This window comes from Schistocerca gregaria, chromosome X, assembly GCF_023897955.1.
Source record: "Schistocerca gregaria isolate iqSchGreg1 chromosome X, iqSchGreg1.2, whole genome shotgun sequence".
Taxonomy (NCBI): domain Eukaryota; kingdom Metazoa; phylum Arthropoda; class Insecta; order Orthoptera; family Acrididae; genus Schistocerca; species Schistocerca gregaria.
Genome location: NC_064931.1, coordinates 189,573,122 through 189,717,300, shown reverse-complemented (window position 1 = coordinate 189,717,300; position 144,179 = coordinate 189,573,122). Strand labels below are relative to the sequence as shown.

Here is a 144,179-nt window from a genome sequence, read left to right as displayed (position 1 = left end):
GAAGATAAACCAATAAAAAGAATATTCCATTTTCTACAAATATATTTGTAAAACCTTAATATAGAAAAACAATTAAAGATTACCTAGTTGAAAAAGCATTAGCAAACAGGTTACTAACTACGAATTTAGAAAATTTTATAGATGTACTTGATCATAATCATTTCTTAAATGCAGTAAAAGGAATATTCTTTAAGATTGTTAAAGAGTATTTGAAACTACATCATGTTGTAAAGATAAATTTTAATTTATGTTGTGAATATAAACTACTAACAAATGAAATAAATGAAAAAGTTCAAGAAGTTGGACCCCAAACACCAAACTAGATTATTTTAAAAGAAAAAAGTCTTAAAAAGAAATTCAAATATGGTAAAAGAAAAAAATCTAATTTTCAAGCACAAGGATCAGGATGGTCATTATTGGTTTACAATTAGCAATTAACAAATATGTTCCTTTAAGAAGGTCATCTAATATTGATTTACCAGATGATCATTCTGATACAAGTACAAAATATAAAAACATTAGTCATTATCATGATAAAATAAACTTGAACATAATGAATTTCTTAGATTAGTTGACCATATTCGAGAAAGAGAAAAAATAATTAATGTATCTATTAGTGTTTATTCATTTGGTGATGAAGATTAAAATTATCAAGTGTGTCCATTAAAAATAAGAGAATATAAAAAGGAAAAACATTTATCTAGGCTTGAGTTAAGTCAAAGTTACCAAACATGAAACAGTAAAATTTATTTGTGATTTATGCTTACTACACTTTTATAGTAAAGAAAAATTAGATGAACGCACAAAAAATTTTATCTAATAAACCATTAAAGATTAAATGCCAGGTAAAGGAGAATTTGTTTATTTTAAACATTAGCAATTTACATAAAAAGTTCAATTTGTTATTTATGCTGATATTGAAAGTTTCCTTTTAAAAATGTATCATTGTGAACCAAATCCTGAAACACCATATACAATGAAATATCACAACATGATCCAAGTGGATTTTGTTATTATATGAAATATATCTGTGGAAATTATTAACACCCTGTATTTTATAGAGGACCAAATTGTCATAAATATTTACTGAATGTATAAAAAGAAGTTGAAGAAATTGGAAGAATATATAGTGTAATTGAAGAAATGAAACAGCTTACACTTGTTGAATACAAATTGTATCATAAATTTAAAGTTGGTACACTATGTAAATGTCCTTATATAAAAAAGAATAAAAAAGTACATCATCATGATCATTCAACTGGAAAATATATTTCTCCATTATGTAATATGTGTAATTTAAATCTACAACAACCTTATTTTGTACCTATTTATTTACATAACTTATCTGGATATGAATTACAAATTTTTGTAAAAGAACTTTATTATGATAATAAAGAAATACAATTGAAACTGAACAGTGAAAATAAATATATTACTTTCAGTAAAAATTCAAAAATTTTAAAACTGAAATTTTTGATACATTTAGCTTTATTGATTCTTCACTTGATAAATTATCATCAAATTTAAAGAAAAATCAATTAAAAATATTAAAAAGGATGTTTCTCCAGAATTATTTAACTCAGTAATTAGAAAAGCTGTTTTCTCCATATGATTACATGGATTCTTGGAAAAAATTTAAAGAAACACAATTACAAACAAAAGGTTAATGTTGCAGTGAATTATATAATTGTGACATAAGTGATGAAGACTATGAATATGCAAAATTAGTTTTGGAGAAATTCAATATCGAAAACCTTGGTGAATGTCATGATTTCTATCTTAAAACTGATGTATTATTGTTAAGCGATGTTTTTGAAAATTTTAGAAAAACATCTTCACAAATGTACAGTCTAGATCCTTCTTGGTATTTTACAGTACCAGGTTTATCTTGGGATGCAATGTTAAAAATTACTAATCAAAATCTTCAATTATTACATGATTATTATATGCATCTATTGGTTGAAAACGGAGTGAAAGGCCGAATTTCACTATGTTGTAAAAAATATGTAAAGGCAAATAATAAATATTTAAAACATAATAATAATAAAGAAGAATCAAATTATTTAATGTATCTAGATGCAAACAGTTTATATGGTTATGCTACGAACCAATATTTACCATATGGTGGATTTAAATTGGTTGAATCAAATAATGTTAATTTACAAGAGTAAGTGAACGTCAAACAATAGCCAAAATGGTTATATATTTGAAGTAGATCTAGAGTATCCAAAAGAATTACATGATTTACATAAATATTTACCACTAGCTCCTGAATCAAAACTTGTTCCAGGTACTAATGAAAGTAAATAAATACCAACATTAGAAAAAAGAACAAATTATGTAGTACGCAATAGAAATCTTAAACAATATTTATCTTTAGGAATGAAACTTACAAAAATACATAAAGTTTTAAAATTTAAACAATCTGATTGGTCAAAGAAGTATATAGATCTAAACACACAGTTAAGAACTAAAGCTACAAAAGATTTCTATAAATAAATGAATAATTCTGTTTTAGGTAAAACAATGGAGAACATAAGAAATAAACAAGATATAAAATTAGTTTCAAATTGTAAAGTATGTCACGATCTTTTAGCTAAACCAAACTATAAACATAGAACTATACTTACTGAAAATCTAGCTGCTATCCATATTAACAAAACTAAAATAATATTTAATAAACTTATTGATGTTGGATTAAGTATATCTAAAGAACTGATGTACCATTTTCACTATGTTATGAAACCTATGTATGGAGAAAATATTAAATTATGTTATCAAGATACAGATAGTTATATTTACAATATTGAAACAGAAGATTTCTATGAAGATATGAAGTCAATTATTGATTATTTTGATACAAGTGATTACCCAACAAATAATATATATAATATTCCACAAGTAAACAAAAAAGTTGTTGGTAAAATGAAAGATGAATGTAATGGAAAAATAATGAAAGAATGTGTGGTTTAAGAACAAAAATATATGCTTATTAAGTTGGTGACAAAATAGAAAAGAAATCAAAATGAATAAAATATGTATTGTTAAAAACAAAATTAGTTTAGAACATTATAAAGGTTGTTTAATTAACAACAAAAAAATAATATAGAAAATTTAATTAAATTAAAAAAGTGAAAAACATGAAATATACAGAATTAAAGTGAACAGAAAAGAACTAAGTCGTCATGATAATAAAAGATATGTATTGGAAAACAAAATACATACATTACCATATGGTCATTATTAGTTATCAAATTAATAAAATTATTTCTAAATAAAGTTAATTAAATTTTTAATATTTAAATTTTTCTATATAAATGAAAATTTTCCTCAAAGATCTAATAAAACATAAAAAAAAATTTATAAAAAGAAATGAATAAATTAAACACAGAAATAATTCAGTTAAAAGAGCATACAATTAAAATGAAAGATGAAAGTATAAAAGAAAAAGATGAAATTATTAAAGTACAAAATGATCAAATTCAAAAATTGATGGAAATAGTTAAATTTCATCAAAAAAGTAATTGACTATTAAACAAATTGATTAGTAAACTAAAATAGTAAACTATTTCTTTTCGACAGCAAAAAGCGTCTTCAGACAACATCTTTATAAAATTACTTTATCTTTATCAAATTACTTTATTTTTATTTACCCAACTATTGTGTGAATGATCGAAAACCTACCTACTTAACATAAATAATATCTCCTTTCTTTCTTAAGACTTTTTCAACTAAGTATACTTCTGGATATTTCGTATTCTGTAGTTCTTGTTTCTTAAAAGTTTATCACGTTTTTTAAATATAGCTTGTTCCTTAGATCTAATATTACTAATTTTTTTAATTTTTTAATTAACTGATATTGATTTTATTCTTATTGTAGAATGTTTTGTATTATTGTATTCATCAACTAGATCCATAACTAAGCTTATCCATTCATAATTTTCTTGTAAAGGATATTACTTCCACATTTTTTCCTTAGATGTTCAGTTAAATTGTCAACAACAGATTCTTTTAATGCAGAAAAAGTTGAATAATGATTAATTATATATATATTCTATAAATATTCGAATTCTTTGTTATAGAAGCCTTTACCATTATCTGTTTGTAAATTATTTGGTTTTCTATCTATAAACTTTTTTTTGAAAATCATCTGCTTTATTTTTATATGTCTTATCTTTAATAGGAACAGCAAATTCATATTTTGAAAAAACGTCAATTACAGTTAATAAATATTTATAACCTTTGTTTATTTTAGAAATTCCTCTTAAATTACCAGAATCCATTTCAAATAAATCAGCTTGCCATAAATCATTTATACTAAAGGAAACAACATTTCTCCTTTTAAAATTGTTTCTCATTGGTTTATGTACTTCATGAATTATATTTTTGCGAACAATTATTATCATTTAAACCTTCATCACCACATACAATATTTTTTTTACTATTTACTCTTTTAATTTTATATATTGTACAAAGAGCTTCATTTCCTTTGTGTATCATTTTTATTTGTTACTCTTTACGGATTATGTGTACCAGTAAAACTTTTACACTTTAAGGGCTATAAATGATCGTCATGTGAAGTATGATTATGCATTTACATAAACAAAAAATTTATTTAATTTGGAAAATTTGTTAAGTTGAAATTGTAATTAATCAAACAATGTTAAATCTTGTATTTCTTCTAAATATTCACCCTCTTTCTTATGAAAGCCTTTATTAATACGCTATTCTAATGTTTTTAATTTACTTAGTTGGGCGTTAACTATATTTAATATTTCAATGAGGTTTTTTTGCATTTAAATTATTTTATTATTATATTGTACCAAAACACCGTCAATAATACCATTTCTTTGCTTTAAATGTGAAAGAAAAGCCTTTATTTCTGCTTGAATCTTGTTATTATCTTCTTTATTAACATAGTTATAAAATTTTGTTCACAATTTTGTATATTCTGTTTTTGTAAGAGATTTTAATAGAATATTAAAAAAATAATATTTGTTAACTACATGTTTTGCATCAATTGGGTCATTTACAATAACAAGTCTCCTATTTTTAAAACTTATATAACCTTTACTAAATTTAAAAATAGTATTAAATTCTTTCTGAAATTGTTTAATTACATTAGTTATCTTTGGATCTTATGATGATTGCGGTTTTTTCATACTATTTTCAATGTTTTGTAGTTATATTAACTACTTGTTCACTTTGTTTCAATAAATGTAAATTATTTCCAAAAACGTCCATTTATTAAACCCAAAATATAATTATAATTACAATTTTCACACACCAATTTTAAAAGGAATAAATGTAAATGTCCACATATTACTTCATCAAAATTTTGTATTATTTCTGTATTGTAATATAATTCATCTTTTCCTAAATAATTAAATACTTGTTTTGGTATATTGCCACCAATTGAATCAAAGGCAGCTTTTTAAAAATTATTTCTATAGTAACAAATCCAGTGTGTACCAGGATTATCAGATGTATCTAAATTAACTATTCCACAATCAATTTTTAATGTCTTAGTTACAAATTCATCATTCAAATATACACCATGAAAATTTTTAATTTTTAATTGTTTAGTAAGTTCTTCTATATCAAAATTACTTAATGTCTTAGGATATTAATTAATATATTTTTGGAAATTTTTTTGTTTCTTTATTCCATTAACAGCTTTTTTTCCATTACTAATTTATGTCTTTTTTGTTCTTCTAATAATTATCATTTTTCTTTTTATTTCTAACTGCATTTGCAATTGCTGCAGATCTTCCAGCTAAAGAACCATTTGCTGCTAAATAAGGTAATGTAGCTAATAATAATGGTAAAAACCCTCCTTCAAGTTGTGATAGTCCTTTACCATCTTTCTTTTTCGTTCTAAATCAATAATTTTTTTAACAACAAAATAGCTAATGTTACAAGTTAATATCCACCAACTTTCTATTATTTCTTTCTTTTTTGAACATTTATTAAAATTGTTGAATTTCATTTACTTGCTCATTATTTAACTTTAATTTAATTGTTTTCGGTTTTGTTTTCCTACTAGATAGCAAAATATAATCAATTTTAAACTTATTCATTTATATAGTTAAAAATTTAATGAAATATTTTTATATAGTTAAAAATTTAATAAACATTTTATATAGTTTAAACGTGTATAAAGGTTTTTATAAAGTTTAAAAATTTTAATCCTCAACCATTTTCATCCACATCAACATTAATACCAATACCTAATTTTCGTTCTCCATACATTATTCCTCCAACTGCTGTTGCTGCTACTTTTTCACCAAATGAAGCATCATTTGCATACATTCTTTCTATTGCAGCTAATAGAAGTTCTTTGAGGTCTAGGGCGTCTTGTCACAGACTGCGCGGCTCCCCCCATTGGAGGTTCGAGTCTTGCTCGCACTTGGGTGTGTGAGTTGTCCTTAGTGTAAGTTAGTTTAATTGTAAGTTAGATTAATTAGTGTATAAGCTCAGGAACCAACGACGTTAGCTGTTTGGTCCCATAAGACGTTAATGCAAATTTCCAATTTCCAAGAAAGAGCCAACAGATGTTCTACTAAAGCCTGACCTCCCCCATCAAGGAAGGGGATGAAAAGTGCTATAAAAGTAAATAAAAAATGAAGAAACATTCAAGGACCAGTATCATGGAGCAACAGAAGAGGACAGTGAGTCACACCATCGAAGTATTGTGCAAAAACAACTGGCAGAAGATCCGATTATTCGACATGTCGAAATGTCGTTGGGAAAGCCTGAAGAATTACAAGAGCTTCATATTTTTGGGATGGGTATATACACATAAGAAGATTCCAGCAGCAACTGTAACATCGCACCTTACATGTGATACATTCGGCTTTCTGTTTCAAGAAATAAGATAAAAACTTAATGGCATTGAAATCAACTGCACCAGAAACATTGGCATCACATCGACTCTCAAAACATTACCTCTCTGTCAGCATGAGATCTGAATGCCCTAAGGAACACTGGATGGTTCATAGATGGAGCGATAGATGGCTCCTATAATGTGTGATCAGAAGGTTAGTGGACAAAATACGTTTTATTATGAATCCTAAACTAGAGCTGATTCTACTTACACGTGCTACCAACAAATGCAATTCGTACATTCTAGCAGAATGAGAAGAAGAACGTAAAATTGATCTGGATAAATGGAAAGTACTGCATAAATCATTATCAGACAAAGAGAGTCTGAAACTTTTAGATGTAATGAAATCTGCAGTTCAGCTGCCATTAACTTGCCATTCATGAGAGCTGTTTTAATATTTAGTCTCTCCATAATCATCCTACAAAATATGGAAGATTAAGACTTCTCTTCAGCTAGAAACTTCTGTCTTCATTATTCTAGCACTGAAAACATAGGAAAGGGGAATCTGAAAAAGGATTTGAGTGTACTTCATATCAGTTAACTAACCAATGTTTGTGCTTACCTAACTCTGAGTTTTTTTCCATCTAATAACTTAAGGCTTGACTGAGGCAAAAACTTATATGGACTATTGTATGAGATGTATACCGGATATTACACATCTTACTATAAGACTGATGATGGTTTTACATTCTCGCTCTGCCCACAGAAGCTTCAGTGGTGACAGATCATTCAAAGCAGCATAGTGAAGAGACCACTGAAACTGAGGACAAGTGTATTCAATTTTAATCATCACAGAACTTTCCAGCAGGCACTGCAGTGTATGCGTTATTGCTATAGGACCATCTCATAAGCTACTTGCCAATAACACCAATTGTAAAATGTGTAGTATAAATATAGACTTGTTACACAACATGCAACGTATAATACAGTGCTTCCAGAAAGTGCAAACGTCATCTGAGACACACTATGATTTTACAATGAGTATGGACAATTTGTGTTTGAAGATGTTGCATTCATTGTATTCCCAACTCCATACCAGTATTAACAAGGTATTCCACAATCATCGCTTCACTTTTTATCTCAGTGCAGTGTGCTAAACGCGAAAAACAGCGGTGTGGTTGACACAATTTTACCACACAAACCATTTGGATGATGAAAAAGAGGTTTATCAAGACATGGTATTGTCACTCCAAACTTATGACCATAGAGACAGCATAGCTTACGGTAAAAGTCGTGAAAACACGTCCTGGTTTCAAGAAATTTCTAAAAGAGTACCTATTCAGATTTTTGAAACATGGTGATGTCCTGTCCTTCGCCAGCTGACGAATAATAGAAAGAAGAAGAAGAGGAAGAGAGATGGAAACTGTGAATTAATGAATGCATCAGAAAATCTACGATTATTATTGAACTGGTTTACCAATGATAAATTTTTTTTAACTTTGGAGACTTATCTATTCTGAATGGCCGAAGAAACTGCTACGCCTGCTTAATATCGTGTAGTGCCCCCGTGAGCACACAGAAGTGCCACAACACAACGTGGCATTGACTTGACTAATGTCTGAAGTAGTGATGGAGGGAACTGACACCATGATACCTGCAGAGCTGTCCATAAATCCGTAAGAATACGACTGAGTGGAGCCATGAATGAATGATCTGCACAAGCTGATGGTGTTGGAGCCAGTAACCTCTACCTCTTCAAGGATAATGGAAATGGCCATCATCCCCTCTCGATGATGCATTGCATGCAGAGTTAATACAAAATGAGGATATTCCATTTAAGTAGCTGTTATTTTAAATGCATATCTAAAATTTTTGGGTATTTGTTGACTGATACGTTGAGCCAGGGACAATAGGTTCAAGGATAACTTTCAGGACTGCAGCAGCACATCCAAGTACACTGTTAAATACACTGTTTTCTTTATGAGTTGACATGACTTCTCATAAGAAGCACCTTATTGTGAATTTTCCCTGAAAGCTTTATTTTAAACATCTGAATTTCGTGTGTGTTTGCGTATTTATCAGGTACATTTCCATGTTTTAATAACTGCCTAGAGTATATTGCTGCTGTCTTTAAGTAGGTGATAACTGCTGGCTCCACCCCACTTTTATAATAATCATTTAAAATTTATAATTGCGTGATAAAATGTGGGTCATTACTAAATATCACCTACAACTATAAGAAAATTTAACTGTATACCATAGAAACAAGTGACTGAAAAACCAATTACATTATAAATTTCAGGTGAATATGAAATCATGGAAAATTTGAAGAAAAATAATTTTAAACTGGATATGAACATAATCGATGAAGAAAAAATTATAAATTTTTAACTGAATAAAAAATCTTGGGCATGACAAACTTTAAGATTTAGTGAATAAAATACCACACAAAAATAAAGGGATATAATATCAAATTTTATTTTATATTTTAGGTTTAAATTCCTTCTTCTTAATAATTAACATATTAATTTTCCATATCTTTTTGGTAAAACTTGATCATCTTATTTCTACATAGTGAATTCTATACTGTATTCCATGAAATAGCCAAAGACTTCATTGTAGTGTATCAACTATATTCAGTAAATAATTATGCCAGAGCTAAAGTGAGTTGGAATAGAGCCAGCCGCAGGCAGGCAAGAGTGTTATGCATTGCAAAGCAAAACATGACTGACAGACTTTATGAAGCAGAGCCATTTGGGCACGGTATAGGAACAGGTATGTGCCGAGTAAAACTGCGAGGAATGGGAGAAACCCACCGTGGTTCAACAACAAAGTTGGGAAACTACTTCGAAAGCAAAGAGAGATTCACTGCAAGTTTAAATGCACCCAAAACCTCTCAGACAACAGAAGCTAAACAATGTCAAAGTTAGTGTAAGGAGGGCTATGCGTGAAGCGTTCAGTGGATTCGAAAGTAAAATTCTATGTACCGACGTCACAGAAAATCGTAGGAAGTTCTAGTCTTACGTTCAATCAGTAAGTGGATCGAAACAGCATAGCCAGACACTCTGGGATGATGATGGTGATGGCATTGAAACAGAGAATGACACAATTAAAGCTGGAATACTAAACACCTTTTTCCAAAGCTGTTTCACAGAGGAAGACCGCACTGCAGTTCCTCCTCTAAATCCTCGCACAAACGAAAAAATGGCTGACATCGAAATAAGTGGCCAAGGAATAGAAAAGCAACTGAAATCATCAACACAGGAAAGTCCACTGGACCTGACGGGATGCGAATTCTGTTCTACACAGAGTATGCGAAAGAACTAACCCCCCTTCTAACGGCCGTGTACCGCAAGTCTCTAGTGGAACGGAAGGTTCCAAATGATTGGAAAAGTGCACAGATAGTCCCAGTTTTCAAGAAGGTTCGTCGAGCAGATGCGCAAAACTATAGGCCTATATCTCTGACATCTATCTGTTGTAGAAATTTGCTCGTGTATCATGTCATTTCTGGAAACCCAGAATTTACTCTGTAGGAATCCACATGGATTCTCGCTTTATTTGTTCATGAGACCCAGAAAATATGAGATTCAGGCTCCCAGGTAGATGCCGTTTCTCTTGACTTCCGAAAGGTGTTCGATACAGTTCCTCACTGTCGCCTGATAAACAAAGCAAGAGCCTATGGAATATCAGACCAGCTGTGTGGCTGGGTTGAATAGTTAAAGTAACGTTAAAGTAACTTCTGGCATGACACAGGGGAGTGTTATGGGACCATTGCTTTTCACTATATATATAAATGACCTAGTAGATAGTGTCGGAAATTCCATACAGCTTTTCCCGGATGATGCTATAGTATGCAGAGAAGTTGCAGCATTGGAAAATTGTAGCGAAATGCAGGAAGATTTGCAGTGGATAGGCACTTGGTGCTGGGAGTGGCAACTGACCCTTAACATAGACAAATGTAATGTATTGCGAATAAATAGAATGAAGGATCCTTTATTGTATGATATGATAATAGAATAAACACTAGTAGAAGTTACTTCTGTAAAATAGTTGGGAGTATGCGTACCGAACGATTTGAAGTGAAATGATCATATAATATTAATTGTTGGCAAGTCGGGTAGCAGGTTGAGATTAATTGGCAGAGTCATTAGAAAATGTACTCTATCAAGAAAGGAGGTGGCTTACAAAACACTCGTTCGACCTATACTTGAGTATTGCTCATCAGTGTGGGGTCCATACCAGGTCGGGTTGACATAGGAGATAGACAAGATCCAAAGAAAAGCGGCGCATTTCGTCACAGGGTTATTTGGTAAGCGTGATAGCGTTCCAGAGATGTTTAGCAAACTCAAGTGGTAGACTCTGCAAAAGAGGTCCTCTCCATTGCAGTGTAGCTTGTTGTCCAGGTTTTGAGAGGGTGCGTTTCTGAATGAGGTATCGAATATATTGCTTCCCCCTACTTATACCTCCAGAGGAGATCATGAATGTAAAGCTAGAGAGATTCGAATGCGCACGGAGGCTTTCCGGCAGTCGTTCTTCCTGTGAACAATACAAAACTGGAACAGGAAAGGGAGAGAGGTAATGACAGTGCCACATAAAGTGCTCTCCGCCACACACCGTTGGGTGGCTTGCGGAATATAAATGTAGATATAGATGTAGATTCTGATACTGAAAATAGTGATGAAATTTTTAAATGTGATGAAGCTACTGATTTATATCTGGGGAAACAAAAAATTAAAAAAACAGTGAATCATTATATAGTTAATAAATCACTCAAATATAGATTCCAAACTATAATTTTCGAAAATAATATAACTTCAATTGGGCTTAATCATTTCTTGAAGGCATCAAAACCAAGAGTTATGAAAATAGTTAAAGAAAATTTGCAACTATGTAATGTGTATTTTATACTTTATTATGCATACAATGCCAACCAATAATAAAGTAATTGAATATGGGTATAAAAATCAAAATTATAGGATTACTACAGAAAAATGCTAAAAGATTTTAGAAGGGAAAAAAAGGATTTTAATACAAATGTCTAAGTTTCAAACGTGTGTATATGGATGAATATTAAACAAAATTATTGGAATATAGTTAGCAATTAATAAATATAATCCAAGAAGAGGATTATCATATACTGATTTCCTAAAAAAAGAAAAATGAAACTTGTATTAATGTTACAAATAAAGGCAAAAAAAGTTTTTCGTGGTCTATAGCTTCAGAAGTAAAAAGCAGTAGACAGACAGAACTATGCAAATCCATATACAAGTAATAAAAAAAGTTGTTATGGTGCCTGAATTAAAAAGTACCTAATATTTCGTTTCTTGGCTCATATGTAGGTTTCAAAATTATAAGTATACTCAAAAATTCCTTCTTCTACCTATGGAGATGTTAAAAGTTTTGTTATTAAAATTAATTAAAAAATATCCTGAATTAACAGCACTTAATGTTATTAATAGTTTCTATAGACAAAAATTAAAAGTTATGTATAAACTTAACAATGGACAAAAAAATCAAATAGAATTAAATTTAAATAATCAACTGGAAACCATAAAATATCAATAACAAGAAACTTCCCAGCTTCTTAAAACTGTGTGCCAAACCAAGACTAGAACTCGAGACCTTTGCCTTTCGTGAGCAAGTGCTCTGCCACCTCAGCTACCCAACCATGACTCACACCCCATCTTCACAGTTTCACATCTGCCAGTACCTTGTCTCCTGCCTTCCAAACCTCACAGCTCTCCTGCAAACCTTGCAGAGCTGAACCATGTGGGTTTTATTATTTTATTAAGTATATAAATGGACACACTACAGGAAAGCTATAGTGTAAAGGAGATTTAACTTTCATAAAAAGTTATAGAATGTATGAAAAAAGATCTTGAAGAACAAGGAAGAATTTATTCTAAAGAAGAAGTATTGAGACTTTAAACTTATGAGGAAGAATCAAGACATAATTAATTTAAAATTTGTTCTTTGTCTACAAAACAAAAGACAACAACGATAAAAAGCTCATCATCATCATCATTTATCAGGAAAATATATAAATCCATTGTCTAGTAATTGTAATTGACAATTAAAACAAGCAACTCTTGTAGCTGTTTGTTTATATAATTTGTATGAATATGATTCTCATTGGTTTGTAAAATAATTTGATTATCATGAAAAAGATATAGATTGAATACCTAATAATGAAAATAGATATATTATTTCTAGTTAAAAAAGTAAGTTTGAAATAAGATTTGTTGATAAATTTAAGCTTATGGCTTCAAGCCTTGTTAAACTTCCTTCAGATTTAAAAAAGAAACAGGAGAAAAATATTGAAAATATATTCCCAGATGATCTAATAAATATATTTACTAAAAAGGAAGTCATCATTTTGATGGCATAAAAAGTTGGGAAAATTTTAAGAAAAGAACTTCCACCGAAACAAAAAGTTTATAACAAATTAAATGAGTATGATATAAGTGGAGAAGGTTATAAACTTGCTAAATTAGTTTGAGAAAAACTTGATATCAAAAATCCATCAGAATATTGTGATTTGTATTTAAATCTGATGTTTTACTGTCAGCTGATGATTTTGAAAATTTTAGAGAGACTTGTATAATATCTTATGTTTTAAACTTTTTTGATTTTTTGCACTTTTGGATAGACACTTCTTACTGTACAGTTCTTTGGTGATATCACATATCTTTCTATTTGGGCAATATTGAAATTTTGGAGCCTCCTTAACTTTTGTTAATACTTTTCATTTTTTGCAGAATTTCTTAAGCCAGTTCTGCTGACAATTTCTTTCACAAGATTTATTTGTGTTGTAGGATAACCCATATTTTCAGTAAGTATAGTTAAATCATTCATCCTCCAACGCAAGACAGATGATTTCGATCTTCTTTCTTCCCCATACTAGCCTTATCGGTGAAATGTTGAGTTCATTAACATTTTCATTCCGAATTCTCACTGTTTTTTCTAACACACTATAAAAAGAATTGGGGATACGTATAACCTTGTCATATATCTGCTTTTATTTTGAAAGGTCGCAAAATATCTCCCATAAATTTTCTCTACAGTCTGAACCTGTAAGTGTTTCACGGATTACGTTTGCCAGTTTAAACAAATCAAAAGCCTTTTCGTAATCCCCAAAAATAACTGCAATGTCCTCTGTATTAAGTAATCTGTGTCGAATAACTGATTTGAGATTGAATATTTGTTCCAAACATCCTAAACAAGTAAATTTGAAACTAAGATTTGTTCATCCTAAAACCACCATGATATTCACCTAATGACTTTCTAGTGTAGTTTCTATTCTGCTTAATAAAATCTTGGAAAATGCTCTATATGTTACTGGCAGTAAAGAGATTCCTCTGTCGTTATTTACATCCCACTTATTATCTGGTTTGTGGAGTGTATGTATCAAGGCAACTTCCCATTCTTCTAGGGCTTTTACTGTTTCCCGATTTCATCAATTTTGCTTATTTGCTATATTTGAGAAAGACCACTTTAAAAATTCAGCTGCAATAGATTCTTCTCCACAAGCTTATTTGTTTTTGCGAATGTTTTCTGTGCAGCATTAATAATTGTAGTTGCCTTCTTTAGTCTCTTTAAAGTCATCTTGATAGTTTTTAATTGATTCTTTTGTTATAGTAAGTCTGTATTATATTTCTCTCTTGAGTTACCACCAGGGGTAGTGCATTCATTTTGCAGGTTTTCCATACTGCAATTGAAATGGTATTACATACAAAGAAAGGAATTAGATTCCAAGATAAAATCAGATTATTTGTCTGAATTTTTTTATTTGTTTGTGGTTCACTCCACTAGGCTCTTTCATTCTCTCCACCATTGGAAATTATATCCGACTGCCTCTTGTGCCTTCAAGACAATGGCCAGGTTACACCTGTAACCCTGGGCAGCAGGGGCAATTGCAGCTGCTCTACCAACTAATGAAACAGTAAAAGGTTAGATGTTAATATGACCAATTATAAATGAAGAAATTCTCCTACATGTTTCCTTTTTGTCTAGTGTTCAATAATTTTTCACAGTAAATATACCTATAGATATAAGTAAATTTCTGACAATTTTTTTATCTGTCTTCCATTTTTGAGCATCTGTTAAAAATTTGGAGTTCTGTTTAACTGTTCATTATTTACTTTAATTTTAATTACGTTAGGCTTAGTTTTGCCACTTGATAGCAAAGAATATTCAGTAGTAAAATTATTCATTTATATAGATTTAAATGTTATAAAAATCAATAAAACTAATCTTAGCTAAAAAATTTAATACTATCAAAAAATTATAAAATTATCTTATATAATTCATAATCCTCATCATTTTCATTGAGTCCCTTACCTAATGTTCTTTTACTAAGCAATATTCCCCTTGCTGCTATTACTATTAATTTTTCTGCCCATGTGTTGAATCTTCAGAGTACATTCTTTCTCATTATATTTTTTGAATTTCATTAACTACTTGATGTCTTATTTCTAATCCTTCATTACTTCTATAAAAATATCATGGCTTTTATAAAAAAATTCTATTTTATTTATTTCTTTGTCACTGTAGCTAATATATCTTCTAATTTTGTTCCTGGACCACAATAATTATAACCAGGAAGATGTATTGCCAATGCTAATTTATTAATTAAAGTATTTACTAAACATATACAAAATTTTTCTGATTTTCTAAAAATATGAGCTATATTGTTGATAATCGTAGTTACATGAGGTACAATTTTTGAATATTAATAATAAAATTATTGAATATATTTGTTAACATTTGCTTATTTGTTAACATGTTTGTTGTATCAACTTCTTCATTATTTCCAGCTACTTTTTCTCGATGAATTAAGCTAATCTATCGATGAAATCTCTAATGTCATTCATTATATAGCCTTCAGTTGGTTTTTCTGTATATTTTTTTTAAACCTCGTACCACAACTAGCATCATCTCTCCCTATTCCACTCCCAAACAGAACAATGGAAAAACTACTGCCTATATTCCTCTGTACGACCCCTAATCTCTCTTATCTTATCTCTGTGGTCTTTCTGAGAAATATAAGTTGGCGACAGTAAAATTGTACTGCAGTTAGCCTCAAATGCTGGTTCTCTAAATTTCCTCAGTACCGATTCACGAAAAGAACGCCTCCTTTACTCTAGAGACTCCCACCCGAGGTCCTGATGCATTTCCGTAACACTCATGTGATGATCAAACCCTACCAGTAACAAATCTAGCAGCCCGCCTCTGAATTCCTTCTATGTCCTCCCTCAATCCGACCTGGATTGGAAGTGGTCTCCTTTACAGATGAACCACATTTTCCCAAAATCCTACCAATGAACCGAAGACGACTATCCTCCTTCCCCACAACTGCCGTTACATGCTTGTCCCACAGCATATCACTCTGCAGTGTTACGTCCAAATGTTAAACGATGTGACTGTGTCAAGTGCTACACTACTAATGGAGTATTCACACATTATGGGATTCTTTTTCCTATTCATCTGCTTTAATTTACAATTATCTATATTTAGAGTAAGCTGTCATTCTTGACACCAATCACTAATCCTGTCCAAGTGATCTTGTATCCTCCTACAGTCACTTATCGACGACACCTTCCCGTACACCACAGCATCATCAGCAAACAGCCACACATTGTTATCGGCCCTATCCAAAAGATCATTTATGTAAACAGAAAATAACAGTGGACCTACCACACTTCCCTGGGGCACTCCAATTCATTATATGACAATTCAGGATTTATAAATAAATGTCACTGATGAAAATAATAATTTGATAAATTTTACTGGAGCTGATGTAGCAGGTAATTCAGAAATCACTTTAAAAAATAATAATCTTTAAAAATAGATTTTAAAAATTTAATACTATAAATTTTATTCATTTCCATTGAATGAGAAAAGTGAAAACAATTTTTACAGTCCCAATAAAAGTACTGAAATTAATACAAATACTGGAGATGCTTAGGTTCACCATCATGATGCTCAATTTTGTGCGGGGTTTAAAATTATTCAGTGTAAGGGTTCAAGTTACATTACATACAGTAGGTAATCTAATAAAAATTAATTGAAAAGTATGTTGTAGAAATATTTGATTCTGTAATTATGAAATAATGGAATAATATTTATTCAAGGCAAGGACATCCTTTTATTTCCTCATCAGTTTCAATAAATGTAGCTCCATCGCATTTAAATAAAAGTTATATGGAAGGACGTATACTTAATAATGGTGAAATTAAAAAGAAAAAAGTGAAGTTCTTGACCTGTGAGAATTATTAGAAAGTTCTTTAAGAATTCTGAAGAAATAATGTGGCAAGGAGTTTTGTCTATATTTTTTACAATGTTTTCAAGAGCTCAAGATTTTGCTCTGACATGGGCTGACTATAATCAAACTGGTATTGAGATAAAAGTTATTCTTCCAAAAGAAGACATAAGCTCTGATGTAACCATGGAAATTTGAGGATTTATTGTTAAATTTGAACCTTGCCCGATCTTGAGGAAGATCAGTTTGGATTTTGTAGAAATGTAGGAACACATAAGGCAACACTGGCTCTACAACTTATCTTAGAAGCTAGGTGAAGGAGAGGCAAACCTACATTTATAGCATTTGTAGTTTTATAGAAATCTTTTGACAGTGTTGTCCTGAATACTCTCTCACAAGTTCTGAGTGTGACAGGGGTAAAATACAGGGAGCGAAAGGCTATTTACAATTTGTACAGAAGCCAGAAGGCAGTTACAACAATTAAAGGGCATGAAAGAAAATCAGTGGTTGCGAAGGGAGTGAGACAGGGTTGTAGCCTGTCCCTGATGTTATTCAAATGGCTCTGAGCACTATGGGACTTCTGAGGTCATCAGTCTCCTAGAACTTAGAGCCACCCAAACCTAACTAACCCAAGGACATCACACACATCCATGCCCAAGGCAGGATACGAACCTGAGACGGTAGCGGCCGCGCGGTTCCAGACTGAAGTGACTAGAACCACTCGGCAACATCGGTCAGCTGATATTCAATCTGTACATTGAACAAGCAGTAAAGGAAATAATAGAAAAATTTGTTGTAGGATTTAAAATCCAGAGAGCAGAAATAAAAAAAGGCTCTGAGCACTATTGGACTTAACATCTAGACTTAGAACTACTTAAACCTAACTAACCTAAGGACATCACACCTATCCATACCCAAGGCAGGATTCGAACCTGCGACTGTAGCAGCAGGGTGGTATCGGGTTGAAACGCCTAGAACCGCTCGGCCACAGCGGCAGGCTAGAAATAAAAACCTTGAGGTTTGCCAGTGTCATTGCAGTTCTGACAGAGACAGCAAAGGACTAGGAAGAACAGTTGAACAGGATGGACAGTGTCTTGTAAGGGGGATACAAGATGAACATCAACAAAAGCCAAACGAGGATAATGAAATGTAGTCGAGTTAAATCAGGTGATGATGAGGGAATTAGATTGGGAAATGAGACACTTACAGTAACAGATGAGTTTTGCTGTTTGGGCAGCAATAAAACAGGCTGGTCAAAAGAGAGGACATGAAATGTAAACTGACGATGGCAAGGAAAGCGCTTCTGAAGAAGAGAAATGTATTAATATTGAGTATGGATTTAAGTGTCAGGTAGTTTTTTCTGAAAGTATTTTTATGGAGCGTGGCTATGTATGGAAGTGAAACATAGATGATTAACAGTGTAGACAACAGGAGACTAGAAGCTTTTGAAATGTGGTACTACAGAAGAATGCTGAAGGTTAGATGGGTAGATCATGTAAATAATGAGGAGATACTGAATAGAACTGGGGAGATGAGGAATTCGTGGCACAACTTGACTGGAAGAAGGGATTGCCTGCTATGACAATACCGTCCAAATAGTTTGAACAGTTTGGTACTTCAGCAGTCAGCTGCTCCATATACCAGTGGAAAATGGCGAGTGCAGAAGCACTGCCAAATATTTAAACAAGCCCAAATGGGTGTTCACAACACAGACACAGTTTGAGATTCATCATCCAATGGTATCTGAAGATACACATCACGGTGATCAGTTTTTTAAAGCAGCGACCAGCGTCTAATTTGTCTATAAGATCCTCTGGGCGTGGCAACGGATAAATATCACAGTTTGTGGGTTGACTATAGACTTAAAGTCAACACAGAGACGAATGTGTGGGTTGACTATAGACTTAAAGTCAACACAGAGACGAATGTGTGGGTTGAAAATCAACACAGAGGTGAATGCGACTTGAAGATTTGGGGAGAAAAACCAGTCGACTTGCCCGCTGACTAGCTTGTATGAACGCAATAGCTTCGCTATCCTGCATTCTTTAAATTGAGCAGCCACTTTGTCCCGTAATGCAATGGGAACTGTTCTTGCTCGGCAAAATTTCGGCTAATTGTTGTTGGGTTGTTTTTGGGGAAGGAGACCAGACAGCGAGGTCATCGGTCTAATCGGATTAGGGAAGGACGGGGCAGGAAGTCGGCCGTGCCCTTTCAAAGGAACCATCCCGGCATCTGCCTGGAGCGACTTAGGGAAATCACGGAACACATAAATCTGGGTGGCCGGTCGCGGAATTGAACCGTCGTCCTCCCGATTTCGGAAAAGCATTGCCTTTCGTAGTAATATGTGCAACAAAATTGTTAGCCTTGCTTAAATTTTCAGAAAAAAGCTCTGGCAATTCTTTCAGCAAGCCAGCCACACTGTCTTTGGCATTGAATGCAGTCACTGACAACATATTGTCCTGAATTTTAAAACTAAACAAAGCAAACGAATCAAGGCCAAATACGATCTCACAATCGCGTGACTGTAGCGCAGTGAAAGTCGCAGTTTGCGTATGCAAGCGATACATGGTGGGCAAAGCACATTTTCCGAGAACAGGAATGTCTTGTCCATTATAAGCCATCAGGTGAGTGCTAGTTTTAGACGGGGGTGGGGAGCCTAACAGTCCAACACCGTTCAAATGGCTCTGAACACTATGGGACTTAACATCTGAGGTCATCAGTCCCCTAGAACTTAGAACTATTTAAACCTAACTAACCTAAGGACATCACACGCACCCATGCCCGATGCAGGATTCGAACCTGCGACCGCGGTGGTCGTGCTGTTACAGACTGAAGCCCCTAGAACCGCTCGCCCACACCAGCTGGCAACAGTTCATGTGCCTTACATCTACATCTACGTTTATGCTCGGCAAGCCAACCAACGGTGTGTGGCGGAGGGCACTTTACGTGCCACTATCATTACCTCCCTTTCCTGTTTCAGTCGCGTATGGTTCGCGGGAAGAACGACTGCCGGAAACCCTCCGCACCCGCCCGAATCTCTCTAATTTTACATTTGTGATCTCCTCGGGAGGTATAAGTAAGCGGAAGCAATATATTCGATACCTCATCTAGAAACGCACCCTCTCGAAACCTGGACAGCAAGCTACACCGCGATGCAGAGCGCCTTTCTTCCAGAGTCTGCCACTTGAGTTTGCTAAACATCTTTGTAACGCTATCACGCTTACCAAATAACCGTGTGACGAAACGCGCCGCTCTTCTTTGGATCTTCTCTATCTCCTCTGTCAACCCCATCTGGTACAGATCCCACACTGATGAGCAATACTCAAGTATACGATTCAGCAATGTAACAGAGGCACCCCTGTCCAGCTGAAATTTCACACATCTCCCATTAATATGCAAATGAACTAACAGTTTGTTGGACTGGCTTAGAACTGAAGAAATCATTCGCTTGCTTGTTTTGCTAATGCCTGTTGCAGGCTTTGAATACACTGCATTGATCACATGGACCTTGTGACTAGATGTTTGTGCGTAATTCTTGTGCACACATACGGATTGTATGTGACCTTTTTTGCCACTAGCTTAACACTGTGCCTGTCTGGAGGGCCAGTTTTGGCACTTGTGTTATGAATAGCACTAAGGGCATGACTTAATTCTGTTCACCTGCTGAGAGAGCTGTATACGTGGCATGGTGCGTGCATGCTGTCGCTGCCTACCAGGCTGGTCGTTATCAAGGGACGACTCAACCCGACAAATTGGTGGCTGCTCAAATTTATCGGCCGACAAGGCACCTGAATTGTACTGATCTAGGTTTTGCACTGTGTGCTGGAATGATGGATTGGACTCTTTCAAAATCTGTTCTCTAAGTGTGACATCAGTTACATTGTACACGATTGCATCATGCAACATAAAATATGAAGATAAAGCACCATGAGCACATTTGAATTTGCAGTTCCTCGTCATACCCAGCAAATCTGTTACCTACTCACAATAACATTGTTGTGACCTTTTACTGCAATTAAAGAATTGGTACCTAGCTGCCACCACATTCACTTGTTGGTCATAACAGTACCATGTTTATCTGTGTGGATATTTGCTGGGTCTGAAACTGAAACATCTGTTAGCTGGATTGCATCTATCCCTTACAACTGTGACGCCTGAGCAGGAGGTGGCATAGGTGGGTTGCTCATTGTGGGAGAGACAAATGCAAGAAACAGAAAAGGCAAACAATAAAAGCTAGCGCACAAGCAAAGAAAATTTTTGCAACGCCATCTGAAAGCACTGATCAGCAAAAACACTGTAAGAGACACTATTAAAGCAAGTAAACACACTCTGGCAAAGAAAAGACAATGTAGAATTAAAGCGCCACCAAAACATAAAAGAAAATCCGTGGCCGCCAGGCACTTGGTTCTTCTTATAACTCAACGCCAAAGGTTGAATCCTGCCCAGTTGTTGAATATTAGGTGTCTAGGAAACCTGCTTTCTCGGATCGCTAGATAAACAATTCAAGTAAATGGTATTAATGAGTTTTATTATCAAAGGAAAAAATACAACACTTAACTTTGTATTAAACAGATGTGTCGCAAGCAAAGAGCGACATACAATATAAGAAATCTCCTCAGTATAACAATTCCATGTTTGAGCTGCATACAATGTACAAGGAAAGTAATGAACTTTGACGCTTCTATCTAGTTGCTAGTCTTCAAGCTGCTGTAGAACTGGACCGAGAACAGTCGGGTGTGGCACTTAAGTTCTCTTCGCATAGACGTCACTACTGTCGCGTTGTCGTTCTGGAGAGAGGTCGGTCAGCTTGCAATTGGCTGATGTCTTCTTCACAGCCCTCTCTGCTCTCTTGTTCCCGACTGGCGTGCCAGTGCTTGACGTTAGGCCATAACAACTGCAGCCTAATGCTCTTACTGTAACTGAAACTGTTTGTCGAGTTGAAGTTGTAGGTTACGTGGCCCTACTGACAGTCCCAGAGTTCAGCCCATTGTACAAGCTAGGATTCCAAATTCGAAACACATTTTTGGACATATGGAAATGTACATACAAGGAAGGATTTGTGATTATTAGGTCACATCATTCGGTTCTTTTCTAAAGACGTTTTCCCTTAGTTCTTACAGCTACCCTCGTCGCAATGACCACACTTATTCCAAATACTGACATCATTTAAAACTACAAAAATGGGGAAGTTTTGCACAGGTTCTCTGGTGTCACTTAAATACTCCTGAACTTTCAAGGAGGCTTATTCAACTTTGATGCCATCCATAACTCTTTGCTCATTGAACTTCACATTTGTTCACTTTAACAGATTTTTTGCATGACTTACAAGTTTTCTATTTTTTATGTGGACTGGCAGAAATGAACTTGAACAAAATGTATTTTCAAAGCCACTTGGCTTCAGGATAGATAGATAAAATGTAGATCAGATCCAAATGAACTTTTAAAAGCCCAGGATTTCACAAAATTAGCCTTTGCCTCTCCCCCTTGTCGCATCATTGAGCAGCATGCTAGCTGGAATGCAAAATTCGTAGCCCTGTGACTGCATGTGGCGCTAGTATTGGGACAACACCAAGACTGAGCCATTCTGCATTGTTGTCAGATGTATCCAAGATCGCTGCGATGACGTAATACAAGATGGCGGCGTGTAGACTTGCCAACAGCGCACGACGTCATCCAAGATGGGGACTGTGATGACATTCAAGATAACTAAAAAGGACGTTTACCCTCTTCCACGAATTGAAGATACACTAGATTGTCTGAAGTGGCCTAAGTTTTTCTCAACCATGGCCATGTACTCGGGATACTGGCAAATCGAAGTAGATGAGGATGATCATGAGAAAACTGCATGCATCACCTCTGAGGGCCTGTATGAGTTTAAGGTAATGCCGTTTGATTTGTGTAATGCAACAGCCACTTTTGAACGAATGATGGATAATCTTCTAAGGCACCTGAAGTGGACGACGTGTCTTTGTTATTTAGATGACATTACAGTGTTCTCAGAGACATCTGGTAAACACACAAAAACTCTGGGGCCGATCTTAAGTGTCACCAAATAGCTGGGATGAAACTTAATCCAAGAAGGTGTCTATTTGGAGGAAAAGAAATCAAAATACATGGGCAGTTTGTGTTAAACGAAGGTGTGCACCAGACCCAGAAAAGGTGAGAGCTATAATGGAATTTACTATTCGTAAAAGAATTAGAGATATGAGAAGTTTCCTCGGATTGTGTTCTTATTACCATCGCTTTATCAAAGACTTTTGTATCGAAGCCAGGCCACTCCAAAAGTTGTTAAAAGCCAATGCTAAATTTATCTGGGGTGGTGCTCAACAAGATAGTTTCAATGTGCTGCGAAAATCTCTGACGACTGACCCTGTACTTGATCTGTATCATGAGAGAGCACCTACAGAACTACACACAGATGCCAATGGGTATGGGATCGGTGCTTTTTCGGTGCAGATTTCACATAGAAAAGACAAGGTTATAGCCTATGCTTCTAGGACACTTACATAAGCCGAGATAAACTATTCAACTACAGAAAGAGAATGTCTTGCTGTGATCTGGGTCATGTGCAAATTTCGACAGTATGTCTATGGAAGGCCTTTCATAGTTGTTACAGACCATCATCATTCACTTGGTTGGTTGACAGGTCTTAAGGATCCAACAGGACGACTCGCCAGGTGGGCACTACATCTTCAAGAGTATGACATTACCACAGTGTACAAAAGTGGAAAAAACACCAAGATACCGACTGTCTCTCAAGAAACCCTTTGTAAGACCATCAATACTTTGATGAAGTTGTGACTGTCTCGCTGCACTCCATGATCTCTCTGCTAAGCAGAAGAAGGACGTCTAGATATCTCAAATTATGCTTGCCTTAATTCTGTTAGATGATGTGAAAGGACAATTTAAGGTAGTTAATGGATTACTTTGCAAGAAAAACTTTGATCCGTTTGGAAAGAGGTGACGACCAGCGATTCCTAAACACATGCGCTTATATGTTCTACAGAAATTCGATGACACGCCTGAGGCCCGACATTTAGGATTTATTAAGACATACGATAGGATCCACAGATTTTTCTGGGCAGGTTTATTTAAGAGTGTCCATCACTATGTGTCACACTGTCCAGAGTGCCAGAGGAGAAAGGCAGTTCCTCAGAAACCACCTAGCCGACTCATACCAATTCCACCAGCTGGAACGCCTTTCCATCGTGTTGGGATTGACCTCCTCGGGCGATTCCAATGTCTGCTAGTGTCAGTAGATGGATTATTGTTTGCACTCATTATCTGACACGCTATGCCATTACAAAAGCCGTGAAAATAGCTGAAGCATTCGAGGTAGACAAAAACATCTTAGAAAACATTGTATTACAACATGGTGCCCCAAGGTCGTTAACTACAGATCGAGTGAAAGGTTTTCAACCGAAACTTGTGACAGAGATAAACCGTCTGTGCAACATTATTCGTCACATGACGTCTGCACACCATCCGCAAACTAACGGGATTACTGAACACCTTAATATGACCTTGGCCGACATGCTATCAATTTTCGTCAGTGTTGAGCAGAGAAACTGGGATGAGGTGCTACCTTTCGTGACGTTTGCCTACAATCCCGCCAAACAAGACACCACAGGATTTACGCCATTTCTCCTGGTGCATGGGCGTCAGACTACGACGACGATGGATACTGTGTTTCCGTTACATCCTGATGACGTGGACGACGACTACATGGCCAGATGTTAACCAGAGCTGAGGAAGCTCGGCAGTTATCTCGACTCCGCACGCTGCAGGCTCAAGAAAACGATCGCCGAAGGTATGACGCGAGCCACTGCCTTGTTGTCTACCAGCTTTGTGGCCACATCTGGATCCTCACCCCTGTTTGGAAGGTTGGTCTCTATGAGCAGCTCCTCAGGCACTACTTTGGACCTTATGAGGTTGTAAGACAGTTGTCTGGTGTTACTTATGAAGTTGAAGATTTCGACTCCGACACAAGACGACGGAATATCCGAGATACGGTCCAAGTCCTTCGGATGAAGCCCTATAAGACCCAACGAGTAGATTAACTAAGTGGGCTTTGCGTCTCAGTGAGTACGATATTGAAGTGATTCATTGACTGTGTAAATCGCACGGAAATGCGGATAGTCTGAGTCGGAAAGTATGAGCCATAGAATGCACAGGAATAAATGAGAACAAATGGGAGGAGGCACAAACCGCCGACACAGATTGTCAACGGTTTGCCTCGCAGCGACAGTTTGTCGTGGTAGACGGGATATTGTACCATAAAACTACTAACGATCCACGCATAGTCGTACCAGAAAAACTGCAAAGCGAAATGTTTAGGCAAGCACTTGATTCAATGTTTTCTGGTAATTTGGGTCATTTGGGTAGCACAGAGTTATTGGTGGTCAACGCAAAGGGAAGATGTCGATCAGTATGTAAAGAATTGCATTCCATGTGCTCAACGAGCGGTATTGAGTCATCAGAAAATTGTGTTGCAACGACTATCGGAAGTGGACAGACCTTTTCAATTACTTGGTGTAGACGTCTTGGGATCGTTTGTGCAGACACCAGCAGGTAATCGCTATGTTTTAACATTAATAGATCATTTTTCGCGCTATGTGCCTATGACAGCTATTCCGGACCAGCGAGCCGAAACAGAGGCACACGCAATGATATATCAATGGATATTGAAATTCGAACACCTGAAACTATAATTATAAAATAGTTCAAATGGCTCTGAGCACTATGGGACCTAACATCTGAGATCATCAGTCCCCTAGAACTTAGAACTACTTAAACCTAACTAACCTAAGGACATCACACAGATACATGCCTGAGGCAGGATTCGAACCTGCGACTGTAGCAGTCGCGCGATTCCGGACTGTAGTGCCTAAAACCGCTCGGCCACCGCGGCCAACTTATAATTACAGATCAGGGGACAAACTTTATGTCCGATTTGATGAAACAGTTATGCAAGTTGTTGCATGTAAAGAAATTGAGAATGAGTGCGTTACACCCGCAGGCTAATGGTCGGACCGAGAGGGTTCATCGTACAATAGGTAAGATGTTATGTTATTATGTAAAGTTGCAACACAACAATTGGGATACCCTATTGGCGTTTGTAACCGCGGCGTAATGTCTCCGTATGAAGTACTGTTCAGTCGGAAGATGCCATCTCCGTTTGAATTGCTCAAGACCCCACCAGGTACCGATATTTCGGCTGTTAAGGATTTATCCACAAAGTTGAAAACAATCTGGCGGCAGGTGAAAAAAACGAACACTAAAGCATTAGAGAGACAGGAAAAAGTGCACAATAGAAGGCGGTTTTACCCAAATATCATGTAGGACAATTGGTGATGATGACTAATCCGTATGTGTCAAAAGGCAAAACGAAAAATTTTGTATCCCGTTAACAACGTCCTTTCCAGGTGATCGAGATGACATCGCCGGTGAACGTAAAATTACAGCTTCCAACTAGCCCTACTATTGTGCACGTGAGCCGAATTAGACATTTCAAGGGGAATTTTGAGGAACTTGCTTCATTGTCTGCAGTAACTTCTAGTGGAGAGAAAGAAGAATCTAAGAAAAAGAATAAGAAAGGAGTGGATAAACAAGAGAGCCAAGTTAATTGTGGAAACGATCAGACAGAGGGCGCTACCGTGATGTCAGGTGATGATGCAAGTACCGCAATCCAAGATGGCGGCAAACAGTGTGTTCACCAAGAGATCCAGACTCCAACCGACTTAGTACACACTACAGGCACCAGAGGGCGCTGTCATCTGTAACGTCATCTGATGACGCGACAACCGTTATTCAAGATGGCGGCATACATTGTGTTCACCACAAGGCCTAGCACATATTGACACGGCTAGAGAGTCCTACCGTGGACTAGGAATGAATTTTCGCGAATTCCACTCCCATCTGGACTTGGAAGGAAAAAGTTAAACTCTCCACCACGATCCTCAACCGACTGCCTCGTCCCCTTAACGACCAATGTTGTCTGACTAACGTACACTAACGTCCACTAACGTGCACTAAAGTGTACTAACGTGCACAGTGCCTGACACCATCCTAGATGGTGGGGCGAAATGGTGGGAAAACGACACTGCCTATAATGGACATAAGTCTTTATTATTTTGCAAGCAATGTCTCCACCAAGAGATCTAGACTCCACTGACCTAGTACACATTACTGTCACCAGAGGGTACTGTCATCCCTCCAGTTACCTAATCGCAGATGGTGGCATGTAGGCCCGCCACCAGTTGCAGGTGAAAGTTGCCTGTCTCTATTTCCGAGTTTGCAGTCACGGTTATACAGACGTCACAGAACTCCAAGGCGCGTTCACGTCTGTCTCATACTCGAAACACCTCAAGGCAGCACTTGTCTTTACCCCGCTTATGACAGAATAGCACAGACTTCGTTTGTAACGGACCATGCGTGACGTGTTCAGCCATGTTACCCACCCCAGCGTGGCTCACACCTCGCCTCGCCCTGAACCGTCCGCGTGGCAATTCGCCATCTCAAATATTCTCAATGTTATTCTTAGATCAGATGGCTTTGTAAAAAATAACAGCCAAGTAGACCTCTCTGGGATTGTATAGTGTCCCACAAATAGTTAAAACTCCCTTTGTTTTTGTTTCATTTTATGGACGCAACATGTTACCATAACAGAACCTATTTACGAAAATAACACCGAATGCAGTCTTCCTCGCGGACCTAACGCGATAGCCTCCCTGCTCTCAATATACTCAGATGTTCTCACCACTATGTAGAGGCTCCTATATCCCAGCACAAAGGATGTGAATGAATCTAGCATTCTGATTGGTTCTTGTCGAATTTACCCTCCGATTTACTGATACCGCTTTATCGAAGAACTATATCCGCCTTATTTCCTTCTGCAGGAGAGACTTTCAGTGGTTTTTACACAGTTCGCCATATTGTACAGACAATTAAATCATACAAACTACCATAGATATTGTCACATAGAGGAAGGTGTAAGTAGATGACTACCTTCAGCTAACGAAGGTTTATTCAGCATTTGCACATACAAGAGCGCGGAGCGAACTGCTGCCAGCCAAACACATACGGTATATATACAGCTACAGAACATTCCAGTACAATGATTCTTGCCATTTGTGGATACTTCTAGAATGTACTCGAACCGAATATAGAAATTAAAAGGTTTCACTTCAGGTGAGTTTTGAATTCACGACGCTCCATGCAACAATCTCGTATCATAATCACTACACTACGGCGACTGCGCTACTCGACTTCTTCTGCGACATTTCTCCCTCCTCAAGAGAACAGCGTCTTGGTGTTACGTCCTCCTAGTCCGGGAACGAGTCATCAGTCCTGCATACTCCGACTCCCTATGACTGTTGTTCGCTCTGGCGGTAATCTTCTAAGAACTTCCCTGGGCGCTACGTTCTTCGGTACCTTTCCGCTTGTTGCATGTCACTGAAGGTTCGAATTTACCCTAGTTTGTAGGATCCTTATAGGTCTTCATTCGAAGGACTTGAACCGTATCTCCGATATTTTGTCGTCTTGTGTCGGGGTCGAAATCTTCAACTTCATAAGTCTTACAACCTTATAAAGTCCGAAGTAGGGCCTGAGGAGCTTCTCAGAGAGACTAACCTTCCAAACAGGAGTGAAGATCCAGACGTGGTCGCCAGGCTGGTACACAACACGGCAGTGGCTCGCGTCACATCTTCGGCGATCGTTTTCTTGAGCCTGCAGCGTGCGGAGTCGAGCTAACTGCCGAGCTTCCTCAGCTCTGGTTAACACCTGGCCGATGTAGTCGTTGTCCACGTCATCAGGATGTAACGAAAACACAGCATCCATCGTCGTCGTAGTCTCACGCCCTTGCACCAGGAAAAAAGGTGTAAATCCTGTGGTGTCTTGTTTGGCGGGATTGTAGGCAATCGTCACGAAAGGTAGCACCTCATCCCAGTTGCTCTGCTCAACATCGACGAACATTGATAGCATGTCGGCCAAGGTCAGATTAAGGCGTTCAAATGGTTCAAATGTCTCTGAGCACTACGGGACTTAACATCTGAGGTCATCAGTCCTGTGGACTTAGAAATACTTAAATCTAACTAACCTAAGGACATCACACAAATCCATGCCCGAGGCAGGATTCGAACCGGCGACCGTAGCAGCAGCGCGGTTCTGGACTGAAGCGCCTACAACCGCTCGGCCACAAAAGCCGGAGAGGCGTTCAGTAAGCCTGTTAGTTTGCGAATGGTGTGAAGTCGTCATGTGATGAGTATTGAAGGAGTAGATACAGATGAGCAGCGTCATATCAGAGAGGAAGACCGAGCTGAGTATATAAATAATGTTAAGGTATACCCTTTTTCGAGGAGGAAGTGGCTGCTCAAATAACGTCTCTAAAGAGAGGTAAAGCCCCTATGCCAGACGGCACTGTAGCGGAGGTGGTGGAGTTCCTCGCCCACAGCTAGTTGCAACTCTCGCAAGGCTACACAACAAGTGTCTAAGGCTGCTGAGATTTGCGACTATCTGGTAAATGGTCAAGGTGGTCATCATATAGAAAGGTCCAGACAAGGACCCCACAGAGGCAAAGTCATTCAAACCTATATGTTTATTAGACATACATGGGAAACGATTCAAAAAGTTGCTGGCTGACATACTGGAAGCATACAGAATGCTGTGCAGGTGAGTGACAGGCAATTTGGCTTTCAGCCAGGGCAATTCGTGTCTGAAGCTATTGCCCTGGTGGCCAAGGCCTGCAGCTCAGCTTCACACAAGTACATAGTCGGCATCATGGTGGATACCAGCGGTACCTTTGAACACTTTTGGTGGTCTTCAGTCTTCTCCTACTTGTGGGAGAAAGAGTGTCCATGGAGACTACATGTTTGACTGAGGAGCTACTGCGAGGGAAAAAACGTCTGGCTATCACCCCTAGAGAGTATGTTAGTAAACGATAGCGATGGGGTGTCCACAGGGCTCTGTCCTGGGTCCAGCCTTTTGGGACATTAATATGGAGCCACTATTGGACAGTCTAAAACATAGCTACAATGTGCTGGAGGTGATAGCCTACTCAGCCAACCTTCTGCAGTTTGGCGGCAGTAGCCACGAGTATCTAGAACCTAAGAGAGAGCAGGCAATGTATTTATTATTAGAAAGGTGCTGAAAAGCCAAAATGAAAATTTTCCCAAACAAATCTACCAATCTGTTACTAAAGGGACAATACTCAGAAATCCAACTATAAGGATTGATGGTTCACCAATTCTTTGGTATCATGCGGCCCAATGCCTGAGAGTCGTCATTGATGAAAAGTGGAACTTCGCCACACACATCGAGACCGTGACCCAGAAATCACTGGAAGTGCTTCATAATCTCATTAGAATCAGACATAAGTGATTCTGTTTCCCAGCAAATCTAATTAAACTACATCACGATAGTATTCTCACTTCTATCATGCTTACAGCTCCAGAGGTGGGCCACACAGGCTCATGAGGGTCACGACTGCAATGACCATGCAAAGAGTGCAATGGAACATGCTATTGTGTTCAACTGGGTTATATAGGACAAATGCAGTATGGATCTTACTATGTTAATGGGGCTTTGCAAGCAAGCAGCCTGGTACTTGGTGAAGAAGGGCAGAATTGAAAAGCAGCCAAGATCTTGGGGGCTCAAGCAGGTGACAAAATTACGATTAAAAGGTGAGGGGAAGATCTGTCGCAAGAGATCTGCGAGACTGACAAGACAGGATGAAGAACATACCAGTTACTGATAAGCATTAGGGAACGGATGCAACTTAAGTACTTTAAGCCCAGCAGAGGTATCTTGCACTTTCTCACGGGACATGGCCCCTATCCGACATATCTGTGCTGGTTTCGGAAGTTGGCTATGCCCTTGTGTGACTGTGGAGCTTTGGAGCTCACCCTTGACCGTGTAGTCTATGAGTACCCCACACACGATGATGTGACAGTTAATCTGACACGTCAATTCCCAAACCGTGACACCCAATCAGACAACAAAACACCCTTGCAATTCTTAGTAACTTGCCAATGAGGTAGCAGCTAAGATTCTGAGGGAATGCCTGACGGATAACAACAGTACAAAATGAAATGTAAAGCACCCATGCACTTACATTGCACCATCAAGGCGTGGACTGGCTGATAGCCATTACGGTTGGAATCCACCAAGTCATGGACTAGGAGGGAGTTGCATTTGTAACTGATGAATGAATTTGCACTAGTTTTTAAGTTAGTTAGAAATAGATTAGTTTAAGTAGAAATAGTCATTTGAAAGTTGTAGTTTAGGATACTGCAGTGGAAGTTAAGTTCCCAGGGCCAGCCCAATGCTATGTCCACGCCCACTGCAGTTAGCTTGGTAGGCATGGCATGAATAGTATGTTTATAGTTTGCTGGCAAATCTGTATCGCTGCAGGTGGTGTAGTACAGTAGAAAAGTAGTTCAAATGTAGTTTTCAATAGTACAGTAAAAGTAGCTTGCCCATTAGAATCAACTGTAACAACACTATTAGACATTAGCTGCATGCTGAATAATACTGTACATTGTAGGACCCACTAATCAGTTAGGTAGTGGGTTATTATTGTATCATGAACATTGTTACGAATAAATAATTTAAAATAACCGAATCTAGAATTTCAAATCAGCGCACTCCTCTTGCACACGCAATCTCACAGAAATAGCTCTCCTTCCTCTTGCGCTTCTTCTTCTTCTTCTTCTTCTTCTTCTTCTTCTTCTTGTCGCCCTTCGAAATATTCTCCTGCGCCTTGCAGGAAAATTCCAGTCAGCTATTACATATAAATAAAAGTGCAAATTGCACAGAGTTTTTACCTAGCTGTTTGTGTGCCAATCTGTACACTCGCCTGCCGAAGGAGAACACTGCGTTGTGAGTTTACCTCAGTCAAAATCAAGAAATGTGCGGCACCAACAAAGCATGTTTCCTACCTGTTGCAGCTAACAATGTTACTCTTACGCACACAAACGACAGTTTATATGCCTCAATACGAGCCCTAATCTCTCTAATCTTATCTGCGTGACCTTTACACGAAATGTACTTTGGCAACAGTAGAATCGTTCCGCAGTCAGCCTTTAATGTCGGTTCTCTAAATTTTCTCAATAGTGCTCCTAAAAAAGAACTTTGTTTTTCTATTGATTATAGCTTGAGTTCCCAAAGTACCACCACAGTACCTGAATGTTGATCGAATTTACCGGTACAAATCTAGCAGACCACCTCCGAATAGCTTTGGTTTCTCCTTTTAATCTGACCTTATGTAGAACCCAAACACTCGAACGGTACTCAACAACGGTGCTTGTATCCTGTATGCAGTCTCCTTTACAGATGAAAGACACTTTCCTAAAATTCTCCCAATTAAGCCAAGTCAATCACTGACCTTCCCTACTGTGACCCTTACATGCTCATTCCATTTCACATTACTTTGCAACGTTACGCCTAGGTATTTAATCTATTTGACTGTGTCAAGCAGCACACTACTAATGCTGTATTCGACCATTGTGGGTTTGTTTTAACTACTCATCTGCATTAACTTACATTTTTCTACATTTAGAGCTAGATGCCATTCATCACTCCAACTAGAAATTTTTGTCAAAGTCATTTTGTATCCTGCTACAGTCACTCAACTTTCGACACCGCCCCTACACCACAGCGTCAGCAGCAAACAACCACAGATCGCTGCCCACCCTATCCACCATGTCATTTATGTATGCATAGAATAATATTGGTCCTATCACACTTCCCTCGGGCACTCCTGATGACACTCTTGTTTCTGATCATCATGTGCTGTCAAAGGCAATGTAATTGGCACTATTACTTAAGAAATCTTCAAACCACTCACATATCTAGGAACCTATTCCATATGCGCAAACCTGCAAGGGGGGAGGGGGTACCATGTCAAATGCTTTTTCGAAATCTAGACATACGGAAGCTGCCTGTTGTCCTTTATCAAGGTGTATACGCGGACAAGAAAAAAAATTCCCAGATTTTTCCCGGATTTCCCGGTTACAATTACACTTTCTCCCAGGTGAAAATACACTTTATCACTTTAAATAGCACGTATACACAAATAAGAAAAGTTAATGGTTTAAATCAACATACACAGCGTTAATAAAAGAAAAGAAAAGCTTTCACATACAATATTCACATAACCTGCAAGACAAGCTAAGCTTTCACATATAATGTTGATTTTTTTTTGCCCGTGTTACACTTTAAGGTACATCACACAGATGTGTCGGTAAAATTTTTTAATAAAGACATAAATATCTGATCTTCTGAACTCGAAACTTTTCTAAATGTACACTCTTATGCCACTCCGGCATAAAAGAAAGACAAACGAGGTATGAAACATTTATAACTTCATCGAAAGTAGTGAGGTGGTTTAATTTCGTCCCAGTCTATAAAATTAACTTTGGGCCATACTCGGCTCTTGCCGATTAATGTAATTCAGTAATCTTTGTTGCTTTCGAGCACGAATGGAAATCGTAGAAATTTTCTGTGGAGCAACATTTAATAATAATAAAGCGTTTTAAATTATTAAAAGCGATGAGCGGTAGAAGGCGCTTTCGATAAAGAACGGGGGAGTGCAGCGCCGCCTCTGTAGCCACAGCTGTTGCCGGTAGCCAGCAAGTGAATCCCGGAGCTTTGCCACATACGGAGTCCCGAGGACGACAGTCTGCGAGAAATCTTAGGCAAAGTGGTTACTGGGTAAAATTTAGCTATCGGTGTGTCAGAAAGTGAAATAGATTGAATCTGCACTACCACTAATTTGACGTCTTCAGCGTTCCGACAGAAGAGGCTATAAAAATTTTCTGCACCAAACGGTCTCGATCCACTGACATTGTAGATTGGAACAATGCATGCTACCGCTAGACCACGGGCATAAACAGTATATGTTTTCTCTAACATGAGAGAAGCCTTCCTCCAGGAAGTGCCGCAGTCTACAGTGTTGCCAGATTGTGCAGATACCCGGAGAATTAGCGGGCTGGTCAGTTTATTTATCCCATGTCGCGATCGGCGCGGACTTGGCCTCTGCAGCGGACGGCCGCCGGTCGAGTTTTATGTCAAAGAGTGTACTTCCTCAAAGACTTGATTTTTAAATGAGAGTCAAAAATTCATCGGACATTTTCGCACATAATTCATCTTGCATAAAAGGAATTTGGATTGAAAGTAACGCTTTTCAAACTAGCATTCGCAATACTTTCCCGTGACCTGTTAGAAATAGGTTTGTTTCAGTAGTTGCCAGAGAGCGCCAGAAATAGGCGTCACCGCGCTTCCGCAGCTACGATGATGCAGGAAGCCCGTATGTTCGTAGGTGTAAAACATTAAAAGATCTTACACTGTTTCATAAAGAACCAAGACATCAGAGGATACTCCAAAAACATCGGAATTTCGTGAACCATACTAAAATGCGTAATTCGGCTTAAAGTGCACATTCGTATGTCCAGATTCGGATGTACATTTTCTTGAGTACCAGTGCTGTATTATGTCATGTTTGGTTCTTTATTATGGCATAATGCCATATGTGCTAGAGCATGAAAACATGCACTTTTGAAATGCAGCGAACAGTTGACACTAGCCCATAGTATGGAATTAAACACTTCTTTTCAAATAAATTGACTGCCCCAGAGGAAAAGATTGATAAAAGCCAAATTTATTTAACAAACAGCCAAAAATAACTTCATTGTTCTGCAAGGCGATTAATGCTTGTCTGTCAGAAAGGTAGAGATAAAATCTGAAACTAATAACATATTTTTAGCCTTCTGTAATTATAAGAACGTATTTGAATTCATTTGATAGCTCCCGGCCATAGATATCCGTTTTCTTTTCATTTAATGTGAGAGCAACAAATGAAGAGGAAACAGTAAAATCACTAAACGTAAACCGGGGTCACGTGGAAACTCCCCACTACAACTCAGACGGCTCTGTCAATCAGCCCCGGATCTCCGATATTTCCGAACCGGAGAAATATTAGATAGTGGCGCCCAACAACACGTCTGTAGCCAGTAGCGGGAGAAGCCACTAATCATACGCGACCCCACTGCACATGCACAAGAGCCCGCACGCAACTGCTTAATCGAATCTAAAGTAAACAGAAGGAGATTTTCGCTCTGCAGCGGAGTGTACGCTGATATGAAACTTCCTGGCAGATTAAAACTCTGTGTTTTAATCTGGCAGGAAGTTTCGAATCTAAAGTAAACAGTTGTGACGTCACTCTCATCGGAGGCAGTTTGTTGTTACTAAGCATTGCATAGTCTTCCCAAAGCCTCTGACACGCTTTTCAGTTGGCAAACGCTTGTATGAGCACTGTGTTTTATTGTTGTATTGCTGTATTTCCTTTGCGACTTATGTTTTATTTTTTTTTTTCTCGTTCATGTTGTGTTGCTGCAGTATTATTCTGCAGAAGCAGGATACAGTAATATCCTTTGTTAGAGTAGTGGTCATTAACTGTCAAAATCATAAAAATTTAACTGAAAACTAACACAATGATAAATTCCCAGAATTCCGAAAAATTCCCAGATTTATCCGGGATGAAAAAATTCCAGGGTTTTTCTCAGATCTCCCGGGTTGTATACACCCTGCTTATCCATAGATTGCAGTATAACATGAGAAAATGGCAAGCTAGGTTTCACACAAATGATGCTTTCTAAAACAGTGCTGATTCATTGACATAAGCTACTTGGTCTCTAAGAAATTTATTATATACAAACTCGAAACATGTTTTAGAATTCTGCAGCAAACCGATGTTAAGGATATTGGTCTGTAATTCTATAGGTGCGGCCTTTTACCCTTCTTATATGCAGGAGTCACTTGCCCTTTTTCCAGTCACTTGGTACTTTGTGTTGGGTCAGAGATTCAAGATAAATGCAAACTAAGTTAGAGGGCCAATTCTGTGGAGTACTCTTTGTAAAACAGAACTGGGATTCCATTTGGACCTGACGACTTATTAATAACATTAGAACTATATGTATTAATTTCCATGTGTTCAGCTATCTGTGTTGCTTCCCAAGAAATATATTCCATTGATTTTCGTTCTTGAACTTTTTGAGAATGGGGGAATTCTGTGTCTATGACTGACAAAAAATCGGTGCACCTTAACATGGAAGTTCAGTGGATATTTACCATTTTCAGCACAAAATTCTGTGTTGTAAAATTTAGTGTTGTTGGTACTACATTCATTTTAAAAGCATAAGACTAAACCTGGAAAGGGGCTTTACGCTTCTATAGGTGAAAATATTATTGATTTCGACAGATTATTTGTTGATTTCACCACAACATTGCTGTGAAATTTCATTGACTTGCTGTATGTATGTTGTCTGTCACCATTTAGAAATCCTATGGAGAGTCCGATGTGAAATTTGCAGCGGAAAACACATAGTGAAACATAAACACTTAGATTAAAAGTTCTGTAACATGGCAGAAGATTTGCGTACAAGTGCAATTCATAACAACAGCTGACTGCAGCCAGTGGGATGCATGTTGTTGGTCACCAGCTGACAGTGCACTGCATCCACAGCTTGTGAATCAAATAACTGCAAAGCATTTATGGAAGCATGTAACTTCCTGCTGTGCTGGTAGCATGATGGGTCTGTTAAATGGCCATTAAGAAAGGCTATTAAAGAGTCCAGAAGCATCTGCATCATGTTGAGATTAATACCTCTGATAACAAAATCAAAACAATTTAGAATATTATTACAAGGGAGACAGGGCAACCTAGAGTACAGGATGACGGCATCACCATCAAAAAGAATGGAAACTTGATAAACAACAAGCCGGAAGTCGAAAATATTTTGAATAACATTTGGTACAATTGAAATTCCACCCACCTCTCCTTCTGAAATTAGGAAGATAATAAACTCTCTCAAAAATAAAAGCTCACATGGAATTGATGGCATTTCCAGTGGGGTAATAAAAGCTTGTTCCCAAGAAATAAGTGGGATTCTTAGCCACATATGTAATAGCTCTCTGAAGCAGGGTATTTTCCCAGATAGACTGAAGTATGCCATTGTTAAACCACTGTATAAAAAAGGGGATACGTCTGATGTCAACAACTACCGTCCAATTTCTCTTCTGACTGCATTATCCAAAATTATTGAAAAAGTAATGTATTGTAGAGTAGCTTCACACTTTTGTAAAAATTAAGTTTTAACAAAATGTCGGTTTGGTTTCCAGAATGGTTTTTCAACGGAAAATGCTATATATACTTTCACTAATGAAATATTAAATGCTCTGCGTAACCGGAAGTCACCCGTTGGGATTTTTTGTGATCTATCAAACGCTTTTGATTGTGTAAATCATGGAATACTTCTAGATAAGCTCAAGTACTGTGGTATGAATGGGACAGTGCTCAAACGTTAGAGCGGCCTGAGCCAGCGAGGCGAGCGCATCGCTGCCGTTGCGCGCTACGCTTACTCGGCTGCTGAGAGCTCGTGAAGAGGTTTCTGTGCTGTGGGCGCCGCGGAGAGCAAGTTGTCGTGCGTTGTTTTTACAATGCTTGCAGATTGTCGTGTTCCGCGCCTCGCAGAATGGGAAAGAAGGGTGCGCAGAGGAAACCTGCCGCTACGAAGGGTCCTTCGGTTGTGCAACTCACTAAGTCTGCCGACCATGCAAGGATCTCCCGAGAAGACGAGTCGCGGCCTGTCCCCCCTATGTACATCAAGTGCAAAGGCGGGTGGACAGCGCTATTCGACACCATTACGAATTGCGCTCGGAACGAGGTGGTCTATGAGTCTGTCGATACAGACTCACTGATCTGCGTTCGAGCTGCAAACGTGGCCGACCACAGGGTGATCAAGGTCGCAGTGGCCGACCACATCGTCGACGCGCCGCCGGCGAGTGGAAAGGCACCTTCCATAGGAAGGATGAAGACGACCGAGGCACTCCTCAGGGGTTACCTCGGTGCTCTGATGAGGCAGTGGTCCGGGAAGGGCTTCAGGTGCCAGGGCGAATGCCATGTTGCGAAGTATTGCCGCAACACGGCGCGGTGCGTCAAGTGCTCAGGCGAGCATGACAGCCGCGCCTGTGACCGTGGCTGCAACGTTCTGCCGACTTGTGTCTGGTGTGGCGGCCCGCACGTCGCCAGTTGGCGCGGCTTTCTCAAGCCGCAGCTGCGCCGAGGGCGGCGAGGCGGCCGTAGCCACACCGACGCAGCGGAAGAAGAGAAGATGACGTCGGAAATGGCGTAGGGCACAGAACAGCCCGGAACAGCTGAGGGACGGCGCAGTAGCAGCTCCACCTGCCAGGGCAGGGACGACCGCTCGGAAACGGGCAGCCAGGACGCAGCTAGCGCTCCCGATAAGAAATGTGACATCGAACTCGACACCGCCGTGAAGGAGGCCACTGCAGCCCTCAAAGCCATCATGGCGGCAGAGAGGGCTGCCTTCGCAGCCGCCGTGGCTGCAGAAAAGGAAGAGGCCTTGAGGCAACTGCGAGCAGTCTTCACCCAAGGCCTCAGTGCAGCAGTACCTGCGACCACTCCTGCGACCTCGCAGAAGGACGTTCACGCGCCTGTCCCAGCAGCTGCCCCAGCAGCACCGCAGGTGAAAGGTGCAAAGAAGAAGCCGCCGCCCCAGCGGAACCGGTGGCAACACAAGGGATCGAGAAGCCAAATGGGCAGCCTTCATCGCACAAGCGCGAGCAAACGGCCGGACTTCCTCCGTTGCTGAATTGGCGCAGCTCTCTGAACAAGCGGAGCTCCTAGAAGCTGCAATGCAGAAGGGCTGCGCTGTTCAGTAGAGGAGGACCTGAACGGTAGCCGATCGCCGCCGTTCTGCACCAGCCTGATGAAGCTGTACCAAGTCACTGACGACAAGGCGCAGCAGAGGGCCTAACAGCAACGCATGCATTGCTGCGCCGAATTCTTTTGTTACAGAGAGGAAGCCACTGCTGATGGCCAGGAGACTACAAGTGAGCCCAGCCGCAGCACCCGGACTGATCCAGTTAATGAACACACATTAGATAGGTAACGTTGCACGATACCTCACACTAACCTTACCTCACCTTGTATGCTCTGTCGCAGCTAGCAAGCCGCTACTGCCCTTACTACCCGTCCTACTGTCGCAGAGGTTTTTTTTCCCTTGGAGCTGGCCTTGGCACTTTTTCCCTCTGCCCTTACAACCACTACCCTTCAACCGTTTTCGACCACTTCTATCTCCTGATGGACCATGTTAATAAGTAATCTTACCCAGACGCATAGATAACATCACAGCCCGCATACTGTGACGCCCGATTCAAAAAATAACGTGTTTACGGAGGTGACTGTAGAACTTTTTGTTTGGTCACCACGTTGGTGTGGGCTTGGAGGGCCCCATCCTTTAAAAAAAGTGCTCAAATGGTTTAAATCATACCTAACTGGGAGACTGCAGAAAGCTGAAATAAACAGTTCACATAATATGCAAAAAACTGGTGATTTCTCAAACTGGGGAACAATCAAGAATGGGGTGCCACAAGGTTCGGTCTTGGGTCCTCTGCTGTTCTTAATATATATTAAGGGCATGCCAGCCTATATTCATGAAGATGCAAAGCTGGTACTTTTTGCTGATGATAGAAGTATAGTTATCACATCCAACAGTCAAGAATTAACTGGTGAAAGTGTAAATGATGTTTTTTAGAAAATCATTAAGTGGTTCTCTGCAAATGGGATCTCATTCAACTTTGACAAAACACAGTATATACAGTTTCACACCGTAAATGGAATGACACCATAAATAAATATAGACTTCTATCAGAAGTCAGTAGCTAAGGTAGAATATTCTAAATTTCTAGGTGTATGCATTGATGAGGGGTTCAACTGGAAAAAAACACACTGAGGATCTGCTGAAATGTTTGAGTTCAGCTACTTATGTTATTAGGGTCATTGCAAATTTTGGCGATATACATCTGAGTAAATTAGCTTACCACGCCTATTTTCATTCTCTGCTTTCGCATGGCATCATATTCTGGGTAACTCCTCACTGACTAAAAGAGTGTTCATTGCACAAAAGCATGTAATCAGAATAATTCCTAGAGTTCATGCAAGATCAACCTGCAGACACTTATTTAAAGAGCTAGAAATCTTCACTGTAGCCGGATATATATATATATCCGAACAAATTCAAAAGTAATGACAGTGTACATAGCTACAACACTACGAGACAGGATGATCTTCAATACTCAAGGTTAAATCTAACTTTAGCTTAGAAGGGGTTAAATTATGCTGCCACAAAAGTCTTTGGTCACTTACCTAATAGTATCAAAAGTCTGACAGATAGCCATATAGCATTTAAAAGGAAATTAAAAGACTTTCTTAATGGCAACTCCTTCTACTCATTAGATGAATTTTTGGATATCGTAAGTGGGTAATTTCAAAACCCCCACAAAAAAAATTATAAATATTGAGTGTCATGTGTTATTTTGTATAATGTAATATCTTGTATAGACACCTTTTATTAACCTGACACGTTCCACATCATTATGAAGTGTCGTATTCATGATCTATGGAACAAGTACTAATCTAATCCAATCTGGAAGCTTTTGACTATGTATTACTACAGAAATTGGAGTGGTGTTCTGTTGGTGATGGCAGTTTAGTTTTTTGTCCCGAAATATGGTGTACAATTACGGTATTGACCAGTACTCTTATAGCAAGCATCATACTTCCCATTCACACACACACACACACACACACACACACACACGCACACAACTTTGCATCACTCCGGTTACGAGAACTTCTGAAGACAGACGTTGACTGTGGATACTGTATCACAGACACAGTCCCTTTGACTATTCAGAGATGTCACTAAACCTGCCCAAAGATGTAAACAACCATTAGATGGAGGAGGTCCGACAGCCGACCAGATCCAGTCATTCCACTATCAAGGAGATACATGGCTCTTGTTGTCTGTAGTTCAACCATGCCTAGACGCTCAGTACTGCAATTTGATCACATCCGCATTGTTACTTTCTACCAGGAAGAGCTCTGAAAAAGGAAAGTGTCCAGGTGTCTTGGAGTGAACCAAAGCGATGTTCGAACATGGAGGAGCTACAGAGAGACAGGAACTGTTGATGACATGCCTCGCTCATGTCGCCCAAGTGCTACAACTGCAGTGAATAACCACTACCTACGGATTATGGCATGGAGGAACCCTGACAGCAAAGCCACCATGTTGAATAATGCTTTTCGTGCAGCCACAGGATGTGTTATGACCCAAAGTGTGCGCAACAGGCTTCATGATGCGCACCTTCAATCCCGACTTCCATCTTTGCAACCACAACACCATGCTGATGGGCCCAACATGCTGATTGGATCTCTCAGGATTGGCATCACGTTCTCTTCACGGATGACTGTCACATATGCCTTCAATCAGACAATTGTTGGTGACATGTTTGGAGACAACACGGTCCGGCTGAATGCCTTAGACAGTACCGGTGAGTACAACAGTCTGGACCAACACTTCTGAAGGTCTCGCTGTATGGTGGTACAACATGCAATGTGTGGTTTTCATGAGCAATAAAATGGGCGGAAATGATGTTTATGTTGATCTCTATTCCAATTTTCTGTACAGTTTCCAGATCTCTCAGTACAGAGGTGATGCAAAACGTTTTTTGGTTTGTGTATATTTGTTGAGTTTTAATGGCCATGAAAGTTGTAACTAACTATAAGTGTGTTTCATTTTAAAATGCTACAGCTATATGCCTGGTACATATAGGTTTGCATGTTTGATGTCTCTGAGATGGTTGGCCCTTTTACTGCTAGAGAAATAGCCACTGTCCCTTCTACATATAAATTTTTGTGGTGAATTTTATGAGCATAGAATCTGAACCTACTTTTTTGGCTTCAGAACCAACATACAAGTTTTCCACCTCAGGACGATGAATGTGTGCCACGATTTTTCAAGTTTTCCATCAATTTAACCCAAGTCATGTGGGCTGTAGCTGCAGCACTATCACAAACAGCATACTACTGGTAGAGATCATAACTTCTAGTCTCCACTTTGCATCAGGCAGCTCAACTGAAAATCTCGTGCAGCATCTCTGCGTGCAGAGTTGTCACTGGTGGACAGTGGGCTGGTTCCCGGCTGCTAGCCTCGTATGTCTTACATGACACGGTGATCTTGGCAGCTGACAACGTGGTGCTGCATAACCTTCTTGTGGTGGCAGTGGTGCACTGGACTCTGCTATTTGTGGGCTGCCACAGATGGGGCAGTTTTCGAATTCAGTAGCAGAGTGGGCAGCATGGAGCAGCTAAGAGTGCCCTTTCCCTGTCATCATGGTGTGAAAGATATGAAGTGGAAAGGTACAAATTTAGAAGAAGCAGTATGTAGGAATTCTGTAAGTTATCATATGTATCTGAGTGAATAATAGCAGATTGACCTCCTTTGTCTAACAGGCAGGCCTGGACCTGCAGGCAAAACAGAAATACTATTAGCTTGGGGGTAACCTGATGTCAAAGTGCCAGTCTTCCCAGTATTGCATTCTGATGTCATAGAGCCAGTGCCAGTGTCAGTGCCACTATTCCAGGTATGTCATCTTGGATTGCCATCATGGTTTCTGATATCATTGACCTTATGCCAGTATTCCAGAGAGTCCTATACTTAGCGCACGTGACCTACTGCTACCAGTACGACAATGCACCCCATTGGATTTTTTCATTTAACTCCTTTTATACTTAGGGCAACAGCCCTCCTTCCACAGTGTTGTCATAGGAGTGGCAGGAAAGCCATCCAAAATTCGAATTTCCCGCCATTTTATGTACCTTTGTTGGCTGGCGGAGGGGGAGAGGTGGGTAAATCTGATGACTTTGTTGATCATGTCACTGGTATGAGGTAACAGGTGAGTTGTGGCGCCCTGAAAATATTCTAAGTTCGTAGTTGGCATGGCTGTGCGGCGGCCTGTTGGTGAGCCGCGGCTCGTCGGCGGCCAAATGGTTCCGAGCATTGGCCGAAGCAATAGGGATAGCCCCAACACGTGGTCCAGACCGACCGTGTGGCTGGGAACCCCATGTTGACGTTGTGACGAGGACTGTGCTTTGTGTCGATGAAGGAGATTTGTATGCCGGGAGTGCCAAAGATGGTGGACTTTGTGAAATCGTAATAGCAGATATTTCACAGTTCATGTAGAAATTAATAATAGCCAGAGGAATCATGATACCTTAAAAAGAAACGTGTACATTACCATTATTTGCACTATGATTCTTATGGTTTAATGAGATTTTCAATATCTTTATTAGTTTAAAGTTTAGTATCTCACTGTATATTATACAAGTAACACCCAGCAATGAATTTCCAAAATCTAAACGGTTCATCCGATTGTGTCGATCGTCATGTCTTTAAAAGGCTATTAGTGTAAACCTAAATTGGTATGAAGTACAGACATGTAACTTTAATAGTACATGAGTTATTTGAGGTCAAAGTGGCCAATTACTATTGATCACGTCAGGCCATAAGTACTCCACAGTTACATGAAAAAATGGTAGCAGCATGCTTATCAATATATTTATTCGTCTATGTCTTTGTTTAATATCCAATATATACTATTCATGAAGAAATTGGTTAAATATTTGCTGTGTTTTAGAAAGCACAGAGACATTAGGCAACTTGCTTACTTTTGTTTCTATTCCTTTGATATATGTATGTGTGTTAGAGCGTGTTTATGGTCCAGCCGTAGGAATATTAATTTAATTTCAAGTTATTTAAATGTAAATCCAGTATTTCGTACGTGTTTCAATACGTTTGTGAGTGTGCGTTGGCTTGGGGACATGGCAGGAGCACTCTAGCCAATCATGGCACTCGTTACTATAGTAGGCGACTACCAAAGAATGGAGAGACTGTATGGAAATGGGGGAGGAGCATCAGGTCACAGGAAAGACTTGGAGTGTGGAGCAGTTTGCACATGGTCGCGGGAGATAGAAATATTTCGTAGTGCCGAGTTTTGCACTTGCGAGATTTGCATGGCTTCTGCAGCGAAGACGTAGTATGCGTTTAGAAGTGAATATCTTGCGAGCTATGTTGTTGTTCATAAATAATTACGTGAAGTAGGTATCTAATGTTTCCCTGTTATTCAACTTATATTTTACTTAATTGCTGGATAATTGACACCAATACGTGTTTTGCAGTAATAAAAGGCATTTTTAGAGGTACTTCTGCTTTCATACTCGTCATTTAAAGTCGTTAAAAATAGTACCTGCAGATTTTATTTAATTGCAATGTTTCATTTATAAATTTCTATGTTGCATTCAAAAGTCGCAATTGCGGAGTAATAGGAACCAACGACCATTTGATTCATGTGTATATTGATATTGTATACTGTAGACTCATCACTATTTGGTCTGTAATGCAGCAACTACTTATCTCAGCCGGCCGCTGTGGTCTAGCGGTTCTAGGCGCTCAGTCAGGAACCGCGCGCCTGCTACGGTCGCAGGTTCGAATCCTGCCTCGGGCATGGATGTGTGAGATGTCCTTAGGTTAGTTAGGTTTAAGTAGTTCTGAGTTCTTGGGTACTGATGACCGCAGATGTTAAGTCCCATAGTGCTCAGAGCCATTTGAAGCATTTTGAACATATCTCAGCCAAAACTATTAATACTTCGACTCTGAGTCTGAGGGTACTTAGTTCAGGGCCACCACCACCTCATTTTTATTTTTGAAAGCCTGCACTGGTGACCTGCCATGTGTCATAACAGCCACTATCTACCTACTATCGTACGATTTACTGATCCATTCGTAACGATAGGATACAAAAATTTGGAGTGAAGTATCTCTGTGCTAGCAGAGGACAAAGCAAAAATCAGTACTCGCCCACCATACTGACAAAATATTAGCTCGGATAAAAGGCTAATATCTAATCAATTACATTGAATTATTGCTTCGGACTTCCACTGGCTCTGCTGGGGAAGATGTAGAATGGTTCAGTTGTGCCAAGTAGCATTTATTCATTACAAGAGCTGCGTAAACACTGACGATAAAATATTATAATAAAAAATATATAATAAATAATATAATAATAAAATTAATAGTAAATAAAAAATAAAATAATAGTCAATTACAGAAACACAGTCCTTCGTATCATAGCCTCGAAGCAATGCGCTGTTTTTCTTAGTATGGGCCAGTATGTATTGTATGTCCTTTTATGAATAGTATAATTCATATGTGCCTACAGACTGTTATTGACCCAAGTCATACTACTTGTAATAGGTTCCTTGTCCCACTCCTAATATTTACCTCAGTGTCTTAATTATATAGGAAAAATGGTCATATTTTCTTAACAAAGACTGGAAGGCATTTATGTTACGTTGAAAAAAAATTACCGACTGAGATTACTGAAATTTCACTGTCAGTTAGTGGATGTAAATGATTTTGTATGTCATAAATGGGTAACAATCTAAAAATTACTTGATTCTGACAGTAAAATTTAACAAACATGATTACTGTGTTTTTTAACATTTCATTGTTTGGTAAGTGTATGTTGATATACAGATATTTGTGATTACACGATAACTACATAAAGGAAGAAGAGTTCCAAACTAACTTCCTTGGTTAATTTAGATGTTGATTTACTCAAAACCATTTAGAATATTTTTGGAAATGTGAGTTTGAGCGAGTGTTTTTTCTTTTCTTAATAGGATCTCTCTGTAAAATGCATATCACCGTTAAAAGTAAAAGTTAATTCAATACCTTTGTCATGGAAAAAGTTCATGAAGAGAATTACTTAGTTACTGAATTTTTTTAGTTAAGTATTACAAATTCCTTACTCACTGAAACACTTACATCGGAGTTGGACTGGCAACAGTAGTGTAAGGGTGGGCATAGTGACCACGGCGAGCATACTTGTCACTGGCTGGTTTTTCTCCTTATATTGTTACCACTGAAGAGCAAACACCTCGACTACTCTGCTAGTATGCCATTAGTGTTGTGCTGATCATAGACGGTATTCTGATTAATTGTTCAGAAGTTATCCATGGTTTTCACATTTTTCACCTTGATGATTTAAGTTAAGTGTACTACATAAACTATTATGACAAAATACAAGCTTTTATATATATGATTTGGCAGTCATAACTGAAATCCATGTGATGTAACCTTTAAAAGCATGTTTCTAAGTAGTACCTAGAGTTAATTGTTAAAACTGTAGAATCGTGTTTCTGTAATGGCACTAAACACATTGTACTTTTTGTGTAAATTATTTTTATGAGACCAAGCCTAATCTCATTTTGTGCATTTAAATACTTTTCCAATTATTAAAACCAGGTATTAATGCATAGCTTATCTTTTACTTGTAGTTACTTAGCTTCATCCTTGCCAAACTAAGATAGCATTTCTCTTTGAATTACTTACAAGCATTATACATTTGTTTAGATGCAGTTATGGTGTCTGACTACCAAAGGAAAAGCTAGCAGCAAAACTAGGACTCGCAGGCGATGCATGTAACTATTTACACCGAGAAAAAACATGGTGTGCACTGACAAACAGCTGCTAAAACCTTTAGTATACCTCAGAACATTCTAAAACATTGTGTTCTGAACAAAAATCAGCACACAACTGGAAATAAAAAAATGTCTAGGTCACTACCGTGCTATTTTTAATGAAGAATAAGAAAAGCAGCTTGTACAACACCTTTTTGATATGGACTTTTTTTATGGAATTACAGTTGTGAGCGTACGCAGCCTTGCTTACCAACTGGAAGACTAGAGTAATAGCCCTAATAATTGAAACAATGACAAAAAATTAGTTTGGAAAGATTGGGTTAGAGGCTTCAGAAAGCGCCTCCCGAAACATTTTGAAAAAACCAGAGGCATCTTCAGCAGCTAGAGTTGCCCAAGCATTTACCAGAATAAAATTCTTTGATATTTTAGAGGATGTCCAGGAAAGTTGCTAATATCCAACTCATTGGGTTTACACAGTAAGTGAAATGGGACTTTCGACTGTACAGTCTCAATCAGATACAGTTTTTGCACTAAACTGTAGAAGAAAAAGGATCCTGTATTACTAATACTTGATGGACATGCTACCACACAAGGAACGTTGACTTCATTGAAAAGGCTACAAACAATTGTAATTTGCATCCTCCCACATTGCAGCCAAAATCTGTAGCTGCTGGACGTATATTTTATGCCAACTTTCAACACTTTTTACATTCAGGCTATCGGGAGATGCTTGCAAAATAACCTTGGTAGTCAAGTAACTCAGTATCAAGTTTTCCACCTTCTTGGGGAGAGTGTTTAAGTAGAGTTACCCCTGCTGGACTTCAAAGGTGTGATATCGTACTAACCAACAATGCAATGTTTACTGAAGTGGATTTTGCTGGAGCTACAATCACATAAATTCACAATCCATCTGCCTCTGCTACATGCCCACCAGTTGAAAGCAGTCAGGACTCACAGGCCCTTGGACTAGAAGAGACTCGTTCCGCTGAGACTGATTATGGATTTGCTCACTCTCAACACATTTCTTTAACTATGGAATTATGTTCAGCTCTCATATATTATGTAGCTAAGTCTTACCAAAAATCAAATTTTTCTTTCCTAGGGTCACAACACGACTTTCTGTTATTTCAAACTCTCATAAATCCTCAACAATCAATAAAAAAATTTTGTGCAAACTCCTCTGCTTTTTGTAGCAAATTAAAATGTCTTAGATTATTGATGACACATAAAAGATTAATTGGCTCTGTAGATTACAAATATCTTAATATTAAGGCTACATTTTATTTTAAACACCACAATAATTATATATAATTTTTGGCACAATGTTTTTTTTTTCAAGTATCAGGAAACAACCTGTTGAAATTTAGGAAAGTGAAATGGAACTTCCCTATTGAACAAAAGAAATTATAAAAAGTATTAAACAGAAAAAAAAATTATCACATAATTTCTAGACTTCGATCTCACAATTATAATTCATTAGAAAAAAAGAGTAAAATATGATTGATGGTACACTACTTTTGCATTTTTTGCTGTCATGAAAGTAATGACCCATTTCTCTTTCCTGTTATCAGTTTCCTACAATATCTTATGTCACTAATTTAATTCTTCCGTGAACTGCGCCGCCTCTTTCTTGAAGTGCACTGTGGGCAATACCACTTTCCTTTAGGTGGGGTTTTCACATCCACACATGCATAATGGAACCATTCAAATGGACACTGAAACAAAGGTGATTCTCAGAAGTAAAATAGACATGTTCTTAACGACATATACTTGTAACAATATAAAACTGACTACATGGGTGTTACAAAGTGAAATATAACAATACATACATCTTCATTATCACATGCTATCATGTTGCCATAAGAAACTTGATTGCAAATACAGTATCTTGGTTCATTTGGATCATATTCCCAATCATTGCCATCAGAATTGTCAACTGCTGTCACTTCATTTGTCGCTATCGGTTCTTCAACAAGGGTAAGTGTTTGATGCACAGAATTTGAAACAGCTGATGCATTGGAACTTGCACCTTGATTTGATGAAGCATGCGATGATTTCCTGGAAAAATTAAACGTCTTATAGAGTTGGCGATGGGCATCTTCCAAATTTGTAAAAGTTTGACTAAAGTAATTAATAAATAAATGTGTGCATAGTGTAGTGTTACATTCACGTTGTTTACAGTGATCAGAGAGGAAAAAGACAAAACGGAGCACAGGCAATAAACATTCCCTTCAAACATTACCGAGATTAATACCCCCAACAAGATAGGTCACCATTAACGATGACACATTCCCTTACATGTTCAAGAGAGAATTCGGATTTAATTTAATGGATTGGTCCACAGTCCGGTGATCAGGAACTATGCGACATCATGTCTATTTTCCCTGCTAGCCAACCTTTTCTCCACCATCAGGATTTAATCTAGCTTTCTTTAAGTTGAGTAATGCCCTTAGTTGTCGACTACTACGTATGTGTTACTAAAATTACGAGTGTAAGGCAAATAAATATTTCTTTTTATCTGTAAAATAAACAGTAATATGCAACCAAAGGCAGAAAGACAGCAGTTCAGTTGATATCAGACATACAACAAGGTTAGTGACATAATGGAAAGAATAAATATCATGAAACAGCTGTGCGCTGGTCACATCGCTTGAACAAAAGATGGCAATGGTCAAAACAAATAACTACATTGGAGTCCTATTTAGCAAAAAATATCACTAGTAGACATATGGGAAAAAGACTTAAGAAATACAGATGGACTGAACTAGCAACAGGAAGCTCAAGATAAGCTGAAACAGAATAACCTGCTGGGAACCTATGCTGCACGCTGGCTCAAAGAGGCCACATCACCAAGTGACTGAACTGGTTGTTGCTACTCCTGCTGTTGATGGCAATGATAATGACAAAGATGCAACAACCAAAACTGTCAATACTACAACACTTTTAATAGCTATGATTAAGGTTCATGTACAGAGGTTACTTTATGTCCATTATGAAAACAATAGCTCTCAACACTAAACAATTTTATTCAAATGTGCCACAACAAAAATGAATCGGCAACAATCACAGGTGAGAAAATACAAGCAAAAGTTTGAAAAAATCCTAATCTGAAACAAAAATTGCTACACCAGACATAGGAACACAGAGAAGATACATATATATTTTTTCAAGGGGTGATGGAATTGCATTTGCTGGAAATTTTTCTAGATTTTCCGAACATACGAAACAAAAAGAAATACTTTTCACACACTGGTCAGCGCCAACTGCTAGCAAGCAATGAAGAGCACTAGCCTTTGGTGTTAACAGTTAAGACACATGTTTTGTGCTGATTATAATTTCATCCTCATTCACTCGCAAGTCGCCATAGTGGCGTTAAAAAACGTCCACCAATGCCATACGCTCATACATACTATCTCACATGTTGAATATCGGGCACTGGTGCCAGCAATCCTTGGCATGTGTTTCACAACCAGCCTTGCAGGCCATACAGCCCCCTGCCATATACCGAGAGGGGCATGGTTGCTTCCCAGAATTGGAAGAGTACAAATATCTGAGTAAATAAAGTGTTTATTTTGATAGCCATGTTCTGCTGGGACAACCTGCAAACCAGCCATAACTCTCCACCATCCTCCATCCTGCATTGAAGCCATCTCACCATCCCTGGGGTCAGTTTCAACACAACAAATCTAGCTCTGTCTCTTTCAAAGGATTTCCGTCATGGAAAACGCACCTGAAGTCGTGACATGGAGTCAAGGGCAGAATAACAGTGGGAAATACCTGAATATTACAGGATTCTGTGTAATGACTTTGTCAGTTGATGGTGTAAATGACAGACTGGTAAGCAACTGCACAACAGCAGCATTTGGATCAAATAATACTTACAGCAATCATTATTTGTTTTACTGCATGAATCTGTTTAATCAACAGGCATGACAGTTCATGGTTTTTAATGAGATTTTTTCTGGGCTCAAAAAGGCACAGCATGTTTTTCATAAATTTATTCATTTTGTATGGACTACAAGGTGCTTAATAAATCTCTTATTTTCTGTTACCTATTCCCAGGCAGCTAGGGTGATATTCTGAAGATCACTGCAGGTTCTTAGCATGAGATATGGCCAGTTTTCTCACAGTGTCCATTTCATCCTTGCCATAAATTTTCAATGGGGCTGAGGTACGGTGCAAGAGGAGAACAGTCAAGATATCTCATTCTTTTCTGCAGGCTACTTGTGCACCACAGCTGGCCTGAGTACTGGAGATTGATTCTGCCAGAAACAAATTAATATCACAGAACATACAGTCATGTTCCAAAAAATATGGAATACTCTGAATGACCAGAGATAGGCCATTCATATTCACAGAATAATGTACATGAGTATGTTCTGCAGAAATGATTAGCATTTCAGTCACCTGGGTTCAGCACGTGTCCTGTTACCTAGTAGGCACAGGATCCACCACAGGCCCTGATAACTTGATCCATATGTCATAGCATCAATGCATATAAGACATGAATGGTGTCCTCTGGTATAGCCATCCACGCTGCATTCACCAGGTTCCACAGTTCATCTGTGGTAGTTGGCATTGAGTCACAGCACTGAGCTGTCATTTCCTCATATTCCACACAGTTTTGATTTGCCACAGGTCTGGTGATCTGGTGGGCCAGGCGAAAAGGCTCACATCCTGTGACACTGAGGAGACAGGTGTTCATGCAGCAACATGTAGTCATACATTGCCCTGCTGAAAAATGGTGGCTGGGGTTTGGTGCAGAAAGAGTATGGCTACAGGTCACAGAACGTCATTCATGTAGGTCACAATGGTCACAGTGCCTTGGACACCCACCACATTTGATTTATGGTTGCACCTAATTGCTCCCCACACCATAAGGCTTGAGCTGGTACTGTAGGTCTTGTGCAAATGCAGTCAGTGTGATGCCACTCCCCTATCTGTGGTGAACCAAAATGTGGCCATCATTTTCAAACAAACAGAACCTAGATTCATCCAAAAACGCTATCAGATGCCATTCTTGTCCCAATTACATCATTCCACAAACCATTGTCATCTAGCCTGTTTCTGCACATTCGTCTCAAAGGTAGGCAGAGAAGTAGATGATGCACATGTACCCCATGCCATAATAAATAAATGTACCCCTAATAGTGTACGATATGTTACACTGTTGCATCAGAGCCTAGCAGGATGCAAATCTGTCCTGCAATGCCATTCGGATGAGGTGTTGATCTCATCGGGCCATGGTCTGGCTGGTGCAATCTGACCCACCTGTTGCACTGCCGAAACACTTTGTCCTACACAAGCAGCAATTTCCTAGATGGATGCATCACATTCTCTCATTCCAATAATGTGACCTCTTTCAAACTCACTGATTTGGCATTACAGTTTAACTCACTGATTTGGCAGTACAGTTTACGCATATGTCTGTGAGGCATCCTGCACATCTGCTTAAGTCACACTGCTCCATTACCTTAAGTTTATATCAACAACAAGTGCCGCAGACACAATTTAAGAGGGGATGATGATGTGCAGTGATACTGATGTTGATCTTGAACCTGTGGGCCAACATGGTTCAAAATGTTAATCTTTTCTGCAGAACATACTAATGTACATGTCCTGTGAATATCTCTGGTCGTTCGAAGCATTCTGCTTTTTTATGAACATGAGTGTAGTAGTTTCACAGTGATGGGATTATAGCACTGGCCATCTATCCTGTAAAGCATCCGTGATCTACAGGAACACATTCAGCTTCAAACTGTCACAGACACACAGACACTATAAGATGACTTGCAGATATATTTGGGATTACAAACGACATCATGTGACCTATGTATTCATACTAGACCATCATCTGCTACAAAAAATACTGATTCATCATAAGATACTTATTTTCTGCTTGTCACAATAGATATTTTTCTCAGGACACACTAATCGGAAAAGTTGGTGATAATCACAAAGCTTCCCCTTGAGATCCACATGTTTGCTTTGTATTCCAGCCTCCTGAAGTTGACATTGAACCATGCCAACAGACCCATGAAACACAGTATGTTTCACAGTTGAAAACAAGGTCTGGTGTAGGCTGTATGTTAATGTATTTCATTTAATTTGTGCGATTAGCTAATTTTAACGTTACGTCATTTTCAAGTACCTCAAACTGAAATACAGCAACATGGAAGAGAATTAACACTGACTGGATACATCACTATGTAGATATAAAACATTAACTGACCACATAATCACAACAAATTACAAAATGACAAGTATGTCAAATCACGCCAACATGAATAATAATGTATGGACTTTCTCCACTTAAAATACTTCATGAAATCATATATTTTATATGAATTACTCTATTGTATAAAATTTCAATAGGTTCATTTGTACATCCATACACAGTCACCTATTACTCATTACATACTATACAATACACCAGTTAAGACTGGTACATCAGCAATTAATAAAATGTATCTCTCTAACTGTTTTATGAAATTTGTAGTTATTTTATGAACTACTTCCAATGTACTGTGCAAAAATTTTAATACATTTGTTTGTATGTCCTTCCATCACTGATTACTTCGTATACAATACTGGAGTTAATATGGTACACCAGCAAATAATGCAATGTATCACTTTGACATTGCTATAGACAGTTCTATGATGTCAGCTGCAAATTTCTGCAGTGTGCTCAGGAATGCCATGCCATGCACCAGCTCTGATACCTTCTGCACTTAAATAAAGCAGCTGGACTCAAGAGTGAGGTAATTCAGGTATCTGTCTTTGAGTCATATACTGTCACTGGCTATTACAGAATGAATGGTGCATTGACAAACGCAACTAAGTGCGTTAGACTGTCAGTCACTGAAGAATAATGGTGTCACAAAATATGGGAATAACATCTAATGTGATAAATTACTCAACAATTAGTTTCCCCTTCTGCTAAGGTGCTCCTACAAGGAAGTCAAGCAGTTTCATCTCACCAAATTTGTCCACACAGTATTTAGGACACTAAACCTTAGTTTTCAGAAAAACTGAGGCCAGCAGTTACCACGTTTGAGCTCTTTCCTACTTCAACACGTTGGCGTAGTAATGAGAACGTTTAATTGCTGACTGGAGTGTAATGCAACAAAATCACTGTGCTTATGGTGTTTCCCCCCCCCCCCCCCTCACGTCAATTACTTTAGGTATAAAACTTGAGAGCAACTTTACTTTGTAAACCAGTCACAAGATAATACAAAAATATAATAATATAATATAATATGTGGTCATACATAATCATAACACATATTGTTTTGTATTATCACTAAGAAAGTTCCTTACCATTAGCTAATTCAGCAAAGATGCATTTTCATGAATATAATCAAAGTTTCTTTTCCAGTGATTATTATGAAATAGGAATGTGCATGAACCCAAATGTCTTTTTTTCAATATGCATGGTGTAGAAACTTTTTGTGTTTTGAATGCTCTTATGACATTTATTACCAGCTGCACTGTTAAGAGGAAGTTCAGGAAGAGACTGCCTGAATGATAATATGGAACACTTTGTTTTATGATCACTTTTTTTTAAAGAATTAAAGCCCATTGAACTGAATCCTTCTACAAGAGTTACTTTTGAGTGGTCTCCAATAAATATGTTACAGCACATTGGAACCAGTGGGTTATCGTGTGTATCAGAATTCTATAAAATAATCAACTTTTCATTATCTTCATCTTTCTTCTAGGCTACAATGGAATTAATTTATTATTATGACAATTTTTTTCCAGAAGTCAGAACCATCCATACATGAGGGCTACCAGTAAACATTGCCACCAGTTTTACCACACCTGCCACCTCAAGTGACTCCTCCTTGATTTACAACCTAATAACACTTATACCTACTGAAGAAAATTAACTGCATAGCTCCTTTAAATAGAAAGCCATTCAACTACAGCAAAACTGATAAAAAATTTCCATATTCAAGAGTCTGTGTGTTGTCCTACAGCTAATAACAGCGTATTCTATTTGAAGAAAAGTATTTTCTTCTAGGAATGTGTCGAGAATATAAAAAGGTAAATTTTTGCATAATATTTCAAGCAATAATTCCTCTTTCATATGTCCTTGGTGTAAACTGGAAAAATGGCATGTTGAATTTTATTCACAACAGTGTTGTACCATATGTTGACACTGGCTATGATTTTCTGTCACCACTTTTGGTGTTGTCAAGTGTACGTTCAAAATGCCTTGAGACATTATCTGCCACACAGTAATTCTAGCCAGTGTGAATGGTGGTCAGTTCTTTCTATAAGCATTTATATTCTATTCAAGAATTTCCATTTCCTGTATAAATATTTCATGGATCAAATGTATGTTTAACAACAGAACTTGAATATTCAGAGAAAACAAATTTTCTACTGGTGCTTATTAGTTAACTGATTCCATGTCAGGTCCTTCTTGTTGTAATTGGAGACATATGAAAAGAAACCTTAATGACATGTAGTTCTGGCTGATTTCTCTGGAAATCGACCTTAGATAATCTCAATTTCAGAATACTGTGAAAGCTTCACTGTCATAATCTTACTAGGTTAAAATAAAAATTACCCCTCAGACTCTTACTTTTTTTGTTTCTTTGTTGTCTCCTGAATTGCTGCAATAGCAGTCTGAGCTGCACCAGCCAGCTCTTTGTCTATACTGAATTCATGAGCGTGGACACCTATGTTTATGGCCTCATACGAAGCCTTCAGGCTTGCAGTTCGGCGTCCCTGCTGCATCTGCAGGTAAAAGCACAATATCACCTTAACATGATTCTTTCACACAAATACACAAAATATATAAAACATAATTGACAAAACACAATATGTTTAAATTACTCTATCTTCCCTCATCCATTAGATTCTATTGTTCACTTTATCCTAATAAAGGAGTTTTCTGCTAGAAAATTTCATGACTGATGAAGGTGATCTACGTCACAGTGGATGTGTTCAGTCTGAACTAAATAATGTAATTACCCTGTTGAAAGGTGATGCAACGTATTAAAAAACCTCACTAATGCAGAGAGAATTTGTTTCTGCTGCAAGCATTTCCTTACTAGCCAGCCTGAAGCACAGAGTGACATTATAAAAATTATTATGTCTATAGGTTATGAAGCATTACAGTCACCAGTGAAGAAGAAATAAAAGAGGAAGGGGAGGACCTCCAGAAACATTGTACAAATTAGAAATTGATTTATATTCTAGTCCTGAAGTACCTGAATTGAAGCTTGATGGAGAAACTTAGTTTGGTATTTCTACTGATTTTCAAACTGCATCCAAATTATAAATAAAACAAAGTGGCATTTATTGATGCTCTGGATAATTCATGTTACAACAACAACAACAATAATAATAGTAATGCCCTGTTTATGCACTAGTGACAGAAAATAAAACATGAGAGGGTGAAACACATTATTTTGTAGATACAGAAGCCAAATTACATAAGTATTATGAACCACACTTTATACTTTTATACTGCCAGAAATCATTAAGCAAATCTGTAGAATGAACTGATTATTATTGGTCTGGCAGAGTTGCCACCCCAAGTGTGATGATTTGACAGTTTTCCACACATCTCCTGGCAAATGTTGAGCTGCTTCCCTATCTCCATCTCAAAAACCATGAGACACAAATAGTTGAAATATGAATTCCAATAGGAAAAAAGTTCACAAATAGATGGTACACACAATCTTCCTCCCATAGGATAATTTACATTAGTGGGCATAGGTACAGCATCCAGTCACAGAATTAAAATTACAATAAATGCCAAATCACGTAAGAGTGATTGCTGATGGTTAGTGATGCCTGCCATGGAAAGGGTTTGGGAAGGGCAACTGATAGCTAGTAAAGAGAGGAAACGAGTGCCTGGGACAGGAATGCTGTACAGATGAGCTGGAACTGGCCGCAGCTAGGGAAGTTGTGCATGGAGAACTATGTCTTGGATAAGCGGATTGAGATGGGGAGATAGATCAGAGGAAGATGGAGACTGTGTAGAAGAGAGTGTCAGTGCAGGATGAGGGAAGTTACTGTCATGGGCCGTGGGTGTGGGGCATGGCGTAGTGGAGGGTGAGGGCAGGACGGCTATAAAATCCAAGGATATGTTGCAAGAACAACTACCATCTACACAACTCAGAGAATCTGCTGTTGTGGAGATGGATCTAGATGCCATGGCTTGTGAGGCATGCTGTGGGCATGAGTGTTTTCTGCCACTGGATGGTCAACTCTGCTCTTAGTCACAGTTTGGTAGAGACCAATCATCTGGGTGAACAACTGGTTGGTGGTTGTGTCCAAACACAATTTGAAATGAAAATGTTATAGCTACCAACTGATAAGGACATCAAGGTCATTAACTTTCATCATGTAAATATAAGGTGCGCACGCACGCATGCAATGTGCGCGCGTTACTACCTTTTGGGTTGCAGCTATAGCCTGAGAAGCAGCAGCTGCAATAGCATTTCCACCTGCTCCTATGTGACCTAAATTGTATCCCACATTTGATGTATTTGCAGGAGTAGTAGAAGGAGTCACCCTTCCTGAAACTGTAGCTGACTGACGTTGGTCTGGAACTGGTAACGATTTTTCAACACCCATTCTTTTCTCTGCTGCATGTGCCGTTGACACTGATTCAAGTTTCTTTTCTGTGGAAAGTTAAGCAAATATCAATTTTATCTTTTAAATTTGTAACATACATGCAGAAGTATTTTTTTATTGTTTCATATAATATGATATACTGTTGAGGATGATGAGAATAAAGTGAAAGAAAGGATAAAATGGAGTATCACTCATTACAATGTGAACCAGTCTGCAAACAAATACTGAAGTCAGGTCAACATACAATACAGCGATTCCCAGGAGAAATGGTTAATATTGAGGGATGTGACAGGAATGATCATTCAAAGCAAAAAAAGTCTAGTATACATGGGCTCTAAAATACATGGCTTAAGAGTTATGAGCACTACTTCACCTGAAACAAATCTCTTCTACTGCAAGCTCTTTGTTTTTTGTATATTGAGCAAAAAAAGGGAAAAATATTCAGTAAACATGGGCTCTAATACGCATACTTTAAGAGCTGTTAGCACTTGTTCATCTTCGCTACATGAAACACATCTCTTCTATGGAACAAATATCATAGCTGTTGGGCCACGTCCTATGTTAAGTATCAGAAGTGACTGACAGTGAGCAACCTCTGGATATGTGACACTCCAGCAACAAGCGGCAGCATTGGACAATAAACTCTGGTGTGTTGTGTGTGAGCGACTATCTCCCGCTGCAAGATGGCTACCAGAGCCAACCAGATGTTTCTATAAAATGGTACCCCTAAACCACAGAATCTTTTATCTCAAGAGTAAGGCAACAAAAGTAGCTTTACTTAAGAAGATAAGTCGATAAAGGAGCACTGTGCATGAAATTTACAAAGGTGAGGAATATTAATGGAGAATTTGACAATTTATATCATCATCTACGAAGATCATGACAAATTCCTTGAAACTATATGCATGAGCAGAGAGATGTCCGACTATCTCATCAATAAATTAAAGAAAAATGTTTTTTACATGACCAAGCACTTTCAACAGCCTATAAATGCAGAAGAACAGCTGGCTAGTTAAATATAGATGAAAGAGTTCTGATCTGCAGGTGGTGTACAAGGTGTAATGGTAGTGTCGCAGCCTAGTAATATGGATCATTGTTGGTCCAGGGGTCAGGATTGGCTGCTTCTTATATTTTAACTGACTCAGTTGTAATCCTGTCACCAGTTCTGTATACTAAGTTTTATCTATATTGTTAACACTGCATCTGAAATTATATTTTTTAGGTCAACCAAATAAGTGTCAAGGGCAAGTATTTCAATTAATCTAAATAATCTGCATAAGTAAAGAATAAAAAAATGTTTTGACAAAAGTGATAAGTTTTGTGAAATGATTTATCTAAAAGTAAGAAATAGGAAATAGATAAATATTTGAAGGACGCCGCTTTCTGTACATGATTTTAAGCATAATTCAAAGGCATGTCAAATGTTTCTCTGCTCTATTTTATTTCTTTTAGACAAATCATTTCACAAAATATTTGACCAATTTCTTTCATTTTTCTTTATTTTCAAGTTTTATTCACAAAGCATGATCTTGTTGACACCTCATTTGCCTTCCTTGTGTCTTCTGTTCCTGAAATTCCTCATACGGATTTGAAGGAAGCCTTTTTGACATTTAAATATCACACCAAAGTATCCTTTTATACTCAAAGTGGCTAGGCATTGAAGAGATGAATTTTTTTGACACTTCATTTACATAGCTAGCAGCAGCAGCTGCTCATTAAATTTTGAATTTCACCTCAAATCAGCAGTTAAACTTTCCTTAATTATCCTGATTACTTTCAAGCAATTAATTATTTACTTGCAATACTAGACTACACACTGGCCATTTTGAAACACCATTTGCCCATTCCTCACTCTTTATTTAGCAATGAAAATTTGGATGAAAAATCACTGTGGAATTTATGTGGAGTCTTGCTTCAGTTCTACTCAAATATTTGTGCAAAACATTTCAAGTGTTAATCATACAACAAAATAAATCCTTTCTGTGTGCTGTCATTTCCCAAAATCACTGTGGAATTTATGTGGAGCCTTGCTTCAGTTCTACTCAAATATTTGAGCAAAACATTTCAAGTGTTAATCATACAACAAAATAAATCCTTTCTGTGTGCTGTCATCCCCCCCCCCCCCCCCAAAAAAAATAAAATAAAAAAGCCCTCGTTTCGATATCTTGAACTGTTTATGAAGTATGATGATTTTTACAACCACTTGATTCCCAATGACCAATGACCAGGAAATGACTTGGATGTGTATTAACAACCAATATCTCAAGAAAGGAAACAGGTATCATTCCGCTCTCAACTTTAAATACAATTTTGATATGTTGGCTGCATTTCATATGAAATCATGTATGGTCTAAAATGAATTATGCGCAATGTCTATGCAATGCGATTTTATCTCTGCAAACTCATAAAAAAATTTGTGCAGTCATTTACTTAGTTTCATACAGCACAGTAACTATGACAAATAATGGAAATAAATTCAGTCCTTCATCAAGCGAAGATATCAATCCATAAAGTGTGGAAGAATCAACTTTTTCTTACCACATAGTTTGCTTAAAATCCGATGATAAGTATCTCATAACAGCCAGCACGTCCGTTGCAGTGCTTTGCCCAGAAGACTCGTACCCATCACTGTCACTGTCACGTGTCTGCAGCGGCAAGGTTCAAATATGTCTGAATCTAAACGTCGCAAGCTGCAGCAGAGGACAGGCAGTGCCAAGGATGTTACTCACCTAGGACACGTCCATAACTATAACTGAGGTAGTGTTTTGTCATTTGAAGGTGTTGAGCACTAACGGTCACTTCTGTCACTTACATAGGACGCGATCTTTAAGTACTGTTTTAGAACCCATGTTCACTTGAATTTTTTGCTTCAAAAGATCATTCCTGTCATATCCCTAAACACTGACCATTCCTCCTGGGACACCCTGTATAATTAACTGCTATGTATTACCAATACAATTCAGCAAAATGTAGTCTCAGTTTAGTGCACGTACAGTAGTACTTCATGCATGATCATCTTTACATATAGTGTTAGATAACTACAGTTATGTACTGTGTTAGCATAGGAAGCTATAGTAGCATCTGTAAAATTCTGTATGTTAGTTCAAACACACATGTAGCAGTGAAATGTTCAAAAAGCAGTTGCAGACTTATGAACACAAGAAAAATCTCAATTTTCATGGCTACAGATATTAACAAAAATCTTGAAAGATTTAGTACAATAAGGATTGGTAAGGAACACACTATTCTCAGTATTTTGTTATAACAGAAATAGTGTGTGTGTGTGTGTGTGTGTGTGTGTGTGTGTGTGTGTGTGTGTGTGTGTGTGTGGGTGGGTGTGTGTGTGTGTGTTGGGGCTTATGGGCGCTCAACATTGAGGTCATCAGCGCCCTGACACACATTAAAATGAATGGATGTGGACAGACTGAAGAAAACTAAAAAACACACTCAAAGAAAGCAGGAAAAGAAGGAAAATACTACATAAGAAAGTAAAACCGAAGGAAAGGGAAAACATAGCAACAAGAATGCCACAGAAAATTGTCATTGGCTGGCCACTTACATAAAATATGGGCGAGCTTGTCACACAGTGAGAAAATTAAAATCGTCTCCCTAAAATCTTTGTAAAAACATTTGACATGGCACAGAACTTTGAAACTTTAACCACATTCGTCAGAGTGTTGCCTAAAAGAGATGGCAGGTCCGCCGGCAAGTCAGTGGCGGCCCACTGGTCAGAAAATAAAACACAATCCAATAAAACGTGGTGCACAGTGACCTGAATGCCACAAGCACCACAAATTGGAGGGTCCTCCCGCCGGGGCAGGAAGCCATGCGTCATAGGGCTGTGGCTTATTCGAAGCTGAGTGAAGAGAACCTCGTCCCACCGACGGGGCTGAAAGGAAGTACACCACACACGCGTTGTGGGCTTGACTATATGGAGCTTATTGTCAGTCACTTCCAGCCACTCATCCTCCCACCGATGCATGACCCGTGAGCTCAATAGCGAGGTGAGTGCGTAAAGGGTGATAGCACACTGAGATACTTGTGGGGCGTGACACGCCTCCTTGGCTATAACAGAAATATGACTCATAACATATTCTATTTGATTTCAGTTTCATAAATGACTACCAGCAACACCATGTTCTGTAATGCCTGCATGGTGTAGTTAATTACTAGGAAAAGGAAGACCACGATTTGACATTCAGTCGTTACCTCACTATTAACCCTCTGGTGGGCATGCCACGGCATACGCACCACAACACTTTTGATTGCCCACTGGCTGGTGCTAGTTGTCAGTTTCCATGGAATCTAGTATGCAGTCTTCATCATAGGTGGAATGTGTGTAACCTTGTTTGAAACCAAACCTGGCCATTGTTCTGTTGCAACAGCACTGTTAACTTCAATTCTGCATCAGCGATGTGATTGCCACCACATGCTTAGTCATGTAAGTATTTGTTCTACATTATATACATATTCTTGTTTAGAATGTTATTTTTTTTGTTTTATGGGTACACAATATTTATTTCCAGGGAAAGTGATATTATAGGGGATCCAGAAGAGATCCTATGAATTCTAGCGGAAATTTCGGAAGATGAATTCTAGTGGAAATTTCGGAAGATGAGTTGACATGTGATGAATCTGAAATCGATTTTGATATGGAAGAGGAAATTATTGAAGCTGACAACCACAGTAGTGAATCCGAACAGTCACAGGAAGAAGATGACAGTGAAGAAACAGCAGCACATGATGTTACGAAAGGTAACTACGCACTTTATATTGGAGAAGATGGTGAAACTCTTTGCATTACTCAACCCCTAACTGCAGTGAAAACAAGTGCTAAAAACATTACCAGAACTTTACCGGGCCCAAAAGGGACTGCCAGAAACACATTTACACCTTTAGATGCATTTTATCTTTTTATCACTAAAACATGATAGAAGACATTGCAGTTCATACCAACAGATGGATCAGGGGAAAAATATAGTGATAAAAACCATTCTAGAGCTTGTGATTGGAAAGACACTTCAACAGAAGAAATTCATGCTCTTTTCGGTGCAATTTTTATGATTGGCATAAAGAAAGGACATTATGCCAACTGTGGTGAACTGTGAGCATCTGATGGTACTGTTATGGCTATCTTACGATCACTTTTCAGTTATAAATCTTTCCATTTTATTCTTAGAGCAATTAGGTTTGACAATATAGAAAGAAGAATTGAGTGAAGGTTTACAGATAAAATGGTACCTCTTCGTGAGTTTCACCAAGGATTTGTAAAGAACTATATTGCTCATTATAATGCCAGTTAATTTGTGACAACTGATGAAATGCTGCAGGTCTTTAGAGGCCGTTGTGGTTTTGTACAGTACATTCTAAATAAGCCTGTGAAGTATGGTATCAAAATATTGTCCCTCAGTGATGCAAAAACATTTTATATTATTAATTTTGAAGTGTATTGGGGAAAACAGTTCGCTGGGCCATATCTAAAATATATATCTAGTAAATATACAAACAGAACAGAAAAAAAACTGGCAACACCATGGAACAACAATGGAAGTGTGTATTTTGAACTGCTGTACATTAACAAATTTCTCTGAACAACCCTCAAAATAGTGTTTCAGAACTATCACCAGATATAATTCTTATAACATGCTTCTGTATTCTGAAATTATCATCCCAGTATGATGGATTTCCCAACAATTTGATGGTGTAACTTATCAGTGAAATGAAAACAGAACAAACTAGTTTCTTTGTTTTTAAATCACTTACAGCTGGAGTCACACATATAACAAATAGAGCTGAACTAAGGTTTTTCATTAACTCTAGGGCATGGGCTTTCTAATGAATGTAATCATATGTTTTGTTAAAATTCCTGCTGCTAGTTACTAGGATGGGGGGGGGGGGCAGAGGGGGGGAGGGGGGAGCGAATTAAAATAAATAAATAAATAAAACTTTTTAAAACAACCTGTCCTATAGCCCTTACATAAGAAGTTCACTCCTAGAATATAAGTATTTTTCTGTTCTTACTGTTCTTAACATACTGCAACTCCCACATACTTTCTTTGATTAATTTAGGTCTCTTTTTAATATGAAGTAAGCATTATCTTTGCTTATTGGATGGTCTTTGCATTGTAAACAAAAACACAGAATGTAAGCACATGCCTCAGACTGAAATTCACATTAAGAATATGAAGTGTTTGTGTGCCTTATAGATTTATTTAAAATGGGTGCACTGTTTTCACTCCAGCAGTTCGTGCATTGCCCTAAAAAAGCCTAAAAACCAAAGCAAGACAGAGTGCTGTCCACTGAAACATATGTAAACGCATGCATCTCTTTCAGCTTTTAGCTACTCAGATATGGGCGCAATAGCATGTTTTTGCCATCCACGCAACATACATAGTGGCACTAAATATTCAAATATTCCTGTCCAGTGCAAGAGCTGATGAAATACTGATAACAAAAACGTTAAATATGATTTAAAAAGTCAGCAATCTGAAGATAGATATGGTAGCTCAAAATCAGTTATGAGATTAAAGAAAGATCTTTTAAAAGTATTTGTAGAGTGGAAATCAATAATGGACTACATGTAAAAAATTATTTTTTAGGTAGACCTGAAAAATCAAGCTAAGTGGCACTTCCAACAACCCGAAGAGCAAACTAAGGACTACAATTATTTCTCGTAGTGCAGATAAGGCCCGAAAGATAGCAGGATTGTTATGTGCTGACCTACTGCTGAGGCTGAATACAGGTTCAATGCCACAAAGCTTTGTAATTATCTACAGCAGGTGACAAAGACTGAAAAATGTAAGAGGCTGGAAGATTGTCAGAGTGTCAAGTACCTAAGGATCTTGTAAAACTTATGGAGAATGCAACACCTAACAATCCATTTGTGGTTACTATGCTCCAGCCTCAAGACTATTTCATTTTAAAAAAGTAGCCGACACACACAATAACACAACAAGAATAAATATTTCCAATGTAGTTGAATTCAAGAGAACAAAATTGCACCTGGTGTTGTCAACATGAGAACAGTGTTTAACGAACTTGAAGACTGGAGCACCTGCAATATTTTCAAGGAAGGGGCTACCACTGACAAAATAAAGAATTTTATTTTAACATCACAACAATTTAAAAACAAATTGTCAGCTGAAGAGAAAAAGGATCTGCAACAAATGCTGCTGTCTTTTAAAGTATCTAACAGAACATTTTTCAAACAGTTAATCAATTAAAATTTCTTTGTCCTTTACAAAATTAAATGAAGGATCAAAAATAATTTAACCACAGTATAATCTCTGCAAAATATATCAATAAAATGATTATTATAAATAAAACTGAAGAACACTTGTGATTTCTTTCATCAGTATTTATCTTGTTTTTGCTGATACCTGTACAGCATTAAGTACAATCTGTGTTTCTAAGAATAAAATATTTATTTTCAAAGGAAGGGAACTTCAAAAAAATCACAATAGTTGTATGACTCTTGCTGTAGCGATAAATAAAAAATACTGTTCTGGTTTTTTCATTAAAATAGCTTTGTCAATAAATAAATAAAAACTAAACAAATACTACGTAACTCGGAATCAGATTTTTTGGCACTTGGCCCATTATTGACTTTTACTCTACATTTGTCTTTGGTTGATTCTTCAACAATCCTTAATGGTCACATTGTTCGCAAGGTCCAGCATGGATAAAATAATATTCCTTTTTATTGAAAATTCAAGATCCATAAATTAAAAGTAGTAAAACCATAAGACAAAATGGAACTAGTGAGATTCCAACATACCATAATGTGTAGCCCTTGGAACTGTCAAATTATAGTTGTCCTTCTGTTGCTTTGTGACAGATAGTTGGTCCATTTCCAAAGATCCTGAAACAGAAGTACTCGGTAACCAAAATAAACATGAAACCAAGGCCATGTTGTGTATTCACTACTATTAACGAATGTATGTCACAGGCCACTAAATAATTAATCACACTGAAGTTAATATTGTCAGTTAAAATAAAAGATAAGATTTTCTTAACTTCTGGTTGCTTTGTAGACAGAAATTTCATAACAACTGACTCCTTAGCAAGTAACACATATTTCTCTACAAAATCAGTCTTGATGCATCTGTACATACAACACTGCAGTAATATACTTAAAACTGATGTAAGAGGAACAGCTTTTACCTGCATTAATTAAGAAACCATGGACAAACTATGAGGTGCAAAGAATAATCAAACAAACTGATTTCTTTTACTGAGTGTGAGGTAAAATGAAATAAAGAGATAGAAGTCTGACAATAAAATTCAGTTATAAACATGAAAGTTCCATGTTGCACAACACAGTTCAGATAATATTTTTCAAGTGAGACAAAAACTTATTTTTTTTTTTGGGGGGGGGGGGGGGAGGGAGGAAGGGGGTGAAGGAGCAGGAAGTTGGTAGGTGTAAGTGCAGATATTCAGAACATAACTATTGTTATTTACTGAAATCTTTTTGTTTTTTACTTGGGATACAATATTTTAGAACTTGCAAATGAAAACCATACTCTTTTCTAATACTTCTGTAATTCCTTGATGATCTGCTTCCAGTTCATATTTAAATTTGAGAAGTTCCTGGTCCAGTTTTCTCAAGTATCTTTCCACCAAGTCATGCATCTGGGTAGCCATTGCCACTTTTTCATCTGAAACAATTATTTAAATAGAAAGAAATATTGATGATAAATACAAAGGACAAACTATAACTTCTATTTGCATACCTGCAAAGTCCAGTGTTCTTATATAGTCTTGGCATATCAGCTGATATTCACGGTCTTTCTCATGTGCTTTCATTCTCCGCGCTGCTGCAAAGAAGAGCTTCACCCGTTTTTCAAGACTTTCAAGGTTATCTGAAAGAAATAAAACCAGCTTTCAATATTATGGCAGGCATTAGGCATCCTTTACAGTTTCAAATATATCTAAAACAATGGATAATAGTTTCTGTTAATATTATCTTAATACAGGAAACTGATTGCCACTTACTAAGAGTCCATATAAATATCAGTATTTACTTGAATTTTTCCTACATTATTGCATATAATTAAATTGTTTATAATTTATTCAGCTTGCTAAGAATGATGGTAAATTATTTTATAGGCAGGCCCTCCACAATTCACAGCAGTAGTAGAAGGACAGCTATAACAAAGTCAGGTATTAGTAAGAATCAAATATATGTAGCTAAATCTTTTTTTAAAAAGCAATGAATCATTAATTTCCATTTCCAGAGATTTTCATTTGCAGCTTATGTTCTGACTACTGCCACTTTCAGTAAACAGTTATGTCAACAACGTTACATATCTAAAGATTACATAAAAAAGTGACTCATTTCAACAGCAATCAGTCACAGTTCAATTAACCAGTTTTGACAGGCTGTTCTAGGAGCAGTACATGTAACAGTGGTCATTTAGTCTTAATGAAGTGGCTAATCTATACATTCACTTTATGTTGAACATCATTTGCATGTAACAATGGCTAATTTTTGTCATTTTAGTGGATTCCCAAACTAATTTGAAGTGGGGAGGGGGGGGGGGGGAGCATCTGTAGCATATTTTCTTTTAATCATCAATGGGCAACAACATATCAGCTGCTAAGTAGGGTGACTTCATTCTTCTGGCTGTTACTTCCTCAGGGGAGCTACAAGACTGTGCTCCCCTGCTTGAAATCCTTCACTCTCAGCTATAGTTCATCTGTATTGTTTCAAATATCATCATCAGGTCTTCTACTGATTAGACATGGTTAATATGGAATAATTTTTTCTGTGTACTCTTGTGATATCTGATATGACAGTCTAACTTCCAACATGCTAACTCCCACTTCTTGTTTTGAGTTTTGTAACATGTCATTTTTTGGTCTTGTGTTATAATTTAAATACCAAGCCTGTAGTATCATAGTTTATAGATACAGCCAGAGCCAGTTCCTCTAAGATTATTGTGGGTGCTGCGAGCAGTGCTTTGGAAGATTAGTTGACACAAATGCACTTTAAATAAATATAATGTACTCAACTCTTGCAAAAGAACTGCTACAGTGTTGACAACTTGTGGCAGCTGTGGCTACTATAAGCAGAGGCCCAAAATGGGCGCGCACCTAAGTACACTTGCGACACCAACTGGTGAAACACAAGTAATCTCAACTAGAAGCACTCTTGAATCATTAGCAGTGAGGACATAAGATTAGGCTCTTCAGAACATCACATTCACATTCACATTCGCCATACCACATCATAACATCTAGTAACAAACTTTGTTGAATTTTTCATTGCTTTCTGGACATTTCTGTAGTGCTTTTACCATTTGTGTGTGTGGATATTTCTGTTTCAGATCTGTGATTTCTATTTTCTTTCAGTTAAGTTGTTCTTGCTGCCACATATTGATTTAGCTTTAGTATTGTTTGCTTTGCTGTAGCTACCTTGAGCCCCCAGCCCCATGTATGCTTGCCCTGCACTTAGCTGTGCCACAACTGCCATTGGCACCAATACTCAATCTAACACAGCTTCTTTAGTTACAGGTGCTAAATAATGACCCAGTTTACTGAGATGATGAGGGCCTTCATTCAAATGCAGACAGCAGTCAGTGAGAATCACAATCAGATGCCACCACCTAGGCAGTGCCACAACTTAGGCAGCCATCGTTACTATCTCCATTTCACCTATCTGAGGAGGACAAAGAGGGCTGGATAGAGTACTTGGCCCAGTTTGAAGCTCATCTATCTGCACACCAAACACTACGTACTGTTAAAGAACCCCTTTTCTAATCAATGGCCAGAGTGTGAGTGTATACAACGTGCTGCAAATTGGTCCCCATTTTGTGACCAGATCTTATACAATATAAAGAATTAATTTATGCTTTGAATAGATACTATGATGAGAAAGTCCATATGGTGGTTGCATGGTTTAACTTTTTTCAAACTAAAGAAGCAAAATTATAGAAAGTGAGTGACAGACTTACATGGGCTTACTAGGTAGTTTAATATTAAATATGAGTATGGCAAATATATTTTGACCTCATGATATGTGACACTATTACTCAGAATGTGGGTGATAATAGAATAAGGAAAAACACTCTCAAGTATCCCAACCCTGCTTTGCAGCAAGTTTTGCAAATTATTGACTATCAAGACTATTGTGACAGTGTTGTAGATAGTTCTCAATCAAAATTTTCAGTGTGACATCTAGCGATAGCACTACACATCCATGTAAACATGTCACTTAAAAAGTCGAGCATACAACAGCCTATGTGGCTCAGCATAGTCAGGCACATAAACAGCCAGGTTAGCAAGGTACTGGCATGAAGTCTTGCCCGCACTGCTCCTCAGTGCATAAGAATCACACATGCCTGTCACAAAACAGAACTTGTTTTTCATGTAGCAAGAACAGACATGTTCAAGAAGTATGCTTCCAGAAAAAGAAGGCTCCCTCTCCTACTATATGCCCACAGAAATCAAACTTTGTTGTACATGTTGTGTATTCTTAACAAAACAGTGCTTCTAGTGTGGATCAGCTGTGCAATTCAAAAAACCAGTAACTTCTTCTTCGGTTCATCGCCATTTGAAGAAACTCTTTGTAGACCTTGTGATACCTGGTCAAACTATTCAGTTGCAATTATATGGGTGTCACAGTTTCTTTGATCAGTCACAATACTAATGATCTTCTTCGCAAGCCAAAGCTGTACAAATCACACACTATGCTTACAGCAAATGATTGACAAGACATTCCAGTGCTTAGTTCTTGCAGCTTTCCTGCTGTGTACCAGAATTTGCAAAAGACTGTATTCACAGAATAGTGCAAGTATAGTTGGCCTTGATTTGTTTGGGTGCTTGTGGTAGAAAATGTGTTGTCAGTTACTCCCTTTGATTCGAAGGACAGTGTTGCTCACTTGTGTGCTGGATTCAAAGACTTGTTTGCAGCCAAATCTTCTCATTTCGTTGTGCATGTGACCATAAAAGATAGTGCACAGCCACACTTCTTCAGGGTTCACACTGTGCCACATGAGCTCCATGAACAGGTTGCTCAGGAACTTTCACAGTAGCAGAACAGTGGTGTTACGACACCATCACAGCCAGTTAGTAGGTATCTCTATTAGTACTGATCAAGAATGCTTCAGGCAAACTGGGTATTTATGCAGACTTCAAGGCAACAGTGAACCCTCATACAGTGATCGATTCATTTCCTTTACCTCTACCCGATGAACTTATGGACCATTTGGGAGCTGATTGTTACTTCTGCACGACTGATTTATGTGATTCCTACCTCCAGATCCCTTTAGATGAACAATTACAGCAAGTGTTTGTCATTAATACACAAGAGGACTTTTCAAATTCCTTTGTTTGCCTTTTGGAAGTGCATCTGCTCCAGAAATTTTCCCATGCTATTTGGAAGAATTAACTGCATCTGTGCCTTCGTATACAAATTATTTAGATGATATAGTGGTATCAGGTGGCACAGCAGATGAGAACCTTAGTAATTTGTGCACCCTGTTCCAAGTCAGGCCTTAAATCCAACACAAACATACGTGTGTTCTTTAAAACAGAGACTGTGCAGTTGGGGCATGTAATTAATAATCAGTGTGTTCATCCAAAGCAGTCTCACTAGCAAGCCATTCGTGACATCAAACCTCCACGGTATGTTATTGAATTACCGTCAGTGCTACGGAAGCTGACATATTACATCCACTTCATTCAGAATGCAGCTCAAATTGTGGCACTGTTGCACCACCTTCACCACAAGAATGTACCTTTTGTGTGGTTGCTGGAATGTGATATTGCTTTTCGATGCCTCAAAGAAGCTTTTCGCAGTGATAGTTGCCTAGTTCATTTTGTTCCTTCCAAGCCTGTAGTCTTGGCCATGGATGCCTCTTTGTACAGCAGTGACGCTGTACTCTCACAAAGTATTGGTTCTGCTGACAGACCAATGGCCTTTACCTCCAAATTGCTAAACAGAGCTCAGAGCAACTATTTTCAAATGGAGAAAGAGGCTCCTACTATTATCTATGGATACACTAAATTTCATCAGTATTTGTACCGAAGGAAGTTCTACTTGGTCACCAACCACAAGACTTTGCACACACTTTTCAACACGGCCCCCAATTGCATTGCACAGGAATTGCAACACTTATCATTCTACCAATACGAGATGATGTACAGTCCCACATCCAAGCATGTCAAAGCACGCATACTTTCATGTCTTCCCTTGGGACCAGATGCAGGCTTTGATGCAGCAGAAACATCTTGTTGCCACACTGACGCAAGTGACTCTGACACACTGAATCAGTTTCCATTAGATCACCTGACGATTGCCCATGCCACAGTACTGGATACAGACTTGCAGATTCTGTTGCACTATGTCTTCACTGGTTGACCTCGGACCATGAAACATACTGTTAGCCCAGTAGTTCAAAAATACTTTGCACATCGGCACGACTTGTCTGTGCTACAAGGTGTCACATTTCTGTGCACTGAATCTGAACAATCATGTGTTGTGATTTCAAATGTTCTCCAGAGACATGCTCTTAGTTTGCATCATCCGGGTCACTGGGCATAGTCTGCACCAAACTATTACCTCATTTTCATTGCACATGGTTTGGCATGGACTCACAAATAGAGTAGATTATGGCTCAGTGCCATGCTCACACAAAATACCAGGCAGCCCCCCTCAACAGTCCTTTAATTAGCTGAAGCCTGACACACCTTGGCAATGCCTTCATTTGGATTTTGCTGGATGCTACTGTAACACTCGTTAGCCAATTGTCATCAGTGCATATAGCAAGTTTCTTTTTGTGGTTCCCATGTGCTATACAATTACACAGTGCACACATCAAGCTCTGTAATCCACAGTTTTGCCTTCAGAGTTTACCAGAGTGGCTTGTGACTAATAATGGACCTCAATTTGTGACGCACTTTTTACACAGAGGATGGATAAACTACACACCCACCACACATGGGACTAAGCTTTGCTGCTATTCTTGTCATCCTACTGCTCCCAGCATCACAACAGCACATGACTGGTGGTGTTGCTTCAAGGACAGCACCACCACACCTTGCTCCAGTTGCTGCACCCACACCGGCAGCTGTCACCTGTCACTGGGAATGTGGCAACATCATAAAGTTGCTTAGCAATTGCACATTTTTGATACAGGGTCCAGGAAGATTGCAGCAATGGCACCCTGAGTCAATTTTGCAGCTGTAAATTGCATGATCCTGTCGCCAAGAAGTAGCAGACACCCACAGTTGTTGGTCCCCTCCACTCTGCAGCTAGCCAGGGGACCGTCACACCTCTTCAAGACACATTTGCAGTTTGATCAGCAGAAGACCTTGTACCATCACTCAGTCTCGTTTCCCAGCTAGTGTCCTGGGTAGGTCTTAAGGCAAATTCCATGATTCAGACACGAGGTTGACTCCAGCCACAGCTTCAGCTCCTGTCTCCTCACCACTTCCTGCAGCCATAATCCCCCCTCCCCTCCCCTGCCTGCCAATGGTGAAGCGGTTCATGAAGGGGGGTGGGGGTGTAGTACTGTAGCTTATTGGTACTGCCGGAGCTGGTGCCTCAAAGATTCTTGCAGGTGCAGGGAGCAGCACATCAAACATCACCACCAATGAACTATCTCCAACTTGCCAACCAATGAAGACTACCAGGACAGTGTTATAAGTGACAGAAACCTGGGCACCAGTCAGCTAGTTCAATATTGCTTCTAGCCAAGATTATCTGTGTGCCACTAGCTGGTTTCAAATGTTAACCGAGTTCTTGATTGCTAGCTCTACCATCAAACATTCAGTGTACTTAGATGCATGCCCATGTCGGGCCTCTGTTTATAGCTGGCCACAGCTGCCCCAAATTGTCAACAGTGAGGCAGTTCTTTTGCACAAGCCGAGTAAATTATATTTATTTAAAGTGCACTTGTGTCAACTAATCCTTTGGTTGCCTTTTATGATCCCTTAGGCTACCCATTGTGAAACTATTTGTGACACTTTTGGGACTAAACAACAGTGGAAGCCTCCATGTATACATGGCTTACCTTGCAGTGAATCTCTGGGCTTACAGAGAGACCCATCAGGCTTTGTATGTGAAATCACCAACCAGGAAAAATACCTGTGGTTTAGGCAAGCAGTTTGGACATGAAGATAAGAAATACTTCTTACTTTTGGCACATCTATTTGAATTAGCAAACTGGCACTCAAGATCATGGAATATGTGAAATACAGGAAGGATATTCGCAACTGCAAATATGGACAACCATCAGCTGTAGAGTGGAATGACGACAATGAAAATTTGTGCTAGCCCAGGACTCAAACCCGAATTTCCTGCTTATCGCGAGCAGTCACCTTACCATTTGGCTATCCGTGCACTACTCATGGCCAGACCTAAACTTCCATATGTCGTCAATCACACATCTCCGACCTGTGCTCATACATCTGATATGTACATTGCCGTACAGGTGAGACATTTTACTTGGAAATCACTAGCTTCGTGTCGGCAGATAAATACATATTGCAGTGCCTGTGTTATTCTCAATTATGAAGCATCATAATGGAATTGCATCTTAATTCGTAAAAACACAGGAACTGCAATATTGTATCATATTATGGAATACATGCTAGGTACTGATGAATACTGATGATGTAAACGGGATTTTCACATCACATGGTGGCAAGACTAGTCATCATACATCCATGGCAGCAATTCAACGAACCCTCGACATCCACAGAAACATACTGTGACACGGTGCAGACTAAACTGTGACAGGACACCACAGAAATATGATATACATGGTAAGCCACTATGGAGCAACTTAGAGTGCCTTCAAAGGTCCATGAAGACAGTGGTCTATGATATAATGGTTCTGACTGTGCATTTTGTGCATACTCAAATACTAGCAAATCAAGATAGCACATCAAACCCATTTGGATGACATTAGGAGGTTTAGGAAGTAAATGTCATTTACAATGTGATTTCATGACTCTGAAGAAAATTCCAGGAGAGAGATTAATCAGCAATATGGTCAAGGTCAACTACATGCTACAGCAGAGACCCAGGAGAGTTTTGTTGCTTAATTACCCAAATATATCTCTCAGGCCAACACATGACCTGCCCATCTAGAGATGTTGCGTATCTTGCACACTGTGAGCGAGCTCAGGAACAGTTGGGTAGTGTCCTGTACACAAAAAGAGTTGAGGTTTACCTATACACATGATTCCTATCATCTGTCCTTTTGGTTCACACTGGAACTCTTTACAACACTATCAATGTTGTGGAAAAGAACCAATATGGCAACAGCACTGTTGAAACCTCTGCGGTGGTATCATGTTGAGAGCATGTACACCAGCACATGTTACCTAGGAGTACTGTGACAGCTGTTGTATAGGAATAACATTACACAACAGTAAATGGGGGACTCTTCTGTGTTACATGTGGACGGCTGAGGTGGGGGAGGGGGCGGGGGAGGAGCTGTGGGGTAAGCTAGTACCTGCAACATGAAAAAGTGGTCATAGCCAGACTTGTGTCCAACTGAACATGCACAGAACACTAGGTTGAAGGAATGCAACCCTAACATTGCCTCCATGATTTTTGGTGAGCTCAAAGGGGCACTTTATCATCAATGGCAGACATTACTGCAAACCAATCTGGACACCTGTTCCACAATATGGGGCACAATTATATATCCTGAACTGCTATGCAAGGATATCACACTCTGCACTAATGCCACAAATTTTGTGCCTGCTTTATGTTGTTCTGTGGATCTCATAGATCCCTTACTCATGGACATAAGTGTATCTTTAGTCCAAAAGGGAACCATCTGTTGTGTTAATTAGAAAATCAAATAAAGGCAATTTATGTATACCTGTATGATTCTGTTCAACAAATGTCAAATTTTATAGTACCTTTGAACTTGTTACACTGGTATCTAGTATTGTGGTAATAAAATATTTGTATTCCTGACTTATTTTTTTTTGTTTAATATCTGCCTTTGCATTCACAATCCCAAAGTAACAGTAGCCGTGGTTGTGGGATCAATGACAGAAAATGGGTTTGCACAAAAAGTGATTAATAATTTTCCTGTATTCTGGCACATAACTGTGAGAATAGCTAGAAAGTAGGAACTTAACAGAATATGTAAGTAGAATAAAACTGATTCCCTCTTCAGGCTACACTGTTATAAATGAAACATAAATATATCATACATGTTGAAAATCTGTAGTGGAGGTGGTAGTAGCAGCAGTACTGCAAAGCAGGGACACTTTGTGCTTACTGGGGTAACTTTGCTCCAACTTGGAAACAAGATCCTGTCTAGAATATACTCTTAATAAACATTTCAAAACCTGTGAACCCGTGCCTATGGCCCTCTTAGTCTCGTGGACGAATAGCGCGAGCTGGGTTTCACACGACCGTCATTTTCAAAACCCATGCTGATTCCTACAGAGTAGATTTCTAGTCTCCAGAAAAGACATGATGCTCGAACATAATACGTGTTCCAAAATTCTACAACTGATCAACGTTAGAGATATAGGTCTATAGTTCTGCACATCTGTTCGACATTCCTTCTTGAAAATGGTGATGAACTGTGCCCTTTTCCAATCCTTTGGAACGCTACGCTCTTCTAGAGACCTACGGTACACCACTGCAAGAAGGGGGGCAAGTTCCTTCGCGTACTCTGTGTAAAATCGAACTGGTATCCCATCAGGTCCAGCGGCCTTTCCTCTTTTGAGCGATTTTAATTGTTTCTCTATCCTTCTGTCGTCTATTTTGATATCTACCATTTTGTCATCTGTGCGACAATCTAGAGAGGGAACTACAGTGCAGTCTTCCTCTGTGAAACAGCTTTGCAAAAAGACATTTAGTATTTCGGCCTTTAGTCTGTCATCTTCTGTTTCGTACCATTTTGGTCACATAGTGTCTGGACATTTTGTTTTGATCCACCTACCGCTTTGACATAAGACCAAAATTTCTTAGGATTTTCTGCCCAGTCAGTACATAGAACTTTACTTTCGAATTCATTGAACGCCTCTCGCATAGCCCTCCTCACACTACATTTCGCTTCGCGTGATTTTTGTTTGTCTGCAAGGCTTTGGCTATGTTTATGTTTGCTGTGAAGTTCCCTTTGCTTCTGCAGCAGTTTTCTAACTCAGTTGTTGTATCACGGTGGCTCTTTTCCACCTCTTACAATCTTGCTTGGCACATACTCACCTAACACATATTGTACGATGGTTTTGAACTTTGTCCACTGATCCTCAACACTATCTGTACTTGAGACAAAGCTTTTGTGTTGAGCTGTCAGGTACATCTGTAATCTGCTTTTTGTCACTTTTGCTAAACAGAAAAATCTTTTTTAATATATCTATTTAAGGCTGAAATCATCGATGCAGTAACCGCTTTATGATCGCTGATTCCCTGTTCTGCATTAACTATTTCAAATAGTTTGGGTCTGTTTGTCACCAGAAGGTCTAATATGTTATCGCCACGAGTCGGTTCTCTGTTTAACTGCTCAAGGTAGTTTTCAGATAAAGCACTTAAAAATATTTCATTGGATTCTTTGTCCGTGCCACCCGTTATGAACGTTTGAGTCTCCCAGTCTATATCCAGCAAATTAAAATCTCCACCCAGAACTATAACATGGTGGGGAAATCTACTTGAAACATTTTCCAAATTATCCTTCAGGTGCTCAGCCACAACAGCTGCTGAGCCCGGGGGCCTATCGAGACATCCAATTACCATGTCTCGGCCTGCTCTAACCGTGACCTTCCCCCCATATCATTTCACATTTCGGATCTCCATCAATTTCCTTCGATACTATTGCACTTCTTATCGCTATCAACACACCTCCCCATTCACTGTCCAGCCTGTCTCTGTGGTATACATTCCAATCTGTGTTTAGGATTTAATTACTGTTTACGTCTGGTTTCAGCCAACTTTCTGTCTCTAGTACTATATGGGTGTGGTGACCGTTTATTAATGAGAGCAGTTCTGGGACCTTTCTATAGACGCTCCTGCAGTTTACTATTAGCACATTAATATTGTTATTCCCTGTTGCATTTGGCTACTCCTACCTTGCCGCGTCACAGGAGGCGTCTTGTCGGGCCTAGGGAGGGAATTCTCTAACCTAAAAAACCCCCATGTGCACTCCACACGTACTCTGCTACCCCACTTCCGGCATGTTGTGCACACATGACCTATTCAGGGGGACCCCAAATTTCTCCACCTGATAGCGGAGGTCAAGAAATGTGCACCCCAGATCTCCGCAGAATCGTCTGAGCCTCTGGTTTAATCCTTCCACTCCGCTCCAGACCAGAGGACCGCGATCGGTTCTGGGAACGATACTAAAAATCGTTAGCTCTGATTCCACCCCGCAAGCGAGGCTTTCCGCCTTCACCAATTCCGCCAACCGCCTGTACGAACTGAGGATGACCTCTGAACCCAGATGGCAGGAGTCATTGGTGCCGACAGGAGCAACAATTTGCAGTCGGGTGCACCCAGTGCTCTCAATCACTGCCGGTAGGGCCTCCTCCACATCTCGGATGAGACCCCCCTGGCATGCAGACAGAGTGAACACTGGCCTTCTTCCCCGAACTTTCTGCTATTTACCTAAGGGGCTCCATCACCCGCCTAACGTTGGAGCTCCCAATAACTAATAAACCCCTCCCCCCGTGGTGGTGGTGGTTAGTGTTTAACGCCCCGTCAACAACGAGGTCATTAGAGACAGAGCACAAGCTCGGGTGAGGTAAGGATGGGGAAGGAAATCGGCCGTGCCCTGTCAAAGGAACCATCCCGACACCCTCCCCCCGTGTGCCTGCTCGGACCTTGCTGAAGGAGCAGCCACATGTTCACTCACAGGCAGAGCGGACAGCCTCCACATTTACCCTCCGCCTTGTGCGCCGCGTATACCGCTGAACTGTAAGCCTAACTACAAGGATAAGCACAGTCTGGTGACCAATATCATGGCAAATATGCTGCAGTATGGACTAATTTCTTTTCCTCTGGTATATTCCTGACTCATTTTCCTTTTGATCAGAGATAAATGAAGTCACATAAGGTATTTTAACACCTTTGAACAAACTAAATTATAAGTGAGACTAACAAGAGATTGGTGCAATTTGACAGGTGGAAACCTGCCCTAGACTGTATTACATAGGACAAATTCACCGAAAGAAACATAGTGTCACAATTTTAACAACCGAGACAGACTGCAAGGATTTTTTAAAAAATTGTGAAAGTTACTCATTTTTATTGCATGCTGAACTACTTATACTTGCAGTTTGTACAGGCCTTCCTGCCTAGCATGTGAATCAGCAAGTGAGCAGAAGCAATCATGACAAGAGAAAACATTTTCACATTATGTGGGAAAACCACACGTGAATTTAAGCACTGAAATCATATCAGAAGTATTATTTATTACAATGTTTTTGGATTACTTCAATCTAACAGTGAAACTTTTGCAGCATTAACTCTCCCAAATGTATGTAGCGAGAATAAAACTCGTGGCAGGTTTTGATATCACATGACATTCATTTCCCATCATTTTAATAGGTAATTTCACTTGTTGAAATGGAACAGTACACACAAGTACATCATGTTATAAAAGTTCGTCTAGTACAGCTCATGATATATATATATATATATATATATATATATATATATATATATATATATATATATATATATATATATATATATATATATATAATTATGTACTTTTTACTCATGATGAAACTGTTTGTCATTTATTCTTTACTGTCAAACATGCATACTTTAACAAAATAATTAATGCATTTATTGGAACTTCATAGTTATTACAAGTTTTATCTTGACTAAATTTGTATGGAGTGAGAAATGGCGCTGGCTGTTCTTCTGCATATTGTGCCGCATATCAGGCATACAAGTTCAAGTTTGCAAAACGGGGATATGGAAACTGATAATACAGAAATCACTTAAGTTTAAATAATCTAGTTCACATGAAAAATCTGAAATGGCAATGATCTATTGAAAAATACATTGCCAAGCAAGTTCCTAATAACATTGTCACGAGAATCCAAAAAATTTTGCAACTGGTAAGTAGTACTTTCGAATGAAATAATTAAAATGACGTTTTCGTTTTTTTCCATATTTTTCTACATTATTCCAGTAAACAATATTTTTTTGTTAAGGTCTTACTTTGCATCGAAGTTCCTTTGTGCAGATATAAAGGTGTCAAAATAGTATCTCATTGATGCTTATCACCTATTGTTATTCAATATGAAAATGTCATAACAATCAGCTGTTGCATTCTTTTTTCCCCGTGAAAGGGAGAATCTGACTGTTTAGCAGTCACTGGAATAACCACAAGCTTCACCTTCATGTCAGTTACGAAATTTTCAACCGTATCACCTACAACGGCAACTCTTCTATACGTCAACTTAAAATAAACTTCATAATTTTACTACATCCTCTTTGTACGATTTCTTCAATCTGCTTAACCATCACTAGGAAACCCAGAAATAACCAGTGTGCATTTTGCTTGTGAATCTTTGTATAATTCTTTCTTCCGCTCGTACAATTCACCTTCTGATCCTACAAAACAGAACTGGCTTTTTACACGGATTTAATTATGCAGCTTTTCCCATTTTTAACAAAAAATTTACAGGCTTTTCCTTGTCACTGAAAGTTATTTGTAGTATGGTACATCATTTCTTTGCACTTGGAAAGTAATCCTGGGGTGTATGCTTATTGGCATGACCATTAATCGCTCGAGAAGGAGGAGCGTCTAACGTCCCGTCAACAACAAGTTCTTTAGAGATGGAGCATGAGCTCAGATTAGGGAAGGATGGAGAAGTAAAGTGGCTGTGACCTTCCAAATGAACTATCCCAACATTTGCCTTAAGTAAAGTAGGGAACTCGTAGAAAACATACATCAGGGTAGTCGGATGTTGGACCATCGTCCTCCAAATATGAGTCCAGTGTGCTGACCACTGCGCTACTCTGCTCGGTTATTATCGCTTGTACCACAATTCCCAGTTACTATTGAAAAATCATCATCATTTGAATGAGCACACATGAAATTAAGCAGCAAATCACAGTTTTTACATTACATCTTGGTAAGGCAATGGATGAAATAAGGGATTTCAGATTAGTATGAAACTCCGGGATCTGCACAAAGCCAGTTTCTGTGAACAGGAATATAATACGGAAACACAATGAACATTAATTTAGTTTTTTCTTCACTGTTAGCACTTGATGTTACCACAAAAGGAACTGGTTTGTGTCTGAATACCAAATGAGTTGCAGAGTCCAGTGAACAATTGTCCCAGAGAAACTAAAACTGAAGATCACTTTACAAAGTGCGATTAGGATGTGTCATGGTATCTGCTGATGCTCCATCAATGGAAGCCATAAGCCAATTGTGTTGCACATGAACAGACTTGTGTCTTGAGGCAGTGAAGTGAGGAGCAGCTTTGGCCTCCTCCGAGTTCTCTTGGGAGCACCCGGTTGGTTTTTTTCATATTTTTCGATACACTCGAACAGTTTTAAGCCCATTTGTCTTACAATTTAATGCCCACATGTGCAAAATATACCTTGTGTAATGGGTAGCATAACAAAGGCAGCAGATGTATGTACTTGGAAATTCTGCTGTCGCAGGACACACAGTATGTTTGTTATCATGCAATCTACTGTTGGTGCACTACTACAATTCTGTTTATCAGCTATTTTAAGCTAAGAGTGACGCTTTCCAGCAAATGAATTGAACATCGTTTGTCACAGACTCTCATGAAATCACGGATGTCATCGAAAGGGATTTTTATTTAAATTTTCTAACAAATTTCCTTTCTGTCTTCCCTTTGTGTGGTCTAGCTCCGAATGATGGCCAACATGTATCTTGCAAAAGGAAACAGTAATTCTGCCTGCTGAATGACACGTAACGTCTATGCTGGCTAGGCTGTAACAATCAATTTTGTCACTAACCAACAGCTTTTTATGACGTTGGTTTGTGGACACTTTATGTAAAGTAATGAAATTTTGGGAATACAATAGTCTAGGTAAGGCTTCGGATGAAATAAGGGATTTCAGATTAGTATGAAACTCTATTATTGATCTTAGAACAATGCACTGCGTTGCTATAACCATTTCATTGCAATACTGTGTTTGCTGCCAAATGACATTACGCCAATGAAATACTTACAGTGGGTCTCACTTGACTGGATGAGGGAAAACCACTTGGAAGATACTGTGTCTTTGCCCTCGGGTAATACAGTAACTGAACTTTGGTGGTTAACTGTTGGTGATTTTCGCCGGCCGCGGTGGCCGTGTGGTTCTAGGCGCTGCAGTCCGGAACCGTGGGACTGCTACGGTCGCAGGTTTGAATCCTGCCTCGGGCATGGATGTGTGTGATGTCCTTAGGTTAGTTATGTTTAAGTAGTTATAAGTTCTTGGGGACTGATGACCTAAGATGTTAAGTCCCATAGTGCTCAGAGCCATTTGAACCAGTTTTTGTTGGTGAATTTGTGCCATGTAGTGCTCCGTAGCTTGATTATTGAGTGTCATTCTTCGGTACTTGCAGCTGTTGTAGGTTCTCAGTAACTATGTTTCTGTGTAGGCTGATTTAGGTGCGAAACTTTCTCTCTACTGCTGCAGTGATTGCGCTGTATTCAAAGTATTTAGTGACAATCTCAGATTCGTGAAACACAAGTTTATATACACTGACGGGACCTGCACAAAGCCAGTTTCCGTAAACAGGTGATTAATATTGCAAGGTCACAGGATAATGTAACTGCGAGATAAGCAATCACAAATGTGAACTGCTCATACATTAATAACCAGTGTATACCAGAATGTTTGCATGCAAGCATGCATATGTCCATATATTGTATCATACAGGTGCCGGATCTCAAGTTTGTGGGATGGAGTTCCATGCTTGTTGCATGCGGTCAGTCAATAAAAGGGCAGTTAATGCTGTTTGTGGATGATGAAGGAGTTGTCCGATATCGTCCCATATGTGCTCGAATGGAATAGATCTAGTGATCGACCAGGCCAAGGCAACATATTGACACACTGTAGAGCATGTTGGAAACACCCCTTGGAATGCTGTTCATTAATGGCAGCATAATAGGTCAAATCTTCAGGTTGACATACAAATTTGCGGTCAGGGTGCATAGGAAAACAATGAGAGTGTTCCTGCTGTCACACAAAATCACACCCCAGGCCATAACCCCAGGCGCAGGCCTAGAGTGTCTAGCACGCACACGGGTATGTTGCAGACGCTGAGCTGGCCTCCTCCTAACCAAAACACAGCCATCATTGGCACCAAGGCAGAACCAGCTTTCATCAGGAAACACAACAGACCTCCACCCTGTCCTCCACTGATCTCTCCCTTGGCACCACTTAAGTCGCAAATAGCGGTGGTTTGGGATGAGTGGCACACACGCTATAGGACGTCTGGTTTGGATCTATCCCTAAATGTAAAGGATTTGTAACAGTTCGTTGTGTCACTGTGACGCCAACTGTTGCTCAAATTGTGGCTGCAGATGCAGTATGATGTGCCATAGCCATACACCAAACACAATAGTCTTCGCTCTCGGTAGTGCCCCCTGCTCCTACAGACCCCAGTCTTCTTGTGAACATACATTCTTGTGAGCACCACTGCCAGCAATCCTGTACAATGGCTGAATTCCTACCAAGTCTTTTTCCATTATTACACGACCTTGTCCAAAATGAATGAGGCATTGATAATGATGTCTTTGGAGCAATAAAGTCATTCTTGACTACAACCAACTCACCACATCTAATCTAATAGATAACTAATGCTCACGAGTGTTACAGCGTGTATTTAAAGCAAACCTGATTTGCATCCTCATAGTTGTGTTACTAGCGCTGTTCTTATGCAACTGGTGCAAAATTTGAATAGACATAATATTTCAGATGTAGAAACACGCCTACCAACTACTGTTTACGTCGCACAACTCCTCCTTGGTGTTGTGATTTTTTTTCCCGTCAGTGTATATTCACTCATGTTTAAAGAATCTGAGATTGGTACTAAATACTTTGAATACAGTGAAATCACTGTAGCAATAGAGAGAAAGTTTTGCACCTAAATCAGCCTACACACAAACATAGTTACCGAGAACCTACAACAGCTGCAAGTACCGAAGAATGACACTCAATAATCAAGGTACAGAGCACTACATTGGCACAAAATCACCAACAGATAAGCACCGAAGTTCACTTACCGTATTACCTGTGTGCAAAGACAAAGTATCTTCCAAGTCGTTTTCCCTCAGCCAGTGAAGTGACGAGACCCACTGTAAGTATTTTATTGGTGTAATGTCACTTGGCAGCAAACACAGTAGAGCAACGAAATGGTTATAGCAACACAATGCATTGTTCTAAGATCGATAATATTGTTTTCAGATTCTTTCATGACCTGTTAGACGATTCAGTGAAATAGCTAAAGGGTGTTGTACTTTGGAGTAGATATATCCAACAACACTGGACATAGAACCTAGCGCATAAGTTTCCATCTATTTCCAGGAAGACTTTGAACACCAGCAGATGGACATCTCACGGTGAACGAGAAGACATGTATATGATAATGCCAGTGAAGAGAGTACACATTCTGAACATTTTTAGAATATTTTGCCTGTGTATTTTCTAAATCTATGGCTACATACATTCTCTGCACATCACTGTGAAGTGCATCGCATATGGTACTTAGCATGGTACCACACTCGTTCTATTCACATATAAAGCATGGGAAGAATGTTTAAATGCCTGTATGCATACTGTAATTATAAGGGAGTGATCAAAAAGTTGCTGTTTAAGGGCATTGCTGCAGCATATATGCAACCCAGTGTGACTCCGAAGCGGGTATACAAGTACCGACATGTAGGTAAGGGGTTAGTGTGGCCTTCGAACAAAAACTTTTTGATAGCCCCCTATACAGTAGTTTAATCTCACCTTCGTAGTCCCTATGGGAGTGATACTCAAGGGTCTCAAGAATGTCTCTACATTGTTTACTTAAAACTGGTTCCTGAAACTGAAAGTCCACAGCTTGTGGTCTAGTGGCTGGCATTGCTATCTCTGGATCACGGGGTCCGGGATTTGATTCCCAGCCCGGTTGGGAATTTCCTCTGGCAGGGGACTGGTTGTTTGTATTATCCTCATCATTTCATCACCATCATCATTTGTGACAGTGGCTAGTTTGGACTGCATTAAAAAAAAAAAAAAAAAAAAAAAAAGGACTTTGTACCAGCACTGATGATTACGCAGTTGAGTGCCCCACAAACCAATCATCATCATCATCATCATCATCATCATCATCATCATCATCATCCTGAAACTGTAAGCAGGCTTCCGCGGGGTGATTAGTGTCTAATGTAAAGCATCTGCCAATTCAGGCTCTTCAACATTAGTGTGACTCCCTCCCTGAGTCAGACAAAGCAGTGGCCATTTGTGTCGGATTTCTCTGCAGACTTTCAAAATCTGCAGCTAATCATGCTTGGTATGGGTCCTGCACAGATGAGAAATAATATTAGTCTAAAAGAGGACACATAAGTGATTTGTAAACGATCTTCTTTGCAGACTGACTGCATTTTCCCAGGATCCTCCCAATGAACCAAAGTTTACCACCTGTGTTACCTACTATTTAGCCCATGTGACAATTTCATTTATATCACTACAAATTGTTCTGTACAGGTATGTGTGCGTGTAGACTGGTTCCACCTCTGAATCATTGATGTTGTCATATGATTTGTTTTGAAAGGTGTACAATCTTACATTACTCAACATTTGAAACAAGTTGTCAGTCTTTACACGACTCCAAAATCTTTCCAAAACCTGACTGGATATTTGTACAGCTTTCTTCAGACAGTGTTCGAGTATAATGTCTTTTCTGGAGACTAGAAATCTACTCTGTAGGAATCAGCATGGGTTTCGAAAAAGACGATCGTGTGAAACCCAGCTCGCGCTATTCGTCCACGAGACTCAGAGGGCCTTAGACACGGGTTCACAGGTAGATGCCGTGTTTCTTGACTTCCGCAAGGCGTTTGACACAGTTCCCCATAGTCGTTTAATGAACAAAGTAAGAGCATACGGACTATCAGATCAATTGTGTGATTGGATTGAGGAGTTCCTAGATAACAGAACGCAGCACGTCATTCTCAATGGAGAGAAGTCTTCCGAAGTAAGAGTGATTTCAGGTGTGCCGCAGGGGAGTGTCATAGGACCGTTGCTATTCACAATATACATGAATGACCTGGTGGATGACATCGGAAGTTCACTGAGGCTTTTTGCAGATGATGTTGTGGTGTATCGAGAGGTTGCAACAATGGAAAATTGTACTGAAATGCAGGAGGATCTGCAGCGAATTGACGCATGGTGCACGGAATGGCAATTGAATCTCAATGTAGCGAAGTGTAATGTGATGCGAATACATAGAAAGATAGGTCCCTTATCATTTAGCTACAAAATAGCAGGTCAGCAACTGGAAGCAGTTAATTCCATAAATTATCTGGGAGTACGCATTAGGAGTGATTTAAAATGGAATGATCATATAAAGTTGATCGTCGGTAAAGCAGATGCCAGACTGAGATTCATTGGAAGAATCCTAAGGAAATGCAATCCGACAACAAAGGAAGTAGGTTACAGTACGCTTGTTCGCCCAATGCTTGAATACTGCTCAGCAGTGTGGGATCCGCACCAGGTAGGGTTGATAGAAGAGATAGAGAAGATCCAACGGAGAGCAGCGCGCTTCGTTACAGGATCATTTAGTAATTGCGAAAGCGTTACGGAGATGATAGATAAACTCCAGTGGAAGACTCTGCAGGAGAGACGCTCAGTAGCTCGGTACGGGCTTTTGTTGAAGTTTCGAGAACATACCTTCACCGAAGAGTCAAGCAGTATATTGCTCCCTCCTACGTATATCTCGCGAAGAGACCATGAGGATAAAATCAGAGAGATTAGAGCCCACACAGAAGCATACCGACAGTCCTTCTTTCCATGTACAATACGAGACTGGAATAGAAGGGAGAACCGATAGAGGTACTCAGGGTACCCTCCGCCACACACCGTCAGGTGGCTTGCGGAGTACGGATGTAGATGTAGATGTAGATGTTTCAATGTAGTTAGAGCTGATGGTCGATCATCCGAACGTTGGTCAACCGAATGACCGCTTGACGGACCTGTTCTCACGCGCTCCGTGCCGTTCTCCCCTTGCTCTGGAAACGCTTGTACCCCCCCCCCCCCCCCCTTGAACCAACCAAGCAATGATGAGTTGCCGACAACAGTAACCGTTTGCACACTCTTATACTTCTGCCAACTTTGCCGCATAAAGTAAATCTGTGATATAAAATGCCTAACCATAAACATTTTGTCCTTTCTATCAGAGATAAATACAAAATTAATAAAAGGTTATGAGGCTGTGAATCTGGAACCAAGATATCTAATGAGTAGAATGCTGGTAAGTTGATAATTACAGACATTAAAAAACAAAAGATGTGTATTACAAACATTACATCTAAGCTTGAGTCTACTAATGGAGTGACAAGTAGTAAAACTGTGAAGCTCAGCATGAACACAAATCTAGATGAAGCTGTTTACAATACGAGAGAAGGAAAGTTGCTACTCACCATATATCGGAGATGCTGAGCTCCAATAGGCACAATAAAAAGATACACACAAATATAGCTTTCAGCTTTCAGCCATCTGCAGTCTCAGAGGGCTGAAACAACAATTTTTATTGTGGCTATCACGGCTCAGCATCTCCGCTATTCTGCTATACAGTGAGTAGCAACTTTCCTTCTCTGGTATTGTTACATTCCATCCTAAATTTTCCATTATTTGATGCTGTTTACAAATTGGTTACATATTTTAAAAAAAGTCACAAGCAGAATTCAATTTAATGTAATTCTTGGAGGGCCGTTGAATTTTAAAGCAAGCATGGGCTGGTTAAAATGCTTAAAGTCAAGATACAGCACTCGTCAGCTGATTCTTCAACAGACAGTAAGACTAAGTGACGTATTGCAGGAAGAAGATTGTGCTCTCGAAAATGTTTACAATGGTTAACCTACTTTGATTCCATCAGGAACCGTTGGGTACAGCGACTGTAGACTGTAAGGAAGATGAGGCACACAGCAGTCAGTCGCAATCCCATTACTTTTAATTATTCTTGCAAATCTAGATTTCAGCTATAAATAGCCATCTTAAACAAGCACTTCAGTGTCCTCCTGCCTATACATCTGTAAGAATATATGGTGACATGAACTGCTGCGAGTCTGTTGAATTGAGACGAAAATGCATTAAAGATGGCTGTCTATAGCCAAAATTTAGATTTGCAAGAAAAATAAAAATTAATTGGATTATGACTGACTGCAGTGCGCCCCTCCTTCCATTTACAATGTTGTCTGAACTGGGCTCAACTGGAATGCTTTAACACACAACAACTCTTGCAGTAGAATCTGGTCGAAAATAAGCAAGGATCATATAATTGCTTTAACATCTCCTACTGCTACTGGTAGTGGTGATTGCCTGTGTTCATCATTGGTATGAAAGTAAGAAACCGCCTTGTTTCAAACATGTTAAAATGCCTATTTTTTATGCCTCACAAAAGAGCATCTGGACTGATAGTACGATTTTTATGGAATGGTTTATGGAGGAGTTTTCTGTACCCTCTCTAAAAGCTCACCAGTTACAGATTGGCAAAAGGAGCAAACATTACTACTGCTTGACTACACACCAACTCATCCCTGTGATATCTTAAACGGAAAGGATGAGTTAATAAAAGTGATGTTTCTTCCATCTAACATAGCCTTCTTATTACAGCCCAAGGATCAATGTCGTTATTAAGACTTTGAAATGCTTTACAGAAAAGAACTATTATGTAATTTATTGTTAGAAAGATACGAGCAGGGAAAAGAAAGTCCATTGAGAAATCATAAACATACTGATTTGAAAGATGCATCCTACATGACAGGAGCAGCATGGGATAGTGTAAAAGCCTCTAATAAGATTTTGGATATGGTGCCTTCAATAAGATTTTGGATATATGGAAAGTACTGAAAGTCTAATTGACAATGACAAACAGGATGATACGTCTGAAATGCATTAATATGCTTCAATATGGCGAATATGATGTTCCAAAATGGATGAGTCTCGACGATGCAGATTCAGGGCACAAAATCATACAGGACAGCGAAACTGTTAACTGAGTCACTGACTAAGCTTATGCCACCACCATCTCATCCACTAGAGAGAAAATGAGGATGAAAATATACCAGCTGTTTCTGAAGCATTTAAACCTTTAGATACTGCATTCCGATGATTTGAAGCTCAAGATCAAAGCGACCAGTGTCCGATATTGTTATTGGCAAATAAAAGTATACAGTTTGATTATCCGAATAAAACAGTTTTCCAAATGCCCATGTCCCGCAATTAGTTTGGGTAACAGCGATGTACTGTAACTGCATCATCTACAAAAACTCTGAGGTCACTAGTAATATTATCCACCAGATTAAATATGCAACTAATACTCAAAAGATTACTTGGTTGCAGATTCATCTTCCCCCAGCCTTGTCTTAACCCACAAAGCACAGTTTTATACACACTTTCATGGAGTATGTCTAAAGTTACTTCTGTATTTCTCGATGGCTCTCCATGCAAGATAAAATGTCGTATCCTCAAGCCAGTCTCGAATTACGTCTGATACTCCATACAACCATATTTTGTTAATAAATGATAATGTGATACCAATTTCACAAAAAAACTCCATCTGTTTCAAGATGTAAAACAGAATTCGCCTGCTAACACTGACTGGAAATACTAGCCAAATAAATTTATCCTGCTGTGTTTACACTGCACTGCACAGAAATCAGCATTCTCATTAATTTACGCACGCCGGAAGTCCTACAGCAGAGCTGTGATAAAAATACTTAAGAAATGAGATAACACCCACTAACTGTTTTATGTTTTGAAAAACTTATTAAACTCTACCGGTTACCAGTTTCAGATTCTTTTTCAGATGATTTCGCATCCACTATCTGAAGATGAGTGTGTCTTATGTCATGCTAACACATTTTAGATGTACTGAAACAATAGTTCCTGTCTGCTGCTGTTAGTTGCTGCTTCTGCATCTCCATTAAAACTGCAGCCTTTCTTAAACTTTTCATGAGCAGCTTGCAGTATGCCCATAACTCCAAAAGAGATGATGTGTTGATTTTTATGGTTTTATTCACCAAGTATGTAAAATTTTATAATGTCTAAAGTGGCTGCACACTCAACACGTTGACTGCTGAAGGCATAATGATGAATGTTTCAGGGCTAGGCCAGGCTGCGTCCTGGGTGGCCATCAGTGTGTTAACCCATAAACTACCATGATCCCCATTTGGGGATTTGTCTTTGTAATGTAAATTTTATATTTGTAATTATGTTGGCAACAATTGTTACTTTTTTACATACTTGTCTCGGCATTTGTCAAGCTTGTGCATTGATTGTTAGTCAGTTGTTAAACGAGTGAATTCTACATGATTACATATGCAAAGAAGTTAACTTTTTCAGACTTACAAGAGTTGAACAGTATACATTATATTCTTATATATATAACTTAAAGCACCTATGTACTGACATGTTCTGTAATGGTTTTAGAAGATGTTTACTGGTTCTATATTTCTCATTTTATTTTCGACGAGGGCTCTCTGAATCTCGGCCTCCATTTGGGGCTCGTGGCAGTTTCGCCTAAAATAACATTTTATTTTTCTTTTCTCGCCAAACAAAATTAATTATTATTATTTATAGAAATTGAAGCAATTGTATATGATCTGAGAATCTTGGCTGCTTCTATGATCAGGGTGAAGTGAATGAGATCACTGATATTGTCGAGCTCCATCCAGATAGCGTAGATGACAAACCCGACTGTGATGATATAGGCAAAAATATATTGGAAGATACTCTTCCAGCTGATGTGCCAGGGAAAAAAAAGAGGATTATCAAAATGCAGGCCTCGCAAGAAGAAAATTGAAGCTAATATCACATATAACTGGACAACAGAAGATATAACTTACACTAAAACCTACCCTGTTCTAGCAGGAAATGAACCGAGCAACTGCAATTTGGCTGCAGCGCTAACAGGAAGGTCTGCAACTGACTGCTTTGAAAAATTTTTTGATGATGTACAGAACTTGACTGCTAGTGAAAGTGTCCGACATGCTACACAGAAGAATAATCACAGCTTTGAGTTATCCAATTAATGCATAAAAAAGTTCTTTGGTATACTGGTCTTCATTGGATACCATGCTCTCCCAAAGGAACAGTTATATTGGAATGAAGATGAGAACACTAATTCAAGGTGCATTCTACAGTGTATGAGCCACAATAGATATCTTGAAATCAAGTGCCAACTTCACTTCAATGACAACACACATCTGAACACAATCCCAGCTGATGAACAGGATAAAGTTTCCAAAATTCTTCCCATGATGGACTTGCTAAATAAGAATATAATGAAATTTCAAGGTTTTTTTTCTGATTGTCTGAGCACTGATGAGGAAATGGTTTGATTTTATGGCCACTATTATCTAAAACATTTGTTTCGCAGGGAACTAGCAAGATTTAGAATCAAACAGTGGGCCATGTGAAGTTCCCATATCTACTGCCTCACGAGCGAAAATATTCCAATGCTCCGATTCAGAAGGATAGTGGCAAGGACATATCTTGCTCAATCATCTGCTGCTTATGCCCCAAAAAGGGCAGGACATCCATCATACCCAAAAGCATCTACTTCACATACACCAGCTGAACTAAGGACTTCTGCAACTGGACATGTGATTGAACACATGACATTTGGGGAACAAAGAATATGTGGAATTTTCAAGAAAAATGGCTGAAGGTAATGCGCTGTGTGTACTGTAGGAATGCTTTGCTTGGCATGAAAAATATAGGTAAATGTGAAGAGAGAGGAGCATGTGCCCTGTTCCCCATTTGTTTATTTCAGAGGAGCATGTGCCCTGTTCCCCATTTGTTTATTTCACGGTTATTTCATGTTTTTACTTCACATTCTTTCTCCCAGTGTATGTCAATCCAGCAACCAAGAAATAAATGTAGATTGAAGAAAAAAATTTGGCTGTTAATGGGTTAAACAATTCGCTTGCACGACGAAAAATGACAGCTAAGTTTGCATAGGGTTAGTATTTACTACTTGGCAGTGAAGTCGACAATGTGCTGGCAGTGTTTACAGATCATTCCCCTATTCAGCTAAACTGCATTACCCCCCTCGAAGGTATAAGACTAATATTTTCAATATATCATTGTCATCTCTCAGTACGATGGAGTTTTACAGCTTGATTTACTTTTTTTCTAGTTCTGGTGGAAGTCTACTGAAAATTGAATCTGAAGGCTAGTGCACATGTTCCTGCACAATCATTAAGAAAAGGTTAACTCCCCTCCCTTCACCCCCCCCCCCCCCCAATGCTGAATGTTCCTGTGAATGATCCCATGTTATTAGGTACACATCGCGTAAAAGAGTATTATTTACAGGGATGGCAGAGCCAGATTTCGGACAAACACAGTTCTTGAACTGGTATGGCACACTGTACTGAATATCCTTTTCTGAGCTATGAATATCCCCTCAAAGTACATAGCACTGTTCCAAAATACAGTACTGTAAGAGTGAACAGAGTCAAAGTAACCAAAGTAAACAAGTTCTTGTGTCTTGGAGTCATTGAAGATTCTTCTTATAGAAGAGAGAGTGTCATTTAGTTTATGTGCAATAACTTTAACAAGATACTTCCAATAAATCTTTTCATCTAATTCAGGTACTCAGAATTTAGAGTTTTCACTTTCAAAGATTACTTTATTATCCTAGGATAAAATTTTGTTTTTATGAGAGCTCTAAGGCAGAAAGTGTTTGCACTGTGTTTTGTTGTAGTTAAACAACAATCTGTTATTTGTAAGCCATGAGTCGATGTTACCTACAAACACACTTTGTAAATCATTCATATTATATTTCCTGTTTTTCAACTAGAATGAAAGCAATCCTCTGTCATGCTTACTAGCAAGTCAGGAGTGGACCCAGAACACACACCTGTGGCAAACCCCGTCCCCACTTAACAGTGTCCCAGTAAGATTCAAATTTGTCCTCTGTTTGTTGGCACTGGAGGACTCGTTTCTGCTTGCTATATGTTATATTTGACAGCAACAACTGGTATACCATTTTCCGTTTTGTAATGTTTCAAATTGTGTGCAAAAGTACGGATATAGTTTGCATCGCCATAATCAAATGTTTTTGTCAAAGAAGAGATGATATTTACTGTCTTCTACTTATCATTTAGGAATACATGCATCTGAGACATAAAACAATACATTCATATTTTGTTGATGCCCTTTTCTGAAAGCCAAACAGTGACTCTGAAACCAAAATACGTGTACTGAAAGGTCAAAAATACTGACAGGAAGAAAATTAGCTTGTAATTGTCTGCATGAAATCTTTATTCCATTATATGAAGTTGTTCTACTAATTAGTGTTTTTATCTCCCTGGAAAGTGATTGCCCCTGAAAGATACATTGCACAGATGGAAATACAGCATCAACGTAGAGTGCACTGACTTTCACAAGCCTCTTTGGTATTTCATCATGTCCACATGAGTCTAGCTTTCAGTGATTTAATAATTGATCAACTTCCTCAATTTGCCTCAGAAGGTCAGCCTTTAAAACTTTTCCTTCTACTAACAAAATTTTTTATTTAACTCCATAGCAACTGACAAAGTAGTTACCAAATATTTAATACAATGGTGGCTGGTCACTATCAGCTCCACTCTATCATAGGAAAGGTGTAGTATGTTAAGGGATCTTCCCCTTGATAATTCTTTTACAACTACAACACAATTTTGTTTCTAGATCTCCCTATTCTTCTGGCATAAGATATTGTTTTGTTCTATCTGATGACATTCTTCAACACTGCAACATTGTCTGTAGTGAAATTCTGTAACTGGGGAATGACTGTCCTTAGCATTATGATATTGCTCTTGTTTTCTCACACACAAAATTCATACGCAATTAATTATCTAAAATGGTTGCTTATTAGCAATTAATTTGTTTGTTATTTCTTTCCTGGAAAAAAGTTATGAATGAAAAGGATTTGGTCTGCAGAAATTCAAAAATAGGAGGAAGTGGACCTTCCCCATAGAGTATGGATTTGGTATCAAGTGACCTTCATTGTTTCCAGAGATGACAGAATGGTTTAGAGGAGAATGTTTCACTTCACATGAATTATCACATATCATCATATAACATACCTCAATAGACAGACAGAAGATAAAAAGAAAGTTGGTACACGCCTACGACAAATGTCACACTCACATTGGTGATTATGTCGAAAAATATCCATTATATGTATGCACTATCTCTACACAAAAGCTTTTTGAACACACAATGCCAGAACTGCATTTTGGCAGGTTGACTGGTGTGAAGGATTGTGTCAAAGGTGGGTAAAGGTATAAAGAGGTGGAAAGTGGGAGGAGGGGCTGGGTAAGAGTATCTGATGGCTTGGCCTGAAGGAGACAGCAGGTGTGCAGGTTAGGAAAGAGGAAGTGGTAGCAGGTGCATGAGATAGGGATGCAACAGATGGGCACCAGGGCCAGTGAGTTTGTGGATGATGATGATGATGATGATGTGGAGGAGTGGATTGGAAGAATGTGACGGAACAGAAGAAGAGAATGCTTAGTGGTGTGGGTGTGGTGGGTTAGTAGAGACTGAGGCCAGGAGGATTATAGTGAAGGTCTTACAAAGGCTTTCACAGTAAGGCACAATCCCCCAAACTTGTCTGCAAACAGTTTTCTTGAGCCACATCCTTGCACACCCTTAAACCTTTCACCACCCCCAAGAAGCAGCTGCAAAGGAACCTCCTTTATCACTCAGTATCATCCTAGACAGGAGTAACTGAACCACGTCCTTTGCATGCACTTTGACTATCGACCATCATGCCCAGAAATGAGAGATGTAGTACTCATGATCTTTCCCAAACCACCTAAATGTGTATTCTGCTACCCTCCCAAACTAAACAACATCTTGATCTGCTCCTGTGCCACTTTCATACCCACTCCAAACCACTCACCACCAAGGGTCCTATCTCTGTAAAAGACCCATCCCGCACATCCTGCTCTGGTCCTGCCACAGACTTGCCCATCTCATCAGATGCAAGGACTACTGTGAAAGCAGCCACATCACATACAAGCCCTGTTGCAATATCTGCACAGTATTTTATATAGGCATGACCACCAACCAACTGTCCACCAGAACGAATGGCCACCACCAAACTGTGGCCAAGAGCAAAATTAAGCACCCAGTGGCAGTACATGTGGCTGAACCTAACCAATCATCCGGATACTTCACCCCAGCACCAGCTTTTCTGAACTACACAGATGGGAGTTATCCTCGCAATACATTCTTTGCTCTCATAATCCTTTTGGGCTTAATGTCCCTCTAACCAATAATATCTCAGTGTGAACTCTGGCTCATTAAACGATTCATCTGAAAGCTAACAAAGTTTTCATTCTTGATGACTCAAGGCTTCTACTATTCAGTGAGTTGCCTCCTTTACTCCTTATTCCATGAACTATTTCATGTTCTATTGAACTGTACATGTCACTATGAGGAGTACATGTTATCCTAAAATGGGACAGATACAGTTCAGCTACTCACAGTTCAAATATTGAGGATTATTTTGGTGTTATGGCACTCAATTGCAAGATCATTGGTGTGGTTGCTGAATATGAGCATGAACATTTATTGAGCCAAACAAAGAAGTTTTCCTTCTTTGGAAATATCTGGTCATGCCAATGTTTAGGGTTGCAATGAAGAATCCACCTTCATGCCAGACATACACAGGGAGAGACAACCTTCCAAACCTTACCAACATTGACACTGCATGACCTACAACTGTCAGAGATTGGGATTATTTTACAGTATTCCCTTTTATTATTTGTGGATCTAACAATGAGAGATGAATGATGTTATTGGTGATGATGCACTGTTAGAGGGAATGTGTTACTATATAACACTTAAAATTATCATAAAATTGTTACTAAAATAGGTGAACAATATGTTTTATGATTAGTGCAACTAAAAGATAAGTTACTAGGACCTGTATTAGTTTATATTGGACAAATCAGCCTACATCATTCAAAAGTCACTCCCCAACATATTAAAATAGGGGATAACAACTTTTAAGTGTGTGGGATCCACTCTGCTTGATAAACCATTTTTTGACATAAAATACAAATTAATATAATTGGGATAAACTGAATACAAGTACTAGAACCATTGCATCTAGACACGTGTAAAAAGAGGGATTGAGAGAGAGCCGTCCACTACGAGAACACATTCAATTCTAAGAGATTCATCAAAATTTGAAAGTTTCCCCATTCCTCAAGGAAGTGACTAAAACAGTATCAACAGACATTCTCATAAGACCCGTTCCTGAAGCTGGTGAAGGATCCCATGTGTCTTTCAGTGTCAAAAGTGCACCTTCCAAATAATGTCAACACAAGAGAGACCCTTATATGATTCTCTCTCATAGCAATCAGTTATTGACAGGGAACTGAAACCATGACAGGAAGCAACTCAGGAGTCAAGAACCCATACAAGGTGGAGATTGACCATCCACTAAAGTGTCTTTCCTATGCATCTGTTGAGGGGGACACTCTGGTAATTAGTTTGATTGGTAATATATAATAATAAAATGTTTTAAAAGAGACTGCTTGTCTCTAAGTGTCAGGATAGTGTCCATGAGACCTGATTTTATTAAAACAATCAAAATACAAATCATCAGCACTGAGTGAAAATAACAAAATGGAATAATTTGGTATGGTTCTCATATTTCTTATGGCACAGACAAAGTAGCTTTCATCTCCCATATGGAGAACATACAGTGGTATGTTTCCTCTTTGTTGAATGAGTTTAACTTTTCTAGCTTCATAGTTCTGTAAATGATGTGTTTTGACTGTGGTGGTGATGTTAAAAAAATAGTCTGCTGTGGCCTTTAAAAATACTCACCAAGACACCATCCCTCAACATGATCATGAGAGGATGTGTACATCCCTTGCTAGAAATCCTAACAACTGAATCTTAAAACTTAGCTTGTGCTTTGTCACGTTGACATATTGCCTAATACATAAATGGTTCAAATGGCTCTGAACACTATGAAACTTAAGTTCTGAGGTCATCAGTCGCCTAGAACTTAGAACTAGTTAAACGTAACTAGCCTAAGGACATCACACACATCCATGCCTGAGGCAGATTTCGAACCTGTGACCGTAGCGGTCGCTCAGCTCCAGACTGTAGCGCCTAGAACTGCACGGCCACTCCGACCGGCAATATATAAATCAGAGACTTTCCAGCATCCTATAATTTTGATACAGTTAATGTATAATATCGATTTACAAGGGAGAGTCAAATAAGAATAGGACATATGGAAAAAGAGGAAGTAAACTGTTTATTATTTCAAAAGTAATTGCCATGGCTGTTAATATATTTATCCCACTATGAGACAAGACATTCAATGCCTTCATGGAAAAATGTTTGCTGTTGCCTAAGGAACAGCGATTGTATTCAGATGTGGCACCTCTCCATCCTAAGCAAAACAATGGCCACAAACATCTTCCTTCAGGGCTCTAAAATTATGGAAATCATATGGGGAGACATCAGGACTGTATGGGGGATGTTTAATGGCTTCCCAGTGAAATTTCTGCAGCATACTCAAAACAATCTTGGCAACATACAGTACTGCAGGAGTTTAATTGGGATTGTGTTACACATGCTCCATACAGTACCAATCTCTCATTATGTGATTTCCATATTTTTGGAGCCTTGAAGAAAGCCATTTGTGGCCATCAGTTTCCTTTGGACGAAGAGGTTCACATCTGGGTATAATCAAGATTATGTGGGCAACCACAAACATTTGTCCCTGGAAGACATTGATTATCTTGTGTCACAGTGGGATAAATTTATTAACAGTTATGGCAATTACCTTTGAAATAAGAAACAGTTTGCTTACTTTTTTCCATCTGTATTGTTTTCATCTAACTGTCCCTTACAGTTCTAATAGTAATCTATCTACGAGAAAAGATATTACATAGAATGTTCTGAATGTACATAATTGATTACATGATTCTGACCATGTCCTAAAGAACAGACACCACATATATATAATTAAGCCAAACATGGCCAATGATCCCTTCAGTGCAGATGCACACCACACTCGAACTCTTATGGGAATGGCAAAATGCCACGAGTCAGGAGGATAAAGGGCATGGGCACTATGTCAGTAGTGTGCATTTGGGTCTGATGGGAGACATGCTACAGTATTCCATGCAGTTGCAATGAGCAGTGTCAAGATGGCTTCGTTGTCAGAGCATCTGCCTAGTGAGCAGGAAACCTGGGTTCAAATCCCGACCTGACACAAATTTTCAACTTTCTCCACTGATGTAAATCAATGGTCACTAGCAGATAGTGTCAACAATTCCTTTGTGTCTTGAAAAATTTATGGGTCCATGAGAAGGGTAACAGGTTGGAGAGTAAGGTACAACCATGAAATACAAGAGCTTATGTATGGCAAAGATATGGTGAAATATAATAAATCTCAGAAAATACATTAATTTGGACACATGGAGAGGATGACAATGATAGGATGTCCAAATCAATCAAATGAAAGGCAGATTGTATTCCACCAGAGGGAAGGGCTGACCAAGAGTTACATAGCCAGACAATGTGTTGACTGGCCTTACAAAGATGCAGATACAAGGATGGAAGAGAAAAGCAGAACAGAGATGTGTAGTGGAAGATTATTGAGCTGTCCAAGGCCCATCAAGGCTTGTAGTACAGAAGAAGAACATGATGAATGCAAAACAGGATTGTAACAGCAGTGCTGTGAGTATATTATAACTAACTTCATATCAAATGAATAGTTGTGATATTTTTGGAGTATTCTGCCCCCTCCCCATTTTACTTAGTGGTCTATGTTGTTATGTGTGACTGTGATCAACAAATGACTCTTACACAGTGGTTCCCACCCTTTCTTAAACCATTACCCCTGAGTGCAATTAGACGTTATCTAGTAGTATCCTCTCCCCCCCCCTCCCTCCCCCATGCTGTCTGGGCCCCCTCCCACACATTATCACCAACGTTAGCATGAGCGCACGTGTGTGTGTGTGTGTGTGTGTGTGTGTGTGTGTGTGTGTGGGTGTGTGTGTAAAAACTGCTGTGCCGTGCTGTCAATTAATTCATTTATCTGTTCTGAAGTGAGTAAAGAAGTAATTTCTGGCTACTGCAGGTACTGTCTACAACTTGGGGTAGACATGTTCTTGAACTATTTAGCATTTGTTATATATACATCTCACTTTTCTCATCAGCGATCTACGGGACAAAGCACAACATGCGTGTGTATCAGGTGGACTATGTGAGGAGCCTGTACTGCCACCACATTAACGTTACTGACTGAGAAAAAATATTATTGATAACTTATATAATCAATATTATAGTCTTACAAAATTATGATAATATTAATGATCTTTAGAAAATATTTAAGTTTCATGACTGAAATGGAACTGAATCATTTAGTTTTTACCCCTCAGGAAATTTCATTTTATCCCTTAGGTGATAATTACCCCCAGGTTGTGTAACACTATGATATTGTGGCAGAAGCTCATAATAATGCACAGCAGACCAAAGTAAGGCAAAACACACAAATAAAACACATAAGTCAATTTTTAACAAGTACATGGTTTAACAAATTAGAATTATGTTGAATGTATTTAAAACAGTGAAAAGACATATGCAATAGCATGTGCTAACAAAATGCTCCAAACCGCCTTGTATAAAAACAGGATTTTTCCAGGGCTCACACCACAGGTTATATCGGTAATACAAAGGTAGGGTCAAATGTTTTGGACAGCCCTTGGGCTATAAACCATCTGTATAACCAACACAAGGATCATCTTGTTGAAACTATCCTACAGTACAGTGTCAATTTTTGAATCTTACACATTTCCTCCAGCTTAGGCAAATGGAGCAAATAAATTGGTTCTTTTTGCATTAGATGTGGTCTACAGTGTGCCTTAAGGGGCTTATGGAGGCACCATTTAATTCATGGGCAGTTCCTGAGAAAAAGTGAAAAAAGCATTTTTCATCATTCGTTAACTGTCAGCAGTGAATATCTTAATAACTAACTGCATCAAATTGTTCAAATTTTAACAATATGTTCTTTAGGCATTTCTGTAGACGTTCCATCTTTCAATTTTTAAAAATCTTTATCAGTTATCGACAAAAACCGCAAAAACGTGGTTTCTGGGTAACAAAACTGAGCTGTGGGTTTCAAGACAGCTACACACAGCAAATGGCTGTAATTTTTACAAAATATTTCCAAGAACCCAATCTCAAACATCTGTGAAAATTTTCTTGATATCCTTAACCATTTCTGAGGTACAGAGGTTAAAATCTCGCTACTTGTACATGCAAAATGCACACACAAAATCTGATGTGAGGCAGAAACATATTTTATAAAGAGACATAGCTTGAAGTATGCTATAAACTTTCTCTGCTACCAATAAAAGGGTTCTGGGAGTTCCATGTAGTACTGAAGCAAATTGAAAATTTTTGTGCACATAACATCCAGTTTGATGTGTACAATTAGTTTTGCCTCATTTCAATTTTATGTAACTAAACTATCAAAATTTTACTGACCCATAAAGTTCTTTTCGTATGAGTGATGTGACATGCCCTGCAGAATAAGTAACAAACCAGTGGAAAATGCTCCTATGGTGCACAAAAAGGTGAGTATTCTACTGTTTAAATTCAAAGACTGACTGGAAAGTTGGGAACCAACTGCCTCTTCTACCCTCCTAACTACCTTCAAAAATTCCCCCCCCCCCCTCCCCCCCCCCACCCGAATAAATTCTGGGATGTGAAGATTTCACACTTTTTTGTTGAGAGAAGGACAATGTGCCTGTGAGAAAGAGACAGAAAAGTAATAAACACTAGAAGACAGTAGACAGTTGTTGTGGTACAGAAAAAGCAAAGGAGACAATGGCAGTAAGAGAGAGAGAGGGACACAGTGGCAGTTGAACATGGCTGACAGTGGCAGAGTAAAGGATACACTGCCGCAGGCAATAAAGAGAAGAGGAAGTGGAAGTGGGGGAGAGTCAATGATAATGAGAGACAGAGCCTATGACAATGACAACAAGGAAGAGAGAAATAGTGAGAGTGTGAAGAGACAGCAGCAGTGGCAAGGAATGAAATGAGATGGTACCAATAAGTGAGAGCAAGAGGGAGACAGTGACTGTGAGAGGCTGAGAGGGAACAGTAATAGGACAGAACTTAGTGGGCTGTGGCTGTGAGACAGGAGAGTGTGACAGTTAGAAAAGCCAAAGAGGTAAAGACAATGAGTTGGGATGGGCGGGGGATTGAATGAGAGAATGGGAATGGAGAATGGGCAAAAGAGAGTGATGGGTACGAGCAACTTACAGTGATGGACTAGTGGGTGTGAGTGAATTACAGTTAGAGCAGCTTGTGGGAATAAGAGGTGAGTTGCATGTTAGAAAGAGTATGAATATGTTAACTCAAGAAAATTGAATGAGGCAGCTAGCACCCCACTTTTCAGTCAGCTTTTTAATATAAAGGAGCATATTCATCTTTTTTGTGCCCCGATAGCAGCATTTTTCCACTGGTTTTACATCTATGATAAAATATTTCTGGTGTTGCATAATCAAGGTACCGTCAAACGGGGTGATTTCGGACACCAGGGCAAATTTAGACAGTATGGCTTATTTGCTCTTTGCCACTGCATAGAAACAAAGAGTTACTTATTTTAACGTCCATGTGCCAGTTATTTTAAGCACAAGATTGTATTTATCAGTTTCCACAACTTTTATTTTGCATCAGTTGTTTCCCTAGGTTAATAACTGACAAACAATCTCAGTGTTAAAAATCTATGCATTATCGTAAAGTGGAAACTTTCTATTGTTGCTTCGAGTGGGAAGTTATTGTAACCGTAATTGTTGACGCGCTCTGCAGCTAACAGCTTTGAGACAATTTCTGTACAAGTTTGTCGAGTTTCTTGTGCAAGGTTATAAAACAATGACGGTTTTTGTAAAACTGTGTACTGTATGGGTTGATTTTGGACAATGCCAAGAACGTATAAGAGCAGGAGAGGTGCTATAGTACGGTGTAATTGTGACCCGGAACTTTTAGGTAAAGCTGTTCGAGATATTCAGAGTGGTAAATTATCATACATACAAGCTTGTGATTTGTATGGTATACCTAAACCAACGCTACAAAATAAAGTGCAGGAAGCACATCCGAAAAAAATGGGAGGACAGCCAGTGCTAAATAAAGAAGAAATGTTGAAGCAAGGTATCTTGAGGGCTGCACATTGGGGATTTCCCTTCACTAAATTGGGTATCAGATATTTAGTTAAAGGCTACCTTGATAAATCTGGCAAAAATGAGCAGAAATTTCATAATAATTTGCCAGGAGAAGAAAGGGTGCATTTATTGCTCAAACAACAGTCCGAAGATCTTTCCGTTTACTTAAGCGAAAATATTAAACGAGCTCGTGCAGAAGTGAATGAAGAAACTGTTAAGATATTTTTTCTCCAATATCAAGTCAAAGCTGGAAAATCTCCCACCAAGCAACATGTTCAACCATGATGAAACCATCATTCCATATCACTTATTCATAACAAAGGACTACCTTAAAATGTGTAAAATGTCACCAAAATCAAATAAAAAGCATGTAGGATTAAAAAAAAGAAAAAAGAGCCAGTAACTGTCCGAATTCACCCTCTATATACAGAAATTTCGGACAGAGATTTAAAAAACCACGTGTCCGAAATCACCACAATCCATGGGGTGACTTTAGACACTTTATTTAACTGCTTCAGATAAATATACCTACACATACACTTTCTGGTTCTGGGATATTTTATTTGTTAAACATATACCCTACCACTTCCATAACAATCAATTTAATCTAACAATATTTACGAGAGTTACAATCAAAATAATGACAAAACCATCCAAAATCACCTCGTTTGATGGTACATAAACCTGTACAGTATTATTACTTTCAAATCAAGTTTGCTACTTCTTCTTTTTTTTAACTAGGCAATGCAGCTGTGCCCCTGAAAGCCTGGGGCCTGTAGCATGTGCTACACAGACAAACCCCTCATGATCACCACTTTGATATGTAGAAATATTATGAGTAATGGAAGAAATAAATACAGACAGGTAGAGCTAAACTGAACCTAACTGAACATAATGGGTAATAACACACATATGCTTAAAGTCTCCTTAACTCACTGTATATACATGTCTGTGTCGACTGTTAGTAATCTGACCAGTTCTTACAACACTTGTCATAATACAAGGACACAGTTCACAAAATTAAAATATCAGGCACCATGATGCCAATAAAAATTGTTTCTTAATAATATAAGCAGTCTTGTTTCTATTGTGTTGTGGTAGTACAGGGTATGACATTCAGCTAGGCTTACTGTGAATTAGATTCTCTGCACAGATCTCTTGTGTGGCTACACAATGTATGTCAATTGTAAGAGCTCTTCTTTATAGATTATCATGTGACAGTTCTATGACATGTATTGCAAAAGCAAACTTACACTTCTCTTTGAGAATGGCAGAGATCATAATCATCAAACATTATAAATTAAAGTTCTTGCAACATCTTTCTGTCTAATTTCTGAGATTGCTGTAGGGATTATGATACAGGTTTCACTAACAGGTAGACTGAGTCACAAGGAAGGTTTGTACACATAATTCATTACCGTTATGCCACACAAATCCCCCAGACACAGATAATTAGTGTTAGCCATGCCACGTTCGCAGAAGTCACTAATTATTTTATAAGGCCATTCTCACCAGCTAGTTCGGCAATTCTACATGAGGTTCCTCATGAAAGCAAAGTAATCATGCTTGTCATTTAATTTGAAATGTTTGTACAATGAAATCAGGAACTTAGAGGGCATAACTCTCTAATTTCTAGTCACATGGTACGAAAACTTTGAAACGAAGCTGCTAATGGTGCTGTAATCCTTCCAATAGATTCGATGTTCACAACAGAAACATCTCCTACCTGTACAGCATGACCTCAACTTGTGGCTTTTGAAAGCTCGGCCCAGTAGAGGGGACATGTTGGTGTTGCCCAGGTAACATTCACAATTTCCCTTCTTGGTTCTGCCAGTAAGCCTTTCGGTAAAATGTACCCTGTTGCCACATCATCAGTAAACAGTGGCATACGGTGTCAAACATCAGTGGCTTCTGTGTCCCTCAGCTATCATTGTGAAGCATTGTTTTCAAACACTGGAGTGTTCTGCATTTTTCAAATGATGTGAATTTTTATTTTCGTATTAGTGTTGTTTCAGTAACATTGTGATATGTCGCCATGCAAGAGGTCATCCAATAATAAATTTGCACCAGAGGGGTCGGAAGGGAAATTCCAATCCATGCACATGGCCACAAATGTGTGTGCTCTGTGCATGAGTACTTTGAATGGAGACCAACAGTGGATGACATGTTACAAGAGTGGTGTCAGAACAGCCTACACCTTCAACACTCATAAGTTTAAGGTGCTGAAAATTGGAAAGGAAAAGGAAAGTAAGAAAGATAAGAACAATGAATCAATACCAGGTCATTCTTCCATGGAAACACCAGGTACAAAAGAATTTATGTCATATTGATGCACTGCAGCAGGATGTAATACATAGATGTGTAAATGGTTGTTACCAATGAAAGGAATGCTCTAATATAACAAACTCTTTTTAGACTTGAAGGAACAGAGGTATTCAATGGCATTAAGTCATCTTTTTGAAATGGTTATCATTAATTTTGTTTCTAGCATTAAAATGATTCATTCCAGACTTTTATCATTGACGAAAGTGATATAGTGGTCTGAAGAGCATTTTGTTTGAAAACACTGTGTAGCTTTATAAGGAGTGTATTAATACAAGCCACACACTTACAAATGGGATACAGAACTGCAGAGTCCAAGGAACAACAAGAACACTGACAGGCAAGGGTGGCAGAATAATTATCCTTCATTCTCGGTTGCCACATGGTTCTTTTCAAACTAATTATAGTTGTTTTGTTCAAGAAAAGAAATGACTGCTACAGGTTTCAATGAGGGGTTTTCTAATTTTGTGGACCAAAATTTTCCTCATAATTCATCAATGATAATGGATAATTCTCCACACCATGCCACTGTGTTAGATAATAGTCATACAATGCCGTGGAGGAAAGTAAATAATTTGTTTTGGGAAAAGAGAGATGAGCCATCAGAGGATATTAAAACTGGTAGTAATAAGGCACAGTTAATGAAACTAGTTAACTCTCCCACATACATGTTAATGAACAGGTTACAACAAAAGAGAATAGATAAATCAGGCTTCATCCACACGTATGCTCATTTCAGTCTGACTGAACACTTATTGCTGCGAACTGTGGTGCATGCAGCGTAGCAAAGTGGTTAGTGTTGCTGGTTGGCATGTTGCAGATCGTCAGATCAAATCCAACCAACCATCATTATTTGTTATTTAGTGTTAACCTTTTTTGGCAGTTTCTTCTGTTTGTGTATTCTAGAATACTCTCTGTTTGTATAGCCAACAGGATTCTGGAATATTCTATGTTTATGTAAATAGCTGCACTCTCTGTCCAGGAAGTCAGTTCAGTTCTGGCTGCATGTTGGTGTTCGTAATAAGTACACTTTCAGCTCTACGTGTTGTGCTTCTTTGACAATGCTGCTTTTGAATTTGGACTCTAGTGTGGTTATAACATGACACTGTTCGATAGGAAATGCAAGGAATCAAAACATCTACATCAGTGTGGCTTCAATTAGGCAATGTAAAAGTATTCACCTACATGGACAGGAACTTGGGATACAAGCAGTAAGTTCTCACTGTCCGTACATTCAGGATAGGAATGTATTCCTAGCCAGCATTAAGTCAACTGTAAACCAAGCACCACTTAGTGTTCTCCAGAGATGCCGGTCAGGACCTAACAACATAGCTAAAAGAATTTATCACATTGCCAAATGCAATAGGTGGAATGACGTCACATGTTTAGCAAATGCATATTTTTACTTAGACACCACAGAACCAGCAGTCATTCAAGAACAACTATGAGAATCTAAATAGCTGGGATAAATTCCAAGCAGAACTGAAGAAAGTGTTGGGTGATAATCAGAGGCACTTCCTCTTAGTGGAAAAACAATTGAAGAACAGGGTCCAGTGTCTGGGGAAATGACACAGTCATACATACAGAATGTTTTGGCTCTATGCCACATTGTGAACCGAAGTATGACAGAAGATGGCAAAATCTTACATCTGATGAAAGGAGTTGCAGAAGACATGTCCAATTTCTTATAGTAAAGAACTGAGGAATCGTTCAAGTCGTGCCAGTGCATTGAGGAAATGCAACTGGGAAAAAAAGGTTGGTTGGATGGTTGGTTTAAAAGAGGGGGGGAGGGACCAAACTGCTAGGTCATTGGTCCCTCGTTCTGATTAAAATAATTCCACAAAAGTGTGAGTATAATAATCGAGACATACGGAACACAGCTGGAAGAAAGGAGAAAACCACAAGAATGACAGAGGGGCAACGAACACTAAAATGGACAAAATCAGACAAGAAAACTACAGAGAGATGCAAGAAACATGTAGAAGATATCAAAAAAAGAGAGCAGATTACCATGGCTGGCTCACCATGAGAATAAAAAGGAGAAGCCAGCCACTCTGAAACACATTAAAACCTCCACACTAAAAGAACTAGGGAGGAGGATACAGAAGGACAAAGGAAATGCGCTAAGACTTAGATAAAATGAAAAAACACACTCTCACGAATAAAATTTAGAACTAAAGCCGCTGTTGAGGCATTGTCAACCAACGCCAAATGTAGAGCACCGGGAAAGTTGAAAGTCCGCAGCACAGTGGCTAAAAAGGGGCAGTCCAGCAAGAGGTGGATGACCGTCATTTGTGAGTCACAGCAACACTGAGGTGGGTCCTCACGACAGAGGAAGTAGCCCTGCGTTAGCCACGTACGGCCAATGTGGAGCCAGCAGAGGACAACCGATTCCTTGTGAGAGGACTGCATGGAAGACTTCCACACATTCATAGTCTCCTTAATGACACACAGTTTGTTGTGCATACTTTTATGCCATTCTGTCTCTCAAAGCTAAAAAAGCATGTTGCATAAGACAGGATGCAGGTCAGTTTCAGAGATGCCCATCTCCAGAAGCGGTTTCCACGTACTCTGTTTAGCCAGCCTGGCGGCAAGTTTGTTGCCTGCAATTCCGACGTGTCCTGGAGTCCACACAAACACCACTGAATGACGGGGACTGTTCCAGGGCATAGATTGACTCCTGAATGGACGCTATCAAAGGATGGCGAGGGTAACACTGGTCAATAGCTTGTAGACTGCTCAAGGAGTCAGTACACAGGAGAAATGACTCGCCAGGGCATGAGCGGATGTGCTCAAGAGCACGAGATACGGCCACCAGCTCTGCAGTGAAAACACTGCAACCATCTGGCAAGGAATGCTATGCAATATGTCCTCCATGAACATAGGCAAATCCTACATGACCATCAGCCATCGAGCCATCGGTGTAAACCACTTCGTCGCCCCGGTACATGTCAAGAATCGAAAGGACGTGATAGCGGAGAGCCGCAGGGTTAACGGAGTCCTTAGGGCCATGTGAAAGGTCCAGAAGAATCTGCGGCCTACGTGCACACCATGGAGACGTATGTGAATGGCCCTCAAAGAGAGGTGGTAACAGGAAAGACTCCAGTTCAGATGGAAGGGACCAGACATGAACCGCAATCATAAGCCCTCACCTGGACTGCCGATGTGGGTGATGAACCACCGTGGTTGGGAAAAAGTTATGGTAATTCGGATATTCAGGAGAGCTACGAACGTGTACAACGTAACTGGCGAACAGTTGTGCATGCCTAACCTTCAATGGAGGGACTGTAGCCTCCACCAGGACACTGGTCACCAGACTTGTTCTACGAGCTCCAGTTGCAAGGCGAATGCCACAGTGGTGCACTGAGTCAAGTAAACGCAATGCTGAGGGCGCTGCCAAACAGTAAACCCGACTCCCATAGTCAAGGTGGGATTGAACAAGGGCTCTGTAGAGCTGCAGCAGTGTAGAGCAATCTGCACCCCAGTTGGTGTTGCTCAGTCAGCAGAGGGCATGAGGTGCTGCCAGCACTTCCGCTTAAGCTGACGAAGGTGAAGTAGCCAATTCAATCGGGTGTCTAAAATCAGTCCTAAGAAACTGTGGAGAAGTTTATGTGGGTACCACTAAAAGAACTGTTTCAAAATGTTTGGAAGAGCACAAGGGCAATTGTCGAAGAGGAGAAACGGAATGATCAGCTGTTGCAGTGCATGCTTTCCATCCAGGTAACCACCATATTCGTTTTGAGGAGACGCAAGTACTAGTGGCCACAAGTGGATATTATGAATGGCTCTACAGAGAAGCAATCAAAATCGCCAAACAGCCTAATAATTTCAGTTGAAAGGAGGAGGGTGTGAAATTAAGGGATATATGGATGCCCATGTTGTTGAAGATGTGTACCACCTGTCTACCACTGGGTGATGGCAATGGCGATCGATTGCAGCGGACAGCAGCCAATTGCACTGACATTTTCAAAACACATGACATCATCCTCGGCGCGGGAACGCACTGGCATGGAATTCAGCAGCAGTCAGTAGCGAGCCAGTGGGTGTGTTGGACCTTCCATCGAACTACAGGCCCCCTTGAAGATGTCCTCCGCAGACAGGGACGAAACGTTGGAAATTGAGACAGGATTCATCAACCGACCATGGCATAACAGCGCGGATAATTATTATAGACAGTAGGTATGAACACAATATGAGGGTGAGTGCCTACTTCACTGCATTTACCCTGGTGTCCAAAATTAAAGCAACAAATCACTATTTCCCCATCCTGTGTCTGATTCACAATACAGTCATACACACTGTCAACACATGCTAGCAATGACGTCAGGGTATCTATCAAAGAGAGTAGTGTTTGCCGGGTAGTCCCACACCCAAAATCGTTGTGTACATAGACACAAACAGTTCAGTATGACACAGAAAAGACATCCACCAGACTCTCTGTGTTGGAAGGCAATAAGAAGAATGGAAACAGGACAGTCCCAAACTCATGTGGTTCGATGGCTTAACGTGAACCATTTTGTAGTTTCTCGTATGTGGCAACAGTTTAAAAGAGATTGAAACTGTATCCTGAAGACCAGGGCAGGGCCAACCACGAGTGACACCATAAAAAGAGGACTGTTATTTGGCTTGTAAGGGCACAATGGTACTGCCTTACTACTGCACTGCAACTGGCATCTGACCTCGCAGCATCCCCTGTGCATGTAGTATCAAGGCAAATGGTGTAAAGAAGGCTTCAACAGAGTGGCCTTTATTGGAGACCTTCTGTATGTGTGTCTCTGATGTTTTCACAGCAGGGAATGTCTAGAGTGGAGTCGACAACATGCCATCTGGAGATTCGAACAGATGAGTCCCAATTTTGTCTGAAGAGTGATTCTCGACAGATTCGCATCTGAAGTGAATGTGGAAAATGATTTTGAGACCTGAACATTGTGGAAAAAGACCGATATCGAGGGAGAACGCTAATAGTGTAGACAGGATTATGTTGACCAAACAGCTCTTCATGAAACTATATGGGTGAATCGGAAAGGTTTAACTGCTGTCAGGTATCATGAAGAGGACTCGGGATGTGATGTAAGATTGTTGCAAGGTACGGTGCATCCAGACTTCGTATTGATGGATGATAATTGCTCGACATCATAGAGCACGAGTGGTTGATGTTTTCTTGGAAACCGAAGATACCGCACGCATGGCATGGCCTGCTTCCTCTCCCAATTTGATTCCCATATTGCATACCTCGGATGCATAGGAAGACAGGCTGCATCACATCAACATCCACCAACCACTCTCCAAGGCTTGCGAGCAGCTCCGTAGGAAGGGCATTATTGCCTCAGCATGACATTGATGACGTTACTCAAAGCATGCTCAGTCGCTGTCAGGCCTGTACGGCAGCCAGGGGTGGTCACACCCAATAGTGAGCACATTAAGCAGTATTCGGAATTTGTGTGCAAATCTACACTCCTGGAAATGGAAAAAGAACACATTGACACCAGTTTGTCAGACTCACCATACTTGCTCCGGACACTGCAAGAGGGCTGTACAAGCAATGATCACACGCACGGCACAGCGGACACACCAGGAACCGCGGTGTTGGCCGTCGAATGGCGCTAGCTGCGCAGCATTTGTGCACCGCCGCCGCCAGTGTCAGCCAGTTTGCCGTGGCATACGGTGCTCCATCGCAGTCTTTAACACTGGTAGCATGCCGCGACAGCGTGGACGTGAACCGTATGTGCAGTTGACGGACTTTGAGCGAGGGCCTATAGTGGGCATGCGGGAGGCCGGTTGGACGTACCGCCGAATTGCTCAACACGTGGGGCATGAGGTCTCCACAGTACATCGATGTTGTCGCCAGTGGTCGGCGGAAGGTGCACGTGCCCGTCGACCTGGGACCGGACCGCAGCGACGCACGGATGCACGCCAAGACCGTAGGATCCTACACAGTGCCGTAGGGGACCGCACCGCCACTTCCCAGCAAATTAGGGACACTGTTGCTCCTGTGCTATCGGCGAGGACCATTCGCAACCGTCTCCATGAGGCTGGGCTACAGTCCCGCACACCGTTAGGCCGTCTTCCGCTCACGCCCCAATATCGTGCAGCCCGCCTCCAGTGGTGTCGCGACAGGCGTGAATGGAGGGACGAATGGAGACGTGTCGTCTTCAGCGATGAGAGTCGCTTCTGCCTTGGTGCCAATGATGGTCGTATGCGTGTTTGGCGCCGTGCAGGTGAGCGCCACAATCAGGACTGCATACGACCGAGGCACACAGGGCCAACAACCAGCATCATGGTGTGGGGAGCGATCTCCTACACTGGCCGTAGACCTCAGGTGATCGTCGAGGGGACACTGAATAGTGCACAGTACATCCAAACCGTCATCGAACCCATCGTTCTACCATTCCTAGACCGGCAAGGGAACTTGCTGTTCCAACAGGACAATGCACGTCTGCGTGTATCCCGTGCCACCCAACGTGCTCTAGAAGGTGTAAGTCAACTACCCTGGCCAGCAAGATCTCCGGATCTGTCCCCCATTGAGCATGTTTGGGACTGGATGAAGCGTCGTCTCACGCGGTCTGCAAGTCCAGCACGAACGCTGGTCCAACTGAGGCGCCAGGTGGAAATGGCATGGCAAGCCGTTCCACAGGTCTACATCCAGCATCTCTACGATCGTCTCCATGGGAGAATAGCAGCCTGCATTGCTGCGAAAGGTGCATATATACTGTACTAGTGCCGACATTGTGCATGCTCTGTTGCCTGTGTCTATATGCCTGTGGTTCAGTCAGTGTGATCATGTGATGTATCTGACCCCAGGAATGTGTCAATAAAGTTTCCCCTTCCTGGGACAATGAATTCACGGTGTTCTTATTTCAATTTCCAGGAGTGTATTAAGTTGGAAAAAACAAAGGATGCTTTCGTCTATTGTTATGTATGTTGCAGTTTTTTACATTCTGTGTTCTTTACATTGTTTTTACTTTGCTATCACCTGTTTATACTTTTTTGTGGCAAAATAAAGCAACCTTGCAAAATTTTCATTTCTTGCTTTAATTTTGAGCACCAGTGTATGTAGAGGAGGGCTCTGGTAGATGGCATGGTGGATGCTGTGCTGTGTGCACAAGTCCTGTGGCCCATCGCAGATGGCCTCTACTGGCCGGCCAGTGCAGATGCCATTCGCGGAATATTCAAAGGATAGTGGGCCAGCCCCACATATATGAGTATTACGTACAGGGTTACAGCACACCTCTCCAACTGGAGTAAGGACATTCAGCTGATGCAGGCATTTGGGTGACTGTTATAACACCCATGGCCTCTGTGGGAGACGCTGCATGCTGTGGCAGATGTGGAATGGGGGTTCTGGACTGAAAAAGGTGACTGTGGGCAGAAGCGGCATGGCTGTGAACATGTGTGGCACCTGCTCCCCCTTGAAGTACCAAAATAAGAGAGGACTGGTGACAAGAGCACTGGTGGCATCTTGACATCCGTCCCTCGACATGGTGGGAGTGCGTTGATGGTGGAGGTGCCTGATGCTCGGTTGAGGAAGCATGGGATGCAAGTGTTATTATGAATGACATGAAGTCACTGGCCCAGCAGACAGCAGAATCCTGGTTGGCAGCGAAGCATAGCAGGAAGGCCCAGTAGCAGGGGCTGGGTGGTTGGAGCCTGTTGGAGAGGCAGGAGGTGGTGACTTCCATTAGGACGACGGGTCTGCCGCTGCAGCAGGGATTCCCCACAAGGCCGGAACTAGTGCTGAAGAAGGAAGTGGAGGTGGTGGCAGCAGAGTCATGGTGGTATGCCACCAACCCATCACTGGGTTACACCACACACTGGTGGCATCAGCAGCTGGGGATCATAGCCAGAATCCACTTCAGTTGGCTGCTGAACCCGTGAGCTCAAATCCAGGCGCCTAGAGCAAATCGGGGCAAGGACCATGCCAATGAGTGTTGGTGGTACGGCTTGACCAGATACAGGAGAGTGCTTGGTTGACAACCATGTAGCATCTGCGCTGGATACCCACATAGTCTGTGGAGGGGTCTGCAACATACTTCTCAATTTGAACCTTGAATGTTCAGAGTAGACTTTCTGCCTTGGCATTAGATTGGGGATGAAAAGGAAGAACAGTCACGTGGCAAATGCCTTGATGGGCGCCAAAATCTTGGGAGGCCCGAGAGACAAACTGTGGACCAACATCTGTCACAAGCAGGTAAGACAGTCTTTGAATAGAAATAATTTTGTAGAATGGCTGAACCATAGCCACGGCTGATGATGAAGGTCAGTGAAAAACATATGGAAATTCAGAAAAAGCATCTGCAACAAATAACCAGTAATAGTTTAGGAAGAATACTGCAAAATCAACATGGACACATTCCCACAGATGCTGCAGATGTTGTCTGCACTGCTGCCTGTTGGGCAGCACCCTGAGAGCAGGCTGCGACAAGATGCACAATCTCATGATTTATGTGACAGCCCACCTGTAGCTAAGAGAACACCACCATCATATACTGAAAGGTAGTGACAGTGTGCAAAATAGTTACTCAAAGGATCAGAGGCCCTGCCAGAAGGCCTGTTTACCCTACCACGCTGAACAAGGTGAACAACTTGACAAAGAACCTGATCGGTAGTGACACAGCTGAGGTCCAGGAGCCCGTAATAGGAAACCCTTCCACTGTACATTCTGCCTCAACATCTAAGTGGAAACAAAGGATTTCATTGTGATCAAAAGTGTCAACAACAAAGAACAATGCTCTACTACCACTACACACAACGCTGGAGAAGAAGTTACTATCAAACTGTCCATAGGAACGGGCCTAAGCAAGGAATAACATTAGCGAATGATAGCCATTTTATGTCAATTTTCGGATAAATTCTAATCCAGAGTGGAGAAAAGACATACAAAATGGCCCACAATAAAACATCGTATCAGTACTGTGTATCATCTACCAATTAGCCAGCACTCATATACAGTGTACAGGCTGAATGATGGATAATGCAAAAGGAAGTTGAGAAGATGCTGCAAGAAGCCATCATTGAACCTTCAGAGAGTACATGCTCTTCTCCTGTCCTCGGGAAGAAGGATGGTACATGGCATTTCTGCATTAAATATTGATGACTGAACAAAATCAGAAAAAAGATGTATCTGCATTGCTTCGCATGATGACATCCTAGAACACCTGAAAGGAGCATTTATTTCTCAAGTATGAATATGCAGACAGGCTACTGCAAACCGAGGTTGACAAAGGTGGCCAGGAAAAGACTGCCTTCATAACTATGACCTGTACAAGTTCAAAGAAACTCCTTTTGGATTGTGTAACACTCCAGCCACTTTTGAATGAATGAATGACAACCTGCTGTGACATCTAAAATTTACAACATGTCTTTGTAATCTTGATGACATTTTTATTCTTTCAAAGGCATTTGAAGCACATCTAGGCAGCCTGACAATCATGGTGATATGTTCTGACTGCAGGCCTCCACCTGATCCAAAAATGGACCTCTTTACTGCTTAGGAAATAAAAGTTTTAGGGCATCAGGGGCCTGGAGATTGAGTCTGTTCCAATTCAGGGAAAGTAAAAGCAGTTACAGATTTTCCAACTCCTTGGCACACTCATTGTGTGTGTGAAGTTTTCTCAGAATGTGCTCGTACTGCTGGAAATTTGTAAAGGATTTCTGTACCAAGGTATGTCTCTTGCAAGAACTACTGTAGGGAGATGAACTTTCCTCAAACAAATTGTAAGAAAGATCTTTCCTTGTCCTTGAGCTGATGTTAGCATCTTGTCCAGTCCTGGTACTGGTGACAAGAAAGTTAAAACACAACTTCACACGAACACTAGGGGTTCTGGGATAGGTGCCATTCTAGAGCAAATTCCAGAAGGTACTGGAAACCTGATAGCTTATGCTTGCAGAGTACTCTCCAAGTCGATGATGAGCTATTCTACAACCAAAAATGAATACCTCGCAGTTGTTTGGGCCATCAACAAATTCTAGCCATATTTATTTGGCAAAACATTCACCACTGTGACAGACCACCATTCTATATGCCAGCTGACTAGCTAAAATGACCCATACGGTCGACTGGTGGGATGGACCTCGAAGCTTCAGTAGTACAAAGTCACAGTGGGACAAGAAGGCAAACATAAACAAAAGGATGCCTACTGCCTCTTAGGAATCCTTTGGTGGAACACGACAGTGTAGATGAAATCTCAGTCATCATTGCATTAATATTGTTGCTGAACAGTGGGAAGATCCATCATTACTGAAAATCATAGTAGCCTTCATGGAGGAGGAACCGGCCCAAGGAGAATTCCAATTAAAAAACCAGAGCACTTCATAACAGGAACTATGATCCTAATGGTTGCTTGTCATCCCAGCTCATCTATGGCCAGCTATTGCGAAGCACTTCCACAATGATCCAACATCTAGTCATGGAACATTTGTCAAAACTCTAGGTATTACTGGCAAGGTCTCTGCTGATCTGTTAACACACTATGTTAGTCACTGTAAGAATTCCACCAATGGAACTGTGTGCCAGAATTTCCTCCAAAGCATCTGGTATCAATCCAACTTTCAGCTGCACCATTCCATCAAAATGGAAACAACCTCTTGGGGAGAGGAGTGAGGGAACAGGTTCCTAAAGTTGACAAATGGGAATCAATAGATACAGTAGTAATGGTCATTTTTTTTTCAACGCTGTAGTTCAGCAGCCACAAAATATCTCAAAAAATATAAAATGCAGAGTATCTCAAGGTTTTCTTATGCAGCTGACAACTGACTTTTGTATTTGTTGAATTGGCAGTGACTACCCCACTCATTATTCAGTCACCAAAGCCGTCCTAACTGTCAAAGCTCCAAAAATTGCCAAGTTATTTTCAGAAGCCTGCATTTTCAGAAGACTGCATTTTTAAGCATGAGGCACCCTGTGTAATGGTCTTGTATCATGGAAAAGTTTTCCAGCAGAAACTAGTATCAAACATAATTTCACACTTTGATATCAACCACAGGATGGCAGCTGCCTACTATCCACAGACGAATGGCCTCATGGAGGATATGCTCATCACATATTTGGATGTTGAACAGAGAGGTTGGGATGCAATACTCATCTTGACATTTGCTTGCAACACAGTAAGGCAAGACACTTCACAGTTTATACCGTTCTTCCTGCTGCATGGGTGTGAGATGGAAATGGCAGTGGAGACACTACTCTCATTTCAATTAAGTAACAGTATGACTACATGAAAAACCTCCTCGCCAGGATTGAAGAAGCAACGGCTCGGCTCATACACAGACTCTACAAGCCCAGGAGAAAGACCGAGAGCACAGGAACACCAAGTATCGGGGAGCAAGATACAGCCTGGGAAACTTAGTATGGATTTTTATGCCTGTGCGGAATGTGGGGCTACCAGAAAAGTCACTAAAGCACTACTATGGGCCATGTCATATATTTTGTGTGTGTGTGTGGGCGGGGGGGGGGGGGGGGGGGGGGCTAAAATTGTTCTCACAAATTGCGGAGCAAACCTAAAAAATTACACCCATTCACTCACTCCCACCTCACTCGCATTGACCCACACAATCACTCTACACTCTATCCCACACACCTAAAGACAATGGAGGACAGATACTGTACCTGGGATTAAAACATAAGTAAACTGACAGAGATGCTCAAAGAAAGGCACATGGAAATACAACTCGCTGAACACTTATAAAAAACTTAAGAGTGTCAGTTTATAATATATTGACACAAATATCCTGTTCTGTACTGTCATTTCTTTAATCGTTAACAATGCTTTCTGACAGGCAGTTAATGACCACATACCAACTGTAAGTATGGCACGAAATGTTCAGACAACAATGCCCCTCTCTACGTGCTCCACAAAGAATTGTCAAAAGTTGCAAGTTATTTTAACTATGCCATAAATGTTGTGACTTTGACATAACCAACAGCATATTACTGTACTTTGCATAGTAAAAAATACATAGGGTCATTTTATGGTTATGGAACATAACATTTGTACAATTTACACTGAAGTATTAACATGAAGAAAAAAAAACACCAGGTAGACCTGAATATGACACTATACACTATGAAGATTTGATGAGCCGAGCTGTGTTCATCTGTCAATACACAAAGGAACAAAAAGTGTTAAGATGTAACAGAACTTTCAACTGTCTTGGAATAACTCTACAATAATAATAAAAAGCCATAGTTGGTGATACAAGTTGAGATATACAAGATGCTATCCAAAACATCCAAGAATTTCATTGTAAAAATCAGAAAACTATACTTACATCCTAACATTCTCAGTCAGCTTCAAAGTAGTCACCTCAGGCATGTATGAAATGATCTCAATGTTGTTCTCATTTCTGAAAGCATTCCTCAAAGTCTGCAGGGTGAAGGGTGTTCAGGACCCACTGCGATTCTGTCTGGATGTCTTCAATTCAGTCAAAATGCCACCCTTTTTGTACGATTTTCATCTTTGGGAACACATAGAAATCATATGCGGTTACATCTGGCAAGTAAGGAGGGTGGAGGACTACTGCCATGTTATTCCTGGCCAGGAATTCCTTCACAATGAGAGAGGTGTTTGCGGGAGTACTGTCATGGTGCACAAACCAGTCCTTCTTACACAACTCTGAAGATTCACACTGAACATTTTCCCTCAGTAACCTCAAAACACCACAACAAAACTGCCCGTTTGCAGTCTGATGAGGTGCAACAAACTCCTTATGCACTATTCCCTGAATGTTGAAAAAATTGATCAGCATTGACTTCATGTTGCTGTAAACTTGTTGGGCTTCTTTCAGCCTTGGAGAAGACGACGTTTTCTGTTCTGATGAATGCTGCTTTGTTTCAGGGTCATAACCATAGACCCAAGATTCACCACCAGTTACAGCTCTGGATAAGAATTTTGGACACTGTCTAACTCTTTTTGTTGCACAGCTGAGTGCAAGTCTAAATCCTGAGGTTTCGTTGGTCGATGCTGAGAAGGCAAGGGATAAACTTTGCTCCAATTCATCTTGTTTAGTTCATCAACTACAATTCATTGACATGTACAGTACAACAGCCCAAATTTGTTACAATTTTGTGGATGTTGACGGTTGACAAGATGTTTGTCATCTTCCACAGAGTCTCGACTTTCCTTGAAATGCTTGACCTACTCAAAATGTTCTAGCTTGATGCAGTGCACTTTCACCAAATGCCTCTGTCAGCATGTGGTGCATTTCAGCTGCAGTTCCATTAAACTTGAAATGAAATTTGATGCAAATCTGTTGCTCCTACACATTATCCATTTCACAATTTGCAGAAGTAATGAAACATGTTCTGATATGCACCACTACAGCTCACACCTGTATGCACCAAAGATGATACAACATTGTGCTGCAGTTCCTCGAAACATCTAGTGGTGGAATGCCATCTTGCAACTGGTTTGACTTATACAAGGAAATTCTCATACCTCTCATGTAGCGTCTAATATGTGAAGGGCAACTGAATGATCATATCAAATAATGGTATTATGTTGAGAGCAAATTTGTTGTAATGTTATTTACAACTGTTTTCCAGATTGATACTGTCATTGAGGTTACAGGCTAACATTTTATGAAGGCAAAACATGAAAATCTTTCATGTGTGAGCACATTATGCAAACATAAATTTGGACACACTTTTGTACTATCATGTATAAAACAGCTTCAAATGTCTGATTACTTTACAAATTAGTTAATGTATTAAATATTATATGTTAAAAATGTAAGTGACAAAAAGTTTGGAAAAGACCGGAAACCAGGTGTGAAGTTGGTTTAAAGTTTCTTGCAAGTTGCTCTGTGCTCCCATTATCAAACACTGGATGATTACAGTCTGGGTAATTTGTATTCTGTTTTCAGCAACAGCTAGTTTTTCATGCATCTCAATATTTATGGCATCATACCTCCTGAACTATATGTTGTACAATAGTATATTCTGGCAGGAACATGCAGTGGTATATGCGGATACTGTTGGCAAAGTATGTTGTGAACAGAATTAGTAGTAAAGAAGTAATACATTAAAACATCATGCCTGATGCTGAAATTTTACTGCATGAACAGTTAAAATGTAGCAAGCAATAAAATTTTTAAATTTCTTCATTTTGTATGTCGGCAAAAAGAGCCATGTAATGGTAATAAATTATGTGTAAAGTTTGTTGGAATTCACTACGTGATCTCATTCTCAAAGAGTAGATGAATATACAGGTTGTGATTCAAAAGTTTCAAGACTTATCTCAGAACTAGAAATTTATTGGGCATTTAAGTACAGCGGACTAAAATTCTACAAAATATGATCCTTCAGCATCAACACGACGCTCCCAGTGCATCTTCCACGGTTCGTAGTCCTTCTGGAAGGCCTTGGACATCATGGTGTCAAGGGCTCTCGTCGAATCCTGATGGATGGCATCGATGGAGTCGAATTGCTTCCCTTGATTCGGAGGAAGAGGAAAAAGTCACTTGGAGCCAAGTCAGGGCTGTACTGTGGCTGTGGCAGTGTTGTCACATTGAACTTGACCAAAACTTCGGCAGTGGCACGCAACGTGTGAGCAGGCTCATTGTCATGGTGGAGAATCCAATTGCCGAGCGGACACGGCAGAATTGATCCCTCAAGCGGCAGAGCACTCCAGCGTAAAAGTCACCTGTGACAGTCTGTCCACTCTGTCAAACTCTGTGTCAATCACTCCTTTACCATCAAACAAATTTTCCCACTTTTCGATTGAGGTCAATGACACCCACTCACACTGCAAGCGATGTGCACTCTCCAGGATTCCGGAGGCAATGCCGGAGCATCAGTTCATGCCCTGAGACCCCCCACTACTTCCCCCACCCAGCGGAACTGGTCCACATGCACTTCCCTACTCAGAAATGAATCAGTCATGAAACTTCTGAATCACACTCTGTATACTGGGTAATTTGTGTGCCGTGTGTTATGTTGCTTCAAGACATATTTACAATTTTTAACTGTAATACTTGGCTTATTGTGTTGAATCTTTAATACAGTATTATAGCTCTTAATGAGTAGATTATGGCCACATTTTGAATTTGTGAATTCAGTCATTAACTGTATGAAATACTAAAAATCTAATTTTTGTTGCCCCTGAAAGTCATCAGATTGGCAACCTGCAATGGGGATTATGTGACTATGCACCAGGTTAGCAATTTAGTACTATAGATATATAGCTGGTCATGTAATAAATTGAAATTCATATACCAGTCACTACAATGCATTTAAATCTCTTAAAAAGTGCTTTTAAGATGTACAGCAAATTAAGTCTCATTGTCACCAAAACAACTTGGTGAGTGTGGGTTGAAAGGGGAAGGGGGTGGGGGGCAGGGGCAAAAACTTCCCACTTAAAATCAAATGGCTTTCTTATAATTGGCAAATATGGTTAGATGTTTTGAGATTAGAGCACACAACAGCTAAATTATTAATAGTAGTTGTGGTCCCCAGTGCAAGGCTGGTTTGATGCTGCTCTTTATGCCACTGAATCCTGCACAACTGCAACCTGTATTCATTTGCACCTACTTCCTGTAGTTCAGCCTTTGTCCCTGTCTACAGTTTTCATCCTCCTCACACTTCCCATAGTTGATTAGTACTCCTTGATGCCTCAGGATGTGACCTATTGAACAATCCCTTCCTTCACTCATGTTTTTTCTCCCCCAATTCAATATCATGCTTCTTCATTGGTGATCATATATATATATTCATCTTATCTTCACCATTTTTACATACTACCTCATTTTAAAAGCTTTAATATTTTTTAGTCTTGTACTGTTTATCATCTACATTTCATATCCATATCTGGTTACACTTTACACAACACTTTCACAAAACACTTCCTAACACTTTAGTTTTTATTAGGATGTTAAAACATTTTTCTATTTCATAAACACTTTTGTTTGCTAGTGCCAGTCTGTATTTTATACTTAGTTGCAACAGCGTACACAGCCATGATAACTTCTTGAAAGAAGTATGTTTCTAGCATTGGGTGTTATTCATTTTGATTTTAACTTTATTCTGCATACTACAAAATTTTACTGAAGAGAGGCTACATGGCTGTAACTTCATAGTATGCAAAATAGAAATAAAATGTAAATGATAACAACCAATGCAGGAAACTTATTTCTCTCCATGTGCATTTTATATCTCCTTTAATTCTGCCATTTTTCAGTTGTTTTGCTGCACAAACAGGATATCAGACATTACGGGCACTATATAAATTTGGCTGATATAATTCCCTGAGCATTGCAAACTAGATGTCCATTGAATGGCAACAAGGGACCTTTTCAGATGACTGATAGGCGTTGGCACGTACAGCGCGAAACACCCAAAAGTAAACACCCTGCAACAACTTTCAGAAGGGTCAAGGCCAGAGGAGAGAGGGTTATGGCCTGGGCATGTGGCATTCCCAGGGTGATCTTGTCATTTTGTAAGGTACAGAGGATCAACACAATTATCCATCTTTCGTAGGGGACTATGTCCATTCCTACATGTAGTTAGTTTCTCCTTGGCATGATGGCATATACCAACAGGACAATACAAGGGGTCACACAGCTCGCTGTGTACGTGTGTTGTTCAAAGAGCACCACGAGATGGTTCTTGAAATAAATAAAACCGTGGTAATTCAGGAGAACAAACTATGGATGCAATGACAAATCACCTTAGCTTTAACAAATGGTACACAATATTGAACAACCCTGCAGAACTGCAGGAAGAACTTCACAGAAATGATGATAATATATGAAAAGTTGAAACACAGCGAAGAAAGACACTGCATAACAAACTTAGGAGATGCACACTAGAATAGATCCTGGAGTTCCTGCAGTCATGTAGACTTACAGGAAAATAACAGATTAAAAGAATAAATCTATGAGAGATTTTGTGGTACTTGGCACAAGAAGCAATCAACTGGGAGGTTCTGATAGACAAGAAAATTAGCACACAGGAGAGAATATTACAGCATAATGATTTGTCAAAGATCAAATTACAGGAAAATGAGCACAGGCTTGTAGCAAGCAAACATAGCACAGCAAATCTACTATGATCTTTAGAAAGAATCAATCTCAGAATTCATCTTCAGTGATTTATGAAAATAAATATAGGTAGTTGGGCAGAGATTTGAACACCTGCTCTCCTGAATACGAGTTCAGTGTTTTAATCACTTTACTAGATATAATGTTGATGTTTAATATAACAAATTCGGTCAAGTAGTAACATAGTGAAAAAGTAAGATAATAGCAGTACAGGAAAGGCTAGAATGCTCAAAACTAGATACTGAATGTGACATTTGATCCTCTATGTACAGAAATTTACTGTATGACATGTACGTACACATAAATAACCATTACTGAATGAGTAAATAATTAGTGCTCAATCAGTGGAAACTATATTGAATTTGGAATCACCAAGGAAAGTATAGTATTAACAACACAGGGCTATAGGGGACATTGTGACAGTTGTAATTAATAAACAGATAAACCACCACAGTTCCTGTACTGGTTGATTGACAAATAGTTTCCCTCACTCAACAGCTGTGAGTATCATCAGATATCCATTACTCTGGGGGTAAAATATTAAAGTTTTAAAGCATCACTCTGTACCATCAACAACACAAAGTCTTTACACTGATAATGGTGTTGAACAATACTTTAAGTATGAGATTTTCACTCTGCATCAGAGTGTGCGCTGATATGAAACTTCCTGCCAGATTAAAACTGTGTGCCTGACCGAGACTCGAACTTGGGAGCTTTGCCTTCCGCGGGCAAGTGCTCTCCCATCTGAGCTACCGATGCACGACTCACGCCCGATCCTCACAGCTTTGCTTTTGCCAGTACCTCGTCTCCTACCTTCCAAACTTTAAAGAAGCTCTCCTGCGAACCTTCTGTAAAGTTTGGAAGGTAGGAGACGAGGTACTGGCAGAAGTAAAGCTGTGAGGACCGGGTGTGAGTCCCGCATCTGTAGCTCAGATGGTAGAGCACTTGCCCGCGAAAGGCAAAGGTCCCAAGTTCGAGTCTCGATCGGGCACACAGTTTTAATCTGCCAGGAAGTTTCAATAATTTAAGTCTTCAACGTGTTGTCATCAGGGCAATGAAAATCTGAATATGCTCACATCTGACAACTGGAACTAGACCTAAATCAAATAATACATGACCCATTTTGGTTTAACTGTACATGTAAAACAATTTGTAGGAAAAGCAAAAGACAGACAGTTATTCATTCCAAGAATCTTCAGGAAATTTAATTAATTCTTAAGGCAATCAATACCTGGCGAAGTAAACTGAAGACTTGGCCAGGTTGGCAGCACCTCCATGTTTACTCCCAAGAAACGAGAAGTAGAGGCAGTAACAGAGTATACTATGACAATACTTCTCACACACTATCACTGTGACAAATTTTATTTGCATTGACTTCTTGGAGAAGTCCAGTTCTGTGTAATAGAAATGTGATGTTTTCACAAGGTTCATACACTGCTTAAAAGAATTATGGGAATATGACTCTGGTCTGGGTTCCTGCCATGCTCCATTGAGCAATAACTGAGAACTTGGTCTTTTACCACATTAAACTTTTATCTTTCACAAATTAAGTACACAACAAAACATCATTAAATCCTTGATCATTTACATAAAAAGAAGAGAAATATCCAACAAGTGTCAAAAACAAAGTGGAAACAATCATTCATCCAGTCATCCTGGGTACTTTTCACTGGACTTTGAGAGCTTCAATAACATTTATTCCCTCCATGAGCATTTATCACTGCCTGACACCTATGTGACATGCTTCATTTAAGTCTACGTAGGTCATCCTGTAGTATCCATTCCCATCGGTCTTTATGTTAGGTTGTACAGTGACTTTGTCCAACTCACCTAGTGTACTGGCATGTTTCCCTGTAGTGTGTCCACAAACTACAAATGACGGACGAACATTGGAATCTAAAGCAGTACAAAGGAAAGTATATCTTTTTTGGATCAAACTGACTACTCTTGCAACCTGCATTGCATTAATATGTTGCACTCAATGTGCTTGGCTGAATACAATGGCCACAAATGACAACTGTCATCTGTGTACCTTACAAGAAAGAAAACACTGGGACACCAGTACTCGGTTCCTTCTGAGGGGTCACCTAACACTGTTACGCGCGACACAGTCAATAGGTGGTGAATGATTTTCAATTGTACACATTGAAAGCAAACATCTCAAGCCAATCATTAAGACCACAGGTACTGACTGCATCAAAATAGATTTAACCTACTGGACACTGATTCATATATTCCCCTAATTCTTTTGAACAGTGTATTTCCTTACATAGTTCAAAACACTGCAGAACATGCTGCCTAGTAATACATTTTTCCATACTGCCAATGAAATCTTTACTATGTGACTTTGGTCTTTCCTCTTTGAGTAATTACTTAAATCCAACTCTGCTCGGCATCATTGCCTCTTGCTGTAATTTGCACACCACTGACTTACTCAACATTTTGCTTGCACATTTTGTCATCTTTTCCATCAGCAATGTCACTGTTTTCTCCTCCTCAATATCAATAAATTCAATGACCCTAATAGCAACCTGTTGCAGCTGCCCTCTAAAGCATTTTCCATAATCATTTTCCATGCCTGCCCCACGAGGTATCAACATGTGCCACTTTGAACTGGAACGTAACAACAGTCACATGAGCAAGTTAATCATGGACAACTCATTTGGCTATTTCTCATGTCTGCGATCCTCACTAAGGAGGATTAATATGGCAGATACTCTCTCTCTGTCATCTTCTGTTGCGGTACCAGTATGGTCAGAGAGATTGAATAGATGATTTTGATCTGCTTACTGATTTTAAATAAGAGAAAACTTCTTGGATTTTTTAGACTGATCATGTGGAAAAATTTTACTTTCAGTTTCATTGAATGCATCTCACAATAATCTACTCACGCTCATTTTGATTCCATTCAGTTTATGTTTGTCTACCAGGCTTTGACTTCACTTCAATCGGAGATGACATTCTCTTTGCTTTTGAAGCAACTTTTTAACATGGCTATTTATCTACAGTTGGTCCTTTCTATCCCTCATAGCCTTGCTCAGCACATACTTGTCTATGGCATATTGTACACTGATTTTCTGTTCTTACCATTTGTGCTCCACATCTTCATCCTTAAACCTGAATATCTGATGATGAGTACTTACTTACTCTGTTATTTCTCTTGTCACTCTTGTTACCCAAAACTGTTTTCCTATCTTTTTTTAACATATCTTGTAATAACCATAGTCACTGAAGCTCTCACAGCCTTATGATCAGCAATTATCTTCTCAGTGTAACTGATTTGAAAAGTTTGAGTTTGTTAATTGCTAAGAGATCTAAGAGATTGCCTTCTTGCATTGATTCTTTAACTGTTTGCTTGAAGTATTTTCAGTAAAGACATTCAGAACAATCTAACATGAACCCATTTCTCTGGTATCAGTTTTAATTGTGTTGGTCTCCTTTTCTATAGATGGCAAATTGAAGTCTCTCCCTATCACAACAGCATGATCAGGAACCTTACTCATGATATTCTCTAAGTTACTTCTGACGCACTGTGCCCTACAGCTCGTGATGCAGGTGGTCTATAAAGGCATATGATTACCAAACTTGACCCACCCCAATTTGTTACCGAGTGCCATTTTCAATGGTTATGATCTCTCCATGGGGTGCCACATTATTGCAGAACTGACCTTCTGGCCAGAAAGGATTAAATGTTCACAAGCATCTGAGTGTTATGCCAGCAGTGGCACAACAACTGGTAGGGCCTCACAAGCCACATAGGTCCCCGCAGAACCGCACAAAGTGTGTGTCACAACATTCCATCACCATCACGCCACATCCTATTCATATTAACCGTTAACAGCACAGCCCTATGTGACAGTGACCCAAACTTAAATTTGGTGACCATAAATAGAAAGGCAGCTCCCCAACATAAATCAGAGACAACATGAGGACAAGATGTCTGAAACTTTACATACAGCTCACATTATTTCTGCAGTAAAAACCGGAGTGTCTAAATGACTAACATTGACTAACTATACTGTAGAACAATTTTCTGGCATCTGTTTATCACACAAACTGGTCATGTGGATATCCATCACTGATAATTAAAAGCAATTTAAAATTGTCTGAAACTGCTGTGAGATATGTTTTGTGAAGGTTTAAAACTTGACATTTGTTTTACTAAATTCTGGCGGTCTTGCAGACTAATGTACCATAGATAGGGCTGTCAAAGGCCCTATTGTTATATCTGAGTTCCTGAGATGTTGGTGTCTCAATCTGGTTTAAAGTGTATCAGAAGTGGTGGACTGAAGGAACTCTAGCAGTATATTCATAACACAGGGAATTCCAACAACTTTTGCACCCACACCTTGCTATGTCAAGTTAAGTTAAAATTAAATATCATGACTCATAAAAAGTAAACTGCCTCTACCACACTAGAGACAAAAAACTGAAGAGCATTTACAACACAAGATAAGCTATTGGAACTGGAGTGAAATAAGTGACATCGAGTGGGGTATCATTGGGATAACAAAGGTATAAGAAATGAAGAGGACTAAATAAGACCTCAATAGTAGGCTCTACCATTGGCAAGAAATTCGAAAGTTTGAATGGTTGACACTGAAACAATTCTGACAGTACAGCACGAATAGCATTAAAAATACAAGAAACTCATTGTAAATAGAAAAATCTAAGTTCTAAGACCTCACACACTGATGATGATTTATATCTTTATGAGTTACAAGAACTGTTAAACAATAGTGATTCATACTGTAAGACAACAGGTGGCTTTAAAGCAAAAGTGAGAAGAAGACAGAAAAATTATTCTTCAATACAGAACTTCTGTTTCGATACCATGAACAATAGAAGACAGATGCTGATGCAATTTTGCTGAAAAGAAGCCCATGTACATCTGAAAGACATTTTTCAAGAAAACTTCTACATCTACATCTACACACGTACTTCGCAATCCACCATACGGTGCGTGGTGGAGGGTACTTCGTACCACATCTAGCATCTTCTCTCTGTGTTCCACTCAAACAGAACGAGGGAAAAATGACTGCCTATATGCCTCTGTACGAGCCCTAATCTCTCTTATCTTATCTTTGTTGTCTTTCCACGAAATATAAGTTGGTGGCAGTAAAATTGTACTGCAGTCAGCCTCAAATGATGGTTCTCTCAATTTCCTCAGTAGCGATTCGCAAAAAGAACGCCTCCTTTCCTCCAGAGACTCCCACCCGAGTTCCTGAAGCATTTCCGTAACACTCGCGTGATGATCAAACCTACCAGTAACAAATCTAGCAGCCCGCCTCTGAATTGCTTCTATGTCCTCCCTCAATCCGACCTGATAGGGATACCAAACGCTTGAGCAGTACTCAAGAATAGACCGTATTAGTGTTTTATAAGCAGTCTCCTTTACAGATGAACCACATCTTCCCAAAATTCTACCAATGAACTGAAGATGACTATCCGTCTTTCTCACAACTGCCATTACATGCTTGTCCCACTCTGCAATGTTACGCCCAAATATTTAATCGGCGTGAGTGTGTCAAGTGCTACACTACTAATGGAGTATTCAAACATTATGGGATTCTTTTTCCTATTCATCTGCATTCATTTTCATTTATCTATATTTAGAGTTAGCTGCCATTCTTTACACCAATCACAAATCCTGTCCAAGTCATCTTTTATCCTCGTACGGTCACTCTATGGCGACAACTTCCCGTACACCACAGCATCATCAGCAAACAGCCGCACATTGCTATCTACCCTATCCAAAAGATCATTTATGTAGATAGAAAACAACAGCGGACCTACCATACTTTCCTGGGGCACTCCAGATGATACCCTCACCTCCGATGAACACTCACCATCGAGGACAACATACTGGGTTCAAGCAGAAAATGGACATGGTAAGGACCAAATGGAATTTAAAATGAGACTGACAATGTGCTGTCAAGCAACACACAAATCACACAGGATGTGTCAGTACTTAGATGCAGAATCGCACTGGACACTAAGTTACAAAGAAACATTACTCATTAAACATAAATCCAGTTTAACTGCTTAAATAAATTAATTATAAGAGAAGAAGAATACGAACAGCTTTAAAGCTCTAGAGAAAAAAGCAATTGTACAGATAAATAAGAGAAATGGTCCTTTCACAAATATTATATCGGAAACAGGGAGAGTTGTTGCATCAGCAAAGAGAAACAAACAGAATTTTAGAGAACACAAGATAGCTGTTTAAGAACAGAGAACGATTAAAAGTAAATAACTAACTTAAATACAAATAATCCAAACATTAATAAGAAAAAGTCAGAAAGTATAATGAGAAGATTATAACTGAGACAACTGAGTAAAACCAAAGCATGAAGAAAACAAGTAGGCACTTGTGCTTGGTAGACATGATATCCCATCTATCAAGATGTCAGATGGCACTGTTATGACCTTCTGGGAGACCATGATAAAGGTGTCTGAGGAGATCTTGAAAAAATTTATTTAGGGCACCGAAGGAAAAGAAACCGCTCAGATAATACTCTGTGAGGATGAGTACACAGCAGAAGGACAACCTGAGGAAGTAGGGAATCCAATTCAGTACATGAACCGAGGAAAAGTGTTTGGCAACAGTGGGCTAACAGAAAAAAATGATAGAAGCATGGCAAGAGGTGATGAAAGTCAAACATACATAGTTATTCATATCACATTTGTTTAAGAGAATGATACCAGATAGTTGGAACACACTATATTTATTGTAATCCAAAAGAAGGGGAACAGAGATGATGTGAAGGACAACAGGCCAATTTGCCTTTTGTCAGTGTTATGCAAGATTTTTACCAAAATACTAATTGTCTACAAGAAAACTTACATTTAAATCAGGGAAAATAACTAGCTGGCTTTAGAAGTGATTACAGCACAAGACTACAGAAAGAAGGATCAAACATCAGTTGACATTTTGTATGGGGTTTATAAACTATGAGAAACCTTATGTGATCCCATGCCACTTTTAGCTTTAAGTTTCAGTTTATTTATGCACTATTTCAAACTTTTGGTCATGGTCATTTTCAAGTGCCCTATTAACAAACTTTTTGCAAGGACAGTATTAAATACATCACCTATCAGTTAAAGATAATGCAGAAACTAAACAGATAATGAATTACAATATATGCAATAATCCACCACATACATTCATTGGCTATTTGGATATCAAAAAACTTTAATAATAAATGTGTTGCATATGTTGTAAATGAAGCACAAAGCTTAAGACTAATACCTCTGATTGTAGATAACTTATTTATAACTAAAATGTTCCTTGTTCCAACTCACATTGTTGGTAAGCCAGCAAGTCACAAGGTTGAAATAACATGTTGTGGGGATCTTCAGTGCAAAGACTGGTTTGATGCTGCTCTTCACACCATTCTATCCTATGCAAGTCTCATCTTTGAATAACTACTGCAACCCACATTCAATTGTTCTTGAAGTCTGAGGGTATTTCTCCTGTCTCAAATATCTTGCATACCAGGTGGAAGCAGTTTATATATATATATATATATATATATATATATATATATATATATATATATATATATATGGAGTATCGTCAACTACAGGGGCCTTGTTTCGGCTTTGCTCTCTGAGTCCTCTGTGTAAGACTTCTTGCACTATGTATCTCCCATTTCATATTTGTTTGTGTCCTCTTCCTTTTCCATTACATTGCCTTCAAGTACACCTCCCCCTTGTACAGACACTCTACACATTCCTTCCACCTCCCATTTTTCCCTTCTTTACTTAATATTGGTTTTCCATCCAAGCTGTTTATATCCATATAGCTGCTTCTCTTTTCTCCAAATGCCTCTTTAATTTTCCTATAAGTACTAGCTATCTTTCCCCAGTTATACATGCTTCTACAGACTTGCATCTGTCTTCTAGTCATTCCTGTTCAGTCATTTTGCACTCTCTGTCTATGTCATTTTTTAGACTGCTGTATTCCCTTTCACCTGCTTCATTTGATGCATTTTTATATTTACTCCTTTCATCAGTTAAGCTCAATATCACCAGTGATTTAAAAGGATTTCTATTAGCCTGTATCTCTCTAACTACTTGATCATCTGCTGCCTTCTCTATTTCATTTCTCAAAGCTCCCCATATTAAATTACCCTGTTTCAGTCAGTCATTGCCTAATGCTCCCATTAAAACTCTCAACAACCCATAGTTCCTTCAATTTATCCAGGTCCTACCTCAATTCCCTACCCTTTTGCAAATTCTTCAGTTGCAATCTACATAAATTATAGTCAGAGTCAACATCTGCCACTGGAAATATCTTACAGTTTAAAATCTAGGTCTGAAATCTCTTTCTTAGCATTATGTAATCAACCTGAAAATTTCCAGTATCTACAGGTCTCTTCCACATATATAACCTTCTTTCGTGATTCTTAAACTAAGTGTCAGTGATGATTCAATTTAGAATCTTCAAAATTCTACTATGCAGCTTCCTCTTTCATTCCTTTTCCCCAGTGCATATTCTCCAGCTATTTACACTTGTCTTCCTTTTCCTACAATCGAATTCCAGTCACCTGTCACAATGAAACGTTCATCTCCCTTAACTATTTGAACAATTTCTTTTATCTCAGAATATATTCTCTCAATATCTTCATCATACACACAACTAGTTGGCCTATAAACTCGCAGTATGGTGGTTGGTGATGGCTTTGTGTCTATATTGGCTATGATTATGTACTCACTATGCTCTCATAATAGCTTACCCAAATTCCTATTTTCTTATTCTGAGTGTTGCCCGACAAGTAATGGAAATATGTGATGCATAACAAGAAGGGACAGAAAAACTAAAAAACGGGCAAGAAAATAGACAGGAATTCCAGATGTGACAATTACTGTAACAAATCTGAAGTCGAGAGAAGTGAAATAATGGGAGATGTATGAAGGAGATTCTGTGTTGAAATCCTTGTGACAAGTATACACATGACAAACTAATGGAATAAGGATTGGTGATCTGTAATGAAACAAGCAGGGCAAACGTGAATGCACAAAGCTGAAGATTGGAGAAGTGTGGAAAAGCTCATATACGGCAGTGGATGGTAAGTGGTGGTGGTGGTGGTGGTGGTGGTGGTCGTGGTGGTGGTCTCTACCATGAATCTGGTCTACTTTGAACAAAGCAGCTATTTCTAGGTATCACAGTGATATGATACTTTACTACACAAATCTAGTTTACTAATCTCTCAAATTACTTTGCAGCAAATTCTGTGCCAGTGATCGTGTGTCCAATTTTACAGGGCATAAAAAAGTTGACCTTTTCATTTCATTTCATTTTATTGTATTTTTATCTCTCATAATGAATTGAAAGTACTGTAGAAATGCAGAATAGCTTAAAGTGTTAAAATGATGATGCATAGAAAGGAAAAGGAAAGATCTGTCAGATAAACTCGCCATGAGATGTGATGCTGCCTGGAAATATGATGTTCAGAAGATACCATAGATGCAAAAAAATCACTTTAACTTAATAACAAAGTGATTTATTTCATGCTGTCATAGTGGAGTACTATATGGCAGCAAAACATTGGCATCCTGATGGAGTTGCGAATATCACCAGTAACTTCACACTGACCTCAGAAATCCAAGTGATATTGAAAGCACACAGTCACTTGATTTGACTTGTCAATAAACAGGAAACTTTTAATCAAAGGAAACATGGTTCCAACCACGATCCTACTTGATTTAAGTGACTACTGAAATTACTCCAGTGAAATCCCAGAGGACGTCTTCCTGCAACACCAAAGAAAACTTTTGTCTTAGACATAATCTCATTAAGTGTAGCAGAATGATTTCACACTTGAATACATTGAGAAACAAAAGAAAAGGTGCTGATTAGCAATGCTGAGATATTACAGATATAGACAGTCCCCTTCCTTTCTGGAAATGAAAACCTCACTGATAGAAAGGTGACAAAATGAGCGCTCTTCACTTGTTACTGTTCACACGGGAGAAACCAAAAATATAAGCACCCAACATACATTTCAAATTCTCTTCAGAGAAAATGGTCTCCATGTATGACTTCTGCTAACATCAATCTTTTGAAAATCAACTCACATTGCTCATCAACGAGACTCAATAGTGAATAAAATACAAGTTTACAAAATTTCAGACCAGCTTTGTGTCTGGTCTACAATTAATGGTGATTATGATATCTTCTAAAAAGTCTTATATGAATATGAACCCCAATCATTAGAAGTTGACAAATGACTGCATTTGAACTGGCACCATGACCAGGAAGAATGAAATGCTGATGGATAGCAGAGCTTGACTATTGTCAGTGGGTATGTTTTAGGAGTGGCACAGTGGTGTTACTCCTGGTGTAATGATGTGTGGAGCCATCAGGTATGACTTAATGTCACTGCTGGTAGTGATTGAACGGACACCGACAGGACAACAGTATGTTACGGACATAATGCGCCCTCATGTGTTACCTTTCATGTGGAAGTATTGTGGTACCATTTTCCAACAGGACACTGCTCATCCACGCACAACAAGAGTCCCTATGATCAGTACAGAGATTATTACACACCGGTTGCCAAAAATGTGTGATTTATTTAATAAGACACGTTTCAGGACTACATTATCCCATTATCAAACTCTGTAAAACAAGGAAACAAATCATTACTTTGCATTACTACACTTACCAACATATATGTAACATAAATATGTCCATAATTAAAGTTCCAGTTTCAAAATGCTGTAAAAAGTAAACTACTGCTCAGAATGACACCAAATTTGAAAAGCATGTTAATGCTGTATGGGAGGGGGGGCGGGGGGGGGGGGGGGGAGGGGAGGATGGAAATTTGAACAGCAGATGGCACTGTATGCATCAAAATATGCACACAACACACAGCTGTTCCTCAGTTTGCATCTGAGATGCCCAACATAACTGTCTCCATGAAAGATTATGCACTGGTAAAGCTCTTTCACACGAATACTGACAGTGTGCCAGTAGCCCTGCAGAAGTTACGGACACTCAAGGGTATGAAAAAAAGGCATTGGTCCAATGTGTGCTAAGGGTCTAGAGAAAATGATTCCAAAATTCCAAAAGATGATTCTTTTGAAGTGCAATGTGGAACAGGAAAGAAAGTGGCTGATCCAACATCTCCTGAAGATGTGGCCACAGCTTTTCAGGAGGGGTTGAGTGGTGCTGTGCAAACATGCAGTACATGGAGAAGCACCCGAATGTTGGACACGCCTTGAAAACTGAGCGTAAAACACTATGAAACATCCTGCATTGCACCCCTTTTAAAATCACCCATGTTCAGGAGTTGCATCCTGCTGGCTTACTGGCAAGACAAACATTCTCTCTCGAATTTCTTGTTGCATGGAAGGGGATAATGAATGGCCATGGAACATTATGTGGATAGACAAAAGACAATTTACATCTCCAATGACATGTCAATACACAGAATTGCAGAATACGGGCAACCAAAAATCTGCACGCCTAACAACTAGTACCACTTCATTCTGCAAAGGCGACTGTGTGGTGCGAGCTGATGTCATTGTTTATTCTAAGAGCTGCATTTTTTTAGGAGATGAGTCCTGCGGTCCTGTTACCTGTATCATCATTAGTAAACGTATTGTGAGTCTTTTGCACATGGATGTCATTCCAACCCTTCAACAATGTGAATGTAGGATAATTTTTATGCAAGATGGCACTCCTCTGCACATTACACAATCAGTGAAGTGGCTGCTGCAGAGGCACTTCGGAAATGCTAAAATTATCAGTCAGCATTTCCCTACAGCCTGGCTGTCCAAATCACCTGATCTTAATCCAGGTGACTTCTGGCGTGGGGTTACCTGGAAGACTCTGCGGATGCAGGCGAAACAAAGGCATGCATTGTGCAACGCAATTTGAATGTGACCCTAAATACACTCCAATCTGTAGTGGAACAAGCTCTTTCTCGATTTCAACTTGTGGCAGGAAACAGTGGACAGCACATTGAACATGTCACAAAAAAATGAAACTTAGGTCCTTTAGCTTGTTATGAGATTTTCGGTCTCATGATATTTAGAAACTGATTTTTCCCATCCTATGTGGTAAATCTACATCTTCATCTACATCTACATCTACTTACTTACCACACAAGTCACCGTATGGTACGTAGTTGAGGGTACCCTGTACCACTACTAGTCATCTCCTTTCCTGTTCCACTCACAAGTAAAGTGAAGGCAAAAGATTGCCTACATGCCATAATTTCTTGTATTTTATCTTCATTGTCGTAATATGAAATGTATGTTGACAGCAGTAGGCCTGTTCTGCAGCCAGCTTCATATTCCAGTTATCTACATTTTCTCAACCGTGTTTCTCAAAAAGAATGTCGTCTTCCCTCCAGGGATTCCCATTGGAGTTCCTGAAGCATCTCTGCAACACTTGCATTTGCATTTTGCTTGAATCTACTGCTAACAAATCTAGCAGCCCACCTCTGAATTGCTTCAATGTCTTCCTTTAATCTGATCTGGTGTGGATTACAAATACTCGAGCAATACTCAAGAACAGGTCACACTAGCATCCTGTAAGTGGTCTCCTTTAAAGAAGAACCACACTTTCCTAAAATTTTCCCAATAAACTGAAGTTGACCATTCATCTTCCCTACCACAATCCTCACATACTCATTCCATTTTGTATCTCTCTGAAACATTATAACCAAAGGTTTAAACAATGTGGCTGTGTCACGCAGGACACTACTAATGCTGTATCTGAATATTACGGGTTTTTTTCCCTACTTCCCAGCATTAACTTACATTTTTCTAGATTTATAGCTAGCTGCCATTCATCACACGAACAAGAAATTTTTTCCAAGTCATCTTTTGTCATCCTACAGTCTCCCATCTTTGACACTTTCCTGTACACCATAGCATCGTCAGCAAATAACTGCTGGGTGCTGCCCCCTGTCAGATCATTTATTTATACAGAAAATAATAGCAGTCCTTTAGTATTTCCCTGGGGCTCTGCTGACAATACACTAGTCTCTGATCAACACTCCTCGTAGAGGACACTGGACTCACATTCGGGAGGACGACGGTTCAATCCCGCGTCCAGCCATCCAGATTTAGGTTTTCCGTGATTTCCCTAAATCACTCCAGGCAAATGCCAGGATGGTTCCTTTCAAAGAGCACGGCCGACTTCCTTCCCTGTCCTTTCCTAATCCAATGAGAACCGATGACCTCGCTGTCTTGTCTCCTTCCCCAAAACAACCAACCAACCTCGTAGAGGGCAACATACTGGATTCTATTATGTCAGAAGTCCTCGAGCCACTCACATATCTGCTAATCTATTCCGTATACTTGTACCTCTGTTAGCAGTCTGCAGAGGTACCATGTAAAATGCTTTTTGGAAATCTAAAAATATGGAACTGTCTGTTGCCCTTCATCCATAGTTTGCAGTATACCATGCATGTGATGAAAGAGCAAGCTGATACTCACATGAACAATGATTTCTAAAACCGTGCTGATTTGCAGACATAAACTATTCACCTCCATGAAATTTATTGTTTCTGAACTCAGAATATGTTCTAGGATTCTGCAGCAAACTGTTAAGGATAATGGTCTGACTTTTGAGGGTCCGTTTTTTACTCTTCCCATACGCAGGAATCACCTGCGCTTTTTTCCTGTCACTTGGGACTTTCCGCTGGCTGAGAGACTCACAATAAAAGCAAGCTAAGTAAGGGGCCAATGCCCTAGTATCCATATGGGACTCTGTGCAACGGTCAAACTTGCTTGTTTGAACTTGTCATGGTGGATGGGCTATCTAACTAACATTGTCCCAACTGTTATCTGCCGAACTTGTGCAGCCATGCACACTGAACAGTGCAGATGGTGTAATGCACAACTCAAACCACAGTCATCTTGCTGTGATTCAACTGTCATTTGTATCTGACCCCATTTACATTAAGACTGCCAACAGGGCCGTCTACTGCTAATATTTTTGTTACACTGTTTCTGTTCCTTGATTTTTTCCCCCACGTCAATAATATGGTTTTCAAATTTGACACCATTCTGAGCAGTAAATCTCTTTCTACAGCATTTTGAAACTGGACGCCCTGTAAAGCTATCTATATTGTCCTGTAGTTTTACATACTTCAATTCGTATGTCATTGGACACAGTCAAAAATAATAAGCAGGCACTAAACATGCATAGTTAAACATATGTGTCTTTCTTGTACATCTCTTGGTATGCATAACACTCTCACAGAGTTGTGCTTTATCAACAAAAGTCAACTGCCAATCACTTGCCTAAGATTGTACTATCTTGTTATGCAGTTATTATAGCCACCAACAGTAAAATATTTGAATGTTTGTGTGTTATGTCATAGCAAATCACAAAAATAACTGTATATCTATGTTGCAATGTTTGCATCTGTTGAAAATTACCAACAGCAAACATTAAAAATTAATGACTACTAATGCAATTAGGTTGGGGGCTGCTTTTTACGAGAACGTTGCTAAAAGTGAGCCCAGAAATGCTCACTGAACACTTCTATCTTTTTGTTTACCATTTTGACATGTTCATCTTATAAAGGAAAAGAATATTTCCGTATCTTCTACATTTGACTGCAACCAAATGCAGTACATTCAAGCAGTTTGTGATGCTTCCTAATAAATGCTGCTCGTTCATAAGGTGCCTTGCTACTGCCAGTGAACTATTCATTTCATTGTGTTCTTGAACCCCTACTTTAAAGTTTCTTTCTGACTGTCCTATGTATTTCATCTCACAATCTTAATTTTTATTTCATAAACTCTCACTTTCACCATCTAGTTTTCACTAAGGCTAATCTTACGTTTCAGCTTTTGTTGCATTTTTTATCCATCCGGAATGCAATTTTAACTTCTTTCTTGTTGAATAACCTCACCAGTTTATGAGATTATTCCCCAATGTGGCATGACTATAATTTTGTGGATTTCTCTCATTTTGTTGGTTTTTGTGTTCTGTCGTTGCACTAATTCTATCTATTAAACCTGTGTTACAACCATTTTCTCCTACTATTTATCTATGGGTTCTCATTATATCATATTTGTTCTTAGAGCTTAATGGAATGACATTAGCCCTATGTGCTGCAATTTTAAAGAATGCAATTTTATGTTTACGAGGTGGCATGAACGGTTATCAATTACTACACCGACAAATTTGGGTTCCCTTTATATTCCTGTATTTAGCTTATTATTTTTGGCCTTGTTCTTGTTCTACATCGACATCTATATCTGTAATTCGCAACAAACTTTGCAGTTTGTGGCAGAGGGTACTTTGCGTACTGCTGTCACTTCCCCCCTTTCCTGTTCTAGTCGCGAATGGTTGCAGGAAGAATGATTGCCAATAAACCTTCATGTGGGCTTGAATCTCTTTAATGGAAATACGATAATTTAAAATTTTCTATTGCTAATACTCTACTGTAAATACGGTATTCAAACTGAACTTAAAATAATTTACCAGTAACACAAACTTTAACAGTCCTATGAATACATCTATTTCTAAATCCTATAAATATATCTGTTTTTACATCCTATCAGATATTTTTCTATGCTCACGCATGTTGCTCATTATAATGTTTTCTCAACCAGCACAAATGTATAAAAATCAGTCATGTCTAATGAAGTTAACTTTGCACCCTCCCTCTAAATTTGTCTTTATCCAATGTCCAGATATGGAGCTTCTGGGTTAATTACAGTAAGGCTTTCTATTTCTTTTTAGGAAAAAAAATAAAGAGTTTCTTTTAGACATTACTTTAGTACAGTCACATTCTCCTTCGACAATATGATTTACTTTACCAACGAAATCTTTGTGTTTTGTAATGATTCCTGTGCTCCCTTTGTCAGTTTTCACCACCAACACTTCTTGCAACTTCAGATTAACTTGTTTTAACACTTTTGCATCTCTGCTCTTTTTCCCAATTGATAATCCATTTTTAATTACTTTATTTGCCTTATATGATAATTACACTGCTCCTCTCTTGACTTTTTAAAAATATTTGAAATGATTTTGGTTGTTGCCACTAGCTTATGGGGGTTTTTCATTTTTGGTATGGATGGAACATTGTATTTCAAGCCTTTGTGTAAAACAGCAACTAGCTAATTGCAGGATTCTAAGTTAGTATAGTTTGTAGCCCTTAGAATAAAGGTTTTTTTTTGCTCACATGACACATACAAGCTTCATTTTCAACACCCCTTTCTTTTTTATAAAATCTAGTATTTTCTTTTCACGTGACTTGACTATAGTCTCTTTTTCCTTTAAGAACTAACACACTTATATATTCACCTAATTTATCAAATCACACAGCAGAAAGTGCCATCAATAAAATTTATTACCGAAGTTCACAAACAGCTCCAATGTACTGCATTTAGAAGAAAAAGGCTGCTTGCTGTCAAATTTGGAGGGATTAGAGACATTTAGTATCTCAAGAGATGAACATGTAAAAATTTTATACAAACAGACAAAAGTGTTCAATGGGCATTTCCGGACTCACTTTAGCAATGTTCTTGTGAAAAGCAGCCACCAACCTAATCTCCTTAGTAGCCATCAAGTTTTAATGTTTCTGTTGGTAATTCTCAACAGATACCAACAATGCAATGTAGGTGTAAGATTGTTTTTAGGTCTGCTGTGACATAACACAAACTTTCAAATATTTTACTGTTGACAGCTCCACCATTGGTGGCTATGATACCTGCATAACAAGGTAGTACAATCTTCGGTAGGTGATTGGCAGTTGACTTTAGTTAGCAAACAGAGCTCTGTGAGAATTATGCACTACCAAGAGATGTACAAGGATGAGACATATGTTCGACAATGTAGGTTTAGTGCTTGCGTGCTGATTATTTGTGACTGTTCCTAAAGACATACTAATCGTAAGGCATGTAATGCTGGTCAATATGGATAGATTTACCTTACATATATGTTTATAACTGTATTAACATAAAGTGTAACGATTTGTGTTACCTTGCTTGACAGAACTTGATAATGGGTATAATGTAGTTCTGAAACATGTTGTAATAAATAAAACACATATTTTTATGACAAATAGCATGTAATAATCACACTGACTTGTGATACAGTTGTGCAATGGCTTCCCAACAGATGTCTGTATGTTACTGAGGTACTCCTGTGGCCAGCAAGATCCCCAAATCTGTCCCCTATAGAATATGTCTGAAAACAATTGTGGGCCAGCTTGCCTCAGGATAAGCTACAATGGTTTTATGCCACCCTTCCCAATAAAATCAGTGCATGCATCCAGGTGATGTCATGCTGGTAAGTGGGTTCATACGGCCAATTTCTTCATAAATTTGACTTTATTTTGTTATCTCTGAAGTAAAATCATGTACCCTCTCAATCACGAACTTTAATTGCATTTTCTCCTCTCCTTCTGGGTGCTCCAACAGCCATCCCCTTTTTTTCAGGTAGTATTTTACATGTCACATATAATCAAAACAGTGTGTACAATGTCAATGCAAACGAATGTCAACCTTAAGTGTGATTGAAAATCGTACTAGAGAAGTATATCTGTCTATCATGCATTCACGCAGGAGTTGATATAAAAAAGTAAAGGGGAAGCCTGGCACAATCACAGGGAATGATCATTATTTAACCATCAACTCTAGTTCTTGATTCCCTCTGGAATCCTTGCTCATGTTTCTTTCTATTAGTTGCCAAAGGAAATTGAAGCAGCAATCCTGGAGACCACCTGGTTGCTATTGTGTGCTTGTGTAGCTGCATGTGGTGGTTATGTTACCATGTAACAGTGTACACAGTAAGTATAACCACATTATGACAATGTCTTTTCAATCATTTTGGATAGTCCAAGACAGTGGTATCATTGAAATGTGATAGTTTATCTTAGGACAAGTTAACATCTGCATAGTAACAAATTACAGTTCCCATATTAGTGACATCAGACACCTGAATCAGGTTTGCAATCAATCTAAATATCACAGAAGACTCAACTGTTACAGTGTTCTCATAACTGCATATCATTTGTCCATCAAACACCCAACTAGAGAATTAAAAAAAAAACACCGAACAAGCAAATCCAAAGTACAGTAATGAAAAAGCAAATGGCAGGGCTACAATGTTGCTTTTTCCTTTCAGGACAAACAAAGGCAAATACATGGTATCATCTACAATTAGAAGTTCCCTTTACTACCGTGCCAAGAACATATGGTCAATACAAGTAACATGACATCTCCTGATTACACTGGAAGGTTTGTTGAATTTTATAATTCACACTATGCATATGTTAACCACGTTCTACAATATTCATCTGATGAGGAACACATTAGGGTAATTAGCTGGGATGCAAAAGGTGATTCTACAATGAACTGGGTGGGCAGCATTTTATTACATCTTAGTGAGTATTTAGGGGACCTATGAGCGTAAAGAGAGTACAGAAGATAATAGGAGGAGGACTGTGAGAGGAACAATATGGGTTTGGACCACGAAAGTTGTCAGTGGATTTGGTTTTTAATGTAAGGTAGCTCCAAGAGAGTGCCTACAATTATGGTAAGTATTTACTAATGGTGTTCCTCGACACTGAGAAGGTGTATGGTAGTGTGAAAAGGAGGAACATCGGGGAAATCTTCAGAAAAGGGGAATTGGAAGGCTGACTATTACAAGAATAGAGAAAATGTATCACAGAAGTTTGATAGTGCAAAAGTAGGAGAAGAGAAGACCAGCTGGTTTGAAAAGAAAAATATGCTGAAGCATAGAAATATACTATCCTCTTTGCTTTCCATCACTATTATGGATGTGATAATGACAGGAGTGGAAGTGCGAATAGGGGGTGAAAATATGAAAGCAATGTTGTTTGCAGATGATATAATGGTGTGGAGAAACGGATGAGGAGAGCTATATGAAAGGCTAATTATGTGGGAGGAAGTGGTGCGACAGTATGGATTGAACTTTAATGTGAAGACGTGTGGAGGTATGGTGACAATGAGGAATAAGAGGAAAGCAGCAATGGATATAAGTATTATATCACTAGTACTAAGCGAAGTGGAAAGTTGCAAGCACCTGAGGAGCATACCCAAAGACAGTGGGAGGAATGATGTGGAGATTAGTGAGAGAGGAAGTAAAGCCTATGGTTTCACGCAGAGTGTAAGAAGCCTGCTCTAGGGCAAGGATGTACCACCAAAATGCAAGCAAGTGTTACAGAGAGCATATTATGCTTCATTCCTCACATATACATCAGAAATTTGGGTAATGAAGCAAAAGCAGGTGAGCAGGATACAGGCTTGTGAGATGATACATCAAAGTACAATTGGGCTTACTAGAAAAGACACAGTAAAGAATGAGACAATGAGAAATATAGTTGAAGACAAACACAAGCAAGAGACCACAGATTAAGGCAGCAGGGGCATGTTACAAGAGTGGCAGTTGGTAGGATACCAAGACATAGCCTTGAAATGGCAAGAAACAGAGACGGATGGATAGTGGGAGTGATGGACTATGTGATGAAGAGAGGAGAAGACTGGCACAGAGTGGAGAAAGACATGTGGTGGGATGTCAGGAAAAGATGGTGAGGCTTATGCTCCAAACAAACTCAGAAAGGGGCTACAAACTGAAGAATAATAATAAGAAGAAGAAGAAGAAGATGAAGAAGAAGATGATGATGATAATGAATAACAGTAGATCTCCAAATAAACACTCTTGATAGATCACTTTATGGGGAAAAAAACCACAGATGGGATGCTCAACAATCCACACAGCAGACAGCATGGTAAGTCAAAAGTCTGTTACCCTATTGGATAAAATGTAATATCAGTAATAGATCAACTTTCTGCCCAATAACATTGCTGATTTATTGACTTGAGGACTCTGAGCTGGCATGTTGTCAGCACGTGAATTGGTCATATTGATCCCATGGCTGAGACTGCTACAAGCACAGCTCCACTGAAATGTAGCCCTGTTCATGTGACTCTCAAACTCTTAGGGCTTTTAGAGGCTTGTAAACCATGAGTAGCATTGTCAATGCCCTACTGCCATGTGGAGTTCTGGGACATTCATATTCTAGCCTATGTGAAGGAATATGTCGCTACAAAATGTGGAAATGTTGCAACTGCTTCTGTGGCTGCACCTTGTTATCTGAAGTATGGTTAAATATGCTGGTGTGCAAAACTTAAGAACTAAAAAACGTTATGCATTATGTGTCTCTGCCAAATAACATAGGTTGATGAAACTTGGACCCTACATAGAAGGAATTGCTACTGTATAGTACAGAAGGAAACTGAAAGAAATATGCTATAGCACAAACATAAATGGAACTTTTATTTAGAAGGGTGGCGCACATGTGCTACGCAAGCACAATGCTGTGCCGATACTATGCCCTCTAATGATCATCTAGGTCCATTTCCTCTGGCAGGAATTCAACTTCCATGGAACTTGATACCAGAGAATGGAGAAATGTTACAACATGGGCAAAGCTTTACATATCTCATTATCAGGATGGAAACTGACTGGAAAAACAGAACAGAAATTAAAACCAGAATATCACTGGCGAAAGAGGTCTTTTATAAGAAAAGGAGAATTTTGTTGGGGAGAGACCAGCAACTTAGATTTCACAATTCTTTATTTAAGTTTCTGATACAGTTGTGTGTAATTTACATTGGTGTGTGGTTTCGACTATAGCAGTTCGTTTGCAAATCAGATCTGCACATGTGTTGTGTGGACATTACCCTTGTATGTCACAGTGGAAGTTTGCTTTGATAAGTACAATTAATGCAGGTCTGGTTTGAAAATGAACAGCTATATTTGTAACTAGTCATCAGTATAAATTACAAGCAAATATGACAAATTTAAATACAGTATTAATTACACTTTTATTCAAAGATAATGATCACACTGAAGTCACCACAATTCATGGTGGTCCCCTGGGCATTACTAATGGCAAGACATGTTCACAGTACGGTGTGTGATCCCCACAGATGTCAATACACACTCTGCGACATTGCAACATGCTGCCGTACCAGCCACATGGTTCGTAAAGAGTTCTTGTGGTGTGGCATTACATTCCTCCACCAGCGCAGTTCAGAGCTGCTGAATGGTCATAGGTGTATGTGGTTGTGCCGCAATACATCCCCAACACATCCTACAATTGCTCAAAGGGATTTAAGTCAGCTGGCAGGCTAATCCATTTGCAGAAAATCCTCACATTCCAAGAGCTCCTACACCTGGACAGTTCGATGTAGTCATTCTTTGTCATCCATAAAAATGATGTCGAGAGAGAATCCACCCCTGAAAAGATGCTAATGGGGAAACAGCACGGCATGACAGTAATGCTAACTGGCGAGTATACCATGTCCAAAGATTTATTGTGATACTAAGAGCATAAAGAACTGGACCAATGAGCGGTGGGATCGCATGCTCTTCTTGGGTGAGAGCAGATTCAGTGTGCACAAGAGGTTCTGGATGCACCCTCATAAGGTGAGAGGTGGGAACATACAATAGATCCAGTTACACTGTCAAACATGATTGTTTTGGTCGTCCAGGTGTTATGGTGTGGGGAAGCATAATGTTGCGTGGGTGTTCTGACCTTCAAATCTTTGAGCATCACCAATCAATATTACTTTTGACACTGTAATTCTTCCCCATGTGTATTTTTTCAGGAGTGCATTCAGCCCTGACTTTATTTTTATGAATGACAGTTTTGAACTGGGCATGTGGAGTAGCTCTGGAAATGAGAGCATATTTGGTGAATGGGCTAGCCTGCCTGTTCCTCTGACTTACATCCCATCAATCAGGTGTGGGATGTTTTGGGGAGACATACTGCAACACGTCCACATGCACTAACAATCATCGAATAGTTGACAAATATGGTGGTGGAGGAGTGGAATGCCCTACCACAAGAACTCCTTACCAATCTTGTGATCGGTATGGGAGGACGTTCCAGAGCATGCAGTGCCATCCTTAGTAATCACACTCCCTATTAAAAACCATGATTTGTAATGTCCAGGGGACCATCATAAATCTTGACGACTTTGGTGTAATTCGTTTCTTTGAATAAACGTGTGACTGCCATTTGTCTCATTGGGCATTTCTTTCAGTTACCATCCACACCATATTGAAGTAGTTCTTTCTACGTTTCATTACTTTAAGTTACTCAGCAATGAGACATCATGAGTAAGTTATTTTCATCCTTAAGTTTTGCGTAACAGTGCAGATAGCAACACAGAACTTGTAAACTCAACTGCTCTCCAAGATGTTGGAAGGGAAGGGTTTCAGCTTTGGGGACCACGTGTAGACAGTTGGGATTACATAGTAGTAATACCTTGCAGAAGGAGTACAGGACATAGGAACAGGCACCTCACATGGTCATTTTTCTCATTTCACACACCGACTTCACATGTTTACCTCCCATTTTTCCATTTCTCCCTCTAGCATTCATCATCCAGTTTCATCTCCAGTACTCCCGCAAGTGTTCACACATATGAGGGCTGAATGAAAAGTAATGCCTCCACCTTCGTTAACTGGGTTTAGATGGGAATATTTTACTAAATCAAATGCAGAAATAATCCTGAGAATGTGATTTTCAATTACCAATATTCACTTTTCCACATAATCACCAGCCAACTGGATACATTTCTGCCAAGTTTTCTGAAGCCATCATGGAAGAAGTCGACACACTGTTTCCGCAACCACAGTCTCACAGTTCTCTCCACATCTTCATCAGAAGCATAATGATGTCCCCCGGAGATCATCTTTCATTATCGGGAACAGATGGAAGTCAGACGGTGCTAAATATGGACTGTATGGAGAATGCCATATGGTGGTGAGATTCAGTCTCTGAAGTTCTACTGTAGTGGCACATGAAGTGTGTGGTTTGGCATTGTCATGCTGCAGGAAAACATTTCCCTTTTTCTTGAGGACCCTTGTTAGCCGACATTTCAGTTTTCGCAGCATAGTGATATAACACACTGAATTTATTGTTGTTCCACAACCAAGAAAATCAACATGGATAATACCATCTGCCTCCCACAACACTGTGGCCATGATTTTTCCAGCTGGGGGCTGCGTCTTGAATTTCTTTTCCTGGGGAGAGTCTTTGTGTCGATATTCCATAGACTGACATTTCATTTCGGGGATGTAATGGTGTACCCACATTTTGTCTCCTATCACAACTAAATGGAGAAAGGCATCACCTTCATTCTTGTCACACAAGAGGAGTTGCTGGCAAATTTCAAGTCTGCGTTTTCATTTCAGGAGACAGCATCCAGGGTACCCATCATGCACAGATCTTCCAATAGCCAACCAAAGCAACAATGTGAACCACACATTTTTCTGAAATCCCAACTGTGCTTTCAGTTTCTCCCAGAGTGATACAATGATCATCCTAAATCAATCTGTCAACATTTTGCTTATGAAGCTCGGTGGTTGCTGTCACAGGATTTCCAACTCTTTGTTTGTCACACAGGTCAGATGTTCCCCTACCTCAATGTCTTTAAACATACGCACTCAACAACGCACAGTACTCACATCAACACAATCACCGTAAACTGCTCTCATTCTCTGATGATTCTCCTTTGGGGTGACACCTTCTGCTGTCAAGAATTCAATGACTGCACATTGCTTAAATCGCACTGACCAATAGTCTGCACACGGTTCCATACTTTACACTGTAACAACATAACCGTTCAATGCTGAGACTTCCAGCCAACTGGAAATGTAGATAAGAGGCTACGGAACAAGACAGTACCTGCCACATACCAATGCTGCCAACTGTTAACAATTTGCAAAGGTAGAGGCTCTACCTTCCAGTCAACACTCGGACTTATAACTCGCTGCCATCATTTTCCGCTCCCTATAGCGAAAACCTATTTCAAATTGATACTTGCTCCATCTACCTACACCATTTCATAACAGTGTCCCTATCTGTAACCAAAATCTAGTTCCACATCCTGTTCCTTAAATACTGCCTTACCCACGGAATCCCCACCACCCTCCAACAGCCTAAATATAATAATTACACCCTGTGGGTGGCAACTCTCTTTCACAATGACCTTCAAATCTTCAGATTCAGCCAATCCATATCCCTCACTACACTAATACTAGAGAAACAAATCGCAATGACAAAGGCATCCCTAAACAATTCTACTTACTTCCATAAGATAATGTTACTGTATAACCCCAGCTACCTTCATCCTATCTGTCAAACTGGAACTCTTGCCCACCAACATCTGAAAATGCACCCCAGACACCACCTCCGCAAGCTTCACAATTTACCATTGTCATATTTCCACTATTCCTCGGGAGACCCTGTAATCCCAACAGAGTGCACATCCAGGTGGTGGATACAGCAATGCTCCCCAGATATGGGTGGAAGGAGGCAAATGAAACACCTCCTGTGCACCAGCAGGCAATG

General features: G+C 39.3%; 1 protein-coding gene across 1 annotated transcript; it reads right to left on the bottom strand.

Moving 5' to 3' along the window:
* Positions 1-48,086: 48,086 nt before the first annotated feature.
* LOC126298379 (inhibitor of growth protein 3-like) lies at positions 48,087-124,809 on the bottom strand. Its single transcript, XM_049989687.1, has 8 exons — positions 124,747-124,809; positions 65,820-65,948; positions 65,610-65,744; positions 64,865-64,948; positions 56,905-57,134; positions 55,082-55,236; positions 48,318-48,546; positions 48,087-48,203 (listed from the first exon to the last, which is right to left on the bottom strand). The coding sequence occupies exons 1-8, from the start codon at positions 124,799-124,801 to the stop codon at positions 48,087-48,089; spliced, it is 1,134 nt and encodes a 377-aa protein (XP_049845644.1). The 5' UTR covers positions 124,802-124,809.
* Positions 124,810-144,179: the final 19,370 nt, after the last annotated feature.

Bases quoted from the DNA above. Each gene is read 5' to 3' on its own strand.
- LOC126298379 (XM_049989687.1), bottom strand. From the start codon at position 124,801: ATGCTAGATGTGGTACGAAGTACCCTCCACCACGCACCGTATGGTGGA. The intron at 65,745-65,819 runs GTATGCAAATAG...TAATTGTTTCAG, and splicing joins AAGAACACTGGACTTTGCAG to ATGAAAAAGTGGCAATGGCT. The intron at 64,949-65,609 runs GTATGGTTTTCA...CTTCTGTTTCAG, and splicing joins TACAGAAGTATTAGAAAAGA to GATCTTTGGAAATGGACCAA.